The sequence below is a fragment of the Gymnoscopelus microlampas genome (assembly GCF_963454915.1).
Source record: "Gymnoscopelus microlampas genome assembly, chromosome: 5".
NCBI lineage: Eukaryota > Metazoa > Chordata > Actinopteri > Myctophiformes > Myctophidae > Gymnoscopelus > Gymnoscopelus microlampas.
The window spans coordinates 15,962,451-16,106,629 of NC_139942.1; the positions used below are offsets into that span (position 1 = coordinate 15,962,451).

At 41.2% G+C, this 144,179-nt stretch overlaps 5 protein-coding genes across 8 annotated transcripts; 2 read left to right on the forward strand and 3 right to left on the reverse strand.

The window, feature by feature from the left end:
* The first annotated feature begins 2,961 nt into the window (after positions 1-2,961).
* On the forward strand, positions 2,962-5,376 carry sft2d3 (SFT2 domain containing 3). 2 transcript variants are annotated; one of them, XM_084058502.1, is made up of 2 exons: positions 2,962-3,183; positions 4,864-5,376. In XM_084058502.1, exons 1-2 carry the CDS (start codon positions 3,012-3,014, stop codon positions 5,367-5,369), a joined length of 678 nt encoding a protein of 225 aa, XP_083914628.1. In that variant the 5' UTR covers positions 2,962-3,011; the 3' UTR covers positions 5,370-5,376. The 2 variants fall into 2 exon arrangements, with proteins under 2 accessions (XP_083914628.1, XP_083914629.1); XM_084058503.1 differs by having other exon boundaries at positions 4,867-5,376.
* Positions 5,377-8,669: 3,293 nt separating this feature from the next.
* wdr33 (WD repeat domain 33) lies at positions 8,670-44,306 on the reverse strand. Its single transcript, XM_084056764.1, has 21 exons — positions 44,118-44,306; positions 37,695-37,919; positions 37,218-37,286; positions 36,802-36,906; positions 36,081-36,176; positions 35,327-35,478; positions 30,910-31,007; positions 27,520-27,646; positions 25,676-25,830; positions 24,492-24,570; positions 23,725-23,835; positions 23,482-23,576; positions 22,787-22,873; positions 21,038-21,177; positions 20,066-20,224; positions 19,028-19,825; positions 18,537-18,594; positions 17,189-17,636; positions 12,808-13,019; positions 11,772-12,002; positions 8,670-10,877 (listed from the first exon to the last, which is right to left on the reverse strand). The coding sequence occupies exons 2-21, from the start codon at positions 37,896-37,898 to the stop codon at positions 10,726-10,728; spliced, it is 3,576 nt and encodes a 1,191-aa protein (XP_083912890.1). The 5' UTR covers positions 37,899-37,919; positions 44,118-44,306; the 3' UTR covers positions 8,670-10,725.
* Positions 44,307-45,340: 1,034 nt separating this feature from the next.
* On the forward strand, positions 45,341-53,482 carry dusp28 (dual specificity phosphatase 28). 2 transcript variants are annotated; one of them, XR_014600856.1, is made up of 5 exons: positions 45,341-45,885; positions 46,490-46,735; positions 47,574-47,690; positions 50,038-51,392; positions 51,893-53,482. XR_014600856.1 is itself a non-coding variant. In XM_084058508.1 (4 exons), exons 1-4 carry the CDS (start codon positions 45,868-45,870, stop codon positions 50,131-50,133), a joined length of 477 nt encoding a protein of 158 aa, XP_083914634.1. In that variant the 5' UTR covers positions 45,341-45,867; the 3' UTR covers positions 50,134-51,409. The 2 variants fall into 2 exon arrangements, 1 of the variants encoding a protein (XP_083914634.1); XM_084058508.1 differs by lacking the exon at positions 51,893-53,482 and having other exon boundaries at positions 50,038-51,409.
* A 1,582-nt stretch (positions 53,483-55,064) lies between these two features.
* On the reverse strand, positions 55,065-63,189 carry proca (protein C (inactivator of coagulation factors Va and VIIIa), a; the record flags this gene model as incomplete). Its single annotated transcript, XM_084056765.1, has 8 exons — positions 55,065-55,657; positions 58,771-58,888; positions 59,101-59,219; positions 59,768-59,908; positions 60,390-60,500; positions 60,855-60,879; positions 61,972-62,129; positions 63,120-63,189. The coding sequence occupies 8 exons, from the start codon at positions 63,187-63,189 to the stop codon at positions 55,065-55,067; spliced, it is 1,335 nt and encodes a 444-aa protein (XP_083912891.1).
* A 50,641-nt stretch (positions 63,190-113,830) lies between these two features.
* LOC311046274 (high affinity immunoglobulin gamma Fc receptor I-like) lies at positions 113,831-125,310 on the reverse strand. Of its 2 annotated transcripts, none has more exons than XM_084058491.1 (7): positions 125,186-125,310; positions 123,852-123,893; positions 122,093-122,254; positions 121,704-121,805; positions 116,609-116,863; positions 115,878-116,078; positions 113,831-114,429 (listed from the first exon to the last, which is right to left on the reverse strand). In XM_084058491.1, exons 1-7 carry the CDS (start codon positions 125,214-125,216, stop codon positions 114,368-114,370), a joined length of 855 nt encoding a protein of 284 aa, XP_083914617.1. In that variant the 5' UTR covers positions 125,217-125,310; the 3' UTR covers positions 113,831-114,367. The 2 variants fall into 2 exon arrangements, with proteins under 2 accessions (XP_083914617.1, XP_083914616.1); XM_084058490.1 differs by having other exon boundaries at positions 113,837-114,429; positions 116,609-116,869.
* Between the last annotated feature and the right edge of the window lie 18,869 nt (positions 125,311-144,179).

Here is a 144,179-nt window from a genome sequence, read left to right on the forward strand (position 1 = left end):
TGTTTTTCAAACTGCTCAAAATTGCGGACAATCTAAGGGCGGAGCTTACTGGTCAAAGCGATAGATGTGTTCCTCATAAGTCAAGGCACAAGTGTAAGCAAGTTTCACGACTTTCGGCCAAACGAGGCATGACTTTTGCCTGTTTAAAGTTTGCATTTTCAAAAAATTGCTATAGCGCCCCCCTTTGGCCAATTGGAGTGAGATTGGTTTCAGTGATATTTGGAATGACTCTCTACATTACTGCAACGTTTCAAAGAAATGTGAGTCTTGCATGTATGTGTTAGGGGCAGATGAATAATTTTCATAAAACTGCAATAGTTAAAATCTATGGAATCCTGGGATTTTGGAGCAATCTGCACGAAACGTTTAACACTTGAACTTTGGACCTCTGCCGACAACTTCTAGGCGGCGGAATTTCCATAAGTGAAAAAATGCAGAAGTTAGGAGCCAATGGCTGTTTTTCATATAATTCAAAATGGTGGGCGATCTAAAGGTCAGAGGTCAAAAGTCAGACCACAAAAGTTGTCGGGCATGAAGAGACGCATGTGTGTATTGAAGTTTCATGGTTGTAGGTCAAACAGGGCATGAGTTGTACCTGTTCAAAGTTGGCACTTTCAATTGAGTGCTATAGCGCCACCCTTTGACGAATGAGTGTGAGAATTATTTCTTGGTAGTTTTTCATGAGCATCTACCATATGGCCGAGTTTCGTAAAAAGCGTATGCACGGTTAAGCCAGAACTGGCAAAAACAAGTATTTTTCAAACTGCTCAAAATTGCGGAAAATCTAAGGGCGGAGCTTAATGGTCAAATCGATACGTGTGTTCCTCACTCTCTACATTACTGCAAAGTTTCAAAGAAATGTGAGTCTGCATGTATGTTTTAGGCGCAGATGAATAATTTTCATAAAACTGCAATAGTTAAAATCTATGGAATCCTAGGATTTTGGCGCAATCTGCACGAAACGTTTAACACTTGAACTTTGGACCTCTGCCGACAACTTCTAGGCGGCGGAATTTCCATAAGTGAAAAAATGCAGAAGTTAGGAGCCAATGACTGTTTTTCATATAATTCAAAATGGTGGGAGATCTAAAGGTCAGAGGTCAAAAGTCAGAGTGTGAAAGTTGTTCAGCATGAGGAGACGCATATGTGTATCCAAGCTTCATGGCTGTAGGTCAAACAGGACATGAGTTGTACCTGTTCAAAGTTGGCATTTTCAATTGAGTGCTATAGCGACACCTTTGGACGAAAGATTGTGAGAATTATTTTTTGATCGTTTTTCATGACCATCTACCATATGGCCGAGTTTCGTAAAAAGCGACAGCACGGTTCATCCAGAACTGCGAAAAGTGGCAGAAGAAGAAGAAGAAGAAGAAGAAGAAGTGACAGAATACTGCCAATAACAAAACAGGTCCAGAGCTGAGCTCTGGCCCTGTAATTAAACTAGAAAAAGTGCTCCTCGGAGCACAAGTCTCCGCCAGCAGACTTGGGAATGTTGGTAATGTTCTACTTCTTATGTTCTAATTCTTACAAAAAATAGAACATGTTACTGTGTCATAGTAACATGACACAAGTGTCCTATCCGTCTGTATAACTGTCCTATCCGTCCTGTCTGTATAAGTGTCCTATCCCTCCTGTCTGTATAAGTGTCCTATCCGTCCTGTCTGTATAAGTGTCCTATCCGTCCTGTCTGTATAAGTGTCCTATCCGTCCTGTCTATGTAAGTGTCCTATGTAAGTGTCCTATCTGTCCTGTCTGGGTACAAACACACTTGTCCGTTTTTGTCCGTTTGCAACCGTACGGACGGCCGGAAGTCCCATCCACTCCCATGTTAAAAGAAAACGGATAAAACGGACGCGATCCGGTCCGGAAAAAGCACATCCGGTTTCCGCAACACATTTGTATACATAACAAAATTGCCGGATCCGGAAGAAGAGCTTCCGTTTTGTAGCGACCCGTTTTCGACAGCAAACGGACAAGTGTGTTTGTACCCTCTGTGTAAGTGTGATTATTCCTGTCTTACCTCACTTTGAAAGAGGCACAGACTCTTTCAAAGTGACACATGTATTTATAGGCCGCTATACGTCACTAGCCAATCAGATCACACTATTTCACCGTATTGTCACGTGTCACGTGAGGCTTGACCAATGTTAGCTTGGCTGACGGAAAGTGAAAACAATGTCTCCTGGCGGAGACAATAACAATAACTATTTTTTTTCTTTTCTTTTAAAAAAAAATAAATCTTCATCATGCTTAAAAGGAATGACATCACATCTACATCCTGCTTAAAAGGAATGACATCACATCCATATCCAAGCCTGGGTCCCAACGCGCATAGAGTGCTATTTGCCTGCAGCAGAAGATGCAATTTTGAACATCCGTGGTTGAAATATATGCCTATATTACTCCACTAAAATTGCTTTTTATAAAACATTTACATATTAATTCATGATACATTAAGGTATGCATTACTCCAGTTTCATAAATATCCCACTTACCCAACAAACCCAAGGCAAAATAAATACCTTGTACTTCCACAACAACAACCAGTGTTGCCATGTTCGCTTATTATAAGCACTTTGGGCTTGTTTTTCTGTAAAGTTGCTTGTAAAAATTGGTAGTTGCGGTTTTTTGGGATTGTTTCTAAAGCGTACTTGCTTAGGATGGTTCCATAATTATTTTTTAAACCAGTGGTTCTCATATATTTTCATGAAAATGTTTTGTGCCCATGGGAGCATTGGTGTTGTTAGAATGTTGTGTTTCAAACATACTCCAAATATTCCACATTTTATTGCAAGAGTTTTTTAACATTTTCAAATTTCTCATGTGGCCTAGACTAGGCCACAGCTACTAGGCGGCCCTAGATGCTTCTTTTGGGCTTGTTTTCCTAGACCGGGGTTGCTTGTTTCTTTCACAGAATCTGGCAACCCCGACAACAACCGGAAGAGCAGATTTGTCAACAAACGCCAGCTGGCTGGTTTTGGTTCAGGTTGGACTCGATCACCACCACCACCATGGCGGACTTGAACCGAGACCTCCAGGCCTACCTGGCCCAGTCTAAAGGCGGCGGCGGGGGGGCCAAGACCATCTCCCAGTCCGGCTCCTCCAGCAGCATGTCCATAGACATGAAGGACAGCGATCACCCGGTGCCCGGCAGCTGGTTCGGGAGGTGGTCGAGCCGAGGAGGTATAGGCCTGTCACAATTATTACACGATCGCCTATAATCGCAATTATTTAAGATTAATCGCAATATTTGTTTTTCATAATCGTTATAATCGTCATCATTTCCATGTTAAAAATGTTCATGTATTTTCCAAACCAAAATGCAAAATAGTGGAAATAGCACATCTACAAGATATTTCCACTATTAATGTTTATTTTTTAAGTATTAAGTCATTAAATATGTGTTATTTGTCATATCTGCCCTTTTTGTTTGCGAAGCCTTAATAGCCAAACAGAAATGTCATTTTGATTCATAATGTTCCAATAATGTTGGAGCCGCAAACAACTCATAGATACTATTTTGAATATCTGGAATCTAGAGTTGCAATGCCAACCCTTGACAGCCCAGACATTCAAACAGAAAAGTCCGATCGGATATTATTAAACTCACCAACATTGCAGCTGTACGGAAAGCTTGTATGATCCTCTTTCTATCAGCAGTTTTTGTTTCTTAACAATCCATCTTAGACATGTTATGAAGCCGTAGACCTGAAGCCGATTCTGTATCAGTGGTGCTCAAACTTTTCATGCCCCCCAAAATGACATGTATTTGGCTGCCGTCCCCCGTTTCAAAATATGTTGTTCCAGGGAACCCCATGAAGCAAAGATTTGAGTTAAAAATGTTGGCTTTAAAAGATATTTTCACACATTTTCACAATTTTTCTAAAATAGCAGATGTACAAGCTCATAGTGCCGCGCTATGAGCTTGTAGATCTGCTATTTTTGAATAGCCAAAGTGTAAAATAATGATTTTTAGCTCAAATTAAAAAAAAATGACACATGCGTTCCAGGTCTTAATGGGTTAATAGAAAAATAATCACCTGCACAGAATTTGACTGAAAGTAGCTCATAACATGTCTACGGTGGATTTTTATGAAACAAAAACTTTGCAGATAGAGGATAATTCAAGCTTTCCTACAATCAGATACAAATCAGACTTTTCTGTTCGGATGTATTGAAAATTAAAAATAGAATCTAAGAGTTGCTTGCGGCTAATATCCGCCCTGTGCACTTTTTTGTTTGTTTACAAAGCTAAACAGAAATGTAATTTTTATTCATAATGTTCAACCACAGAAACACAATTAAAGGTAGGGTAAGAGTTATTTTTTGGTTCAAACAAAAAGTATTTTGTTAAAAAGTTAAAATACTATATTCTGATAGTAATCATTGCTATAGAGTGTTTTTTCAGTAACAGGAGTCTCCCTGTCTCTCCAGCTCTAATAAACAGAAAATACATTTTTCGGTAGGTGTCAAAATCTCAGCCAATCAGGATAAAGTACCAATTTTTAAGCTTAATTTGTATAGTGTTCCAGTTCCAATTTTGTCTGCTCATTTCTTAGTGTCATCACTTCCAATTTCACTTGTTTAATCTGTATCCTGACTGATTGAGTTCTCTTTTGGATAAAATTGGAAATGAAACTGAAACTGAAACGAAAATGCATTTTATGTTTAATAAAGAGGTGGAGAGACAAGGGGACTCCTAATACTGAAAAAACACTCTATAGCAATGAGTACTATCATAATATAGAGCTATTTAACACTTATTTTAACCAAAGCAAATCACGTACCCTACCTTTGAATCGTTAATCGCAATTGTTTGAGCAACGATTAATCGTAACATAAAATGTCATAACCGTTCCCTAGGAGGAGGAGGTTCGGCGGCGCAGAGCTCATCCAGCTACTCCTGGCCGTGGTCTGCGGAGCCGGACCCGTGTCTGCCGGGCATGAGCCGCCGCCAGCGGCTGGTGGCGTTCGGCGTGTGCATCTGCTTCTCGGCGCTGTGCTTCGGACTGTCGGCGCTCTACGCACCGCTGCTGCTGCTCTACGCGCGCAAGTTCGCCCTGCTGTGGTCGCTGGGCTCGCTGTTCGCCATCGTGGGCGCCGCGGTGCTCCGGGGACCCAGCAGGATGATAGGCTTCCCGACGCCCGGCGCCGCCGTGTACACGTGCTCGCTGGGCGGCACGCTGTACGCGGCGCTCAGCCTCCACAGCACCGTGCTCACCGCCCTGGGGGCCATGGTGCAGGTGGCGGTCATCGCCGGGTACGTGGTGTCCCTGCTGCCCGGCGGGAGCGCCGGCATCAAGTTCATGGGAGGACTGGCAGCGTCCGCCATCAAAAGGACTGTGACTGGGAAAACCATGCCCATCTGAGTGTTGTTGTTGTTGTTGGGTGCCATCTGGTTCCATGTGTACACTCAGCAGCCATATTGTGGAGAAATTCACAGGTGTTGCCAATGATGCTAATGAAAGCTCTGTTCCATTCTGGTCAGTCAGGGTGCTGATATTGTGCATGTTGTTCTCACTGGAAACACTTTGCTACACCAGTGGGTCTAAACTTGTGGTCCAGGGACCCTCATGGTTCCTTGAGGGGGTTCCAAATGGACCCTTGCGGGTGTGTAACTCTGAGAGTGTACAAATGGAACCGTAAGGGTCCATTTGGTTCCATTTGTACACTCTCAGAGTTATGGGGTTTGTGGAAATTAAAACGTCTGAGAACTACTGTGCTACACTAAATCGAACAGAGCCTTCATTAGTATCATTGGTTACACCTGTGAAGGAAGTGATAATATGCCTGCTGTGCATAGAGCCTATTGAATTAAAGATGCGATCCAGAACTTATTTTAATGAATGATACGTTATTTTAACCAATCTGTATGGTAATGTTAATACAAACTAGCACATCTGCAGTGGTTGTAGGTGGTGGTATGCCTCCTTGCCTACTCCTGTGTCAAGTAGGACACCTACTGGTTGACGAGCAGTACTGCCTGAAGCTCACAAGCGCAACATCTCTCCGAAGTTGTCTCCCACGCAGGAGACGGCCAGGGTTTCAATTCTGGGTAGGACATGACACTTACGGATTGCAGCTTTAACAATGATGATTCTGTGTAGATGGGACGGATACCCATCTAGAGATGTGCAGGACAGACTTCAATGTGAAAAAGACATTTCCAAAGTGCTCTGTTGTTCTGATTCTGAAAATGGACCAAACAACCTTCTTGGTTTTTATTTTTACAAACGTTGACAAAAACTTAACTGTAAATTCCAGTCTGTAAAAATGTGAAGCTAATGTTTTTTTTGTTGCTTTTCTCTAATGTAATTTTCATCAATAAAATGTTCTCGCGATGACAGATATTGAGTCACTAAAAGCTGTGGGAGAGATGTTGTTTGATCTGTGTGGGGATGAGTTGAGGTGAAGTGGGTCATATTACAATTTGAGGAATGCACCATCTCAAAATGTCCAACTCTTCCATCATACACCTACAGGAACATTCCAGGGAGTGGGACAAGTGAATATTTGTTTTATTACATCTACTGAAAGGTGCTGTGGTTCTGACACTTGAGCTCTTTATACTGGTGGATGCTTGTGATTTCTGCTTTCTAGGCATTTAAGCTTTTTCTAGTGGTAGACTCAGTGTTAGTCTGTCTGGATAACGGTGACAGCTAAATCCATATAATTTGATGGTTTCATGATTAATGTCTCATTGTCTTCCCAGTCTGTTGTAATCTCATTCACCATAATAGTTCCAAATTAGATACTGCTCAAACAATGTGACATTTGTGGTATTGTGCAGAGACGGAAATGCCATCATATAGAATGCACAGTATGTTACGTACGGCAAGGTTTGAGCTTTCCTCGAGCAGGCAATTTTATTTGTAGGCCTGATATTCCAGTATTCCATTTCTGAGTGAGTTTTTCCCTTTAAATAAAATGGCAGCATCTTACAACATGGATATTGTAACAGCTGTGATGGTGTGGAGAGGCTGATATGTCAGGTTAAGGTTAGTCTTGCGCAGACCGACCAGAGATCTGTTTACTGATTTGAAAAATAATTGGCATCAAGGTACAGTAGGAATAGAAATGGTGGAAACAATTCAGCATCACAGAACCAATGCAAATACTTTAGGGCAGTCCTTTTTCAGTGGCTGTTCCAACGCATCTATCGAATTTAGATGTCACCAGATGTATCAGTAGGCGGCAATCTGATCGTCTGGATATGCGAGACTAGGAGAATGTCAATCACTTAAACCTGATGGCAAGATGAAAATAGGCGATCTACAAGCTCACAATGTGTCTTGATGCAACACGTTGAGCTTGAAATTCTATTTTCACTGCGCGACAGTGACCTAAAATAGCCTGCCTAAAATAGGGACGCCAGGGTTAATATGGTAAACGGTAATGGTCACATCAGTTTTTTCTCTGGATTAAGAGTTCCTTTTGGTGCCACGTGTTTTAATGCAGGCTGCTGTGGAGTTTTCTTGAGGTTAAGTTTGAACATTCCCAACTGTCTCCGACTAGAAACCAATGAACCATTATATGTAAAGCTGACTAAAAGATACTACATACCAAAGTGACCATTAAATAGTGACGATCCACTTTACTGAACTGAGATGGACCTTCAATTGTGGGATAGGATTGAACCGTAGTTCAAGAAAGCCTGCACATCCGCCTTAGTGCTGTTGATGGCTCAACAAGTCAACTAACTGAGCAAGTTCAAATCCACACAACGGCATACTGCTCCACAGTATTTAAAGGGATATTTCACTTTCAAAAAAACTTTTTGTGATTGTATCGTCTACTCAGGCTTTTGTGAGCCCCGCAGACAGTTTTTAAGTTACTTGAATCAATATTTAGAAATTAGATATTCATTTTATCAGACACGCCCCCTTCCTATACAAACCCATTGTAACTACAAACTCCATTTTCAACATGTTAGATTCATCAAAAACACCCATCCTTGGTTCACCCGTCTCCTACCGCCCCCCTAATACGCGAGGGGGCCGTGTTTTTTCAATTACTTTTTTCATTTATTTTTAATATTTTTTTTGGAAAATTCAAAAAATAAAATACAATAAAAAAATAAAATAAAATAAATGAAAAAAAATCTCGGAAAAACACGGCCCCCTCACGCATTAGGATGGCAGGCTGAGTCACCAGAAACAAGAACGGGTGTTTTTGATGAATCTAACATGGTTAAAATGGAGTTTGAAGTTACAATGGGTTTGTATAGGAAGGGGGCGTGTCTGATAAAATGAAAATCAAATATCTAAATACTGAATCGAGTAACTCAAAAACTGTCTGGGGGGCTCACAAAGGCCTGAGTAGATGATAAAATCACCAAAAGTTTTTCTGAAAGTGAAATATCCCTTTAAGGTGCAAAAACTGACCAAACAATATTTTGACTTTCAGACGGGGGTTGACATGTTGCTCCAACGAGCAACATGTTATGTGGATTTTTCCTTCAGTTTCTGGACCACATCAGTACCTTACAGTCAGTAATACTGGGCTAGGATTGGACCATACCAGTTCTAATGTACTGACGGTACCTTCAGTCACCCTCTGTTTTCCATCCATTCTCTCCCAATTAAAGAAACCCAGGGTATGTTAACCCACTATGAACAATAGGAACATCAGGCAGTAAAAACACACAAAAGAACAACTGGAGACAATCCTTTGGTAAACTTTGCACAAATTCTATTATAGTTTCATACAAAAAGAAATTGACAAAAAAACAACAATCTCATGACAAACTGTACATCTAGAAACAAAAGGAAAGGCCTCTCCTGAACCTGAGAGGTACCCGGCTATGAGACAGTGATGCTTCTCTCCATTATTTTGACATTAAAAATTAACTTAAATGGAGCTCTGAGGACTTGAGAGGGTGAGTGTGTGTGTGTGTGAGACACATTCAAAGTCCCATTCTGTTTTTCTTGTTGGCGTCAGGACCCAAAAACATGGCCAGTACTTTTACTGGGACACTAGAGAAGAGAACTCTGGGACATGGGGGAGTGTACATTCTGTGACAACACCAGACCACGGTTTCCCCAGTTACAAATGTGCCGTGATCAGTTGAGGTCTGTGGTTTCACAGAACGTTGTCCAGTTTGGATAAATGCAGGCGCAGCCATTTCATTCCACTGAAGGAGAGGCAACACTCGCATATACTGTATACACATCTCTGATGCTCTTCATTCCGGAAACAGCAGATCTACAAGCTCACAGTATGTCGCGATGCAGGGCTTGTAGATCGGCTATTTTTTGGTGCGCGATACTGTCGTACAGTGAAGTATAAAGGAGGCTTTTACAATTGCGTCAGTGCAAGTAAACAAGGAAAGACGAGACCTGATTTCACTTTGGTTTCTTCCGAAAGAATATTTTAGCATTACTTTTTGTACATTTGAAGCTGCTAACTTTGGGAAATATTCCAATTTATTTATGTATGTATTACCTTATTTTGAACCTTCCCAGCTCTGAGCCCAGACGTTGCAGAGGAATCCTAAATGTAGCAATGTACAGTACATGATCTATTTCTATACGGTGGTGGGACCCACGTCAGGTAAAAATGACCTCAAGCCACCTACCACATAATTGATCATCTGGGACGGGCAGAAACCTATGTATTTCATCTTTTTATATATTTTATTATTATTTTTATTATAATTTTATTTATCTTTGTCGTATGACAGTGTGTCACAAAAGTAATCACAAGTGCCCATCTTCAAGCTTGAAAGTGCTCGAGTCTTGTCACTAAATAATAAGGTTTCTACCCGACAGCTTCAAAATGTTGATTCTTGCCTGGGAGGTTTGTCTCCTACTTTATCAGTCACTTTCACATGTAAGCAATAGTCAGTTGGTGGTTTCACTTGGGCTGCAATCTTATAAAAAATCTCATTGGCTGATAACGTTGTGCAAGTCACAGATGAGTTGTAGGGTGTTTCCAGCCCTGTACACAAAGTAGCATGTTTAGGTCTCCTATTCTAAACGTCCAGGTGTCAAAGTAGAATAGTGAAGTTGCCGGGTGAATTTGGAGATGAACTGTCCTCCTGTCTGGTATGAAGTTAAGTTACATCCATAATAGTGACTAACCCCCACAAACTCAACTCACTTAACAGCCAATAGGTCATTTGTTATCTCCCCTGTCAACCATAAACACCCCCCCAACCAACCATCATGACCAATCAGGGATAGCCAGAGTTCCGTGGGCGGGAATTGTCGTCGTGATTAGACACAAACGTGAATGGAACAGTTTGTCTGGAGGGCTGTATAACAGTGGTTCTCAAAGTGGGCTCCAGGGACTCTCAGGGTTCTTTTTACAGGTCTGTAAACTCTGAGAGTTTACAAATGGAACCGAATGGACCCGAATTGAGGGTCCATTCGGTTCCATTAGTACACTCTCAGAGTTATGGGGGTCCTTGAAATTAAAAAAGGTTTGAGAACCACTGTTGTAGAAGCGCAAACGTGTACAGTATATCTCTCCTCTTCATTCGATCCCCTCTGTCTCTTCGCACACCTCCCTACTATCATGTTCAATCCCAAGGCCACCGCCTGCCAGGGGCCTGGTCTGACACGGCCCAGCAGGGCATGGCATGGAAAGGTTGTGTGGCTGTGTTGGTCCTTGGCGTCGTCACGTAGCGTGTGGTTTTGATGTTCCAGGGATGGGCGTGGAGGAGAGAGGAGGTGGCAGGATGAGGGAGAGAGGAGGAGGTACAGCGCGGAGAGTCTTTCCTCATCATTGCCGCCCCCGCCCCCCCCTCGGGGGCCCGCCTCTAGATCCTCCTCGAGGTCCTCCTCGAGGTCCTCCCCCTCCCGGCCCCCAGCCCCCCCGCCCTCCGCGACCCGAGGGCCCGCCGTAGCCCCCGTCATCTCTCTGTGCTGGACGACCTAGACACATATGAGAGAAAGAGAGAGAGAAACAGCCGGAGACAAGACAGTTGTTTTACATCTCTGATTCCACAGCAATTTGACACTAGTGCTCTGTTTACTAAACAATGAATAATAACAATACATATAATTTATAATGCACTTTACATTTGAAACAAATCTCAACGTGCATACAAAAACATTTGCATAAAACATCACAAAACTAAAAAGATGTCTAATAACATTAAAATCACATGAGGGCATAAAGCCTAGGATACAAAACAGAAAAATACGCTTTGTTAAAAATGTAGGTATTTAGTCCTCAATTAGCACAACATGTAAAATGATGATTTATCATCGTATTAAATGTATGTTACCGCTGTTCTACGTGCAGCCAACCAGTTAAAGAGGTTACTATGTAAAGGCTTTTAGCTTTGCTGAAATATCTGAGACCATTAGGGTTTATGGAAGATGCTTCTGAACCATTTGAAATACTGTTTAATCTTATGATACATTTAATATCTGTTATTACTCTAGCGCTCAACTTTATCAGCCACATGCTTTAGGGTTATGCCTGATTTATACTTGGTTGTGTGTGCCATGTATTGCACTGACAACAGCGATCTGCAAGCTCACAACGCATCACAGCGCGATGCGCTGTCAGCTCGTAGATCTGCTATTTTAGAAAGAAATGTAAACTGTTTGAAAAACGTAGAATCATTTTGCATTTTTTAACACAAATCTTCTCCTCTGGGGGTCCCTGGCACAAAACGTTTTCAGATGGGGGTCCAAGGCCAAATACATATCCATTTGGGGGTCCTTGGCACAAAAACGCCTGAGAACTACTGATTTAGAAGGCATTTGTAGAATGGGCCTCAGGTCTTAATGGGTTGAACCATGTGAAACAGTTTGTACCTCCTCCTCCTCCTCCTCCACCTCCACCTCCTCCTCCTCCTCCTCCGTCAGACCCTGCTCCAGGGGACTCTCTGTCTCGGGGGTCTCCTCCGGTGCCAGGTCCTTCGTGCCAGGGACGTTTGCGGGGGGGCAGGGATGCCATGTCCATGCCCTGCAGGGACGACGGGCGCTCCCGGCTGGCCGGGGACGAACCGTCATGCATCTGTTGGTTGTCTCTGTACCCCTCATGACCTGAGCGGGAGACACACACAAACACACACACACACACACACACACACACACACACACACACACACACACACAGGTCGTCAGGGACTCACTCTTATCCAGAGCGACTTACAATAAGCAAGTTAATACACACTGTACATCAAATGCAAAGAGACAGTGTAGTTCCTCTCAGTAAACTAGGATCACAGGCAAACCAAGAACCTAGCAGTCTAAACGAAATACTAACAAATAACTGCTATCGAAACTTTAACCTTGTTTGTGGTCAAGAAAAGGCGAGTCAAAGTAACAAAAACATTAGAACAAATCACCAAGGTAAGCCTGCATGGTCGTCATAACTCGGTCAAGCGCTACAGGCTGAGGAGGAGTCTGAAGGGGTGAGTTTTCAGATAACTATTACAGCCCATGGTTCTCGGGTAACTATAACTAATCGGGTAACTATTCAACCCAAGATTCAACATCATTTTAACCCATTCAAACCGGGAAAGTATATGTGTAATTTTAGATTTTAAACACTTTAACCATTATTTTAAACTTTGGCTATTCAAAAATAACAGATATACAAAGCTTGCAGATCTGCTTTTTCTTGAAAATGTGTGCACATCTTTGAATATATATATTTATTTTTTAAAACATTTTTAACTCAAATCTTTGCTTCTGAGGATCCCTGAAACAAAATATTTTGAGATGGGGGTCCGCGGCCAAATGCATATCATTTTGGGGGCCCTTGACATAAAAAAAGTTGGGGTCCAAGTTGATATCGGCCTCAGGTCTTTTTGAGTTAATGCAAAGCCGTCTACGTCACCAACACCACCTCTTGTCTCACCTCCTCCGCCGCCTCCTCCTCTGGGAGGACCTCCTCCACGGCCTCGGCCCCGTCCGCTGTTGTCCCATCCTCCTCCTCCTCCTCCTCCTCCTCCTCGGCCCATGTCGTCGGAGCCGTCGAAGTTCTCCTCCTGGCTCCCGTACTCATCATTGTTGTAACCTCTCCCCCCAGAACGCCCAGGACCGCCACCTCGGTACCTGAAGTCAGGATACAGTGAACCGAAGTGAAAACCGAACCAGGACTACCCCATATTTAAAACACGTGTGTTAAAAACATAATATACAACTATATATTTGCGTTATGGGAGCCAATATATTTCAAGGACCAAATAGATGTACATTTGGGCAATTTTGAGTGGATTTTGGCCTTTTGGAGATTGAATTAAGGAGAAACCTCTGAAAGGAGGTGCAGTTAGTAACGTTATGAATGAAATCATGCAAGTTAGTAGCTCGCTAGTGTGAAAGGAGATAAACTCTAGAGGTGACAAGCCTGTAGGACATTAACGTCCCAATTCCATACTTTACACTGTCGAGTCCTGCTTTGCGTGCTGCGGATGGGAACGAGCAGTAAAAATAACAACCGGATGTAGTGTGTCTGAAGCATGGAGTCAACAAATGAGGTAGAAAAAGAGCTCCAAGCAGTTCATTACAATGGAAAAGCAAAACAAAACAAGGAGACAAGTCTGACACGCTGTTCCAGCTATGAATCAACCCTCCCTTCTGCTGTGTGTTGCATCGTGAGACAATATTGTCAATTTTTCCACAACACAATTTAGATCCAGCGATTTAGGTCCGTCAGTGTACACCACAACAGAGACTTGGGTTCGATTCCTAGCAGCGGTGACTCTGACATGGCCAGGCATGGGGTGGGGTTGGCACAGCACACATGGGAAAATGGCAATGACATATTTGGGAGGAAAATGAAAATGGCCAAAGTTGTTTAACTATAAATAGGGCTATTTTTAAGTATACTATATTTTATATCCGTTTTCTACATTCTCAAAACACTGATAGAATTAGTAATATGGAATTGGGACAGTGGCCGACACCAAGGCCCAGCCAGCGACGCTGACTGGCTGATTAGTGTGTGACTGTGACACCCACATGTCATCAGAGTCGTGGCCGTGGCCATGTCTCGGAGGAAGTCTGTCTCTGTGTCTGGGGTCGTGTTCCTCTCCTGGACCTCCATAACTATCATACTCATACCTGTCACACGTACATATACACACACACACACACACACACACACACACGCACGGCACGCACGCACGCACGCACCACCCAGAAGGATGTTAAGTTTTAGAAGTTGAAAAGTCACAGATTGCTTACTTTCTGGACCGAGCTGCAAAGTCTGAAATGATTTCAGATAGTTTTCTTTGGTTTGGTTCTACAGTAAGCTTCTGTTTAGTCTGCGACTTCAATCACAGACGCAACAGATAAAGATGATCTACAATATTTTGGAATTATTTCCTGGTAGCTATAGTAACACAAGGTGCAATGTTCAACGTCAATTTAAGAGTTGTAGCTTTGCAGCTTGGCCAGAAGGAAAAGAGCAGTTATGTTGTTTGACAGAGTTTCATCAAACAGTCGCTAAACCAGACACCTAGCAAAGATGTTAGTAAGCAGGTTAATGTAAGCAGCAGGAAGAATTAATAAGCAAACGTTTCATCCCATAAACAAACTAGAGAGGTGAGCTGCATAAAACAAGGACGTGAGGCTCTTACACAGAACCACACAGGAGCTCTGCAAGGACAGAGATTTGGGTGGAATAATGTGGCGTCGTTGAGATGAGTTAAAATTGCAACAACAAAAAAAAACAATTAAAAAGCAAAAACAGCAGCTCTACAAGCTCACAGCCGCGTGACATCGCAGTGTGAGCTTATTGATCGGCTATATGTGAGCGGGTCCAGTGCTTTAGGCATCAAGTAGGCATTTTTCATTTTTCATTTTATTATAGATTGTTGAAGTACAGAATATAAGCTTTCATATGATGTATCATTCATTGAAATTGGAACACATTTGAAGAAGATGTGACCATTTTAATCTTGTTATCTATAATAGTCCAAACTGAGATAATCCCTCCTAAAGAATTTCCACTTCTAGCACCTCTCAGCTCCAGGTAATGGGCGTGAACAATGGGTAATTTATTCAACCTAGCCACTCCTCTAATCACTCCCCCATTGACACCTTTCAGTCAGCTGTCCACCATATAGAAATTTGATGCAACACAATTACATTTTTTTAAAGGTATTTTTACTTTACTGGAGTATTTCCAATACTTTAACTTCTACTCCACTACAGATCAGAGGAAAATATTGTACTTTTACTCCACTACAATCATTTTAAACTTGAGTTACTAGTTACTTTGCAGATATAAATTATTACATTATAAAACATACATTAACCACTTTAGCCCTATTTTATACATAGTCTATTTGAAAATAGCTGATCTACAAGCTCACAATGCGCATTGCGACGCGTTGTGAGCTTGTAGATCAGCTATTTTCAAACATTTTAGTACTTATACTTTAGGTACTTTAAGTACATTTTGATACCAAGACTTTAATACTTTTACTTTGATTGAACTCAAGTAACATTTTGAGCACTTTTACTTGTAACAGAGTATTTTTATATTGTGGTATTGCTACCACCGTGTGCTTCTTCCACCACTAAATTTGACCCACTGGTATTGACTACAGTCGAGGGTTACCTATTAATAATGAAGACACGACCGGCTAGGTCCTGGATTAACTCCAACCTGGTGTTTGCACTCTCCATTTACAACCCGTACATCTACATAAACGTTCAGATTTCAAATATAAAGTGCTTATCTCATGGCCACGGATGTTACCATTAACTTCGGGTGGGTTTAAGTACCCGTATCTTCCATATTGTTCAATAAAAAGCATTTTAATCCGATCGGCGGCCATTTTCTCATAGAGTTATAACGTATCAGGAGTGCAATACACCCCCCAACCAATATGGCCGCGTAGTTGAAAAACAACGGACAATGGCCATCAATCGGATCAAAATGCTTTTTATTGAACAATACGGAAGATACGGGTACTTATGAGGGCCCTTACATAATTATAACACCCGTGGCCATGAGATAAGCACTTTATATTTTAAATCTGAACGTTTATGTTGATGTACGAGTTGTAAATGGAGAAATGCAAACACCAACTGTACGTTCAGCCATGACGCTTGACCGCGAGCTAACAATGCTAAGCTCCTAGCCTAGCTCGTTATTCCACCGTTGTTTTGTCCACATCTTCAGTGAAATACTTCAATACGAACGTCGAGCGGCCTGTTGTTTAGCTGGGGCTGCCCTCAGAGCTGCTGTGTTCGCCACAATGTTATTATTGATAATAGAACTACATTCTGTCCCGAAAAAGACTAACGCAATACTGGCCGTTTCGGCGCTTCCCACCGTGGTGAAGTTAGTTTCAGCCTCAGGTTGAATATTCACCCAGTGGCTATTACTCCAGTAAAGTAAAAAATACCTCAAAATTGTACTTAAGTACAATACTTGAGTAAATGTACTTAAGTTACGTTACACCACCACAGAGAGGAGTGATACTGATGGGCGGGGATTAGGCTTGTGACCGGAGAACAATGGGCCAACAACCAACCAAAACCACTCACATGCTAATGTTGTCCCTGCAAGTTAAAACCACTCTCCGCCCCCAAAAGACCGACAGAAACACACAGAAACACTCCTGTTTTTGTAATGTAATTTAAACCACTTAATGATTCTAAAACGCCTATCTTTTGGACTATAAACCTTCTTCAACATTCGAACTGTGTTAATATGAAAAAAAACGAAAATCACAAAAAAAAAAAAAAAGTTTAAAAGCTATTTTCTAGTCTTTGTCAATGGGCGACATGATGCCCTAAACACCAGACCTGCTCACATATTCACTGTGTGACACCATCGTACAGCAAAGTATAAAAGACATAGCCCGTCTTCAGAAGATGAGGAAGATGTTCTTTTCATACAATGTGAAAACCTGAAACAAGTTCCTATGCTACACACGAGAGCTGGGCAAAATATATCTATACCATACTGTCATCGTGATATGAGACTAGATATCGTATGGGATTCAGGATATTGTAATATCGTGATATGGCAAAAACAGTGAAAACGGCAGATATACAAGCTTGTTTGATAACGTGTTGCAACAAGTCAGAGCTTGTAGATGAGCTGTTTTGCTATTTTTTCACAGTGTCGAAAAGGAAACGCATATTTTCATCAACACGATATTATCTGCACAATATCCGAAGACGAATGCTGTATTTGCCCAGCCCTGCTACACACATATTCATGTAAGACCTCGGTGCTCGTGACGGGTCAAAAACCAGCTCACCTATCATCCCTGTGCCCTCGGAAATCTCCTCCGTCACGTGGGAACCTCTCCTCAGAGCCCCAGTTCCCTCCTCCTCCTCCACCTCCTCCACCACCTCCTCCACCACCACCACCGCCTCGGTGTCCTCCTCCTCCTCCTCCTCCCTGGTATCCCTGACCAGGCCCCTGCCTCCAGTTCTCCTCTCCGCCTCCTCCACCTCCTCCCCCTCCTCCTCCTCCTCCTCCTCCCCTGCCGTGGAAGTCCTGTCCCCCGTCAAAGTCCTGGGGCCCGCGACGGCCCTGCTGCTGGTTGTCTCCCCAGTAGTTCCCCGAGTTCCCCTGGTCTCCCCCGGGACCACCGCCGCCGCCACCACCGCCGGGTCCTCCCGGGCCCCCCCCGCTGGGTGGTCCCTGGCGGTCGGGAGGCGGAGGCCCCATGTGATGATTGGGCGGAGGCCCTCGAGAATCTCCTTGAGATGGTTAAAAAACAGACAGACGGAGGCACGAGGTTAAAGACAGCGGAAACCGGTTTCATATCCTCTATCGGGGGGTTCTCAAAGTGGGGTCTGGGGATCCCCCAAGGGGGGCCTTGACGGGGCAATGACGGGGTTCCCGGGGGTCCCCAGCAAAATGAGGAACAGTTTAAACCAGGGGTCTTCCACAGGGGGTCCGTGACCTCAGAGTTACTACAGGGGGGCCACCAAATCTTTGTGTGATAGGATTTTTATGTTTTACATTAACCACTTGAACCCTAGCATCCCTATTCTGAGGAGAACTTTAGCCAAAAATAGCAGATCTACAAGCTCACAACGCCTCGCGCTGCGTGGCGTTGTGAGCTTGTAGATCGGCTATGTTTGGCAAAGAGATATAGGTGTAGAGGGAAAACAAGAGCAGACTAAGTTAAAAAAAAAAAAAGTTTGTCTGAAACACAACTTTATAAAATACAGAGGGGGTCCCTGCTTCATCTCTCTCAGCTAGGGGGGTCCTTAGCCTGAAAACGTTGAAGACCCCTGGTTTAAACACTTCATTTAACACGTCATTTATAAGCTCACAATGTGTCGCATCACAGCGCTATTTTTGAATTATTTTACAACAAATGTTCTCTTATGTGGGTCCCTGGCACAACATCTTTTCAGATGGGTGTCCGCAGCCAAATACATCAATCTGGGGGTGACAAATGTTTGATAACGTTTGATAACCAGTGCTCTACATTGTAGTGTGTGGTGGTGAGGCACTTATTTAAACAACACCGACCATATTCAAGCCTTCTCGATACCACAATGCAATCAAACAGGTGTTATCGTGGAACAATGCGCGTCGCCATATGGTTGTGTGAACAGGAAGCTGACCTAGAACCCTCGTTTCCTTACCTTTTCCATTGGGTCCCTGCTGTCCCATACCGTGCATCATGGGTCCAGAGTTTTGGCCCTGCAACAAACAATAGTCTGTGAGCTACGGGGTACACCTGCCCTGTCCCAGTCTGTCCTATTACTGCTATATGTAATACAAAAGTATGAATACATTGTGTGATTAGGTGCTTTATGATCTTATGCTGGGGGCGGGGGCTGTTAAGATTTGTTGTGTAAGAAATATGGGGCATTAAAGTTAAGAAACGTAGAAAACATTTCAGATAGCATTTTTTTTTAATTGGGTATTTCAGCACAAAGAACATGGCGTTCTGTGCAAATGCACATGCATGTGTGTGATATTGATGCATCCCGTTTTACACAGAAATGTGTTTTACAGCACTTCAAAATACATATGGGGAATGAACGATCTGAAGTGACTAATTAAGTATACTTTGAACATAAAATGACGTCAATGTCAATACTTGTTTATTTTTGTAACGCACGTAACACACCTGATTGTGCATGTATGAAGGACCCCCCTGCATATTACCAGGAGGGCCCTGCATGTTTCCTGGGGGTCCCTGCATATTTCCTGGGGGTCCCTGCATGTTTCCTGGGGGTCCCTGCATGTTTCCTGGTGGCCCCTGCATGTTTCCTGGTGGCCCCTGCATGTTTCCTGGCGGCCCCTGCATATTACCCGGGGGCCCTTGCATGTTGCCTGGGGGCCCATGCATCCCTCCCGGCGGTGGCCCCTGCATGTTTCCCATCCCGTAATTGTTCGGCATGTTGCCATGTGTCCTGGGAGGGGGTCCCATCATGCCTCCTTGCATCGGCCCCTGAGGGCCCATCATGTTCCCTTGAGGGGGCATCATGCCGCCCTGGGGAGGCGGCCCCTGAGGATCTCGGGGGCCCATCCCTCGCGGTGGGGGCCCCATCATCCCACCGGGCCCCTGCATTCCCCTGGGCCCCGGGGCCATGCCATGAGGGCCCATGTTCCGAGGACCCGGGTGTCTCTGCATTCCCTGGGGAGGTCCGTGCATGTCTGGCGGGCCCATCATACCCTGCGGGGGCCCTTGGTGAGGCGGCGGGGGACCTGACGGAGGGCCCATCTGTCCCGGGGGCATGAAGGGGGGCTGCATGCCGCCAGGGCCCATAGGAGGGCCGCCCATGTTGGGGGGCATGTTTGGAGGGAAGCCCTGGGGAGGGGGCCCCATACCTCCGGGCCCCGGGAATGGAGGCATGGGCCCCTGACCCGGTGGAGCGCCCATATTGTTGTCTGGGTTCTGGTTCATACGCTCCATCTTCATTTGCTGCAGAATCAACACAAGATATATTATTTATCAATAGGTCAAAATATAGAACCACTACAATATATGTTTTGGTGAATATTCTACTACTTTCCAGTTAATGATGTGGTCAATTAATTATTGAGGTTAACCACATTAAACATGGCGTCCCTAAGTTGGGCATGTCATTTTACATGTTGTCTTTTAATTGCGTGGTGAATGTAAACATTAAATGACTATGAGTGAGCAGGCAGAGGTGCTGACCTCCAGCAGCATGGGGTTGGTGTACTGCAGAGATGCCATCTCCTGCTCCATCTCCGCCTGCGTCCTCTTCTTTCCATCCACCTTCTGCTCCACCTTAATCCGCTCTTTGGGCAGCTCACCACCAGGGGGCATAGCAGGAACCTTATTATCAGCCCAGGCCTGGAATGAAGGAGAGAGTGAGTTATTAAAGGGGTATTCTTTAAATTTTCCTTGTTTGTTTAGATTGCTGCCGAACTCATCGTACGTACTTGGTAGCAACTGTTTGCTGCTACAATTTTGATGAATAAAACCAAAATAATTGCACTCTTACTGTATGCACTCATATACATGGTGTTATAATAACAATCATGAATTTTGTGTTCTGGTGGGGCAAGTAAATACACAACCAAAACGATCACTAAATCACCCAAAATGTGTTAATTTCCGGGGATACTGGTGTCTGTAATGAAAATATTTCAATTCATCCGTGTCTTGTGTTCGTGCTGGTCTTAGGTCTTGAGGCGAACTTAGCAGCTACTTGCATCAGACTTCACTTCTGTGTTTTGCATCAGCAAAGAACGAGCGGTAGAAAGGGAGAATTACTAACACGCTCGCTCTAAACATACAGAACAATTTAAAAAGGTTTTTTTCACATGCCATGTTATGTTATACACACACAACGAAACAGATTCTGATGTCTGACATCTTCTTTAACCACAGGAACCTTTGCATCCCTATTCTGGGCATGTCATAATAGATTAACATTGGCTAAAAATATGGGGACAAAACTTTCGCTGAAAATAGCCGATCTATATGCTCAGAACACGTTGCGAGCATGTAGATGGGCTATTTTCAGCAAAGAGACGTGCTGTAGAGGGAAAAAAGGAAGGGGCCAAGAACAGACCCCAGTCAATTAAGTATGGGGTTTAAGTGGTACATTTGATGAATGGAAACCTTGAACGTGTGCGTTTGGTCTGTATCTTGTGGTCCTACCTGTTGGAACTGAGCAGGGATTGGTTTGGCGTAGGGGACCTTCTTCTGGGGGACCTTCTTCATGTCTTTGGACATGACCTCCTCCATGCCCCAGTCCAGACCCGGGATGGACATCTCTACCTCAGGAGCCACGTCTTTACCTGGACACACCATCATCATTTATGCACTCGTTCAGACTTCAATATAACTCCATGGAACATACCGAATATTGGTATAACTGTGTGACACATTTAACACCAAAGATGCATCACTTTGAAAAATGCAATGTGTCATACGTCACTTAAATGCAGAGTACAGAAACAACTGCAGTATCATTAGAGATGCACCAATTTTCAATTTCTATCCGATCCGATATATTAATTTGGATATTACCCGATACTTACAGTAGGCTACATAGCAAAAATTTTATAAATACCAAAAAAATGCATTACCTTTCAATTAAAGCCATTTATTAATTGTTGGATAGGCTTCAATTCAAATAACAGAGTGCAGTCAGTGCAACTCTTTTAAATACTTCAAATAACAAAAGTTAAAACTATCAATCAAGTGCCTACAGTGCAAATACATACAACTGACAAATACAAAAAAGTGGCAACAAGGAAACCACACCAGTGGCTTGTTTTAACAAATGAACAAGTGCCTGGCAGTGCAAACTGCAAATACTTAACTGGCAAATACAAAAAAAGTGGCAACTCCTTATTTGTTTTTACTGCAACAACAGTATGAAACAAACAAATACACTATCATCAAAATAATATAGTCTACCAACAAATAATAAAACCCCTGTGCATAGCTGCTTATTAAAATTGTATTCATCAGAAAATAAATAAAATACTATAGGCCTGTTTGAATGCAGCAGCAACCACTGCAAACAAGGAGACCACATCTCTCATTGTGTAGTTTCACTACTGACATCTGGTCCTCTGACGTTAGCCCAATGTCGCTAATCAGTCTCACTGTACATTGGATGAGTGCGGAGAATTATGCTTTTAACAGCGCGGTGCTGCAGGTGAAAGAGTGCAGCAGGGGCTCACACACCAGCGATTTGATTAAAACCACAATGAAGGAAGATCCCGCTGGCTAAAGTACATGCTGCCCGGTTGATAGTTTGGGCTGCTTGGCAGTTTGGCACACACACTGCAGCTAGTTGTTCGCGAGGGGATTCTCTCCCAGCGCAGTGTACATGATACCCTCGCTAATGCAAGGAGAATAGTGACTCATTTCAAACATTCTCAAGTTGCACAGTCCCGCTTTGAAGACATTCAAACAGAGCTAAAGCAGGACACAAAATGTCTTCAGCAAGACGTTCAGACAAGGTGGAACAGCTCGCTGATACAAAGCCTACTGGAACACGATGAAACACTTTGTCCACCCCTCGGAACACGAAAAAAAGTTTGCTGGATAAGACTGTGGTATCGTTTTATTTAATAATAATTTGCTAAAACGTTTGATTATGGGCTTACTACAATTGCGTGATTATATTATATATTTATAAACCAGAGACTTTTTTTTTGTAATTTTTTTTTTTATCGGAACGTGGATCGGTTACGTCATGTCCTATGTCCGATACATGAATTAAGTCATATCGGAAACCCGATACCGATACGGTATCGGCACATCTCTAATTAGAATGTGTTTGGTAACAGAGGACCGAATCACGTCATGTAACCAGTGCTGGTGTGTGTGTGTGTGTGTGTGTGTGTGTGTGTGTGTGTGTGTGTGTGTGTGTGTGTGTGTACAATCACTCACCACTCTGTTCTTGTTCCATGGCCACCTTGAGCTGTTCAGGTATTCCCATACCAGGGATGGAGGCCATGCTGTTAGGCTCCATGTCATCTAAAAACACACACACACACACACACACACACACATCAAAATATAAAACATAGACAAGACAAAATGTCATCTTTAAATGCCATCTAAATCACTCAGCAAAGAAATACATTTATAATAACAATGAGTAAAGTAATGGAGCATCATCAATATCCATGATGATGCTAAGAGACAAAGAGATGACCTTTGATGTGAATGCCTGTCATCTTTGTATATAACATTAGAAATGAAGGTTATGCTGTTACATTGGCTCATTTATGTATACATTTACACACATATACTAGTGATAATTAAAACAAATGTATACAATATAACTTGGAATTATATCGGGATTATACGTTGAATTTCAGAGTAATACTGAATCGATGCACTTTGATTTGTGAGTTATTCTCCTAAAATATATTGGTTTATTATAAAAGTAAGTATAAACATGGGCTTGTCTGTATGCCACACAAGTGAAGTGAACTCTCCATACCAATACTAGTGATAGCATAATACTATAATATTTGCAGTAATAATACAACTGATTATCCTCATATAATACCGGTATTAAATGATGCTAGTATTATATTCTCATCTCTCTATATCTACACCAACTGAAGAGAACTCACCATATTCCACACCATCCTCTGACATTCCCGGCAGAAGGTTCAGGTTGTATCTGTCCCTCATTTTGTCTCCTGGGCGGTTCCTGGTCCAGAATTTACTACAAACACACAAGTTTTGTTGCGTATCGTCAGAGAGTTTATAACTAGTAAGACCAAGACTGCCATGTCTTGGAGGATTTGATTGGACTAGACTAGATGTGAAACAGGTACATCTATAGTTCTGTGATGTGTTGGATGCTGCCCTACCTGGTGTGGTCGTTGGATCCGGAACACAGGATGTGACCCAAAGGATGCCAGGCTAAACTCCAGATCATTCCCTCATGAGCCATCTCCATACCACCAACTTCCTTCTCCACCCTGCAGATAAAGTCAGTACACAACTAAATATATCACCTCCTCCTTCTCCACCCTGAAGATAGTCAGTGCACACCTAAAAATATCACCTCCTTCTCGATCTACAAGCTCACATGTAGTTACTCAATTCTGATACATTCTTCACACCTACAAAATGCTAATTTAATACTTTTCAATATTTTCAACGTCTGTACATTTGTCTTTTTCTCTGGTATTATAGTGTATATGCCTACTCCACGCTTACTTCAGAGCACAGTGCACTCCGTTTGTCGCTCTATGAAGTAATTTTGCTGAGGTTTTCTCAACTTTGACGCCGCCTTTGCAGTCTCGCCGTCCCAACACTGTGGGAAAAGCGTCGTACGCTCGTCTCCATAGACTTTGCATTGAAACTCGACATATGCTCAACGTGCCAGCGTTGCGATGTGAATTCGGTCTAAGGGAGTTCATGTCTTAGCTGACATGGTTATGACTCGGTGTAATCAAGTTTGTACATTTTTTTTTGTCATATTTTGTTCAGCCAGTTCAGGTCCCAGTGTAACAATGAATAGAGACAAGATTCCAGCCTGAATTGGCCATCTAGCAACATGTTTGTGAGACGTCATTCACAGTACACAACTATACATTTCATGACACTTTTGTTATAATGTTGCTATAGTTACCCTGTATGCCAGAATAGTAGAGATCCATCAGAGCCTCCACTAGCAAACAGACCTTCATGGATGGGATGCCACGCTACAGCTAGAGGAAAGACCACACAACATGATCATGCAACTATTACCAATATTACTATAAATGCTGCATATAAAAATATATATATTTTGTTATAATGCATAGTGTCATGCTGGAAACAGGAGGAGAAAGTACTGGCATACTCCCACTAATGGAATTGCAAAGTCCTCTACAGCACTTTTGGGTCCTGGCTTAAACATTTTCATATCAAGGACCCCAGGTTGATGCAATAAGCCCCATACAGTACCACCATTTGAAATGATTTTGTGCCAGGTACCCCCGTAAGAGATCATCATCCGTTTTTACGCCCGGAGACCCCTGTCCAGGACAGTCTTGAGGAGCCATGGCTAAGATCTGAACCCACTTGATGATTTTTGTTATTACATTAGATTTAGTATAGAATGCTACGCCTGCCTATACTAACAGTCGAGAGAGTGAAGCCTGAAGATCTGAATAGTCTTTCTCAAGGGCAATACACGCTCCTTCCGACTTCCAAACCTTTCTTTCGGAAAGGGAGGTTATATGACTACAAATTGATGTCATTCAGAACTTCTGATGGGCGGTCTCAGAACTGGTCTCAGAACTCATGCAGCCCCAGATGTCCTGACTCTACGAACTAGTTCGGAAAGCCTGTCCGAACCAGAAGTTTTTCAGACGTCAGAAGGAGCACGTATTTATATCGCCTTTATATCGTTGTTGTCGCGCAGAAACCTCTTATCTCCATATTGAATTTGTTTTTTGGAAATTAATACCGTACTTGATCATACTACAGCGTCACACAAAAGCATCACAAGTAGCAGATCCACAAGCTCAAAATGTGGTGCAAAGCGACGTGTTTTGAGCTTGTAGATCTGCTACTTTTGAATTTGAATCCTGAAAAGTACGTTTCGGACACATGAGGTTTCCACCCCGACAGAGACGATATGTTCTCTCATCTTCTAGCCGGCAAAATGTTACCGTTCCTCATTTTGTTGGGGACCCCCTGGAACTCCCTCAAGGACCCCTGCCGGTCGCCGATCCCCACTTTGAGAACAACTCTCATTCAAAATAACAAATAAGTATGGAAAATAAATATCAAAAAGAATTAAGACCACACAGCATCATGATGGCTGACCTGTGGCCTCCTTCTTGTGCCCTCTGAACACCTGCAGCTCCTCCTTCAGGTTGCGGATGTCGAACAGTTTACACAGGTGGTCACGTGACGCCGTCAGCAGCCAGTTACCGTTCAGGTTCCATTTCACCTCCATCACTGTGTTTTTGTGAGCGTGGCTAAAGGGAGAGAGAGGGGGGCAATGGAGGGTGGAGGGGCAAAGAAAGAGGGAGAGTGAGTTCTCATGGAATATTAATCGGCTCTATTCACAGCAGCCATATTGTGAAGACATTCACAGGTGTTACCAATGATACTAATGAAGGCTCTGTTCCATTCTGGTCAAACAGAGTCAGGGTGCTGATAGTGTGCATGTTGGCTCACTGGAAACACTGCTACACCAGTGGTTCTAAAGTTGGAGTCCAGGGACCCTCATGGGCTTCCAAATGGCCTGAGAGTGTACAAATGGAACCAAATGGACCCGTAAGGGTCCATTTGGTTCCATTTGTACACTCTCAGAGTTATGGGGGTCGTGGAAACCACTGTGCTACACTAAATGGAACATAGCCTTCATTAGTATCATTGGTAACACCTGGTAAGGAAGTGATAATATGGCTGCTGTGCATAGAGCCTATTGATATGGATTTTGCCACGGATCACTATTTGAAAAACGTTCGTGCAAGGGACCTCCATACGAAGTTTTGTCAAGACTTTTCAAAAATAGTCGATGTACAAGCTCACATCGCTTCTGTTCCTCATTTTGCTGGGGACCCCTTGGAAACCCCTTCAAGGACCTCAGGGGGTCCCGGACCCCACTTTGAGAACCACTGCTCTAGTGCCCATGGGTTGTTTTAGAACCTTAGTGAGCAAACGAGTCACCACTATATGTTATTAGTTTTAGATTTGTGTTTTACAGCTGTAATTTCTAAATATGTGGAATTCATGTTTTTTTTTCCATTGTTCTTAGTTTAGTTTTTAGCTGTTTTATCAACACCATGATGATGTTGAATGTATTGCATTTGCATTTTCTGGACAAAACAGTAAATGAGTTGAATTACTCAAGTGTAATTGTGAGAATAAATAAAAGCTTGAATGAATGAATCAGTCTGGGGGTGTTGTTCCCATAGCAACAGGGAACTTGTCTGGGTCTGAAACTTTCCACGTCTCCGGAACCATCACAGCTGATCTGTATGACCCGTTTAACTGAGGACTCAGTGTGCTGTATGATTTGTTCAGACAGTTTAAGGAACATTTCACCTTTTTTCAACATCATCTTCATATATGTTTTTTTTTTTTACAGATTTTATTGACGCAAGACCAATGTCTTCTATTTCAGCATGCCAATTGTCCTGGGAGAGAAAAGCTGTAGTTTCCATTAGCTTGGACTCCACACCGATGATGTCATTGGTGCACAGGGTTTGTGAACCGCCCACAACCCACCTCTGAGACACAGCGAGTGAGTAGACAGAAATTGTGGCATCTCATAATAATGAGCATTAGTGAGAAGATAAAGATTGACAATGTGCAAAGTGCTCCTTTAAGAGACGTGTCCAAGAAAGTAGCACCATTACAGACATCAACAATTCTGAGGAGACAGACAACATACTGAACGTAAAAGAATAAACTCGATCTGTCTCTGTCGGGCAGAAACCTCATGTCTCCAGATTTCAACTTTTCATGTTTTTTTTCGTCACTTAATGCCCTACTTCCTCGCACAAGAGTGCCAAGCACCATTTCTGACTATTTTTCGTACAATTTCCTGGAAAGTAACGGTTTTGAACATACAAGGTTTCCACCCGACAGCAACATAAATTGCAAGACACTCTGGATCAAAGTTAACCGTTTGCAGTCGCATGTTGACAGGAACTCACAGTGTAGCCAGGCTCTGTCCGGTCTTTGGGTCCCAGAACTTGATGGGCTGTTGGCTGTCTTTGCTCCCAGAGACCACCAGAGCCTTGGTGGGGTGCCAGTCCACGCACTTCACATCAGCTCCATGACCTGCAGAGGAAAAGTGTGTTTTAGGCACGCCAACGCTGGGGTGTGTGTGTGTGTGTGTGTGTCAGACAGAATGACCCCAAGAAATAATAATTTGTCAGGTAAAAAAAAAGAAAAGGTGCACACATGTTTCTAATCGTTATGAATTCCATATGCAAGTCTGTATTCAGTTGTAAGGAAGATGCATACGTCTGGCTGCATTGGCCCAGAACAGTGATTATAGGAGGTCAATCAATACATCCTACCACCAGGATTAGAGGATATATTTTACTTTTAAACAAACATTGAACATATGTGCAACATATACAGTAGACGTACAGTCCTAGACAAGGCATATTTCTGCAGCCATTCCAAAGGGAAAAAAAAAACACTCAACTATACTGTGACATTGTATAAAATTAACAACTCTGAATCTAGACCTACTGTATTCTTGACCTAGCAAAGCAACAGACAGTTAGGTACATGGAGCCTTAAGGGTCTGTAACTCTGAGTGTGTACAAATGAAACCAAATGGACCCCTGATTTGGTTCAATTTACACACGGTTACTGTAGATTAACACTGGGGATTTCACAGTGTAGATTGAGGTCTCAGGGATAAATAATTGTATCACATGGGGGTCCATAGCCTAATGCATAATAACTGGGGGGGTTCTTGAAATTATTATTTTTGGAGATACGGCCTAGATAAATAAAGCCTCTTTGTTTAAGAACATGAATAAAATCAGCTTAAGGTCTCTCACTGTAGAAGATAAACATGTTTATTTGTTAAATCAACAGCTGTAAAAGTACAGGTCTAACTTCTGAACAATCACTTGAGTTAAGGGTGGCAAAAAAAATGTAATACATTTTACACTTTGTTCAATAACAGGATACATAATATCAGCTTTTCTGTTACTTCTGAAAACACTTTTTTAGCAGCATGAATTCCTAGAATTCTTTACACATTTTATTCTCTTTTTTATTCATTGAACCAGTCTTTATTTCATGTTCTATTTATTCAAACAAATTCATTTGTATTTAATATTGTTTTAATGCCTATAAATTATATTGACAAAGTAAAGAGTGCTATATGTGATGCACGCACTATAGAAATATTACTATAATTGGTTGAACAGCGCTCTGTACTTATTGCAGGAAATGGTGTTCAAATTAGGTTAATTTAAATGTATGGATTGATGTAAACAGAAAAACAAGTTACCTGGGAACGCATACTGGTTTCTAAGCAAACAGACAACCATTTGTTCTTTCATTTTAACATTTTAAATAAATATATAAATGCTGGATCCTGATGATATACCAATCAAGGAAAGTGTCACGGTGGCATCAACTCACATAGCGCCACTGTTAGGCAGAAACCTTGCATCTTCAGTCCATATTTCATCTTTTTCATGTTTTTTTCTTAGATTTATTAACAAATGAAAACTGTTAACATGCGCTGGTGACTGAATAACTATATTGGATCCATTTTGGTGTCTGTCACAGGTTCTTTTTTCCATTTCCTGAAAAGTAACAGTTATGGCCATACAAGGTTTCTGCACGACTGTTTTTTTTAAATCAGATATAAGCTAGTAATATTGTAGTGCAGTTTTACTAGTCCAAATGCATATATACTGCACCTATACACTCTATAAATGGTGCTCAGTTTAATATGTGGCTGGTAAATGTATTTAAAGCAGCAAACTTATTTTAATGAATACAACGTTATTTTAACCAATTTGTATGGTAGAGATAATTAATGCAATATTATATAACCAGTGCAGCTGCAGTGGGCGGAGGTGGTCTTCCTACTCTTCCATTTGAGACATTTGGACCCTTGTGTTAGGGGGGGAAATCCTACTGGGTGACAAGTAGTACTGCCTGACACTCATAAGCACACCATCTCCCCAGGCCTAATGAAACTTGCCAGTGACTTTGCCTTAAGTAAAAATGAGTAATTTCCTGATTGGTTCATAACTGGGTTATTACAACCAATCCCCTGAGTCCCTGTGTGTCTGGATAGCTAGATTACAGTTACAGATTACAGTAGTTCAGTGCTCCTGTTACAGTCGGTATGAGAGTACTAAACATCTATCTATTAGTATCACTGGACAGTGGCGAATTCCTACATTATAAAGATGCAGCGCTGCTTTCAGATGTTGAGTACATCAGTCAATTAGTGTCATCAATTAGTGTCTATCAACAGAAAATGGCTGCTTTGAAAGAGCACCTAGTTTGCTTTAGGGCAACTTCACCAATTTCTAACATAAATCCTATCATTCCATTGAGAGGACAATGTGGAAATCTGAAATAATATACGTCATCTATGACCAGAGAACAGCTTATTTTGTCAATTCCATTGATCTTGAGATCCGTTTTAAGTGAGTTCCCGGCTTTAGATTAACTGGTGCAGCCGCACATCAGTTTAATATTGCTGACACAAAGTACTCTATTCTGGCCGAGTTCCTGACCTCCATTGAGTACAAGAACCCTAGTGCAAAGTGTAATAATAAGGTACACAGTTCTGCTGGCAAGGCATCGGTCCGGCCAAAAGCTGTAAGGTCAATAGCATTTTGGTCCAATCCCAACAATTTCCTGAGAATAAGGATAAGCGTGCTTGGGGTTTTCCACACCACCTTGTTGATAGGTTATACCTAATTGTCAAAAAACTCATTAAAACATTTCTACTTATAATTTTTGTATCTTTAATACATTTTTACTGTCACTTATTATCGACTACCATCGTTTTCTATTATTCGTAACATTTGTAGTCATCTATCAAGCAACATTGCATTTGTATTTGAAGCACTTTGTATTCATGTTTGAATAAGTGCTATAAAAATACATCCGAGTGAATGAATGAAAAAAAAACTAGACTACCGTAATTTTCGCACTATAAGCCGCACCTGAATATAAGCCGCAGCAGCTAAATTGAATGATTTGTACATATATAAGCCGCACTGGACTATAAGCCGCGGGTGTAAAATCCCTAGATTTAGGAGGTCCCCTAGTGGCCGTTAGCTATAAAAATCCATAGATAAGCCGCACCGTTATATAAGCCGCAGGGTCGAAAAATGGGAAAAAAGTCGCGGCTTATAGTCCGGAATTTACGGTAGGTTTCTACATCCCTGAACACCCTCGTGTGTGTGTGTGTGTGTGTGTGTGTGTGTGTGTGTGTGTGTGTGTGTGTGTGTGTGTGATAGAGGAGTCTGAAGGTGAAGTGAAGTGAAATGCGGTGCAGTTGGTACATCAGCCACTGTCCCATCGATGGACAGACAGAGACAACATACCTCGGAGGATTCTCTCCTCGTGACATCGCATGAAGTCCCAGATGCGCACGGTGCCGTCGTCTGAGCAAGTGGCAAATTTATTATCCGTTGGTGAGAAACTGAAGACACAGGCAGGGGGGAAAGGCAGACAGTCAAACATTGCAGGAACACACAGGTAGACAGACTCCCAGGGACCACAGCTGGAGCTAATACAGACCACCATCAAGGACACAGGACACCACACAGCCAGCCGTCTCTCCTATTTGCTCAACAACGCAGTGATTTCCAGCTCGTGTCACAACGGGAATGACAGCTGTTCTCGGCACATGTCCACGACCCGGTCTGAACTTATCACAGCCTAGCTACAGAGCTCTATCCACTCTCTGATAAAAATGAGTAAAAGGTGTCTATAAACAGTATTTATCGAACAAAAAGATACCATCCAAAAACACAACTTCCCAAACACTAACCAAAAATGATTCTACCAATACTTCGAATGAGAGCAAGGAGGCAGGGAACTCGAATCGCTATTCCTGACTCGGTTCTTGGTACAAAAGACGAGCGTCAAAAAACAAATCAGACGAAGACCGACTAAGATTGATCAATATCCACCAAACCATCACTCCAATGTGTGTTTCCCGTCATGCAGTCCTAGACAAGGCATATTTCTGCAGCCATTCCGAAAAAGAACACTCAACTATACTGTGAGCTTGTATAAAATTAACAACTCTGAATCTAGACCTATTCTTGACCTAGCGAAAGCAACAGACAACCTCCCTGGCAAGTTCATTAACACGCTGGTATAATATCATTTAGATTTCATATCATCAATGTTGGGCAGAAACCTTCAATCTCCATGTTTCATCTATTTGTTTTCCTAAATTAATGCCCTATGCGTGTGGCATGGAAGTAAATAACTGATCCACAAAGTCACAAGGCATCGCAATGTGACGCATGGGCATGTAGGCTTGTCTATTTTAGCTATTGTTGAAAAAAGTTGGAAAATCTTCACCTTTAATGACATGACCAAGTTGAAAGTGCTTAAGTCTGTCTGTGGGTTTTTATTAATATTTAACTAATTAAAAGTATTAACAAGAGCTTGTGTGACTAAATAATAATGATATTGGATGCACTGGAACACAGGTTATTATTTCCATTGCCTGAAAAGTAATGTTTTTTGGCCATACAAGGTTTCCGCACAACAGCAGTGATATTAATCATCCAATTTGCAAACTTGTCAACATTACAAGCTACTGACAGTAACAAACACTTGAGCCAATACCCCCCCCCCCCCCCCCCAAAAAAAGCACAAGTCTAGACAGACCAAACAACTATTGCACCTATTTAAGAACTTCCAGAAAAGCTTCATAATGATCTCATTTTAAGGTGGCTTGCTGAGAGGGATGCCGTACAGATGGACCTGGTGGTTAAATGACATGGGACAATAGGCTCTATGCACAGCAGCCATATTGTGGAGACATTGACAGGTGTTACCAATGATACTAATGAAGGCTCTGTTCCATTCTGGTCAAACAGAGTCAGGGTGCTGTTATTGTGCATGTTGACTCACTGGAAAACACTGCTACACCAGTGGGTCTAAAGTTGAGGTTCCAAATGGCCCCTTACGGGTGTATAACTCTGAGAGTGTACAAATGGAACCAAATGGACCCGTAATCCAAATTCCATTTGGTTCCACTCTCAGAGTTATGGGGGTCGTGGACATTGAAAAATCAAACCACTGTGCTACACTAAATGGAACAGAGCCTTCATTAGTATCATTGGTAACACCTGTGAAGGAAGTGATACTATGGCTGCTGTGCATAGAGCCAATTCAACTTTGCGGGGGCTCTTTTTCTATGTTAATGGCACGGTGACGAATGGCAGAGGTCATGCAACAGCAACACAGGTCCCCCCCGAGCCACGACTTGAGCTGGTGAAGTTGTGATGACTTGACTGGCACTCTTAACCATTCCCCCATGCATCTCTTTAACCCATTAAGACCAGGAAAGCATCTGTGTCATTTTAGATTTCTTTTGATAGCACGGCACCGAATGCCGCGCTATGAGCTTGTAGATCTGCTATTTTTGAAAAATCGTTAAGATGTGCAAATCTTTGAAAAATATATATAGATTTTTAACTCAAATCTTTGCTTCTGGGGGTCCCTGGAACAACATATTTTGAGATGGGGGGGTCCGCGACCAAATTCATATAAGTTTGGGGGTCCTTGACATGAAAAACGTTTTAGAACCACTGATATTACAGCAAAATCTTAAGTTTTTTCAAAAAGAGATTTGTAGAATCTCCAGAAGCAAAGATTTGATTTAAAAATGTTCGCTTAAAAAAATACATATTCAAAGATTTGCAAAAAAAAAAAGAAAAAAATCGAAAAACAGCAGATTTACAAGCTCATATGAGCTTGTAGATCTGCTTTTTTTGAAAAGCCAAAGAAATCTAAAAATGACAGATCTGTCGGTCTGAATGGGTTAAATCACTTTCAACCTGGCATCCCCATCTTGGGCATACCACCATTTATAGGCAAAAAATGTCAAATAATGCAAAAGATGTTTTTCAATATTTCAGAAAATCGGCGAATAGTAGACCTGCAAGCTCGCTGCACGTCGCACCGTGACACAGGAGCTTGTAGATCGGCTAATTTTGCTATTCCTTGTCGATGTAACATTTTGCCATAGTCTGGAGAGCTCTGGAAAGCACGGTTCTCTATTAGGCACATAGACTTGTTCAGTATCCATCTAAGTAGTGTACATTACACAGTTGGATGAAAATCGTGAGAGAAGTCAGATTTTTTTGCTCAAGAAATAATGCTGGCAGTTTGTTACTGGACACATCCTATTCAGTTTGGACTGTGGTTCCACAAGGAGCCACTGTGGCATGTAAACAGGTCACAGTGAACCTACTGTGATTGAAGGACTATAACATTATGACATGACATTGGGCAGTATAGCCTAATTTTATTAACTTTTTTAACTACCACAATCACATAAATCAACTTTTATCTGAGGTTGTAGCAGTAACAACAGGGCAGATGGCTCCATCTGCAGGCCTTTCAGCGTAATGACAGGTGATCATGAAGCCAGGCAGAAATCCAATGCAGAGTAAAAAAATAAATAATCAACTACATGTGAACCGATAACAGGAGTCAAAACAAAGCATATTCTAAACTCTCAACAGCATCAGTTAAGCAAATGTTCATGTATTATCAGCTATGTATCACTACTGTTCTCCAAACATCAACCCCACACAGAATAACTCCTATGATCTACACTTATGAACGGGGGGAAAAACAAATTGAATAAAAAAAAGGCATCTTAAGAAGGTTTAATGAATAAGTAAAGCTTCTCATGTCACAGTCAATCAAAGTGAGTGGTGTCATTGAGAGCTAGTGTGCGATGACATTAGGATGTCTTACTGGGGGGTGGTTTTATCTCGTTACTAAACTTAAATCAAACTTTATTCAACATTCCCCTAAATTCCCTCAAAGATGACCACCTCAAAAAGGGCAGAAATCAAAACCAACTTTTATTATTGGATAAAGGCCACGTCCCCAAAAACAATAAATGTTAACATGGGGGAATAGGTTAGCGAAACGTTGTGTGCGTGGTGTGAACAGGACTGGCCAAAGCATTTAGTTTGTGTGCGACACTTCGGATCGTCAACGTCAGCTAGCCAACTGCTCTCACATCGAGAGACATGTTCAGCATTTTTTGTAAAGAAAAAAAAAAAAAGGATAACTTTATTTAAAAAACGGTGTCTAGGAGCAGTAGAATAGCAGAATGTAATGTTGAGGCCAAAGGAATACTTTGTTTTGAGACAGAGTGACTCCTGCATGTTCCAAACGGTTTCTATTGGATGTGTGAAGGAAAATACCCCCTGAGGAGTCGTTTCCATACCTCAGTAATATTCACTTTATTTTTCTTTATTATGGCAACCATCCTCTCCATTTTTATTGGTTGGTGCTAAAAATCCCTCTACTCAACTTTATTGGGTGTTAAGAAAAACTCTGGGCTTTACTTTATTGATCAATATCACATCCCTTCCACTCAATTTTATTGGTGAGACTGCACGACTCTGGGCCTACAACTGGAAACCAGTGGTTCTTTTTAACGTATGTGAAATGGAAGAATACATCACTTTATTCAACAAGAATAGCGTGAAAATCAACCTTTTCTGTACACAGCAATTATGTAGAGAGAAAAAACTTCATCAAGAGACAACGGTTCAGCAGCCACAAGAATAACAGCAATAAAAGAACACACAGCCACAGGAACCGCAAGAACAACGAACCCCTGTGGCTAGGCCTTGGCACTGCCGTAATAATAATATTAATAATAATAATATTAATAATAATAATAATGAGGGTGATAATAACAACCACATAAGACTTGGTTTAACTACAGAGAATGGTAGATGGGGTATAAACCTGGCTTCTCTAATGGCTTCCTTGTGTGCCTGGAACATCTTGACGTTGTTCATGTTGGACTGCCAGTATTTGACGTATCCTCCGTGGTCGGCCGTCAGCATCCACGTGTCGTTGTGAGACCAGGTCATCGCCCGCACGGGACTGTCATGGGCCTAGAGAACAGAGGACAGGAGAAGAGCAGCCTTGTGAGTTCTCTGTGTACCAGCTGAAACCAACGTGAAGTACCAGGGAATTACTTGAGCTGATCCAAATGGTGTGCATTACTAATTTTCAGAAAGAGGAGCAATGCATAACTAGGAAAGCTCTAATATACAACTATGTAACAGTGTAAGAGCTTGTTAAAGGGCCACATTGGAGATGTATAACCTGAATCATATCGTTCCATTGTGAGGACACATTGGAAATTGAACATCCCAGTGCATTCCGTGTCCTGAGATTGTCCTAAAAAAAACGATTGGACGCGTCTGCCAGCCTACATAAAACATGTCTGCTCTCTGCCAGAGAATGTGATTTGCATACTCTATGATGGCATGGAGGCCGAGCTCTCGAGACACAGACATCACTGGGAAGTTCGGTAACATTTTATATGTCCTCCTGTTATATGCTGATAGTGGCAAAATGGACACCAATTGAGCCAATTAGACTCACCGTTTGAAATGATAGCTGAATCTACTAAAATCACACATTCCTCACAAATATGGTGCACTGACTTTCTATGTAGGAGGCTAGGAGCCCAACATTTCTTCACGTTTACCTGTAAAATGGTCTCAAAGTTGAACGTGAGTCCGTTCCATAGGGTGAACTCCCCACTGGACGCCCCAGTGACAAGACGGCGACCTTCGGGTGTCCACTAGGAGAGGAGGAAGAGGAGGGTACCAGAGAAAGAGAAGAGAGATCCAATTCATCATTATCCAGTCGGTACGAGTCAATTAAAACAATGGATTTAGAAATGAGCTTCTGCATTGTGAGCTTGTAGGGGGGGGGGGGGGGGGGGGGGTGGTTGGAAGGGTCAGTTCTGAAAGTCCTGTCAAGTTAAAATCTACAGTACTGAGTGATCGCTATGCAATGTGTGCCTTAACGGTCACATGACCGGATCACTGCGCAGGTTCTTTGCAGTTTGAGTAACAAAGGTGTTGTCCATGATAATTACTATAATTTAATCTGATCAATTTGCCCTTTATTGTTTGTAATGATGGTGATGTCTAGAATCAAGCTAACGGCACCATTACAGTCATACCAATCCACTCTGGTATAAGGGAATCAGCTAAATAACTTTACATACATGTTAACATATGAACCCTTATGACAAAGACAGGATGATGTATATAAAGACCTACCCTTATGACAAAGACTACAATATATAAAAATACCTACCCTTGTGAAACAGACAGCATAATATACAGTATGTAAAGTCATCTCTTTATGACACAGACAGCATAATAAATATATATATATACATAGAGAGAAAGACCTACCCGTATGACAAAAACAGGACATTTGACTTTGTTGGTGGAGGTTCTGACAAACTTTGTGGTGACAGCGTTCATAGGGTTGTTGAGCATCCCGGCTGGGGGGACCAACTGTAGGGACAGACACAGACTTCAGACTGCTTTATCAAACACTACAGGACTGCAATTCCCAGAACACATTGAGATTAGGCTCATATGTTTTCCATTTAAATTCAAACTATCCAGTTTGAACTAGTACGAATGTGTCATACTGGAGAAAGGGAAAGCTTTTTGAGGTCTACCGCCAACAGTGGCTGAATACCAGCACTTGGCTGGTGGCTAGTGTTAATTTCCTAATGATGCAAATATAGAATGCCTTTCAAAGATTGTCCACTTAAGACAAGACAGAGTTCATTTTCGTTTCATGTAAATACTGTACTCACATCATTATAACATGCTGCATCAGGCTGGATGGCACGGAAATCTCGATGGTCTCGCTGCCACAACCGGTTCTGTGGTGAACAAATAATGAACAAATACCTTAAGACCAGGGATCAGAATGCCTGGCCATTGATTTGAACCTGTGCTGCAAAAATCTTAAGTACAGGTTTAGTGTAAAAAAAACATTTTAAAAGCATATTCATTGTAAAGCATTCTCAAAAATGAAGTCCAAGCGTATTATGTATCAAATGCACTACATGGCATGCGACAAAACATATATAAAATGAAAAATAATATAAAATAAGTCACAAATGACAACTCAAGCGTCTTTGAGTACTTAGAAAAGCTCTATATAAATCCCAGATATTATTATTATTGTTGTTATAAATAATAGGTGATACTGCGTCTGACCATTCTCATCACCATTCCAAAGCACACTTCACATTTAGACTACAACAGGAAAGACATAGGATCAGTACCTGCAGGTATCTGATGACAGAAGGGTTATAGTCGATGGTCTTGCGGTTGACAGCCTTCCTCATGCGTTTCCCATCAAAAGTGAGCTGCTGCATGGCCTGCTGCTGGGCAAAGTCAGGCCGCTTGTAGAAGAGCTGCCGGGGAGCCTGGTGCTGGAAACGCGGCATGTGGAAGAACCGCGGCGGGGATGTGATATCTGTCGCCATGGTGACCGCTGGCTGAATCCCCTATGGCAACCAGAAGGACCGTTTAGATTAGAAAAGAGCATGATAAATTATTATAATAGGACGGAATATAAACATGTAATATTGTGTCCATACAACGAAAGCACAATCAGACAGCAGGGGACATAAGTAAAGTACATCACAGACTAGTCGAACGTTCCAGTTGTTTGTTTTTCCATAATCAAGTACAACTCATGGTGAAGAATCAGCAATGGTTCAAGTTAAGAGGTCAACAGAGGATTATGCTTAATTTATGATCCAACATATATGATGTCACAGGCCGAAAATAGACACTATACAAGCTCACAAGGCACTGGTCATACGATGCGTTGTGAGCGTGTAGATTGGCTATTTTCGGCACGCGTCAACATTGTACGAAGACGTATGAAGCAGGCTTAAACAAAGTCAGGTTGTCAGTTAAGTTGACTTTACAGTGACAAAATCAATTTCCATACAGTAGGCCTACAACCAAGTGCTTTGCGATTGATAAAAATGTATGCTATTCATATTATCAAACAATTAATACAATTAGAGAATGTAAGACAACAAATGCAAAATATAACAATATCACAATAAAATCCCAAACGTACAGAGGGGATTGATCTGACAATGCTCAGTTATAAAATCCCATTAGGCTACATTTTATACCAATGTCTGAAGCACGTTATTTTTGTTGTGCATGTTTCCCAAACTAGAATAAGATCCTCTGCCTTCTAGAACAAAATTCACACATTGCAGTAAGTCATTGCAGTAAGTCTTTCGATAAGATAATGACTTCAGATCTGTTACAAGACATCAAAAGTATCAAATGTCCCACTGTATATGAGGCAAATAATGTCATCTCACTGTTTGCTTCCACAACTTCACTATTACCAGATCATTTCTTTATATAAAAAAGTAAACTAAGTATAAAGTTTTAGGCTCAAGTTCAGCCATCCATATTCACATGCTTGTTTGTACTGTGTGATACTGCCACTGATATCAACTGAGCCACACCTAGTGTTGTTCAAAGGTTGTTTACAGAACTGATATGGCCAAAAATAATGCTCAGGAGAAGCCTAGCATGCCAGACTCACTGCGTTACAAAACAAAGGTTTGAGCACAGAAGATCAGGGTTTCACACAGTATTAAATGGGGGCTGCTTGAACTATGACATTACCCACAATGAACTCTATCAGTGCCTGCTTTCACTTGATAACAATTGAATCAAATATACAGGGTAAACCGACAATATAAAACAACCTTGTAAGAGTGAACCAGATGTTGACTCTTACAAGGTTGTTTAGATTGTCGGTTTACTGCTTTCACAATTTTCTATTACAAATAAGACTCGTATACAATGCAAATCCATAAGTCAAAAGCTAGAACCACAAATGAAAAGGAACATGCCAGCCTAGAGGAATGCCTTACTTTAGTATTAAAAACACATCACATTTAAATTCAGACCTACCAGGAAAGATTCTACATGGAACATTTCTGGATGGAGTTTAGTAATTGTTAGTTCATAATGGAATATTCTTATCTGGAGATTTTAGACTCTATTCATATCTTTTTTTCCCTCCCCAGACAAAACCTTATCACTGGGATCACTCTATGAGGTTTGGAATTAAGTACTTTTTAGTAGGCTCCTGTGAGCATTCATTAACACTACTACAACCCAACAGGGATTAAAACCATTTCTCTCAAAGTGGCATGGAAGAATCTCACTTAATTAAAAAAAAGATTTCATTTGCAGACCACCTTTCGTACAGAAACTGCATTTCAAGGTGCTTTACTGACCATCTGTACCACTTTCAGCAAGAATGATATTTAGTGAGGCCTTTCAGCTACTTTGAGAGCATTTAACCCTGGCACCTCTATTTTGGGCATTGTAGGTGAATATCGTTAAAGGTTTCAAAACATTTTGATAATAATGGTTTAATAGGGCTTATGTTGTTAGTTCCAGAGACCCTTATCTATATTATAAATATAAAAATTGTCGCGGTGAGGTGGAAAACTTGCATGTCCATTGCATGGGGGGGGGGGGCTGTGTGCCAATGATCCAATGTAGTCATTTAGTTTTTGTTAATACTTCATACTTTTCAACTGTTAAAAATGTATAAAACCCAAAGGTAGAGTTAACCATTTAAAGATAAAATAGCCGATCTACAAGATCACAACGTGATTCTTTGTGTGCTTGTAGATATTTTCTCTAATTTTGCGTGATACTGTCATACGAAGAAGTAGGGGTTGAATTAATTTACAAAGAAACATGAATAAAGAGTTGACATTTGGAAATAAGAGGTTTCTGCCCAACAGCACAGATATACTGCATATATGTTCAGTCAGTGAGACAGATAAAACATTTTAACCATGTGAAGAAGCAATGTTTGATGTTTCAAATTTAAAGACCCATACACTTAGTAGAGGAGGTTACGGCAAATTAACAAACAGTCCTAAAGTTGAATGACTCCATTTTGTTACATTTGTAAACATGAATATACACTGTGGGTTATTAATCATATAGCCATTTGCCAACACATGACCTTATTTCCCAAACACATTGATTCCATCATGGCGTGTTGTGTGTTAAAAGCTATACTTCATTGTACGAAGAATAGTGGAAAACAGCCGATCTGCATGTTACGCACTGTGAGCGTGTAGATCTGCTATTTTTGCTATTTTACACCAGGTTGTAAGTGGTTAAAGTACATGATTCAGTTACAATGCTAAAGAAAACCACCACCGTAGTAATAAAACTTTTTTATCTTGATCACTTAGTTAATCCCTATACTTTGTGACTGGTGAATAGGGGACATAGTTGATCTACAGGCTGAGCTCATCTGCTACTTTCACATTTTGAGGGAAATCTTTCATAAAATTTCACCTGTGGCATGACCAAAATAGGGATGGCAGGTTTAATATGCTTAAAAAGGTCCTCAAAGACTGAATTAATGTACTAAAGCACACATTCTCACATCAATCCGTATTGCGTTAGGAGAAATAAAATGGAATACATTTCATTGGAAACATTTTTGTTGTTACTCCTAATACAATATGGAGAGAATGTGTCACACATCAAAATTAGTAGCCTGGTTGTGAATTTAATCAAATACAACAACTTGGCATAAAGGTGCCAGGTAGGTTTGCAGTGTGCAGTAAGAAATTACACTGCATCACAAAGGTAAACCCAGAGCCTTATAAGAGAGTTACGTCACTAGCATAGACTCCCATTGTAAGAAAGGAATGTGGAAATGGGTCTATCTGAATCCAATGTTTGGAACTACAGCCCATAGCAGCCCGCTTTGCGGCGAGATCAAAGCGTGACGTGACTCTCTCTTATACGGCTCTGGGTAAACCGAAGACTGGAAATCAAATAGAATCCATTCAAACACTATTGTGATTTTGGAAGATGGTGCATCAAAAGTACCACTTTCAACTTGGCATCCTTAATTTGGGCATGTCATAGGTGAGCAATGAGCATAAAAAAAAGAAAGAAAATGAAAGCAGCCTATCTACAGTACAAGCTCACAATGTGGCGCATCCCAACACGGTGTGAGCTTGTACATCAGTTATATTCGCTGGCCTAAGTGGTCAAAGTGACAGCCAATATAAAAGTTTAATCACAACATGTGAGTAAACATTTGGGGCCTGCTGAGAAGGACCTCTCAAGTAATACAAAATAATATTTAGCCTATATTTTAAATACGCAACCTAAAAGTTCAGAGACTTTCTGGGGACCAGTAATTGGCACCAGGGTGGGAAATAAGCCACCGGCAGCCACCTGCATTCAGACAGTGGCTGATGAGCTCCTCGTGCAAAAATGTTGGAAGTTAGCCAGACATACATCAGAGGCTATTTTACTTAATTAAAATGACACAGATGCGTTCCCTGTCTAAAATGATTAATATTTCTTTGGCTATTTTTTTTTATCGTGGATTTTTTTTTGCAAATCTTTTAATGTATACATACATATTTGTATATGTTTTAAAGCGAACATATTTTACTTTGATCTGGCCTTCTGGCGGTCCCTGCAACAACATATTTTGAGATGGGGGTCCGTGGCTAAATGCATAATATGTTGGGGGTCCTTGACATGGAATAGTTGGATCACTGATATAGCAACAATACAGTTGGGATTTAGAAAACATTTTTAAATGCATTTGGCTTCAGTTTGTGGTCTTTGATGCCAAGTATTGAGCTGCCCCATATCATCCCTGAGAGAAAACTGATTAGACAGCACCAAATCCTTCACAACAAAGCATGACAACATACTGTACAATCAATCACCAATGCAATAATCAAGACATAGAAAATGCATTGTTACATCAAACAGTGACACGTTTAAGGTACAGTAAACAGTATCACTTTGAGAAACAATTAGTTCCAGAAACAATGCACAAAGACTATCATTTGAACATGATCAGGAAGTTAAATCATTCTTTCCATCCCGATTAGGAAGGGAAACAATTTAACATACAATTTCAATGTTACTTATACACAGTGAAATTCAATGGACCTAGAGCCCACTTGTGTTTATTACGTTGCTGTGTAATGTAACCCAACTAGTAATTCGTAAACTACATTGTATGATCGGTGTTCTGCTCAGTGTGACTAGTGTGTTAACTAGTGAAAATTTGACTGCCCACACCAAGCACTGAGAATATAAATACTTTGGCATCCACTTGAGTTAGAACGACTTTTAAAAGGATATATTCATAGTTATTGTGCTCGGTGTCAGACAGTCAATTAGGGTATTTATTTACCTAAAGCCAATACTAGTGCAAGTTACAGTATGTTCCCACAACGCACTGCAACATTAGGATGTTCAGTCTGGCTGTTTTGGCTCCAGCACAACAGTGGTTATCTAAACAGCCTCTCCTTGGCCTACATGTGCATTTAAAGCTGCAAACCGTAACTTATGTTAATGAATAAATCGTTATTGTAGCCAATCTACATGGCAGAAATTAAGATAATACAATAGAACTAGAACATCTGCAGTGGTTGGAGGTGGTCTCCATATATCCTTCCATTGAGAAATGTAGACCCTGGTCTCAGATAGGACACCTACTGTTTGACAAGTGCAGTACTGTAGTACTGCCTGAAGCTCATAATGCTTCTTGCATGAGCTGTGCAAGTTTGGTTTTCCACGTGGAGTTCGAATCCCCCCCCCCCCCCCCCCCGGGGGTAGGCTGTAAAAAGTTACAGGTTGCAGCTTAATAAATAAATGAACAGCCCCCCAAATTAAGTGTTAATCTAATGATGTGTCCCATAGGGCTATGGTTTACAATGTCTTGTTTTAACTAAAACAGGTCTGTAACTCTGTCTGTAAGGCTGTGCAAATGGACCCTTATGGCATTGGTTCTCAAAGTGGGGTCCGGGGGTCCCCAGGGGTCATGGGGGGGGGATACCAGGGGGTCCCCAGCGAAAGTAGTTAATGTATCATCACAATCATTTAAACCACTTTATGCATGTATACTTTGTCCATTAAAAAATAGCAGATCTACAAGCTCACAGCGCGCTGCAAGATTGTACATCTGCAATTTTTGGGAATATTTCTGAAACATGAGCAGATTTGAAATAATCTCTTTTGAGGTCCCTGACACGAAACATTTCCATTTAAACAAGCTTATGGCATTGGTGCAGTGCTTATACACAAGCTTAGTGCTTTATGAGACTTGCAGTTTAGTAGACCTTGTATTGTGAATGTATACTTCCACTGTTGTTCTCATGTCTTACTAAATAAAGTACATCAATCAATCAATCAGATGGGGGGCTCCACGGCCAAAAACATCAATTTGGGGGTCCTTGACACAACAAAAAGTTTGAGAACCACTGCCTTACGGGTCCTTTTGTTTCCATTTATACAGCCTCAAGAGTTTAGACTTTAACGTTTCTCTTCCTTCACCACCATGTTGTAGCTGATGCTAACATGTTTTAGCCCCGTGTGTGTGTATGTGTGTGTGTAGCTAGCATTAGCATGTAGCTAAACCAGGATTGGGGGGAAAGGAAAAGCCCATTTAACCGAACCCAACGACACCGTGGACCGGAGAGGAGACCCCGTGTAAAGCCACTTAACCCCTACATTAACCCCGGGGTCGGTATAGAACCCTGGGTCGGTTCCGTGTTTTGTTTTTGTTCAGTTTTATAAATGGCGGCCCCGGTTGGAAGAAGTGTCATTTATACAACAACAACGCGCTTGCTAAGATTACAACAACTCACCAACAATATTCCAATGCAGAGTTTTAGCTAATAATTAGCAAGATACGTTCTTCTTTCTTTTAAACAGATATTCGTATGATTATTTTTTTTGAAGAACAACCATATAAAAGTCAGTGTTATAATTTATTTGTCACTTTCTAGCCACCCGCCGCTATGGACTCCATGTCGACGCTTCCTCCTCGATGCTTCTTGTCCTCACTAAGCGCAATGCATCATGGGACTTTATGTTCTTTGCTATTTTTTTTTCTTTTTTTTTGACCGTACGTCTGGCAACAGCGTGAGAGCGTCATGACGTCCTGACGTCTACTACAGGAAATGTAGTTTTCTTCTTCAAAGTGAACAATGGCATAATATGTCAAATATACATAAGGTGTGTCATGGTAAAAATATAAATAAATTTGGCAGAAATGCATCTTGTGCAAGTAGAGAACCATTTGCAGCAGATAAAGACTCATAGTGCCACGTGCAGAAACCAGACATCACGGGTGAACATTATTTTCTTTATTATCGCAATGAAGAAACATATAAAACATATAAACTAACAAAGATAACACTCATAATCATCAACACATATATAGACTGTATGAGACTAAGAAAAATGGCACAACTCTTACAAAAAATAGGTAAATACATATATATATATATATATATATATATTAAACAAGCAATATTAATATATATTATATTTACATTATTATTATATATTATTTAAGAAAATAGCCTACATCAATTCATAAAGGTACAGGGAAATTCTTCAAATAGGCTATCACTCCGTTATTAAGGCATAATAACAAACAGATAATAACAAGGGGGTGGGTTTAGTTATGTTCTATGTTCTTCCACGAGTTACGTCAAGTTGCTATTGTTGCACAACAGGAATTTTCCATAAACAATACTAACTGGTTGTAAATGTTTGGTGCAATTTTAACGTCTACTCTGGCTTTTGTTAAAATGGAGTTTGAAGTTACAATGGGTTGGTATGGGAAGGGGGCATGCCTGGTAATGAATATCAAATATCTAAATACTGAATCAAGCAACTTAAAAACTCTCCGGGGTGCTCACAAAAGCCAGAGTAGACGTTAAAATGACCCCACACATGTTTGAAAGTGATATATCCTTTAAACAAGGCTAGCACTAAGACCCAGGGAATGCCTACCCTATCCTGTTCCTATGGTAAATATAGCCAGCTTACTGTGTGGCACAGAGGTTAGAGGCAGGCTGGAGCAGATTAACTAAACAACTCCTTCATTTCACAGGCTGGAGGAGATATGTACAATATCTTTATATATGATACATAAAGCATGTGTGTGACAGGTCATAGCCTATACAGGAATACTGTATATGCTTGGCAGGTGTGATGTGACTGTCTGGTAGAGTGAACACAGTGCATGTGAAGTTAGTGCTATAAGTATAGAACATAGACTGTAAAAAAGAATGGACAAAGTGCGCATGGAAATACTCTTAAACCTTGTGGGATAGACATTGAATTGAGTCCCTAGTGAGAGTAGCCATATATGAGGGGGAAACAATGTAGGCTATTTTAAATAGACATTTCTTTTTTCTTTTTGGCTTTTTCTGCCTTTATTTTGATAGTATAGTAGTACAATACGACAGCTGAGAGGGAGACACTGTAAGATCAAGAGAGTAGCATTGGATTCTAGACCAAAAGACACTCGTACATAGGGGTCCAGAGTTGGCTGTCTCAGTCACATCAGCGGACAGCTCACATTATAGTCGCTTCGGGACCACCATGCTGCAGCTGTGCAAGGTCAGTGGTGTAAAGTAACTTAGTACATTTACTCAAGTAGCCTACTGTACTTAGGTACAATTTTCTTTTTTTTTTTTACTTTACTGGAGTAGGCTAGGCTCATTTTCAGTAGCCTACTTTTACTTCTACTCCATGCATCTCAGAGGCAAATATTGTACTTTTACGCCACCACAATTATTTGAAAACTTTAAAGTTACTTTGTAGATTTTGATTATTATTACAAAACATACATTAACCACTTCAGCCTTATATACATTTCGGCCATTTGAAAATGGCCCGATCTACAAGCTCACAGGCATTGTGAGCTTGTACAGAAGATCTGATACTTTCAAAAGATTGGTATACATTGTACTGTAGGCTATACATTTGAAAACATGTGAAACGGGACATTCTGCACAATGAGTACTTTCTACCTTAAGTACATTTTGATACCAACACTTTTGTACTTTTACTCAAGTAAATTTAGAATTCCAGACTTTGACTTTGTGTATTGTGTATTGCTACATTGTATTGATGTAGAAAACGACAGTATCGATACTTTTACTTAAGTAAAAACATGACGCGAGTACTTTCCCCCACCACCACCACCGCTGTGCACAAAAAGGTGACCAAGCACCTGTTCATCAGCAACGCTCGCTCGGCCTGCAGTGACGAGCTCCTCCAGCAGGAGGCGGTGACGCTCTGCATCAACGTCTCCAAGCAGCAGCCGTTCCCCGCATCAGCATCATCAACATCATCATCTTCATCTTCATCATCCGTGGTCAGGACGCTTCGGATCCCCGTCTACGACGACCCCAACGAGGACCTGTACCGCCACTTCGACCGCTCCGCCGACGCCATCCAGAAGGAGGTGTATATCTGTCTGTATTCTTTTTAATGTCACCATGATTTGAGTATAGCCTGGGGATCGATCATTTGAAACAAGCCGTTCGCTTTTATGGGCTTTTATGACCTTGTATTGTAAACCAGTGGGTTTCAACCTTTTTTTTTCAAGCCAAGGACCCCTAAATTGATATACATTTTTGGCCGCAGACCCCCATCTGAAAATATTTTGTTCCAGGGACCCCCCCAGAAGCAAAGATAATGTGTTAAAAATGGTTCGCTTCAAAAAAATATATATATTCAAAGATGTGCACACATTTTCAAGATTTTTCAAAAATAGCAGATCTACAAGCTCATAGTGCGGCACTCGGTGCCACACTATGAGCTTGTAATGAGCTTGTAATGATTGTGATGTTAAAGGAGGAGTTCACCCAAAAAATGACTTATTTTCTATCAATTGCACACCCCGCCATGAAGCCTTGCATTCATGGATTTATTTTTGTTTTTGTGGCATTCCTAAACCAATAATTTGATGACCGGGTGTGTATCCGGTAGGAGACACAAATAATCTACTTTGTGTCTCCTCCTACCTAGGAGATGGGAATCAAATTATTGTCTTAGGAATGCCACAAAAATAAATCCATGGATTCAAGGCTTCATGGGGTGTGCAATTGATAGAAAGTCATTTTTGGGGTGAAATCCTCCTTTAACTAATTTAGCTGGCGACCCCCCCCCCCCCCCTCCCCCCCTCCCCCCAAGGACCACTTGTTGAGAACCACCGTTGTTAAACTAGTAGCCTACTTCCATGTGCAACTTTTTCTCCCATGTCTTTCTAACTAAAGTATTTTTCAATCAATCACTCTCAGGCGGTGCGCGGCGGCCACAGCGTGGTGTACTGCAAGAACGGCCGCAGCCGCTCCGCCACCGTGTGCGTGGCCTATCTCATGAAGCACCGCCAGATGTCGCTCAAGGACGCTTTGCAGGTAGGGTGGGTGGGAGAGACTCATGAGAGCTCTGGTGGTGGTGGTCCAGGCCCAAGGGACCCCCATCATGCAAATAGCTGCTGTCTTATGATCAGTGGTGGAAGACGAAGTAGTCTACTCAGATGTTCTACTTTAAGTATATAAAGTAGAAATAAATATCTGGTAGGACAGATACATGTAATGGCATCAAAATATACAGGAGTAGGCTACCAAATGAAGACATAGCCTACTCACCAACGTCACCGTGAGGACTGGCCTATTTGCAGTGGTGGAAAAAGTACCCTCATGTTTTACTTAAGTAAAAGTATCAATACTGCAATGTAGCAATACTCTGTACAAGTAAAAGTCAGGAATTGAAAACATGCTTTAAGAGTACAAAAGTATTGGTATCAAAATGTACTGCGATGCGACGCATTGTGAGCTTGTAAATCGGCTATTTTCAAATGGCTGAAATGTATATAGGGGCTGAAGTGGTTAATGTATGTTTTGTAATAATAAACTAAATCTACAAAAGTAACAAGTAACTAGTTTTCAAATAATTGTAGTGGAGTAAAAGTAAAGTATTTGTCTCTGAGATGTAGTGGAGTAGAAGTAAAAGTATTGAAAATTGGAAATACTCCAGTAAAGTAAAACCATACCTCACAATTGTACATAAGTACAGTACTTGAGTACATGCACTTAGTTACTTTACACCACTGCTTGTAGGCCTATAGTGCTCTCAGCTCTGGTGGTCCAGGCAGGGACCCCCATGCAAATAGCTGCTGTCTGATGATCAGGGCAGTGGAGGAAGAAGAAGTAGTCTACTCAGATTTTATACTTTAAGTGAATGAAGGCTATTTAATGTAGAAATACCATATTTCAAGTAAAAGTACTGTATTCAAAATGTTACTTGAGTAAAGGGACAGATGCATGTATTGGCATCAAAATGTACAGTACCAAAAGAAAACATAGGCTACTCAACATGCAGACTGGCCAATTTGACATAGTAATACATCAACTAAACCTGTCAAAAAGCTGTTGTGTAGTCAAAAGTACAATGTTGCCTTTGAAATGTGGTAGAGTAGAAGTATCGAGAAATTGAAATATCCAATAAAAAGCACATCAGAACTGATCTTAAGTAAATACTATTCTGAGCAAATTGAGCCAAGTAAAAAAAAGCTTTCAAATACGCTGCCCCCTTTGCATGGAACACCTTTCAGAAAGACTTGCTATTTTATTTGTTTGCCTTACATTGCCTCTTTTATTCAGGAGGCTATGTATTGTAGAGTATATTGGTTTTACTGTGCCAAGAGGGCACCTGGCCAGGTCCCTCTCGTAAAAGAAAGCATTGCATATCTCAGTGAGGTATACCTGGTAAATAAAGATTGAATAAATATATGAAATGGGCCATTCTGCATAATGAGTACTTTTACTTTTGGTACTTTAAGTATATTTTGATCCCAATAGTTTTGTACTTTTACTCAAGTACATTTTTTGTACCGGACCTTTATTTTTAACAGAGTGTTCCAAGATTGTGGTATTGATACTTTTACTGGAGTAAAAAAATGTGAGTACTTCGTCCACCACTGCTGAAAACTCACTGGCTTAGAAAGCCTGTGCTGTAATGCTGCAAAGTCATAGTTTGGATCTCAATGACAGTCATATATCCTGACACAAGGTGTCCTCAATAATGAACATACCCGCTGGCTGCTGACTCATCATGTATCTGGAGGCGGGCCTCTGCTGACGTACAGATGTAGGCTACAGTAAGACCACGATAAGGGCATCTGCAGCTAACATCAAAGCTTGAAGTAGTTTAAGAAAATCAACACTATTTGATAGACGTGTACTTTACCCAGTAAAACCGGTGTTAATTTAACTCCAAGACAGACAGACAGACAGACAGACAGACAGACAGAGGATGAAACAAAGATATAGTCAGTTATAAGGGAACAGGTAGGCTATAGCACAAGTGGAACACTAGTTAAAATAAGATAACAAGTTAGATATGAATAAATATAGAGATACCGGTATAATGCACAATCAATCACCAGTAGTGATGTGCATGTGCATGAGTATGTGCAAGACGGGTCCATTTGGTTCCGTTTGTACACTCTCGAACACATCATGTACTATTGTGAAGACCAGGGCCGTGCTTAGGGATCAGGAGGCCCTCAATTTTTAAGGGTCGCAAGTAACAAAAAAACAATAGACACACAATAGTCTGCACTGCAGACTATTGTGTCTACTGTTGTTTTTTTCACCCCATAAGTGAAGAGTGGGCAGGTGCCCTCTCTGTTTCTATGGGCATGACACCATTGGTAGTGGTAGTAGTAATAACTCAATGTACTGTCCCTTCCTGTTTCAGAAAGTGAAGACGGCTCGTCATGTGATCGACCCCAACCCTGGCTTCATGGCTCAGCTGGAGAGATACGAACAAGAGCTGAAAAAGAGACGCAGATAGGATTCAGCACCCAACCAGTAGATCCACAGAGATTACTGCTTGGATGTTCCTCCCCTGTAGAGACAATCTTACTAAACCTTCTTTTCCAACATGTGAGCTCACCCAAAGCCTTCAAACCCTACTACACGATGTCCGTGTTAAAGGACCTGAAAAACAAGATGGGGGCTCGCAACTCACTTTTAAATGCTCCAATTGTATTCACAGCACAGCAGCAATGATACGACGTTTCGACCTTGCAGGCTTTTTCCATGTAAAAAATACCTCCCATGTTGTTCTCCTCAATCTGTGCTCTTCACCTCCATAAAGGAATCAGCTTTTCATCTAGGTGCTTAAAGAGAAGGTTGACGGTGTTTGCAAGCACATATCTGGGTTCCTCTTACCTGCGCGAGTGTACAAAGAAATGGCATTTTCTTTGGTTTGACCTTGTCACGCCAAGATGCAGCACAGTACCAGTACCGTTACATAAAAATAGGCGCCTTTTTACCTTAAAGCCTATGAAAAATGACTAAAAGGTGACCGCATACTGCAACAGGGGCCACCTCTAAAAGGTGCTGGTCATTGTGCTTTTCTTTTTTGGCAGAGCTGAGCGCATTCAAAAGTTGAGAGAATAGTTTAACTTTTTAAGAAAGGCACATACTGTACATGACGTGGGCTGCTTTTTAACAGCTGACCAATCATTCAAATTGTCCCTTTAATAGCCCGGAGTAAAGCTTTTAAACCAGCTTAGTCCAGATGGACCTCCTGGACGGTTGTGATATGCAGATATATGTAGGTGGAGGACGTCTTTCACTTTCAGAAAAAGCACTCCGGGCAGAACTTTGTCTTCCTAACAAGGGGACAGTGGGAACACACCGTGACACAGCATAAATGAAGGGAGAGAAACGTAATACAGTACATACTGTAGGGTAGAAGATCTTGACCTTTGCCTTGACAAAATGATTCATCATTCTCTGATGACCAAGAGGGTTTCTTTTTCCTCATACCACAGAATTGACTTCACCGCAGCTGTTTGTCATTGTCTTTTTATCCCTCTCCTTGCCTTTCAGAGTAATTGCTGTGCTGTAACGGTAGCGGTGTCAGCTTTTACCTCTGCGTAGAAGCACCTTTACAGAATGACGACGCGTTTAGGCAGAACACTGTGGAGCCATTAGCATTATTCGTTTTGACGTTCAGCCCGGGTTCTGTTTGCAGCGTCTAGGACGACGCAACGCTATGATGGGGGGATCAACCACACGTTTTTTTCATTTTAAAACATTATAGTTTAGATATCGTCACCTTATTAAACTAATGGCCTAAGTCATTTTTTCAAGGTTTTCAGGAAAAATAAAAAACTGATCCAGAACAAAACGATATGATATTTCTTAATCATTTCACCCAAAATGTTTATAACAAATTATGACTATTTAAATAGAAATAACACTGTCTGTCAGTTATGTAACATAAGAGATTGAAATAGGTTTAAATAGGATTAAATCTGACTTAGGCCAAAATAAAAAGCAAAACAAATTACAAAATGGCCTAAATCAGTAAATAATTTGGCTTAAGTCACAAAAACATGTGACTTAGGCCAAACAAAAGGCCAATTTTTCCTAAGTCACACTAGGGAGTTAGGCCATTACACTAAAAGGGGCGTGAACAGCATGATCCTTTTCAATTAGGAGTTGGGCCATTTTACCAGAGGTGGCCAGTGTCATGAGGACCTGACTTAGGCAAAAATATCATTTCCTCAAAAAATTACTTAGGCCATTAGTTTAATAAGGTGACGATATGAAGAGTTTAATTCAATTACAAGTCACACACCCCAACTGCTTCTCTGACAAAAGCAATCACTGGTCTCAATGTAGTTGATGAAAGAGATGTCTGCATAGAACCTAAAGAAGTCGTCAAACTCTCAAACAACAAACTGCATTTTTTGTGCTCTATTTTTTTTTCCAAAACAGAGAAAAGCATTGCTTTGGAATGAGGTCCTTAAAATGCTAGATTGATGCCATTAAAGCAGCTATGGGTGAACTTGATCTACTATCCATGTATTGGTATACGCAATAGCGTATAGCGCATACATACACATACTGTATGTACAAAGAGCCATCAAATATCTAAAACCCCTGTTAGATAAATGCATAGAATAGCTACTACAGCAATAAGTTGTACTCAGGTAAATACTAGTACACAAGCCATCAGATACAGCTTAATGATATAATAGTGGTAGATCCATATACAAGTTTGGTTTCGACTAGACTTATTCAGATTATGTGTATCTATAGCTCAAGGTACACACAGATTTATAAAGTCCAATGACGTAATCTGCTTGGCGTACATATTTCTGTCATTTCATTTTTAGCACACATGGAGCAGAGCACTGACCACAGTGGCCGACCAGGAAATATGGTTTAGAAAAAAATCACGATAGTCTTTGCCTTTGAATTAGTTTGTCTCTTACTGTGGGCAGATACATTTAGGCCGCATACTGTGAAATATGAGCTTACTTTTAGAGTTTACAAAGCCAGCTGATAACCTATTCTAGTTACAATAGATCAATAAGCTTCCACTGATTTGCGTCATATGTCTTCAGCATAATGTGTAAACACAGGCCTTACCTTCTGCTGCTGTTGTGCAGTGATTTGAATGTTTATAGTAATGTACCTAGGGCTGGGCAATATATAGATATTATATTGATATTGTGATATGAGACTAGATATCATCTGGGATTTTGGACATCGTAATATTGTGATATGGCATAAGTGTTGTATTTTCCTGGTTATAATCACTTGAGTTTTATTTTATAATGAAATAAAAAGGTTTCATGTTATCGTCGTCACAATAGTGATAAGATATTTGGTCAAAATCAAGGTGATATTTGATTTAGTTCATATCGCCCAGCCCTATAACATTAAACCACTGAATAACCATCAGAAAAGAACCTCACATTTTTACATGAAAGAGTTTAAGAACCAAGCTTGCTAAGCTTGAAGAGGCAAGCATAAGCTAACAGTATGAATATAGACTAAACATAGATACACATGAATAACCATGGGTTACTGTCTGACCAGGTCTCTTGAGAATGAGACATCTGGTGTCAATGAGATTACCTCTATGAATAAAGGTAAAATAAATCAATTTTAAAAAAAAATGTCATAATTTAACCAGCCTGTCCACCTGTTGAATCATTACAGACAATGTTTTAAGAATGAATACGTTTGTGGGGCTAACAGGCATAAAGGCCTGATAGCATCACAGTATATTTAGTGTGTATCTATGGATTAACTGTATTCATTACTGGCCTTTCCTTCTTGAAAATAGGTGGTGCTAAAGGTGATTTGCATTTCAGGGCTTTATAAGAACAATATCATTATTATGTTGTGGACAAAAACAGATGTTATTTTCTCAATTGTATGTCTTGAAATACAATCAAATAAAGGTTGTGTGTCCATTAGTATGTTTATTTCTTTCTTATTGTTTGTGTGCGTGTGTGTGTGTGTGTGTGTGTGTGTGTGTGTGTGTGTGTGTGTGTGTGTGTGTGTGTGTGTGTGTGTGTGTGTGTGTGTGTGGGTGTGGTGGGGGGGGGGGGACTTGACTGGCTAAGGCTTATTCTGCATTCACACTGCTAGCAAACATTACTTCATTTGCAGTATATATTGGCCATTTAACTCATGCTTTTATTTAGAGTGACTGAAAATTATACAGGTGCAGTCCTAGAGTCTGTGTTGCTCCTCACACCCACCCGGAACAGCTTTATGCCATTTTGGGGCAAGAAAGATAATATTAGTGCAAGAATAGTCTGGCAGCTCTGTACACTATTCTGAATCATTAACCTACAGTATATGATTAAAACACTACTAAGTGCATTAAAACAGATGCACAGTTGTATCGTGGCATAGGGTGGCACTGGAGGAAATGTCAAAGGCTCACAAGAATTCAGGCTCACAGAAGAATTGAATTTGAGGATTTGGCCTAAGGGTGGCACACTAGAGGCCATGCAGTCATTAAAATCAGTATCCTCAGTAGACCTTGAACATGCTCAGCTAATTCCATGAAAATCTCGAAAGTAGTTTCCAAGATATGTGAATCTCTTTGTGATGATGATGGAATAAAGACAGCATTAACAGGAAAGAAAAACAGACATACCTTTTAGAGAGTAATTGTTTTAATTAGAAAACTGTTTTACATCTCTATCGTGTAGGAGGCCTTTTCCTAAGTTGCTCCTGGGACTGGTGAGATCAAACAGGGAGAAGGTGTAGAAAATGGCTAGGATGTGTGTGAGGGCTTCTTAGTGCAGCGGTTCGCAACCTTTTTAAATGGAAGGCCCCCCAGTTTGATATGCATTAGCCCACGGACCCCCATTTGATATAATTTCTTATCTCTGGGACTGCGATCTAGTTACTGTAAAATCCTTGTTAATTTAACTCTGAGAGTGTACAAATGCAACCAAACCATTTAGCTGGACGACCCCGGACTTTGAAGACCAGGCCCTTAGTGCATTGTTTCTCAAATGGGGGTACATGTACCCCAAGGGGCACCTAGAGTTACTACAGGGGATATGTCATGAGAGAAGGTGGTACGAATGTATTTTACTGCTCTGTTTAAAGATACAATGGTGACATACTTTAAGTGAACCAGCTGAGCTTTAAAGTGTTAACCCAGTTAGACCCGAGGCCGATTCTAAAAAGGCCTTCCAAATGCCTTCGAAAATATTCAAGCTTCCCGAATTGAAGCAAAACGTATTTGCGCATTATTTGAACATATTGACATCAAAACTGGACTTACTGAAATGTTATGGCCACAATTTAAAATAAATCTGCTCAAGAATTGCAACACTCCATTTCTTTGTGATGCTATATTCTTCAAAACGTGGGTTATAATCAATCATTCATTCATCTATTGCAGTTTTCTAAGCAAAACGTTCGGGTGAAGCCAAAACATTTGAGACCCAGTTAGAAAACCGGTTGGGGTCTGGATGTCTTGTCCCAGTCTTCGCGTATTTGATCGATCCAGTCGTTGTAGTTGGACACCTTGGTGTAGATGCCCAGCTTGTCTTTCTTGCCGCAGCCCTCGCCCCACGACACCAGGCCGACCAGGAACCACGTGTCTCCGTACAAAGTGACCATGGGGCCCCCGCTGTCCCCTTTGCAGGCGTCCACAGCCTGGCCGAGGATGCCGGCGCACAGCACGTTGTCGGTGATGTTGTAGGTCATCGCGGTGGCGCACGTGCCGTGGTCGACCAGCGGGACCTTGATGACGTTGAGCGCCGAGCTGAACTTCCCGGTATCCTCGCCTTCCTCGCCCCAGCCGGTCACCACAGTGACCGTGCCGTTGAGGTGGAGCACGCGCTCGGCCATGCTGCGGCTCGGGAGGCACGCGGGGACGATGAAGTTGGAGAGCGGGGCGGGGGTGGCGAGGCGGAGCAAGGCGATGTCGTTGTCCACCTTGGTGCTGCTCATAGTGTAGTTGGGATGCTTGAAGATGCCGTTCTGATCGACCGCCAAGGTTTCCTCCGTTCCCTCAATCTTAAAGCGCTCGTAGTCACCTGCAGTAGTGATGGGTTTAAAAACACGAGGAGACATTATTATAGTCTCGCGTAGACAAAAGATCAGAGATTTCTGCTTATCGATATGCTGGGGAGCTCTAAGTTCAATGTATGGGCTATAGAACGGCAGAGAAAATCTCCACTGACCCTGACTAAACTAAACCAGAAAACCCGCTTTAAAGGCTAATCAAAACTAAAATTACATTTTTAACAACAAAAAAATATATTAAACTTGAATAACCCTGCTCCACAGGGAGTCCAGCATTCAGCGAAGCGCTGAGCCAGACGCCATCACCAGCTTGTCCAGCCTCGGCAGCATCCCTGTCAGTCACGCTGCCTCCCCAGCAGACTGCAGCATAAAATAAGACACTTGCGACAACCGATTGATTGGTAAAACACCTGCACCATCTGACAGCACACATCAAAGGACCTGAGCCGCCCTCAGCAGGAAAAGGAGCGTTGACAGCATCACCGCCAATCAGCCTGATTACAGACAACGATGGGCCGGTCTACACAGCAGCAGTGGTTTTCAACCTTTTTGGCTGGTGACCCCCAAAATAGACTTAGATCGAACCATATACACGCACTGAACAAGTGTGCGCACACAATACAAATTTTATGGCTGTCAATGTACATTTTCTTAAAGGGGTAGCTATTACACACGAACCATGCGTCAGAGATGACAATGCACACCTCTTATCCCACAGCTCCAGTATAGCCAGTGGCCCACATTCCTCCTCTATAAAAAACTCCACTAGTTTATCAAACCCGAGTCTACACCACTGTTTCTCATCGTCAGAGCCGAGGACCACCATTTGGACCACCAGAGGTCCAAATGGACATTATGGACCTGTAACTTCCATGGAACCAAACCATTCCAAATGATTCTATTTGGGTCGATTTGTGCTCTCTCAGAGTTAAATTAACACTTGTACAGTGTAGTTTGGGGTCCCAGAGATAAAATACATGGTCATTAGGGATAACTGGGGATCCTTGAGAATGAAAAAAGGTTGAACGGTTCCTCTCTGGTCTACAGAGAGGAAGTGAAACCCCTGACCATCGTGGTGCCAGGTTCCTCAGGGTTCGCATCAGCAAGAACCTAGGCTGGTCACACCACACGCCCACCAGACAACAGCTCTCCTTCCGCCGCAGACTGAAGCGGTTCGACTCAACTTCTATGTGTACCAAGGCTGTGTACCAAGTACTGTGTATTGAATACTGTATATACAGGTGTGTACACCTTACATGCAGGTACTGCATGTACACCTCAAACCACAAGAATATGGAAGTTGCCTGAAAAGAGGCACTGACTTGCAAGGAAGGCAGCAGAAAACAGGAAACCACAGGTAGGATGTGAGCCAAAGACAAAATGTAAGATTAATATCACTCCTCTATGACAGACGGAGTTTGGGAATTAATTTGAAGCTACATCAATCAATATGAAGCCTCTTTACTTTCTTATTTGTGTTTAGTAAATGCTTCTATTTGACTATCATGATATAGTCCGTCAGCAAGTCGGAGCGAGTATCTCACGCCATATGCTTGAAGGAGTAGTTCACCCAAACAATTACCTATTTTCTATCAACACCCCATGAAGCCTTGAATTCATGGACACCCACACATCACACTTACACCCACCCACACACACACACACACACACACACACAAACACACACACACACACACACACACACACACACACACACACACACACACACACACACACACACACACACACACACACACACACACACACACACACACACACACACACACACACACACACACACACACACACACACACACACATCTACATAGTTTCCAAGCCAAGAGGAAATCTACACACCATTGTTGGCTGGCGGGTGTTATTTGTATGATATCCCAGTTGCTAAATTATGTTTTTCTTTACCTTTTTAACCATGCAATGTCTTTTTTTATCAACTTAGAGAGATAGAACAGATAGAATACTTTAATTACAAATATAGCCCATATAACATGCAAAAGCATCAACAATGTCACAAAAAAGCTGAAGCTTGTTTCCATTGCGGCACATTTGCACACCTAAATCTAATATCTCTGCTGTCCGGCAGAAACCAGCTAACTCCAAAATGTTCCTTTTTCAGGAAATGAAAAAAAAAGTGTTTCAATGCATCACAATCATTTTGACCTTTTTATCCATTCATGTTGGCTATTGAAAAATAGCAGATCTACAAGCTCACAGCGCGACACTTTGTGCCGTGCTGCGAGCTTGTACATCTGCTATTTTTTTTAATATTAGAAAAATGTCGAAAATGTTTAGGACATTTTTTATATTTTTTATACAGCTCCACGGTCACTGCTATCATTTGCTGATCCTTCTTTTTCTAGCAGCCATTGATCACGACTGGCCACTAGCATCATCCTCACTGTATTCATATGATAGTTGCTCCACTCTCCTTCCTATAGGGCTTTATAATAATAGGCTGCACTTGAGCTCTACCAAATATAAATAGACATAAATGTACTCGTAAATAATGATGCACAACATATTATTTTTGATACAAACAATGCAGGTTACTTTCTAATAACATGAACGCATTGATTTATATCCCAAAAAGTTGCTGCAGATGAAGCCTTTTCAAGAGCAAACTGTAGCAGCAATAGTATAAATTGTGTGATGCATGACTTCCAATTTAGTGGACAGATGGTCATCATGATTTCCTCCCAACACAAAATCAATACTTGCAAGGGTCTCCTACTTTAGAAGGAATCCATATTCCTGAGCTGTTGGGCTTGTTTACATTTCAGCCATCTTGGATATTGACAAGATTATTTTGCAGTTACAACGGCTGGCCAGTGTGTAGCAGTGTATAGGGTGATGCTTTAGAGTCCACTGTGGTGGCTCATACAGTATATGCAACTCTGACAAACCTATTCTTATAAAAGAAAATGACTAATAGCTGTCCACTGTAGTGACCAGTATGCGTGAAAGGGTTCAAAGTAAAACATACATCTTCTCTTCTAGGGGTCCCTGGCACAAAACCTTTTCAGGTTAAATACATATCAATTTGGGGGTCCTTGGCATGAAACAGTTTGAGAAACCCTGGAGTAAAGAAACGTATACTGTAGCTCACCCAGTCGCACTTTGAAACGGAGGCTCTTCTCCAGACAGTGAGCTGCAGTCAGAACCCAGTTCTCATCTATCAGAACGCCTCCACAGTGGAACCTGCCTCTGGCATTCAGTAACAGAGCCTATTAAAACACACACACACACACACACACACACACACACACACACACACACACACACACACACACACACACACACACACACACACACACACACACACACACACACACACACACACACACACACACACACTCTATAATATGCTCACATGATGACGAGTACCGAGGCAACAGTTTTTTTTAATAAAGTGACATACTGTGAAGTTAGGTTTTACCTGCCAAGGGCTCTCCCCCTTCTTGCCCACCTCCCCTCCCACCATCCAGGGTAGCAGGCCTTCCACCGGCCCGTCGTATGACGTCCTGCTGATCAGAAGCTGACCACATGAGGAGCTTCCTGTACAGGAGATACAGACAGAAAGAGGGTGGCCACTTCAACTTGCCAACTCTCCGGAAAGAATATAGCTGAAGCTTTGAAAGTGCATCTCTCTACTGGCCATGGGGATGACTACACTGGTTGCTAAAAACAAAAAGTCCTATTTAGTCTAAGGAAATTATCCCCCAAACACAATTGGCCCGTGTTTGGGGGAGGGAAGCCGGGCGGGGAAGGTGTTATTTGTCACCACACGTAAAGTACTCCTGGGACGGCACCTGTCAGCGGGGAGTGTCGAGCGGGAGGAGGACGACGAAGGCTCTACGTCCTCCCGGTGCTGGCTCCTCACTGGCAGGTCAGCCAGTAGGTTAAAACAGCAGTGGCAAGCACTCTAAATGTAATCAGTTGAACCCTGCATTCGTATTCTGGTGAGCTTATACGGCAATTTTTGGTGAAGAGATTTGGCGTAAATGGAAAAAAGTTCATGTACTGTAACTCAGATCCGTTTGACTAAGGATAGAGGGTTTAAGTGGTTAAAAAAGAAAGAAAGACATTTAAGGCAATTGTCTCACCAATAGGGGCACAGGTTTTGCCATTGTCGTCGAGTCGGTAACCTTTGATGCAGTTGCAGGTGCGTCGGTGGCTGCCCTCGATCTCTGTACAGTCATGGTTGCAGTCACCGTTGTTAACAGAGCAGTTAGAGGTCATGCTGGCTGCAGAACACAAACAATACATTTTGGAAACCTTGTAGCCATACAGTATGTCCAAAACTGTTACTTCCCAGAAAAACTGGTAAGACGAGGTACGGCATTGATTTACGGAAAAGAAAAAAAACAAAACAGACACTCATATATGTTACACACGCACGCACGCGCGCACACACACACACACACACACACACACACACACACACACACACACACACACACACACACACACACACACACACACACACACACACACACACACACACACACACACTGTGATCATGGGACCTGTGTGACACCGGCACCGGCAACTAAGTGTAAATCAGGCATAACTCCAACCCCAACCTCTAAAAACCTCATCCTAAACTAACCCCCAACCTGGATCTTTTCCTAATTGTAGGCGTAACTCAAAAAGGATTTTGAATTTTCTTTTACACTTGTGGGGACATTTGGCCCTCACAAGTGTAGTAAATGCAGTGCTACTCACGCTGGTCACAGTATTTCCCCTCATAACCCGGGTCACAGCTGCAGGCATAATTCTGGTATTGATCAACACAGGTCCCATGAGCACAGCTGTTTGTAAGACATTGGTTCCCGTCTGAAACACAACGAGATCAATATGGTATTTTAAGTCAGTGGACTGGGTCCAACTGGTGGTCCGTGAGGGTATTGCAAGTGGGCGCCCAAATAATTTGCAAAACATTGTGATTTGAATGATAATAAAACATGAATATCCATTTTTTAAATGTTTCTTTCTTTAAAACCTTGAAGAAAAGAAGTTTTTTTTCATACCAATAAATAGGATCTATACTATCTATAAATATACTATGTTAGTTTCATTGATCCAACCCGCAGCCCACCCATCTGACCACTTAAAACCGCAGCCAAAAGGCTGCCGTGTTAAGTGTTCTGCATTTCAGTGTGTTTTTTCATACAAACAACTTTTTCTTACCTATGTAGCGGGTCCAGAACTCCAGCTGTGAATTCAAAATGTACAGTCAGTGAATCATTTCCTCCCTTTGAAGGATACCATTCCCTTACCAATCTTCTTTGCACCTTATGGTAAATACAAACTCATTTAACTACCCACGTAGGACCCCAAAAGGATAATGAAACCAGAAAAACTGGTTCCTCATATTATGGCCCCCTTTCCACCAAAAGAACTTTGGTTCTAGAACTGGTTCCATTGGATCAGTTGGATCCTTGGAACCGTGGTGGATTTGAACCCAGAAACTCTGTGGTAGTGGGTGGTGACTTTACCACTGCGCCACCCGAGCGCCATTAATCAAAAATAACTTTCTTATGACTTCAATTAAAGTGAGACAGTGAAAGCCTGGTAGGTCTTACTTAGCCTGGTAAACCCTCCCTCCGGAAATCTCATTTCCATTTGATTTCAGGAAGGAGTCTGGCATGAACGCCCATTCTGCAATATTGGGGAGTTTCCAGCGAAATCAGGACCTAACCGCGCCTATCAGCGTCGTCGCTCATCGTTCTGTGATTGACAGCTTACGTTGGCCAATCAGGTGGCGAGTTCGAGTGAGCCCGAATGAAGCCGAGTGCAGCCTGAGAGCCGCCGACAAAAGACGAACGGCAGCCATTGTTTTTTGTCCGAGTGCCGTCACTTCTTAGTTTCGTTCTTAAAACGGTCTCAAACTTCTTTTTTGAGGCACGGAATTTACTATTAACATATCGTTTGGATAGAATTTAGTTGTTTAACTTCATATATGTGGTCAATTAATCATGACAGAGCCTATTTAAAAATATAAATTTAGAGAACCGGCAGGGGCGGGGAGTGACACGCATGTATCCCAATAAGGCAACCTGTTTTCGGCATGGCCGTCCCAAAAGTCCCGTTGCGTCACATAGTCTGGAGCTCGTCAAAATGAACTGCTGATTGGCTGAAGGGGGAAAACGATCATTGGTTGAAGGGGTTGTCAGTCAACGGTATTACTCCCGCCCAACTCCAGCCCACAGACAATATTGCAGAATGAGCAATCATGCCAGACTCCTTCCTGAAATCAAATGGAAATGAGATTTCCGGAGGGAGGGTTTACCAGGCTAGGTCTTACTGTGGCCTCCCTGGTCTGGAAGATCTCCCTGGCTTCCTCGAAGTCACAGATCTCCTCATTACACTCCCGCTCCTGGTTCCCCGGTTTGAGCTCCTCCAGGAAGGAGTTGGCCCGCTTGGCCCTCAGCAGCGTGTGGGCCTCCGGTCGACTGGAGAACACTGGACACAGCCAGGAAGAAACAGTAACAAAGTACATTTACTTGAGTACTGTACATTTTCTACTGTAGGCCTATCTGTGCTTTACTTGAGTGTTTGTATTTGTGGATACCTAACCCTCGCTACATTTCAAAATACTGTACTTTTGACTCCACTACACTTCTAGGAACGGAAAAAGGACATTATGAATGAATTACTACTTAAAAGCCCTAGCTATTTCAAATATAGTGAAAATAGCATATTGACCAGCTGAAATCACGAAATCCCCATCTTATTTCGCTGCTTGTACCTGTATAAGTCAGTGACAAATAAACACTTATTTAATCTTGAAACACGTCTTAATTTAGAAAAAAATGTAAATTATTTTGATGTTGTCTTGTTGGGATTATTTGGTTCCCATTCTTTTTTCCCTTGATACCCCCTTTCTTACATCTGACACAAGCCGAGTCCCCCATACACCACGCACACATTGTGTCAATATGCGACACGTTGTGAACTTGTGGATCTGCTATTTTCACTATTTTGAAACTTTTTCTGTTGAAAAATAAATACAATTTGTTGATTAGTTTTGACAATAATAATGACGTAAAAATGCCCCCAAGAGGAGAGCCAGGACCCCAGTTTGGCTGAAACGCTGTGTCAAGGCATCAGGAGCTAAAGCAAAGAGAGGCCTTATATGAAACCCATGCAACAATGTGTTTCTGCATGGGTTTCTGCTTCCAGTTATGATTATTAACCACTCATGTATTTACCTCAGTGATTCTCAAACGTTTTAATTTCAAGGACCCCCAGTTTGATATGCATTAGGTCACAGACCCCTGTTTTAATCTCTTGGACCCCAATCCTCGGTGTTGATTTAACGCTGTGAGCGTACAAATGGAACCAAGTGGACCCTTACGGGTCCATATGTACGCTCCCAGAGTTCTCAATCCGTAAGGTTCCACTTGGACCCCTGGTGGTCCCCGGACCCGACGTCTAGAAACGGTGACTCACCTGACACGCTGCTAACAGACGTCCAGCACAGAAGCAGCACCACTGATGCACAGAGGACGAAGCCAGCCATGACATCAATCAAACCTGGCAGCCAGTGGGATATGTCCGAGAAGAAGGCATTAGGCAATCACATTTCTCTTCTACGTGTTTATATTTACAGAGAGTTTACAGTAAAGATGATTCATGGCTACATCTACAGTGAATCTGTTCCAGAAGGAGCGAGAGCATTTTCCGGCAGCATTTCTGTCAGCATAGTTTTACTGAGGTTAGGGTTAGGGTTAGGTTTAGGCATGGTTGTTACTGAGGTTAGGGTTAGGGTTAGGCATGGTTTTACTGAGGTTAGGGTTAGGGTTAGGTTTAGGCATGGTTTTACTGAGGTTAGGGTTAGGGTTAGGTTTAGGTTTAGGCATGTTTATTACCGAGGTTAGGGTTAGGGTTAGGTTTAGGTTTAGGCATGGTTTTACTGAGCTTGGGTTAGGTTTAGGCATGGTTTTACTGAGGTTAGGGTTAGGTTTAGGTATGGTTTGACTGAGGTTGGGTTAGGTTTAGGCATAGTTTTACTTAGGTTAGGGTTAGGTTTAGGCATGGTTTTACTGAGGTTATAGGGTTAGGTTTAGGCATGGACCATGGTTTTAATGAGGTTGGGTTAAGTTTAGGCATGGTTTTACTGAGGTTAGGGTTAGGGTTAGGTTTAGGCATGGACCATGGTTTTACTGAGTATAAAGTTAGGGTTAGGTTTACGCATAGTTTTACTGATCCTCTGATGATCTATAAAGGAGATCTCAATAATGGCTTAACTGTTGCTCAATTTAGCAGAATTGTTCCGTCTCAAATTTAGCTCAGAGTGATATAAAAGAGAGCTCTCAACATAATCTCATTTAAATCTCATTTACGTCTTTTAGATACATCTCAGCTTTGTCTCAGAACGACCTATGTTGATCTGTAAAAGAGATCTCAACATAATCTAATTTAAATCTCATTTTAGCCTTTTAGATACATTTCGGCGTTGTCTCAGAACGACCTCTGTTGGCCTGTAAAAGAGATCTCAACATAATCTAATTTAAATCTCATTTTAGCCTTTTAGATACATTTCAGCGTTGTCTCAGAACGACCTCTGTTGGCCTGTAAAAGAGATCTCAACATAATCTCATTTAAGATTGGCCACTTAATCTAGTTAATTAGATGCACTGTCCTAAACTCTTTGTATTGGTTATGCAGTTATTCCTTTTTTTTCCCCACCCAGATTTAGCAACTACATTGAATTTAGTACATCTGTTCCATGTTTACATCTACCGTAAGGCTGTTCCATGATTACTTTAACAGAAAAGTTGTTCCATGACATTTACAGAAATGAGTAGTGCTGGAAATCACACATATAAATGTAAATAAAATCATTTAAATGGAATGGAATGCAATGGAATTCAAATAAGCTCACCAGCAGCAACAGCAGCACAGGAGACAATTTTCACGCTTTCCTCAATCCTCCTTTTGTTTGACACTCGAGATGAAAACAAAAACGCTACATCAGAATCTGTGTCGTATGTGGAAAAGGCCTGAATCAACATACTGATGAAACATTTCTTGATTGTACATTGATAACCTCTGGCCAACGCAGTCCAAATCACAGACAGACTCACAAACACACACACACACACACACACACACACACACACACACACACACACACGCACGCGCACGCACACGCACGCGCACGCGCGCGCACACACACACACACACACACACACACACACACACACACACACACACACACACTATCCCCAATCCTCATTTGAAATCATGTAACCTTTTGACACGAGTTAATATAAATCAAGGTGCCATCTTCATGAAATTGGAACAGAAAAAACATTCACGTTACACCAGAACAATCAAGCATGTGATTTAAATATAGCTGCTGGGTACTTACATGTGGAGAGTCACGGCAGGGACTCAATCTGTTGCATGGGCTGTTTAATCTGAGTTAATGACTGACAGATGTTTACTGACAGTCCACAATCTGAACCCCTGCACTGTCTGTCAGCACTGTCTTCCCCCACACACACCTCCCCTTTAAGCTGTCCTAATTTAACATACCGGTACACCCGGGAACTTATCGCATGAACATGCATGTGTATCAACCACTTTACTGTAACTTCTGCTACACCTGATGTCAATACAGTGAGACATTAAGTGAATAAGCTGAAAGTTAATGATTGCTGATACTATTAAGAGATATTTGTTTGTCAATCAGCGTGTTCAACTTTTGGTACCCAGCATGGGCCAGGTTATTATGTGGGTGAAATAGGATATCCTTCTTCTGTCTCTCCCTATCCAACCCCCTCTCTCTCTCTCTCTCTCTCTCTCTCTCTCTCTCTCTCTCTCTCTCTCTCTCTCTCTCTCTCTCTCTCTCTCTCTCTCTCTCTCCCCTCCACACGCACACACGCACGCACGCACGCACGCACGCACGCACGCACGCACGCACTCATGCACACACACACACACACACACACACACACACACACACACACACACACACAGTGCTCTAGGAGTAAAGGACTAATTAACTATACTAAGTTTCATACAAACTCACTGTTAACAAGAGCACTTTTATTAAGAGCCTACATGTAAACCCTCTTTCAGGTACAACATACGTACATACAACAATTATACATTGTCAGAAAAGAACAGAAAATATAAAAGAAATCCTGTAATAATTATGGGATATTCGTGGCTTTATCAAATACAGAAAGACCAGCATCTAGAGTCTAATGTCCATATTGTTTATTCAAACATATATGAAAAGAATATATTTGATAGGATCTTGCTGTACAATGGACATACAGTATGGTTAAAATATGCAAAACTCAATCAAAGTGCATAAACATCATAATAGTTAAAAATCTAATTTTGGCTGCCCCTAATGAGCATGTTAGAATTACAATAAAAGTGTGGCAGTAAATCAGCATAAAGCACACATATGGACTAATAGAGAATAGGACAATATGACACCTCATGGCCGGCACATCCTGCATGACACCACAATGACAGCAGCGCCTAGTGTCCCGTCCCACACGGGAGACAAGGGTTTGAATCCCGGCCGTTACACTCGCCCTTGCGGGGGGGGGGGGGGGGGTCTGAGGACCTGTCTATAAACGTATGGCTGGAGGCATCTTGGAAGCAGGAGTGGGAGACAGCAAGGGAGACCTACAGTATACCACGCCGGCAATGGGACCGGCTGAACCCACGTAATGGGGTCGACTGCTTCAAATCATCTATGAAGAAGTGGAGCTTTCAGGCTTCATGCTTTCATGGCATTAAGCTCGGTACTATCAGGGGGCTTAGAGTTATCCTGAACCTTAGGCTGAACCGGGTTGGCTTCTGGTGCCGAACACTGGCTGCAGCAACCGGCAAAGAAGTGCTTAAACTGAGTGCTGTTAGCCGGCACAGACTTAGCTGAGTCGTTTCCTGCTGCTGAACTCTGGTTAGGGTTCTGGTCAGAATTGCTGCCACCTGGCTGAGCCAAGTCGTCTCCTGCTGCTGGTTCTGGGATCTGGTTAGAAGTGACGGCATCTGGAGTCAAGTTGTTTCCTATTGAAGAATTTATTTCAGTTATTTCAAAAAAATCTAAATGTGTCGCATCGTGACGTATTGCAAGCTTGCAGATAATGCTATTTTCAAAACAGAAAAAAATATACATTTTAACAACGCAAATCTTGTACGGGGGTCTCTGACACATCTCTGTTTTCAGATGGGGGTCCACAGCCAAATACATATGAATTTGGGGGTCCTTGACATAAAGAAGTTTGAAATAAACTACAAGAACATACCTGACTTCCGCAATACAAAATCATAGACATCCTCCAGGTTGATGTTTTTCTTCTTCATGTCCTATACAAGCAAAATGAAACAAATATCAGTTCAGCTCAACACAGCTCAACACAGTTCTCAGTCAAACCTTTTTTTTAAAGAGCCAGTGTATGAAAGTCTACATATTAATATAGATAGACCTTTATTGATACCGTGGGGGAAATTCAGTTGCCGGAGGCAGCACAACAGTTAAGGTACACATACAGCACTGTCATGTACAACAAGGGTAACGATACAAAACGACAACAACAAGGATTCAGGGGAAGGATAACATCACAAAAAAATCAACCATCATCATCATCCAGATATCATCAATCTGGAGGCACAATAACAAAGTTATTATTGAAGAAGAGATCCGAGCACTCAAAGAAAGTGGAGGAGAGGATGTTGAGTTAAATAAAACTTTAAAGTAGTGATCTTTTTTGGTTGAAACAAAAAGGTGTTTTGTTAAAAGGTTAAAGCACTATGTGGTAATAGTAATCATTGCTACAGTATAGTGTTTGTTCAGTTACAGGGGTCTCCCTGACTCTCCAGCTGGTTAATTTTATTAAGAAAATAAAATTCTAATACAAATATCATAGTAACAAAAGGAAATCGACATCTAGTACGAGCTTTGCTCTATGCTGCTCGGTTGTCAATTCTCAATAAATGGATCGATGACAGCCCTCCAAGTGTCTTATATGGTTTGAAAAAGTGCTACGGTTAATGCCCTTGGAGAGACTATCATATGTTCTACGGGGTACCTTGTCCGAATTTGTAGAAGCATGGCTGCCCTTGGCACCATATATAGGGGATGAGTGGCGCAATGTCTTGTGTATTGGAGTGATGGAGGATGTCAGTTAGTTGCCATATTAATTGGGAGGCAGCTGATGGACACAAAAGGTAGAGCTCTACATGGCAGAGAGGGTGTTGGCAGCAATAATGTGATGATTATTATATAATGTATTTGGTGTGCAGTCTTTTAGGATTCGCTTTTCTCTTGTGTTTTTGTTTTTATTGTATTGTTATGTTGGGCTATGTTGCGCCCTCTGTCATGTCATACTCGTGCATGGTGGACTGTCTACTTTTCTTTTTGTCTAATAAAAATATTGAAACAAGAAAATAAAATATCAGGTAGGGGACAAAATTCAGCCAATCAGGAGAGAGTACCCATTTATAAGCAACATTTTTATATTGTTCCAGTCTGCTCAGTTATGTGTGTCATCACTTCCAATCGCACTTGTTTAATCTGTATCCTGACTGAGTTCTCTATCCTGATTGGATAAAATTGGTATTCCGACCTGAAAATGTATTTTCTGTTTAATTAAGAGCTGGAGAGACATGGAGACTCCTGTTACTGAATAAACACTCTACAGCAATGAGTACAATCAGAATATAGAGCAATTTAGCACTTATTTTGACCAAAGAAAATCACTTACCCTACCTTTAATGTATAAAAAAAAGGCATTTTTAAAATACATTAAAGTTCTGTTTAACTCTAACATCCTTTACACCCCTTTTTTGAGTGCTCGGATAATCTTCATTCCCGTTGATCCTAGATGTACCTCAGGGCCGCATTAAGACCCCTCAGGGCCGTGGAACACCACAAAACCAAAGGCCCCCCCAGTGGCGTAATTTCACGCACATGCACGCGTGCGTGCATGCGCCCAACCTGCGCGCGCGCAATTTTTCGGGTCTAATTCGGGTCTAATTCGGTCTAATTCGGGTCTAATTCGGTTCTATTTCACCAATATTTAGATACACAACAATTAAATACACAATTCTCACAGGGCCCTGCAGGCTGCGGGCCGTGGAACACAAGTTCCACTAGGTTCCACGGTTAATGCGGCCCTGATGTACCTTCAGTACACTTTTTAGGCTTTTTCGTCTTCTTTGAGCACCTGGTTGGCTTCTTTGTTTTTCTCAACAAAATGATAATCATTAGAATTACATTTGCAATTTCTTTACATATAACCATAAAGGTAAACTGACAGAAGGAGACTCCCTCACTGCATGGAGGTTAAGGAAAACTCCTTAGACAAGACTTAAAGAAAATATTTTTTTCTTTATTTTGAGATGCCCATAATGTGCTCGTGCTCAGTGGATTAAAAAGCAAAGTTTCAGTCCTCCCAGGACCTTCGTCAGTGCTATAATTATAGCACTATAATTATAATTATAGCACATTATGGGCATCTCAAAATAAAGAAAAAAATATTTTCTTTAAGTCTTGTCTAAGGAGTTTTCCTTAACCTCCATGCAGTGAGCGAGTCTCCTTTTGTCAGTTTACCCTTATGTTTTTCGAGACCACCGCACCTGCAGTTAATCTTCACCAAAAGGACAAAGAAAGGCGCAACAGTTCTCCTGTTCTTTACATATAACTAAACATTTAACAAAGAGAAGTCCAACGCGCTTCAGCCAGTTGAAGGTAGAAGGGCTCAGTGCTCAACAGGGACAACTTGGATCAGAAAGAATAATGCGCTTCAGAAGAGACCACCAAAAATAAAATACTGGGGCACTCGACTGGTCTACACATATTTATTATTTTGCAGGGGTGACTGACGTTTTGACTTGCGTCTTGACCTTTTATCTGGGTAGTTTCTTCTGCCCGGGTATTTTTCTTTCTGTTACAGTAACAATTACCTCACTGTTCATGATTAGTAAGAACCGTTCCAGACCACGACTGGAGCGGCGTTCAATACAGATAGGAGGTCCCTGGGCTCAGGGACAAACAAGCAACACACAGAAGCGTAAAAACTGTATATTTACTTGTGGCGACGGCAGAACAACCCGTTCTCCGCCATGGTGATTTCAGAGCAAATTCGACTGTGTTAGCAGGCCCGTGGCCTTCATGGAATTTACGGCTAATTTTTAGTCTAAGTCTGGTCACCATCTGTAAGCCCTTTAATAACTTAATCCCCTACCATAATATCCAGTCCCCGACTTAAGACAAACTATGGATCTGAGGATATCACAGTTATAAGAAAGGCAGGAGGCAGAGGGGCCCCCTAAACTTACTGGCCCGCTTCAACAGAAATATCAACTTCACCTTCACTCAGTCAAGAGACTCCACCGAAACAACCTATCCTACTCCTCTGACTAGAGAAATGCCCTGAAGCTCATGTGTTATATAAACCCACTACATCCCCGATACCTACCACCCAGAGAATTATTGTTACTCTTAAGTCTAGTCACATAGGGATAATGAGCCAACATATGCAAACCATATCACTCTTTACACCACCATGCCAACCCACAGCACATCATCATAGCACACTGTCATTGCAAAACAACTCAATGCTCACAATTCATTGCATACCAAAATTTGCACTCCAAAAACATTACTCAATACATTACTCCGCACAGCATTGCATCAAACGTTGGCATCAAACTTTGCATCAGTTACAAATCTCTACCTGTATGGGGTGTGAATTGAATGTGTATGTATGTTGCCGTAGTGTGGAATTCTCATACTCACCAAGGGCGTGATGGTGTCCTTCAAAAGAAACCCCTAGTCTATTTATCTTTATAACACTAACTCAGAAAATGAGGCTTTTTGGAAGATTAAAAGCTTCCCTTTATTTGCCCAGTTCATAGTGGGATTACAGATGTGTATTTAACAATACAAAATCCAAATACAAAATACCAATAGAAATGAAATCTAGTAATGTGTCATGTCTGTCTGGTCAGATTACAAATGCCTTAATTTAGGCTTGTCCTAAAATAATTTAGAATTTAGATTAAAAAGAGGAGGTTCCATTTAGATCTCATTCAGCCTGAAATACAGGCTCTAAATTTGGTAATTCCAAATATTTCCTTAAAGTAGCACTAAATAGGTTTAATCTCAAAAAAGAGAAATGTACCCTTTTTAAATGTAAATATTGTTTTACCTTCTTAATTTCAGTATTGTTTTACCTTCCTAATTTAAGTAAAAAATGTTTTACCTTCCTCCATGTGGAGCCATGACTGATTAACATCTGAGCAAGGTGCAAGAGAAGAAGCCCCAAAAACCTAAGAGCCCAAGGGCCCAAAGGGCCCCCAACAGCCGTCTGTGTCCAAAACCTCCCAAGTCTCCCTCAGCCTCTGTCTCCCCAGCCTCTGCTGGGATGCTCTTGTGAGCGCCCCTTTATACGGTAGTACGATGTAAAGGAAGCTCTCCAGACATCAGTGTGTAAGTGTGTGCATGTAGGTGACTTTTCGAAAGTTAAGAAAGTCAGTGTGTGTATTTGCGTGCACGTAGGCGTGCATGCCTATTCTTAGAAGTCAGACACTATAGGTGATTCTCAGAAGTCAGTGTGTCTGTATGTGGGTGTGTGACTTGTCCCACACACACAAAAAAAAAAACGCACAACATTATCAGCATGGCCATATATGGGACAAGGCGGGAACGAGGTGTTTCACTAGTCCCCTCGGGACTTGGACCTTTGGGTCTGGCCCGTCAGAGGCTAGTATGGACTCTTCTCCCGCAACCAGGATGTTGCGGCATCCGGGAGGATGCACGCGGTCCTTGGGTGTGGGGGCCTGTGGCGGCCAGGAAGGCAGGGTACGTTCCCTGAGGGCACGTTTCCTCCTGCTGCTGGCCGGCCGTGGTGAAACCCTGACAGAGGTTTTGACCTTATCTTGCTTCCCTTCCATTTGACCTGAAGGGTCATGCGTCTGGGGGTCATGCGTCTGGGGGTTAAAGGGGTGGTGCCATAGTTTTGCACTTTTTCTGTTTTTCATGTGTCTATGAGGTTGATAGAACTTCATTAAGCCCCTGGTGGTGTTTTTATGGTGTTTTATGTCTTCTCTGACTATTTTGAGTTTCTACCTGGAGGCTGAAACCTTGAGGGTCAAATGTGCCAATAGAAAAACAGCGCTTTAGTGACATAGTAAAAACATACCCTCCCCCTCATTATCATAACACAACAGGTGTGGGCATGAGGAGGCGGAGGGACTAGGACAGGTGGGTGGTGCTAAGGTGGTGGAGGAGGTGCTAAGGTGAGAACCAGGTATACTTAATGAACTGGAGGCGTGTCCACATAAAAACATAATTTTAACAATTTCTGTAAAAAAAAAATGAAAAAAATCTTCCTCCTAGTATAACCATAATACCTGATGATTATGTTTTAGGGGGGGGGGGGGGGGGAATCACTGAAAATCACAGCACCCGTCTTTAAAAGTCGCCCAAAGTGTGTCTTATACCTGAGCATAATAACAACAGAAAATCAAAATCAAATGATTCACACTTGCATGTGTGCATGTAACATTTGGTTAAAAATATCAAATCTTGGGTACTCTTTGACCTCATTGATCAGCCATAGACGCAGGCTGTATGTCACGTACCCAGTGAGTGCAGCTCACATACAGGAAATGCACATAAAGGAAATGCAGGCCTCTGCCTACTGCAAGCCTTCGAGTGCACCTCAGCAGTCATTTCAACCAGTCAATATCATATTCTTTCTTTAGGCAAATCAAGTGATAACATAATTTAAAGCCTATATCCTAAAGTGAGCTGTTCAACATAAATTACGTTCCAATACATTTCCAGATGTTCAACATTAGAGATTGTTTTAAAATATCAATATATGGGCCCAGTTCTCAAGGGAATAGGCTCGCTTCTCCCAAAGATAAGTATGAAAATAATTGTCCTGGTACCCACCGTCCTGCGCAGTTCCACAGTCTGTTGCTCTTCGTCTGCCTCGCTGCATAACCATGGTCTGACTAAGTGGAGTACGAGTAGCAGACCCATGAATAACAGAAAAACGAAGCCTATCCTCTGGGGGACAAAACAGACAGTTAAGGTACAGTCTAGTAAATAAATTACAAGGAAAAACAATGAAAAGTCAAAACAGAATTAAGAACATTACAAGTTAGGCAAACAGCATCAACATTGCAATGAAGGTTTTCAATAGTGTGTGTTATAATGGGATAGACATCCTCTAAAATGTACAGTATAGCAGAATATTGAACTTAACTGAGATGTAACAAAGAACCTTTGTGACTGGAGCATACAGCCTTGAAGCGGTTCGAGATTCTCGTTGTCGGGACAGATAAAAGATGAATTATTTGGCCTACACCATCTCAGCGAATTGGCACCGTCAATCTTCACATATCTACCTTTCCATCCTGTCATGAAACAAGTAAAGTACCGGCCGTCAAGGAACATTAACATCAGCCAAACGAAGCCGGGGCTGGTAACGGAGATTGCACTCCATACGTCAAGTTCAAAGTTTCTGACGAGCAGCATCATGGCGAAGGTCATCATGGTGGGAATGAAGAAGAGGGCAGCTGTATGCATTCTGTTTTCCCTTAGTCCGTCACAAGGACACGCAAACTGCAGCGCCAAGAGCTGCTCTAATCCAAGGAGGATGATGCAAAAAGAAGCGCTGGTCGCCAGCGGGCTCTTTCTGAACTTTTCAAATAGTGCTTCCATGCTGGACTGAAATGAAACAAGTGTCACACTTCTGCTGTCATTGGTACTGTATTTAACAGAGGAGGGTGTGTCCTCTGTTGTGACATCTTCTCAGCTGACTGGTTTCAGGTGGGCGTACATTTTAAACAGACCCCTCCCTTTAAAATTCACTCCCACCTCAAATCCAAACCGCCCCCACCCTTGCCCGGTTCAAAGCCTCCCTCAAAACCCACTATTTTAGACTTGCTTTCCCCGCCTAATTCAATTCTCCCTTTCTGCCTTTTAGTTTTAGCTTCACGTTTTTCTTTCTTTGCTTTATTTTATTGCATTTAAACTATAGTTGTCTCTTGATGAAGTTGTTTATTTTGTTTTGTTGTAAAGCGCTATATAAATTCAATGTATGTATTATGTAGACTAGAAGCTCGGCCGCCCTTCGGTCGGCCGAGGGTCTAGCCCTTCGGGTGGCCGAGGGTCTAGTCGGGGACCGGCCTACACAGGAATGATGTAAATAGGGAATGAATGCTCCACCCTTTAAATCAAACCCCATTATACCTGTTGTCATAGGACCCGTTTTGGCCATCTGTTTGCCTGTGTCCATTTATGCCCATCTGTGTGTGCATTTATGCCCATATATGGAGCTATCTGTGTCTGTGATATATGGAAATCTCTGTATGTGTCTGGGTGTGTCCCTTTTATGCCCGTATATGGAGATCTCTGTGTCTGTCTGTGTCCATTTATGCCCATTATCCTAAAGGAGTTCGCTATAAACAATGTTGTCAGTAATGCCCTTGTCATTATCCACAATGAAAACTTTTACAGCGCTGGCTCTCTTTCCTCTAGAGAAGGCTGTGTAGAGTTGGCCATGAGCGAACACAGGTTTAGGCAAGTAGATGCCAACTTGTTCATTCTCTTGGCCCTGACCCTTATTGATTGTAACAGAGAATGCTAAGCGGATAGGGAACTGTCGTCTAATGAAGGTGAAGGGAAGCTCACCTCTGTCATAGTGAGGTATTCTTGGTAGGAAGATTGTTTCACCCCTGTTTGTGCCTACTGCAATCTCACACTCAATGGGCCTCATGCAGCAATAAGTTCCTAAAATTTCCTCTTACATTTCTTCCTAAGTGAATTCCTAAGAGAAGTCAAGTCTCATTCATGACGTGTTCTTAAACTGCCAAATTGTTCGCACCTGCTGTTCTTATGTTGATGAATGTAAAATGGTAAGCGCGTGCTCGTCTATCACAATCAGTAGAGGAAACGCCCTTAAATCCCCATATAAGGCAGAATGCGGAAGAGCCGAGCCGAGCCAACCCACACCCACACACACACACACACACACACACACACACACACACACACGAATACCAGTCATTTCGCCCATTCCGCAGTTCGCCCAAAAAGTCGGACATTTCGCCCAAAAAATCGGACATTTTGCCCAGACATTTCGCCCATTTTCGCGGACATTTCGCCCATAGATAGTGAAGCTAGCTGGCCGTTTGTGTGCAAGAATGAGAGAGGGTTAGGGTTAGATAAAAGCTCTCTCTCTCTCTCTCTCTCTCTCTGTGTGTGTGTGTGTGTGTGTGTGTGTGTGTGTGTGTGTGTGTGTGTGTGTGTGTGTGTGTGTGTATATATATATATATATATATATATATATATATATATATATATATATATATATATATATATATATATATACACACACACATATATACACACACATATATACATACACATATATATACATATATATATATATATATATATATATATATATATATATATATATATATATATATATATATATATATATATATATATATATATATATGTATATGTATATATATACAATACAAATGAATTTCATATTATCCAACTGTAGAATTGAAGAAACTTTGAGAATTAATTATTTTTGCACAAATATGTCACACTTAAGAACTCAAAGGCCAGTCTAAGAGTGCTCATCAGTGTGTGTAGATTCTGTTCTTACTTGAGAACAGATCACAGCTAAGAAAACATTGGAGTATACCAAAATCTTCTTGAAAACCTCTTAAATGGGTCTAAGAAAAAAAATCCTCTTAAGAAAGTGTGCGTAGATTCTGTTCTTACCTAAGAACAGATCACAGCTAAGAAAACATTGGAGTATACCAAAATCTTCTTAAAAACTTCTTAAGTGGGTTTAAGAAGAAATTTCCTCTTAAGTACCGTTGCTGAATGAGGCCCATTGACTCTGTCCATCATTTGCATTACCACCATTCTGGTGCCATTCTTGAGAGTGCGGTCAGGACCTGATTGCAGGTTTCTAAGCAGCATGACTGGTGCGCCTACTTTCAATTTGAGGTTATGATCAGGGATTCCAGAGGGTGTCAGTGAATTGAGTAATTCCACAGTCACGTAATCCTTGTGGTCGTCCTCCTGAATTGAGTCGGCTGAAAGGTAGACTCTCTCTTCTGTAGGTAAGTCAGCCAAGCATATGTTGTTGATTTCTCGGATGTCATTGTTCAGAGGAGTGTATACAGTGCCTTTGAGAAGGTTGTCTTTGTTGATACATCCATTTTGCAGGTCAGGAAAGGTGTAAGAAATCAGAGTATTCAGATCCTTAACCAAGTGTTGTGGTGGAATTCGGATTTGAACTTCTGTGTCCTCGTGAGGGAGTTTTCCGTCCCCTAAAGCAAGAAGATAGTTGGAGAAGTCCCTTTCAGCTGTTTCTGTCCTCATGTTGATGTTAAGCTTGTGGTGCTTCATGAGAGGATACAGTGGTGACATCTGGATGCATGCTGTAACTATCTGGGCTCTGCTTGCTCTTTTAATAACAGGGAGTGTCTGCCTAGGGTCTCCACCCAGAAGGACAGTTTTGCCACCCCAAGGTTGTTGTGAGTGCATGAGGTCCCTCAGTGTTCTTTCCACACACTCAACATTAAATCGGTTAACACTGAATATCTCGTCCCAGATTATCAAGTTGCTGTCTTTGATGAGCCTAGCCAGGGAGGACTCGGCGTTGATGGCACAGACAGAGTCTTCAAAAATGTTGACTGTTCCATCTGCTCCCCAGGAACACTGTCTCCTCCTCCCTCCGTCTGCTCCTCCTGTCTGGCCAGCAGATGTTGACTGTCCCATCTGATCCCCAGCAACAGCCTTATTAGCTTTCCATTTCGCATCCCAATCGAGTTTTGTAATTCTTTGGTTCATTTTTCTTTTTTCCTGCTCCAGTTTTTGTATATAAAGAAGGACTTGAGTCGATGTCTTGAAGGCCTGCTCCTGCAATTCCTTCCGGCTTTCCATGAACTTGCACTGATAATTTAGAAGTACCAAGTTGTTACGAATTATTTCTCCTTCACCGGGGTTTAGCTTTGGTAGCTTTTCTGGAGTACTCATTTTTTTGAGAGCTGCTTATAGACTATATGCAGAGGTCTGTCAAGAGTGCTGGACTTAGCTTAGAAGCCGGCTTATATACTTTCATCTGTCACCTCGGAGTGAGAGGAAGAAAGACTATAGTTTATGCCACACTCAGAGATTTTTTGTTGACTCATCTAGTGTATGTGATGCCTTTTATGAAGTGATGTCACAATGAGTCAGCGCTTGCTCCGGAACAGCCCGATGTCAGTCATCTCCGCATACGGAGATTCCAAACCTTTCGTGCCGGATCCGAAAAACTGTGTATCGGGTCGGGTCGAGGCCTAGCTAAGATCGTAGGCAAAGGTCTGAGCTATCTGTGTGCGGAATTTGGAGTCTGTAGCACCAACCATGTGCTTTCAGGGCTCATCCATGCAATTCGGGCCAATTTGGATTCGGCGTCCATTTGGCTTCATAGTAGTCAGGACTCCGCATATGGAGATTCCGAACCTTTCGCGTTGGTTCCGGAAAACCGCATATCGGGTCGGGTCGAGGCCTAGCTAAGATCGTAGGCAAAGGTCTGAGCTATCTGTGTGCGAAATTTGGAGTCTGTAGCACCAACCATGTGCTGTCAGGGCTCATCCATGCGATTTGGCCCAATTCGGCCTCGGCTTCAATTAGTAGTCACGATATAGTAGTACATGTGGAATGGGAGTGGTATTGAGAGGGGTGGTGGATAGGATGGACGCCTCTAAATTAGATTGTGTTTTTAAGTGTCCATATGGTCACCCGGTTAAAAAAAAAGAAAATTGACGGGATGGAAATTGATTATTTTTCAATTAAAAGTAACCATATCCACCTTGGAGAACCACTTGGAGAGCAATGCTGTTAGCACACAGCTGTGGTCCACACCGATCCCGCAGACACATGGGGTGGTAGGCGCTTGGGGTCTGAAACACTAGAAAAAAAAAGAAAAAAAAACACAATACACAAGGAAATACAAATAGGGGAAAAAGCATCCATGTGGGGGGGGGGGGATGTGATGGTGGAAAACAGAAGAAACAAATAAATAAAACAAATACAATTTGCCGTGAATTATTTATACCTGAGCTGAGCTTTACTAATCCACAAAATATTTTTTATTTGAATTGCTTGGTTGTTCCCATAGACAGGAGGGATTTCAGAAAAAAAGGCCTTCTATAAGGAGGTTAGAGGCATTTGGGGGTAAAAGTTGGGAACAAGGCCATTTTACATAATTCAAGGGTGCTGAATCAGAAAAACACGGTTCCCAAGCAAAATTCTTAGTGCTTAACCTCCTAATTTGCATATTAAAATGGCTGCCGATTTTGAAGTATTTCTTAAATAACTCTATAACAAAACAATCAAATCTGACAAATAAAGTGTATATATTTATATTCTGAGGGTCAGACAATGTGTGGAAGGTATTTATAATGTAATATATGTAAATAAATGTAAATAATGTAAATAAATATGCAAATTAGAGGCCACTATTACAGAAAACGGTTTCGTACTTAAAGTGATCCATCCGCATCCCCCTTATTTTATTTTATTTCTACTTATCTGTATGTTTACCATCCTTAAGACATCTAAAATACATATTTAGATCATGTAAAAATCCTGGTACATTTGGCCCCTGATGACCAAAAAATAAATTGCCCCCATGTATAACTCACCCCCAGAATGAGTTAGAGCCACAGAACTGGTACTGATAACTGAACACAAACTACTTTCAACACAACTATATAGAGTGGGATGGGGATGGCTATAGGTACACTTAGACGGCCAACAGGGACTAGCTGAAATGTATTAAGCCCCGCCCCTCTGTGTTCCTATTGGTTGGGCTTTAAACAGCCATAACTCCAATTCCCAGCATCGAAAACCTATGAAACTTCCTAGATGCGCTTAGACGGCCAACAGAAGAGGCTGACATTGTTTAAGCTATGTAGCCTAACTTTTCAGTTGATTGCCATACAGGCTTGTGTCCCCCCCCACCCCCGATGGGCCCTGCCTAGTACAGCCTAGTCCAGCCTATTACTGCCTAGTCCTAGGACTAGGCTAGACCTGGGTGTACTAGGCTTTACTGTACTAGACTCTGCTGGGCTCTAATAGTCTGTTTTCAGCTCTAGCAGGCTTTGCTAGGCTGTACTTGGCTTTATTAGGCTATAGAAGGCAGTACTTTACTTTGGCCTACAAATGTTCATGCAAAACTATTGGTGGTGCACACACAAACTATTGCCCGTGTACACAGTGGTTAATCCCAATGGTCTGAGTATCTACAGGGCTGACAAGGGACTAGCACAGCCTAGTACAACCTAATAGAGCCTAGTACAACCTAGTCTTAACTAGTCCAGTCTGTTCCATGCTAGTATAGCCTATATCGCCGTCCCCTAGTCTGTTCCATCAAAAGGCTGGACTAGGCTAGACCTGGGTGTACTAGGCTTTGATGTTGTAGTCTCTACTGGTCTCTAATAGACTGTTTTAAATTCCAGTAGGCTGTGCTGGTCTGTACAATGCTATATTAGGCTGTACAAGGCAGATCTGTACTATGGTCTACAAAGGTTCATGCAAAACTATTGCTCGTGCACACACAAGCTATTGCCCGTGTTCACAGTGGTTAGTCCCAATAGTCTGAGTATCTACAGGGCTGACAAGAGCCTAGCACAGCCTAATAGAGCCTAGTATAGTCTAGTACAGCCTAGTACAGCCTAATCTATCCTAGTCCAGCCTTATCAGCATACGCATAGCCTTGTACCCCCTCCCCTATTCTGTTCTCCCAAAAGGCTGGACTAGTCATGGGTGTACTAGGTTGTACTATACTAGACTCTACTGGTCTATAATAGGCTGTTTTAAGCTCTAGTAGGCTGTGCTAGGCTGTACTAGGCTCTATTAGGCTGTGCAAGGCAGATCTGTACTATGGTCTACAAAGGTTCATGCAAAACTATTGCTCGTGCACACACAAGCTATTGCCCGTGTACACAGTGGTTAGTCCCTATGGGTTGAGGATCTACAGGGCTGACAAGAGCATAGTACAGCCTAATAGAGCCTATTAGAGTCTAGTACAGCCTAGTACAGCCTCATCTATCCTAGTCCAGCCTTATCAGTCCTAGCATAGCCTGGTACCCCCTCCCCTATTATGTTCTCCCACCAGGCTGGACTAGGCTAGACCTGGGTGTACTAGGTTTTACTGTACTAGTCTCTGCTGGGCTCTAATGGTCTGCTTTCAGCTCTAGCAGCCTTTGCTAGGCTTTACTGGGCTCTATTAGGCTATAGAAGGCAGTACTTTACTTTGGCCTACAAATGTTCATGCAAAACTATTTCTCGTGCACACACAAGCTATTACCCGTGTACACAGTGGTTAGTCCCTATGGGTTGAGGATCTACAGGGCGGACAAGAGCACAGCCTATTACAACTTAGTCTAGCCTAGTCCGGCCTGTTCCATGCTAGTATAGCCTATACCACCCTCCCCTAGTCTGTTCTCCCAAAAGGCTGGACTAGTCTTGGATGTACTAGGCTGTGCAGTACTCTACTGGTCTCTAATAGGCTTTTTAGCGGCTCTAGCCGCTCTATACCTGACTTTGTCTGTGTGCGTCAACGTTCTGATTGGTCAGGTGCGTCAACAAAGTGATTGGTCAAGCTTCACGCGACACATGGCTATAAACACATTATAAACACATATCGATGACAAAATGTATCAAAGGCACCGCTACCTTCACACAGGGTGTGATTTTTTAATCTCTAGTAGGCTTTGCTAGGCTGTACTAGGCTATATTAGGCTGTACAAGGCAGATCTGTATTATGGTCTACAAAGGTTCATGCAAAGCTATTGCTCGTGCACACACAAGCTATGGCCTGTGTACACAGTGGTTAGTCCCTATGGTCTGAGTATCTACAGGGCTGACAAGGGACTAGTAAAGCCTAATAGAGAGTATTAGAGTCTAGTACAACCTAGTACAACCTACTCTAGCCTAGTCCAACCTGTTCCATGCTAGTATAGCCTATAGAAATGATTTCATGTGCATGCCATAAGCAATGCACAACACTTCGTTGCAAATGCCGGAAATCTGCGTTACAATGCACAGCCACGTGTGCATGTCAGCAACGGAGTGATGATCAACCTCCTTGTATGAATGTGGTCTAGTGTCTAGACTTTCGTTCAACAATGGCCAATACAGTATCTTTAGAGTACTAAACCGTTATCTGTTATGGGGGCCGCTATTTTGCATATTTCGGAGTAGGCTGATTATTATATTATATTATATTATCATATTATATTACTTACAAATTCTTTACTCACATTGTAGAAACTGTAGACACTTCATTTGTCAATTTTGCTTGCCTGGCCACAGAGTTATTGAAGATAAAAAGGTGCGAATTTGCCAATTTGGCATCCATTCAGATATGCAGATTAGAAGGTCAAAAACTAAACATTTAGCATGGGGAAAAAGTATGTATTTTAGATGTCCTAAGGATGGCAAAAATACAGATAATTAGGAACAAAATAAGGGGGATGCACCTTTTGCACCGTTTGAGTACTACGGTACATCATTTTATGTAATGGTGGCCTCTAATTTGCATATTTATTTACATTTATTTACATTTATTACATTACAAATATCTTCCACACATTGTATGACCCTCAGAACATAAATATATACACTTTATTTGTCAGATTTGCTTGCTTTGTTATAGAGTTGTTTAAGAAATACTTCAAAATCGGCAGCCATTTTGATATGCAAATTAGGAGGTTAAGCACTAAGAATTTTGCTTGGGAACCGTGTTTTTCTGATTCAGCACCCTTGAATTATGTAAAATGGCCTTGTTCCCGACTTTTACCCCCAAATGCCTCTAACAATCACATATTTCAGAAATCCCACCGGTCTATCATGAATCCCAACCTTGACTGTTATTTTTCAAAGAGTGGAAATTCCGTTGTGGTTATTTACCCGAATCAAGTGTCGGTAGACAAACTGACCAGCCAAAGTTTACCAGCATTTGTCTGCTGGCTGGTGGCAACGTCCCACCCTGTTGTCAAGCTACCTGTAGCTGAGATCAAGGGAACTGCAGGGACCAGTAGTGAGTCCCAGAGGCGTTCCCAGGAATTACATTTAGGGCAGGCGAGATCCCCCTCCCCCCACTCACCCCCCGACGGCCACTACTCTGTTTGGATTTTTTTCACTGCCGTTTTTCAGTCAGTCTTTCACTTTATTTTCCCAGGGGAGGCGAGATTTTAAGTGATATGTTTTGAAGGCGTACGACCCCTGGGGGAGAGGCGGAGGCGGGGCTCCTATTAAGGACCACAGAGGAAACCTCATCAGTGTGTTTGTCATAATGTTCTCTTTTTTTTGCCATCTCCTAAAGTGCACTATATTGACGCCACATTTTATACTTCACTTTCATGTGACGGTGCTGTCACCTAAAGACGTCACCAGAACGATTCTCTGAAGGTAGTAAAAAAAAGTCTCCAATGCCGTTTTTCAGTCAGTCTTTTACTTTATTTTCTGGGGGAGGCCCAGAATAACATTTATAACAAGTGTTAATAAGTATTATAATGCATTATAAATGCGCTTGTGAGACAACGGATGGAAATGAGCTTCTACCTAAATCCGGCATGTTTACATGAGATCATGTTCAATTGATTGAATGCTTGTACTTGAATGTTCATTAATGTGCACCTCCCACGTAAATAAACAAATAAAGTAAGTAAAGCTTAAAATGCATTATAGACACGACCATACAGTCTTACATTTCGTTTTTCCCAGGCGAAGAGGCCGTCCAAAGGTGGACATGAGTTGGCACGGATGAGTGCTGCCCAGGGGGCAACCAGAAGAGTAGATCGAGGAGGTACGGACACTTAAAACGAGACCTTGGCCCACAGGCGCCTGACAGTTTACTATATGTCAGAGCTTCCTGTGGATGCTAGAAAAGCTTCCTATGCTGTTCTTTTTCTATTGTTTGTTTTTATTGAGGAAAAGGCACACGGCACAAAACGAAGGACAGGGGGGGGGGGGAGGTCAGACGAGACGAGTAAACTAAACTGACCGATGGACCGATGGGGGGGGGGGGTTTCTCTGGCAATAGCTCAGGACAAATTTGCTAGCTTAGGACCAAGTCAAGTACTGTGTGTGGTCACTGAATGGGATATACGTGACATCGAGCTGTGTTGGTAGGGGGCGTACAGCGGGGACGTTAAAGGCACAATCGTGACAGAGGGGGTGTGTCCGTTTGTAGCTTGTTGCTCTCTCTGCTTCCCGTGTTCTGACCGGGTCTCTCGTTCCAAATCTATAGCAGCGGGTCCGGGAAAAATAACCCAACACCGGGTTTTTCCTTTTGCAGCAGAGTACATTCTGGGGTCAGGTCAGAGAAGGTCGACCTTACAATTATTTGAAAACTTTAGCTACTAGTTACTTTTCAGATATAAATTATGATATTATGAAACATAACATTAACCACTTTAGCCCTATTTTATACCGAGGATATTGGAAAATAGCCGATCTACAAGCTCACAACGCATCGCGACACGTTGTGAGCTTGTAGATCTGCTATTGTCAAATATTGTTGTACTTTTACTTTTGGTACTTTAAGTATATTCTGATGCCAAAACTTTTGTACTTTTACTCATGTACATTTTTAATTCTGGACTTTTACTTGTAACAGAGTACTTATACATTGCAGTATTGGTGGTACTTTTACTTAAGTAAAGAATTTGAGTACTTTTTCCACCACTGCAGACAAGATACTAAAGACACTTTATTGACACCCTCTGCAGGAAACCAGGAGGTGCCCCCTTGTGGTCTGGAGGTGAAACAGTTACTTCAAATGTAATGAAAATACCTGTTTTAAACTCCATGAAAAGGAATAATGGATGATAATAATAATAATAATAATAATAATAATAATAATAATAAGAATAATAATAATAATATTAATAATAATAAGGGTAATAATAATAATAATAATAATAATTGTAATAATAATAATAATGATAATAATAATAATAATAACTAGAAAAAGTGCTCCTCGGAGCACAATTCTCGGCCAGCAGACTTGTGTTGGGAATGTTGGGAATGTTCTAATTCTTATGTTCTAATTAGAACATGTTACTGTGTCATAGTAACATGACACAAGTGTCCTATCTGTGTCCTATCCGTCTGTTTTATCCAAACCTTAGTTGGATAAAACTGGTATCCCCACCTGGAGTTACTGTATAACTGTCCTATCCGTCCTGTCTGTATAAGTGTCCTATCCGTCCTGTCTGTATAAGTGTCCTATCCGTCCTGTCTATGTAAGTGTCCTATCCGTCCTGTCTGTGTAAGTGTCCTATCTGTCCTGTCTGTATGTCCTATCCAATTGTTACAGTATCCGCCATTTCTCAGCCATTTCGTGATTATTCCTGTCTTACCTCACTTTGAAAGAGGCATAGACTCTTTCAAAGTGACACATGTATTTATAGCCCGTTATATGTCACTAGCCAATCAGATCACACTATTTCACCGTATTGTCAAGTGTCACGTGAGGCTTGACCAATGTTAGCTTGACATGTGGAAAGTGAAAACAATGTCTCCTGGCGGAGACAATAAGATAGTGTATTGTTTCTTGTTTTCGAACACAGACTAGAGTCTAGACAATCAAATCTGTATCCACAAATAGCACAAGTCTGCTACCTTGTATTGTATCTGGTTCATCTACTGTGAATGAGAAAGCTGTGATGCTCAGTTTTTTTTAACTGACACTTTGTGTCTGCTGGTTTTCTCTTTGATCAAGCATCAAACTCTAATGCAACACAGGTCTCACTTGAATTTGAGCCTCCATCCCACAATTTAAATGTACAGGCCTTCTATCATTAGTGAAGTGTATAGGCTCTAGGAATTGATTCCTTTAGGAAAAAATAATTTAAAAAAAAAAACACCAGGGCCTGATAAAATGTATCCATAACATTTAAAATGTATACTGATTTTATTGCAAAAACTCTCATCCATATTTATTATTCAACCTTGACCTGTAATTAAAAAAAAGACCCATGTTCTTCCCCCATTAAAAGTTGGTGAACCCTCAAACCTCAATAATGTCTAACTTGTCAGTACTTGCTGAGTTACTGTAAATTCTGTAACCAACAAAAAGAGTTTTTCTATGACAATGCAAATGTTCCTTGTGATCAATCTGGTTTTAGGAAATGTCACAGTGTAAAGAAGCTACTGAAATAGTAAATGGGGTTTTAATATGAAATAGCATTGTGCTGCCCTTTTATTGATTTCTTCAAAGGTTGATACTGTGGACTATAATAAAGCATACAGGTTAATTTATATGGGCAAGGCTGACTATAGGTGTTCAAGTGCTGTAGAGTAACTTAAGTACATTTACTCAAGTACAGTACTTACACTTACAGGAATTTGTACTTTATGGGAGTGTTTTCAATTTTCAATACTTTTACTTCTACTACATCTCAGAGGCAAATATTGTACTTTTTACTCCACCACAATTATTTGAAAACTTTAGTTACTAGTTACTTTGTAGATTTGAATTATTGTAACAAAACATGCATTAACCACTTCAGCCCTATGCATACAAGCTCACAACATATCGCTTTGCGACGCGTTGCAAGCTTGTAGATCTACTATTTTCAAAGCATTTTTATACATTTGGAAACTTGTGAAAAGGGACATTTTGCACAATTAGTGCTTTCACTTTCAGTACATAAGAGTTTTAATGCCAATACTTTTTTGTTTACTTTTACTCAAGTACATTTTGCATATTGATATTGGTACTTTTACTTGTATTTCTACATTGTGGTATCGCTACTTTTACTTGAGTACTTTTACCACCACTGAGCATAGGTTAATTATGGGAATATCTGACAATAGGTCTTTTTTTTAATATATATCTTGCTGACAGGACTTAGGCTGTGTTCAGGCTGATGTTTTGTTTACTGATGTTTTAACTGTCCACAAGAGGGTGCCACAAGATACTGTTCTAGGACCATTGCTATTGACGCCGAAGAATACACCAGTGATTTATAGGCAAAACTGTCTCTCATGGAAACTTAAATTTTTATACAGATTGTATACAGAAGTCCAAAACATAAATGTATAGTCGCATAGTCTTGCCTCTAAATACACATCACAGGGTGTCCCAAGATCTCAACACCATTCAAACACAGTCGAACAATGTCAAGGCTTTTTAATCAATGACAACTTGTCTTTTAAACTTTTTGTCTTTTAAACTTTTGAATGTTGAAGGCTTTTTCAGTAAGATATCATGTTTTCTCTGAATGCAAAAAAATAAATTAGTGGCTGCCACGTTTTTATTTCATTTGTATTTTTTTTTTTTTTTTTTTACCATTTTTAGTGATGTTTGATATCTGAATGCCTGTTCCACCTCTACACATGCTGTGGGCACTGTTTACCATGGTGTACTAATATACATTTCTGGCTATAAAGCACTCGCCCATCATTGCACTCTGTATGCTAAAGTCAACTGGCTGTCCCAGTCTTCCTATTAGGTGGATTAGCCCAGTGGTTCTCAACCTGTGGGTCGGGACCCCCAATCCCCACATCATTTGGGGGGGTCCCCAGATAACTGTTTAATACCTAAAAAAAAAAAAAGAGAGAAAAAAAGAAAGAAAGAAAAGGAAAAGCCCATTAGGCCTATACTGCATCAAAAGTAATCAACAAACTATACTATAAAAAACTGGTCAAACATTCGCCAAATTGAAAATAGACGATCTACAAGCACACAACGCCTTGTGGGCTTGTAGATCTGAATGCCTCAACTCCTACATTACAAGACAGTGCTTATCAGGGTGGGGGGTCCCCAGTTCAAAAATGATTACTTTGGGGGGGTCGCGGCCTGAAAAGGTTGAGAACTACTGGATTAGCCTACTGAACGGGTCCATTTTCACCTGGGTTCACACGTCACTATTACATTGAACTCATCTTACATTCTACGTTAACAGGACTACTGCCTCAGCAGTACAGAACTCACACTGAGTTTGGGAAAAGGGCCTTCCTGTTCTCTGCTCCCTCTGCCTGGAAGGAACTTTAAAAGAGAACAAAAAAAGTTAAAGGCAGGCTCAAGGATGAGATGGGAGAATGTCAATGTTTTACGGCATAATAGTCAGTGTTTTATGTTTATTCAATTAACGTGACCCTATCTCCTGAGTAACCGCTGTATCCTCTAATGATGTCTAATCTATACCCCCCACCCCAATTATTTCATTTCTTTGGTTGTCTTTCTGTGTCTTGCATGTGTCTTTTTAAATAGCTGCCATTTTGGCCAAGTCTTACCCGAAAAAGCAAGCAAAAAGTGACTATTAAGATAAAAAATGTTTTATACATTTGGTGTTGAGGGGGGAGGGGAAAGGAGTAGACAGCAGTGCGGGACTCTGGTCAACTAGGGTTTAAGTGGTTAAACGACTTTTTTCCATGTAGGTGTAGCTTACCGTGCTCCATTTCTCTAGGGGCTAGCTTCAGTGTAGTGTAGATTAATTTAATATACAGTAACTGGTAGTTTATGGCTCACTCCACTTTTCAAGAAGCTTGTCTAACATTGCTCGTGGCACAGCAATCATTATGAACACAAACTGGAATATACACTAATGTTATTTTCTAATGAGGAAAAAAACAGCATGTTTGCTTTGTTCTTCTTTGACTTTGTTTTCTCGTCTGTCATGTCATACTGTCCCAGCAGCGCATGTCAAATGTCAAAACGAATTACTTATCTGCAATTATAGTCGTCTGGTTCAACAACATGCTCAGGTGCGACGGTGGTGACCTTATGACCCCACTGGTTTGGGTTGGACAACTATGTGTGAAGTATGCGTGAGTAAGTGTGTGTGTGTGTGTGTGTGTGTGTGTGTGTGTGTGTGTGTGTGTGTGTGTGTGTGTGTGTGTGTGTGTGTGTGTGTGTGTGTGTGTGTGTGTGTGTGTGTGTGTGTGTGTGTGTGTGAAGTAGGCTATATCATAGAAGTAAGTCAACAACAAGTCACATCAGCCCAACAACAGTGAAATGCATATTGTGTGATATTATACCAGAAACGGGAGCTCAGTGACTACCCAAGGCCCAAATATGGAGTTCCACACGGCTCCAGGCTGGCATCTAAGTGCTGGACATTCATAATGTACCATATAGCCTGAAGGGACAGTGGTTTTCCCGCTGATAAAAGTGGTTTTACAAGATTAGCCGTACACACACACACACACACACACACACACACACACACACACACACACACACACACACACACACACACACACACACACACACACACACACACACACACACACACTGGTATTTACAGATATCGCAGGGGTGGAAACATAATCTCCCCTATATAGATATTAATCAAACATTAACACCACAGTAATATAATCCGAAGAAATACACTTTGTATTCAAAGAACCAAGAATGTTAACATAACGTATACTAGCACTCACTCACAATTTAACCAAGCGCATCCAGTGACCAGTGTTTAGAAGTAGCATCTCTACAAGGAGCAGCATTTCCAGTTGAACTCCATTTCTCAGTAGCCTGGATAACTCCAACACAATAAACTCTGGACTCACTGAAACTCACTTACATTACAGAGGCATGTGGAATGTTCATTTCTGTTGAACTCTCAAGCACAGGGCTGTATCGATAAGACACTGGTCACTGGATGCGCTTGGTTAAATAAAAACTCATCTTTCTGGAGGCCTAAAGAGGAGCTAGTACCAGTTTCCCTGTAGACAGACGACCCCCCCCCCTCCCCTTTTTTTGTACATATTTTTTTTATTTTCTAATGCTTTTTTGTATATATTTTTTTATTTTCTCATGCCTTTTTTGTACATAGTGGTATATATTTTTTCCCTCTGTATTCTTATGTTCATTTTTGAACTGTTTGGTTGCTACTATATATTTCTATGAAATTAATTCAAGGACCCCAACGGAAACAAGCCCGCAAGGACTTTTTTTAGACAAAAGCATTATAAATGTAACTGTGTTGTTTTACATTCTTTTGCCTAATACAAATTTCAATCAATCAATCAATCAAAACCTGAGGCCAATTCTACAAACGCCTTCTAAACTACATTTTTCAAACACTTTCAAGATTTTACTAAAATTACTGTTCAGAAACCCATTAAACAGCAAAATAGCAGATAGGCTATACAAGCTTGCAGTGCGGCACAAGCTTGTATATCTGCTATCTTTGAATAGACAAAAGAAAAAAGAAAAAAGAAAAAATTACACAGACGCTTTCCCGGTTTTAGTGGGTTCAACAGGGCTTATGGGAACTGAAGACCCAGGGCGGCTGAGCCTGGGTGACAGAGGAATAAATGCTACAGCCTGTTCAGTAGGCCTAGTGTATACTTGCAGCCTGGTTGTTATTCATCTGTAGAATATAAATAAGGAGAGTTAGGAGACAATGAGATCAATGATACTACCCCCCTTACGCGTGTTTAACTCTGAGAGTGTGCAAATGGAACCAAATGGACCGGTAAGGATCCATTTGGTTCCATTTGTACACTCTCAGAGTTATGGGGGTCCTTCAAATTAAAAAGGTTTGAGAACCACTGTGCCACATTAAATGGAACAGAGCCTTCATTAGTATCATTGGTGACACCTGAAGGAAGGAAGGAAGGCAGAGGCCCAATTTCTTTCCAATATGGCTGTTGTGCATAGAGGGATTTCTTTCACCGGTGCCTTACCCATTATCCCTAAACTTCGTTGCCATTTTTTTTTTTTACTATTTTTAAACACATTTTCAAATAGATAATGGGTAAGGCACTGGCGAAAATATGGCTCAATGCCTATTGGCTCTTTCCCCTCTTCCACCTCTACCTGTTATTCCACAAAAGTCTCCCCAGGCTCTAGCGCACCCTGTTATTTACTATTTACAAGAAACATGGAAAAAGGTTTTCAATATAAACCCATACCTCAACTCAGAATCAAGCATTTGGCGGAATCCTAAATTACATATTAACAAAACATTTTTTTTATGGAAGGAATGTGTTAATAAAGGAATTCTTACATTGGACGACATATACAAAGAAGATTATCTTAAATAATGTGATGATTACAGTACACACGGCTCCTGCAATAAAAACAGTACAAAGGTAACATTATCAAAATACACAGAAATAAGTGCATGCGAGAAAGGAAACCCATATAGGGCTTATACAAGGTTCTCACTTTAGTAGAAAGTTAAACATAATAATCAAAGATAAGACATGACAAACAACAAGCACCTTGTGTGCAGTGTAGTTGCATGTGTGGGTGCGTGTGTCTGTGTGTGAATGTCTGCACAATTGTGTGTCTGTGTATGTGTTTGCAGAAGCTTTACAATGTACATTACATTCACCCGTTCACACACCGGAGGAAACCATGCAAGGGACCAACCTGCTCCCCGGGAGCAGTTAGGAGTTCAGTGTCTTGCTCAAGGACACTTTGACTAACACAGGGCGAGCCGGGGATCAAACTGCGAACCTTCCGTTTCCCAAGCAGCCTCCGCTCTACCTCATGAGCCACTGCCCCTTGATTGGCTGGAATACCCCTTGATTGGCTGGAATAGTGTCAATTTATTTGTCCTCCTCTTAAAAAGCCAACACCTGAACCCTTTGATTATAGGTGTGGCCCTCGGGATTGTTAGCTTCTTAATCTGGATGCATGCACCCAAGCATGTTGTGTAACCAGCTTAAGGTTGACCTTTAAGTATAGGTGGTAGGCTGTTTAGTGACTCCAATGTCTCCACTGTGAGTGATGTGTCTCAGTGTGCAATGCATGTCTATGTGAGTGATGTTTTCATGTAGAATTAGCTATTTCAAATTTCAGAAGGCATTGATATTAAAAAAAGAAAGTACTTCATAATGTTGTACTCTTGAACACTCAAGTAGTTAACATACTCCAGTGCTTTAACTCAAGTACAAATTTAGACAGAGCAACTTTCACTTGTAGTTGAGTAATATTTGACCAGGACTATCGGGGTTGAGTGCTTTGTCCACCATTGGCCATATGTGCAACCGTACATGGCCAGGCTGAAGTGAGCTCCTATGGATGGTCCTGCAGTTCCCTCCTATACTCTCAGACAAGATGTCCTCGACTTACCTGCTTCATATACAGCACCATATCTTACATACATAGCAATACCTTCGTCCTCCCGCCCAACACTCCCTGCGGACAGGTGCACCCCCTAGCCCGCAGGAGTACGTGCAATGACAGTTATCACCCTCCCCCGAACCGAACACGGGCCAATTGTGTACGCATAGACGCCTGACAAAGCCGGATGCACCACGGTGGATTCGAACCCACAACCTCTGTGGTGGTGTGCAGGTCACTTCCACTCTTGACCGTGGCTCTGGGTCCCCAACTGTCAGACAAATGTTCCTTATTGTGTTTTATTTATTAGCAATATACAGTACTGCAAATTGACCAATTATTTGTTTACCAGCATTGAGACTGCATGGATGCACAGGTGATTGTTTCATGCAATCAATTCTCAACCTGTTCTGGGGTGCTCTGGCTTCAGTGCACCCCAACCCCCTCTTGTGTGTTGGCTAGTGAGGTGTGTCCTAGCGAGACCTGACAGAATGGGTTTCATTTGGAGCCAGTATGACGTTTGGAGCCAGTGTGACGTCATCTGTTAAGGGGTCTATACTACTGTGTATCAATTGCTACTATAGGCTATACTGTCACTTTACCAGCGTGGACACTTTTGTTTGTTTTACATTTGAATGTAACACTCATAGCAACTTTTTCACGCTTGTCTGCCTTGGAAGGGGGTCCCTCTTTAAGAAAGAAAGAAAGAAAGAAAAGAAAGAAAGAAGGAAAGAAAGAAAGAAAGAAAGAAAGAAAAAGAAAGAAAGAAAGAAAGAAAGAAAGAAAGAAAGAAAGAAAGAAAGAAAGAAAGAAAGAAAGAAAGATTGAAAGAAAGAGGAATGAGGAATATTTGTCTGACTCAGAACAGTTATGGACCCCCAGCCACGGTCAAGAGTGGAAGTGACCTGCATGTCTGTCAGTGGGGTTTGTAAACTCCACAGGGCATTTATTGTAAGGTAAGTTGAGGACACATACATTTTGTCTGAGAGTAGGAGGGAACTACTGTATGTAGACAACTATGTTGTTTTTGTGAATTTTTTACCTCAGATCCACCATCACTCCAGGCTATGGGATGAACGTCCTCTACTTGAAGGCCAGTCTGGAGCCGAGTCACAGAGTGGAACTCCATATTTGGGCGAGACTGAGATAAAAGTAGTCAAACATAGTTGTATTCAATTAAATGAATGGAGGCGCATCCCTCATGTCTTTTACAACAAGGACTTCAAACAACATTTGACAGAATATGATCACTGAACAAACCAGTTTTGCTAATTGCATGTCGTGCAGAACATTAGCTCTTCATGCCAATTACCAAATCAGGGTTTTTCAGGTCATTTTCAGGTTACTTTGTTTGAAGTTGCACCATGAACGCCGCCGGTCTATCCTTTACTTCTCACTTTATTGATGTTAAAAGAGGAGGATGGCATTTTTAAACTGTACAAAACTAAATAAGTATTGTAATATTCATATTTTCTTTCCTTGCTATTCCTGCTATGGTGTCACTAACAAAGCGATACGAAATTACAGTCAACATTGCATTATCGTAATATACTGTAATACCGTATTCTCGATATGACATTGACATGGGGTGATTATATAAAATAGTAACCCTAAACCTGTTATGAGAAGACAATACCACAAAGATATCCGGAGGCTAGATGCATGCCATGTGGAACGCCCTCTCACACTACCGGAGAAATAAACACTAAAGATTGACAGTGACATAATGCACAAGAAACCACACAAGCACACTTTATGCACGCACGCACGCATGCACACAGACACGCACGGACGTGACAACACACACACCCAAGGAGATTTTTTTATTTTTATGATAAAGACAAACATGTCAAGGCGAGGCAAACATCAAAGATATCTTTTAACCCATTAAGACCTGGAACGAGAAAAAGTTTGAGCACCACTTATATAGAAACATACGTTTTTCAGAAAACTGTTGGGAAGACATTTGTAGAATCGGCTTCAGGTTTCTCATGGGTTAACACAGAGCATAAACCAGCAGATACATGAGGTTAGACACTATAGGTGCGAGGTGGTGACACTTTGTTTGGTCCACATTAGCAGCAGGGATGTATGAGATTTTGATAATCTCATATTGTACTTAAGAGTATCCACGTGTTTCAGTTCTGGGAGTCAATATGGAATGGAGTGACGAGCTAGAATTGTGTACTGACTGTAGCTCTCTGTCGAGGTAAAATAAAACAATACATAAAATAATTCAAGATTAGAGTAAATTGCCGTCCTTTATTTTTACTGGATATGGGATAATAAATACTGGGCTTTAGCCTATTCTTCATTCAGTCATTGATAATGTGAATTTTAGTGTATTAAATAGATGAAATCATGTATGATGACACGTCAAGTGTTGTCCTCTATAATGCATGACCATTTTGCCATTTTGAAGACTAAACCTAACTCTAAACTTTAGAGTTGAAGACTAAACCTAACTCTAAACTTTAGAGTTAGGTTTTGTCTTCAAAATGGCAAGAAAAAGGGTAGAAATGAAAACATTGTTAGGGTTGGGGCTTGGGTTGGCATTTGGTTTAGAGTCTAAACCAAATGCCAACCCAAAGCCCAACCCTAACAACGTTAACCTTTAACCACAAACCATAAATCTAACCAAAAACCTTAACCTAACCTCAACCCTTAACCCTAAATCTAACCTCTAGATGCTTGATCCTAACCCTGACCCCAACCTGAACTTTTTCCAAATTGTTTCCTCTCTAATATCAACCAGGAAATCAAATTTGACATATTGGACCTAACTAGAAGGCTGTTTCTCTTTTTTCTTTAGTTTTTGTGTGAGCCATTTTTAGACCTTAAATGTGTAGTAATAAAGCATATGGTAATATTAATGTAATAATTAATGTAATAATTACTGGTAATATAAAAAATGCTCTCAACAAGATGGTTACGGCTGTTCTACATTAACATCAATTAACCTATACCGTCACAAGTTTCAATTACAGCAATTATGTTTCCTTAAATACATTTCGCTGATTGTACTGTACGTAGTAAGGACACATAATTCCAGCTTCAGAAATCCCTGTTTATTCTTGACATAGTTATACTTAATTAAATTAATGAGTCATGGAGGGACGTCCCTCGTGCCTTTTGAAACAAAGGGTTCAAACAAAGGTGTCATTAGGCTATGCCTGAACAAACCAGTTTTACTAATTGCATGTTATGCAGCACAACACATTTAGCACAGCAGAAAAAATGCTGCTTTCTTTAGGCAGATGATACTATATATAAGTGCTGTGCCACATGCTGCACAGTAGTTGAGCACTTGCATTTTGGAAGGGACAGTTGTTCATCATGAACACCATGGCTCACCATGGCTCACCAGTCACCATGGCTTCCATGCTGGTGTTGGTGTCACAGCTGCTGGTCCTGCTGGCAGCGCTGGCCAGCGCTCGCAGCCCGATAACGCCCAGCCCTGCCAGCGGCAACTTCTACGGCGGCAACAATGCCTTCACTTCCAGGAAGAACCCAGACGGGACGTTCACGGTGAGGGAACCATTTAATTTAGACCATGAGGCCGATTCTACTAAATCAGTAGTTCTCAAACTTTTTTCGTAGTTCAAAACTATTCGACGTTTTTCAAACACTTTCGAGATTTTTCAAAAATGTTAAAAAATAGCAGATGTGCAAGCTCGCAGCACGGCACTTACTAGGGCAGGTTTGAGAAACAATTGTATGTTGAGATTTATAGTAATAACCCGGATGGTGAACCATATTCTGATGACGCAATCAGCATCAGTATGGCTTCAGGAAAAATCTTTGAGATCTTTAGCAGTTATTGGGAAAGTGGTATAACAGGTGTCACACAGCACTGGTTAAGAAGTCATTTAAAGTTAGGGTAAGTGATTTTCTTTGGTTAAAATACGTGTTAAATAGCTTTATATTCTGATAGTAATCATTGCTATAGAGTGTTTGTTCAGTAACAGGAGTCTCCATTTCTTTCCAGCTCTTTAATAAACAGAAAATGCATTTTCAGGTCGGGATACCAATTTTATCCAATCAGGATAGAGAACTCAGCCAGGATACAGATTAAACGAGTGAAATTGGAAGTAAGACACAAATAAATGAGCAGACACAATTGGAACTGGAACACTATAAAAATGAAGCTGATAAATGGGTACTCTCTCCTGATTGGCTGAAATGTTGTCACCTACCTGACAATGCATTTTCTATTTATTAAAGAGCTGGAGAGACGGGGAGACTCCTGTTACTGAACCAACACTCTATAGCAATGATTGCTATCAGTATATAGTGCTTTAACCTTTTAACAAAAAACTTTTTGTTTTAACCAAAACATATCACTTACCCTACCTTTAAATAACAGGTTTCAATATATATATATATATATATATATATATATATATATATATATATATATATATATATATATATATATATGTTATTGAATCACGTGTTAGAAGTGTATCTGTGGTTTTAGATAGTTTAGAAGTCCAGAGTGATGATGATTAACTATGTTGGAAGCCACATATAGAATAAATAGAAATGATCTAAATCTATACAAATCAAGGGATCTGTTGAGTAAGACAAGTCGATACATATGAGTATAAGTATTGTTCACTAATAATACCATATATCATATTGTGTTGAGGTCTGGGTAAATGTTTATAAAACACATATAGCCTCTAGTTAAACTTCTATTAAATAACTATTTAGAATAATAAACAACGCTGGTCCTATACACCTTAAATGTCATAGATATTGTATATTTAAACATAATACTTTTTCAGTTAGGAGTAATAGCCTTCCAGTTTGTATTCAACAATGTTTTAAACACTTAAAGGTAGGGTAAGTGATATTATTTGGTTAATACAAAACATGTTTTTTGTGAAAAAGTCAAACTTCTACATTCCGATAGTAATCATTGGAATATTGAGTGTTTGTTCAGTAACCTGAGTACCCCCGTCTCTCCAGCTCTTTCATTAACAGAAAATACATTTTTGGTTGCCAATTTTAGGCAATCAGGAGAGAATTCATCAGCTTCAATTTGATAGTGTTCCAGTTTACATTTTGTCTGCTCACTTCTTTGAGTCATCACTTCCAATGTCACTGGTTTAACCTGTATCCTGTATGAATTCTCTCTCCTGATTGGACAAAATTGTTATCCCGACCTGAAAATGAATTTTCTGTTTACTAAAGAGCTGGAGAGATAGGAAGACCCATGTTACTTGAACAAACACTCTATAGCAATGATTACTATCAGAATATAGAGCTCTTTAACTCGTTAACACTTAACCAAAGCATATTCTACCTTTAAGCTAGCTAGGCCTCCTCCTTTTTTGGTCTCTCTACACCATGTCTTTGCTGAAAATAGAAGATTTACACCCACACAACGCAACACATTGTGAGGCATTGAGGTTATACTGTAGATCTGCTATTTTCACCAACAATAGGGACACTATGTGCTTTAAATGGCTAGCCAGATAAATAAATGATAATGAAAGAGGGTTTTGTATAATTGAAACTTGTAAAGTGAGAACAATGTAAAATGAATGTGTTTCTTAGTGATTCGCTAAAATGGTATACTGTAGCTCTCCGTCAAGGCACACACACACACACACGCACGCACGCACGCACGCACGCACGCACGCACGCACGCACGCACGCACACACGCACGCATGCACGCACACACACAAACATTCATTTGGACAGGACATAATGTAAAGTACAACACAACACATGAACATCGGAATATGTTACTTTATTGGGCCCAAGGACCCTGACATTTTCACAACTGAACTTTGCCAAGTCAAGACAAACGTCCACAGTTTTTGTAAAACAGCTGTTCTTCTTTTACTACATGCTATGAGTTTCTTCCGCACAGGTGGTGGTTCGCCAAAGGGTCGCGTATGATGGAGCGGCGCGACCCCGGTTGCGTTGTTTCCGAGGTGAATGTGGTCGGGCGACCATTATTGAGCGAGGCACACTGGACAGGGGTACCAACGCACCAAGCCGGAGAGAGAGGTGGATGGAAAGTCAAACCTTCCTATCGGCAACTGTCCAAAGTAACAAACCTTTTCAATTAAGGTAGGTTATTGATTTTTTTTACATTTCTGTCATTGGCAAACCAACAGGCAAAAAAAGGCCGCACACCAATATTGCTGAGGTGCTGACCACGGTGCAGAAGACTTTAAAGGAAGGAAGAGGCCGCACTGCACGTAGCCACGATATTTTAATGGCACAGAACCGACGTTTCGACCATTCTTCAGGGCATGACACCGCTCTGAAGAAGTCCTGTATCTGGTCGAAACGTCAGTTCTGTACCATAAATATAAAAATATTCTTTTGCATCGTGGCTGCGAGCAAAGCGGCCTCTTCCTTTCTTTAAATTCCTGATATTAACCTTAATTTTGTCCAATGTAAGTGCATGGCCCTGATTCACACATAAGCCATCACAGTAACATCTTGAGTGTTAATTTAAACCTGAGAGTGTACAAATGTAACCAAAATGGGCCTGTGCGGGTCCATTTGTACACTCTTGGAGTAACATTAACACTCAGGATTTTACTGTCTAAGTACAGTATATAATTTAATGACAATTCTTTCTATATATCAGGGATGACGGCTGCTGTTATGTTAAACAACGTGTGAATTGGTCACTATTGACTGAAGTGGATTTGGGAACAAGGTCTGATACTGGAAAACCAAACAATTCTCCAGACATTACCATTCTACCATTCATGCGGTAAATATATGCTACATGCCCTCTAAAATATACTACAGCATTCAGCCACTAGATGTCCCACCAGTCCCCACATCACAACACCTCTGTTGCACCAGTTTCCTTTTCCCCCTTAGTCACGTCTATAAGGCAGCACTCATGCAGTTTATACCATTGTAATGCAAAGCCTGCGTCCATCTCTTTAGGGAGAAAAAAGTACCTTCCCTCCCAAAAATGGAAGCAACATAGATAAGATAATAAGAATGGCTGTCATCAGCTTAAAAAAGTAAAAAAGTAAACAAAACAATAATTTTGGAAATGATTAATTTATTACTTTAGAAAGTATAATTTACTTTTGAAATTATTACAATTACGATTTCCCCGCCCGTCCGCCCGCCCATCCACCCTCCCTCTAGGCAATTTTAATATAGGATTCTCTAGTAACAGTTAACTGATGGTTACAAGATGCTGTGATGACAAGCTTAGGCTATGATTAGGCTACTTGTATGTGATGTCTGCCAGTTTGAATTAGATTTAGCAATTTGTTAAAATAATTGTTTTCCCCACTGTATACTTATTATTATTATTATTATATTGCAGCAGACCCATGGAAGCAGGTGATTAACTTACTCTCTGTCCGTGTTAATGTCTGTGTTAGAGTTCCTATTAACTGCCCAAGGACATACAAGCTGATGGCCATTGATCCTGATGGTGACAGAGTTTCATGCAGACATGGCAGTGTCAAGGGTGAAGAGTGCAGCCGTTGCAGACCACGCCCAAACTTTCCGATGGATGAGGTTGGTTGAGAAATGTACAATACTGTGTGTAATAATGTGTAATACAGAATTAAATAGAAAAACTACACATACATATAGGCCTACATACATACATACATACATACATACATACATACATACATACATACATACATACATACATACATACATACATACATACATACATACATACATACATACATACATACATACATACAACATACATACATACATACATACATACATACATACATACATACATACATACATACATACATATATACATACATACATACATACATACATACATACATAAAGAAAAGTACAAAAAGTAGAATTTTACTAATGTAAAAGCATAAATATGCAATAAGAATTTAATACAAAACGTCAACACATTTTAGGGATCCTGCACAATGCATTATGCCAACGCACCACGCACTGGCCTCCGTGCATTTGAGATGGTGATTGAGGATTTCCCGACCAGGCCCATTAATTTGTCCTATACGGATGGAACCCAGTCCATCAGGCATCCACGGAGTCCAGGGAGACAAAGGCGTTTTGTTCCTCAACGACCACCCCCCTGGTGGACACCAGGTCCAATGATGCCCACCCCTCCTCAACGACCACCCCCCTGGTGGACACCAGGTCCAATGATGCCCACCCCTCCTCAACGACCACCCCCCTGGTGGACACCAGGTCCAATGATGTCCACCCCTCCTCAACGACCACCCCCCTGGTGGACACCAGGTCCAATGATGTCCACCCCTCCTCAACGACCACGCCCCTGGTGGACACCAGGTCCAATGATGTCCACCCCTCCTCAACGACCACGCCCCTGGTGGACACCAGGTCCAATGATGTCCACCCCTCCTCAACGACCACGCCCCTGGTGGACACCAGGTCCAATGATGTCCACCCCTCCTCAACGACCACCCCCCTGGTGGACACCCCCCCCCTCTAGAACTCAAAGCGTTCCTTCACCTCCAATGATGTCCACCCCTCCTCGACGACCAACTACCCCTGAATTCATTCTGGATCCTCCATGGATGACCACCCTTCCTCGACGACCAACCCCCTGGTGGACACCCCCCCCCTCTAGAACTCAAAGTGTTCCTTCACCTCCAATGATGACCACCCCTCCTCGACGACCAACCCCCTGGTGGACACCCCCCCCCTCTAGAACTCAAAGTGTTCCTTCACCTCCAATGATGACCACCCCTCCTCGACGACCAACCCCCTGGTGGACACCCCCCCCCTCTAGAACTCAAAGCATTCCTTCACCTCCAATGATGACCACCCCGCTTGTGCCCAGTGGAAGTCCAGCTACAGTGACGCACACAGCTCCTCAACGACCAACCCCCTGGTGGACACCCCACCCCTCTAGAACTCAAAGTGTTCCTTCACCTCCAATGATGACCACCCCTCCTCGAAGACCAACAACCCCCCCCTCTGGAACTCAAAGCATTCCTTCAGGTCCAATGATGACCACCCCGCCTGTGCCCAGTGGAAGTCCAGCTACAGCGACGCACACCCCTCCTCCACCCTGGTGGTCGTTAACCACAAGGCCCGGGCCCAAAACGACCACCACACAAGTGACTATCCCCACCACAGGTACAACTTACCCCCCGCCAACCGCCAGGTCTCCACTCAGCAGAATTCCTTTGCATTTTACTTTACTAGGTAAGTCAATACATTTTACACAGTACATAATACTAATGAATGATGGAAAATATATAACATTGTGAATAACAGCAACTGAATGCCATGGTTGCACTTGACATTACAACGTGACTTGTGATCGAATGCATCAGATAATAACTTAGCTATGGCCCTCATATGTGTCCACATTTGACACAGATTTTTTTTTAAATTTGTTTCATGTGTGGTGAAAGTTGAATGCTTTGGGGACTGCTTCTTTTCCTATCTGTTTAATTTACACCTCTTGTGTTTGGCCAGTTGAACAAATCTGACAAGCTTAAGGCTGTGTTTAGACTGTCTAGTCACAAAGTCACCTGCTGCCAGGGGCTCTGGGTATGGGATTGCTCACAGACATGACATGTTCTGAGTCTGAGATGATTGTATAACAAAAGTCACATCATATGTTTTACAACTTCAGTGTGTGTAATGTTGCCAAGTAAGGTTCCATCGGCGATGCCAGATCAATTTGGCCGTCATCACATTACTGTTGAAGGGCAAATAGATCTTAATTTGAATTCCAGTGGATCCACCTGCTCCATCTTGCCAAGAGGGAGAATACTTACCTCGGTTCCTGCACCCAACACCCAGAGATGGCGAGCATCTCCACGGTGAAGTCAACAAAGAGTCAGAGATCACAATCAAAGCACAAGCCACACGCTCCAGGTAAGGCAAAACACAAAATAAATGATGTTATCGACACATTTTCGTTTTTCCCATTTAAGAATGCTAGATGAAATCTGTGAATTTTGTTTTCATACAGAATTTATGATATGATCTTCAGTGGGCCCCTGAATGTCACTAAGCGCAGGACCACACGTGATGAGTTTGTCCTCAGATGGACTCCTGTTCCAGAGGACCTTGGAAAACAGTTCCCGCTTTGCTTTATCATTGAAGCAGATGCCAGACCCAATGGCAAGAGAGGGTAAACCTCACATTCATTCCGTTAAACATGGTCTTCAACATAGGGTCCGGGACCTCTAGGTAGAGTTACTATATTCGGGCCGCCAAATTTTGTGATAGGAACCTTTTTCTTCTTTTTTTTACATTAACCCCATGAACACATTAACATGAATCTAACATATCAGAAAATATATTGTGTAAACAAACAAACAAAAAAAACTGAAGCTATCTATGAAAAAGTTTAATCTGTAACAACATTGTATACACTATGTAGTGGGAGTCCCTGCTTCATCTCTCTCTCTCAAGTGGTCCTTGGCCTCAAAAATGTTGAAGACCCCTGCTTTACAACGTTGACGTTTTTCTTTTTTACGAAGCTATACAGATTATTTTGGAGGGGGACGGAGGGCGCTTATTATGTTGAGGTACATTCGATGCATTCTGGAACACAGATGCCCATGTATGTAACTGTAGAAAATAATAATTTTACAGAAACATGAATGTTTCTATCTGAGGGCTTGAGTGACTAAACATACTGTAGTCCATTCACATACATCAGGTCTAGAGGGAACAGACCATGACACCTTTTGACTTTCTCAACCCAAGACTTAATGATCATTCCCACCAAGCTGAATGAAAATCTGTTAATCCAATCTTGACCTATATTTGTAATTCGTACTGAGAAAAGAATGCAGGACCAATTTCATGACCCTGCCATGCATTGCTGCAGGCAGGGTAAATACATATTTTTAGGTCATATAAAGATATAGCTAAGTACTGTAAATCAATAATTGCATGAAACTAAGACAACACAGTACACTTATTGTAATAATTAAAGGATAATACTCATACTACAATGTGATCTTTGCCAATCATTTCAGGCCTTTGATGATCTATCAGTCTGAGCTCAGATGTGTGGTGGTAGAGGTGGGACGGAGAGGAGGTGAGTCTTATTGTTAAGACAGTTACACAATTAAACACATATGTTGGGAGTCATTTTGAAGAAGCCACACAGTTAGAAAGGGACTACAGCACAAACGTTTTTTTTGAAGAATATTAAAGTTTTTTTTGGCAGAAATGTGCCAAAAAACCCTTTAATATTGTTCTGTTGGTTTTCACTCTCGTTTTGAGTTGATGCTCCAAGCATCAACATGTCACGTTTGTCCCTTCAGGATAAGGCCTGTGTGTATAGGTCAACTGGGGGATTTTGGAGGGGGGGGGGGGGGGCTCCGCCTCGGTGCATTATCACCCAGTCGGGCTTTAAATTTCAATAATGACTACCTCCCCATACATTATCCCTTGCATAACACGGCCAGCTTATAATTACAAAGTATATTATTTCTATAATAAGTAGTCAATAACTTGTTGTTAGTTGATAGCTACTAACATACAAATATCTTATTTCAGTGAAAGCCAATGTGATTTGCACTGAAACCTCCATGACAGTAGAGGTGGACAAAGCCTCATTCGAGGGACTTTCAGGTCATCTACGACTCAATGAACAGAGCGACGTATCCTGTAGCCTTGAGAAGCAACAGAACGCCACTCATATCATTGCAGTAATCCCCCTCAATGGCTGTGGTACTCAGATTGAGGTAAAGATCTCAAGTTCCAGTTGGTAATATTTGACTGGCAGTTGTCTGTATTGTATTGTTCTAGAGAAGTGTGATGTGTCTTACATGTGGCCAGTTTATGTATCTATCGATCGATCGATTGGTCGATCGGTCGGTCGGTCGGTCGGTCGGTCGGTCGGTCGAGAAAAAAGGGGGGTAACAAAATATTAGCTACTCTAAATTTGAATAAATACATTTATAATGTATTTCAATCGAAAAATGCAACTGCAATGTTCAATGATTTTATGCCATGCAACCTTGGCACCATGTTGGACACACTCTTCTCTTCTCTTCTCTTCTCTTCTCTTCTCTTCTCTTCTCTTCTCTTCTCTTCTCTTCTCTTCTCTTCTCTTCTCTTCTCTTCTCTTCTACAGGAGGATGACGAGAACCTCGTCTTCAAAAACGCAATCATCACCGTCGACGACGTCACCAACATCATCACCCGGAAGCACCGCCTGCAGGCCGAGGTCTCCTGCCAGTACCCCAAGCGCAGCAACGTGACCGTGAGCTTCACCGCGCACAGAAGCAACGTCACGGTGAAGGAGAAAGGCTTCGGTACCTTCACCTACCTGTTTGAGTTCTTCCACAGCAAGAGCTTCGCCCAGATGATCGATCCCCGCTCCTACCCACTGGAGTACGACGTAGGGGACAAGATCTACCTGGAGATAGTGGCCTCATCTTCAGTCAACAACACCGAGCTGTTTGTGGAGTCCTGCAGAGCTGCACCGTACGATAACCCCAGCTACCGACCAATGTACCCCATCATAGAAAATGGGTGAGTGCAGTTACCTCTAATATGTTCTTCTGCTATTATTAGCAGTATTTATTCATTTTTCCTCACCACACACATTTCTTTGTATTGTAAATTCAATTCAATCCAAAGGAGCTTTACTGACATGAGAAAACATGTGTTTACATTGCCAAAGCAATAGTGTCAAAATATAATAAAACTGCTGTTGTATCAGGCTCACCTGCCAGTGAGGAGCCCCCACCGGGAGGATATGGAGCCCTTGTCCTACTCCTCCTCCTACACTCCCTGCTGACAGGTGCCGGCCCAGCCCGTAGGATTACGTGTAGTGACAAATACCACCCTCCCCGCCCGGCTTCCCTTCCCCGAATTGTGTTCATATAGACCTTGACAAAGCCGGATGCACCGCAGTGTATTCGAACCCCCAGACTCCACGGTGGCGGACAGCTACTTTGCCACTGTGCCACCTAAGCGCCCCCATTTTAGCAGTGTTGTTGACATTACTTGTAAATAATTCTAAGATTGATTAAAAAAAAATACCTTGGCACATTGTAATAAACCACACCAAGTTTTTTTTTTTTTTTTTTGTGTATATAAACCTTGTACTGCAGGTCTTTTCTTCTTTGTTTCAACCAGGTGTAACGTGGATCCAACTGTTGAAATACTTTCACCACGCCATGGGAAAGAGTTCAAATTGTCAATGGAGGCCTTCAAATTCATAGGAATGCACGATCAGGTAAACAGGGAAATATTTAGCTATAGCAATGGTGCAAATTACATTATAGGGCAGGCAGGAAATACAGTACCTGTGCTGTATTAATTATAATAATAATAATACATTTAATTTATTACACACTTTACATTTTTGCACTTCACAAAGTGCTACAGGGTTTAAAAACAATGGCTGGCGGCTCCTTTGAGTCTCCTACCGGATACATTAGCGTCTTTCAGCCGGTAATCAAATTATTGGCTTAGGAATGCGACAAAAACTAAACAATCTCCATGAATTCAATGCTTCATGGGGTGTGTAATTAATAGGAAATAATTAATTTTCGTTTACAACAGTGGTTCGCAAAGTGGGGTCCGGGGAACCCCAGGGGTCCTTGAGGGAGTTCCAGGGGGTTCTCAGCAAAATTTGAATCAAAATCAGTTTAACCACTTTAAACCTAGTCTATACGTTGACCATTTGAAAGTAGCTTATCTACAGTACAAGCTCACGTGTCACAATGCAATGTGTTGAGAGCTTGTAGATTGTCAATGTTTTAAATGTTTTTGAAACATTTTAACAACAACATTTTGTATGGTGGTCCCTGGCACAAAATATTTTCAGATGGGGGTCCAAATACATATTTGGGGTTCCTTGAGATCAAATCGTTTGAGAACCACTGGTTCACATGCAACTTCTACTTTTGCTTTCAGGTGTATATCAGCTGTTCCGTTATCGTGTGTGAATCGGGGAACTCCAACACCAGGTGCTCCCAGGGTTGCATCGGCGGCTCCAAATCGTCTCAGGCTGGTGTTCAAAGACGCAAGAGAGACACAAACTCTCTCATTCAAACTCCAACGCACTACATTTCCCAGGGTCCCCTGCGCCTGAGAAGGGCATCTGAAAGCACAGGTAACTCTTCGCAAACTTTTCTCAACTCTGTTGTGAATAGGCTCTATGCACAGCAGCCATATTATCACTTCCTTCACAGGTGTTACCAATGATACTAATGAAGGCTCTGTTCCATTTAGTGTAGCACAGTGGTTTCCACGACCCCCATAACTTTGAGTGTGGGTCCATTTGGTTCCATTTGTACACCTGTAAGGGGCCATTTGGAAGCCCATGAGGGTCCCTGGACCCCAACTTTAGACCCACTGGTGTAGGGGTGCAGTACGTTAGTCCGACAGCGCATTCCTCCGACAGCGCAGTGCTCCGACATTAAACAGTAAACCCGAACCAAACCCGCACCCTAACCCTAACCGCACGCGGATGCCACATAGTCGGAGAAAAGGTCTGTCGGATTAACGCATGCCAGAGTGTTTCCAGTGAGCCAACATGCACAATATCAGCACCCTGACTCTGTTTGACCAGAATGGAACAGAGCCTTCATTAGTATCATTGGCAACACCTGTGAATGTCTTCACACTACTGCTGCTGTGCATAGAGCCTATTGGATGACTACATAATTGCAATAATTTCCCATTTCAACCTTTCTGTCTCTCTTCACTATCTAAATTAAGCCTAAAATTCTAAATGCAACCTATAAGTGTGCATAGTTGAGCTACATGGCTCATCGCCTTACTTTTGGGGTGTCGGGTAAAGTACTGTGTTTCAGCCCAAGTTTGTTTTAGCATTTTAATGACCTCTGGAGGAAAATTTTGCATATAACGTACGTAGGTACATACATACATACATACATACATACATACATACATACATACATACATACATACATACATACATACATACAAACATATACAGCCTCATTAAGAGTTCCATAGCACAGCTCAACTAATGGTCTAAAACAAAATAAGTCTGTGATCTTTTAAGTATAAAGGTTGCTTGTACTAGGCATGCTCTCAGACTTTTCAGATGGCCATTCCAGGCTGAATCAATGTTTTAATTCTCTCTCTCTCTCTCTCTCTCTCTTTTCTTCAGCTACCAACCTGAACCTCAACCTGAATCTGGTCTTCATCGCTGGATGTCTTCTAGCAGCTGTTGGCATGATCTGTGCGGTGGCCATTTACAAAGACCGCATGTCACGGGTGAAATATGACCGTGTGCCATCCACTGAGAACTAAATCTGTGTCCTTGATATGAAAATGTTTGGAACCACAGATTTAAACAACATTAGGAAGCAAACAAACTACACTTTAGAAACAAACCCGCAACTACCAATATTTACAAGGGACTTAAGCCCAAAGTCGCTTATATTACGCGAACTTGACAACACTGATTTACCGTAGACAATGGAAGGATAACGTTGTTTTTTTTACAACAAGGGTTCTTGTATTAGATTGTAATGATAATAATTAAAAGATGAGTGTAAAATGTATTAATGTATTGCTTTCTCTTGTTTCTGCGATTTCTAACTGGGGGGCGGGGGCATTCGGGTTATAGACCCCTTAACAGACGACGTCACACTGATAAGAACCAGTGTGTGCGCGCAGGCCGGCACCAAATGAAACCCATTCTGTCATGTCTCGCTAGGAAGCGCCTCACTAGCCAACACACAAGAGGAGGTTGAATGTACTGGAACCAGCGCACCCCGAAACAATATGTTGGGAATTGATTGCATGAAACAATCACCTGTGCATCCAGTCTCAATGTTGGAACAAATAATTGGTCTATTGTTAAAAATGTAATAAGCCGGCTATTTTTGTCTCGAGGCCGAACGCATGGAGGCCAGGGCAGAAACTCTGCCCCAAAATGTTCACGTCGGTCTGTTATAGCGCCACCAGGAGGCAGATTTTTGCTAAACATTTTTTTAAAATACTACTCCTACAGATTTTGTCCAAACATCACGCAAATTGGTACTTATACAATGCCACAATTGTGCAAACCACACAGCTAGCACTTGTCCTGTAGCTGTTCACAACTGGCAGATCGTATAGAAATATAACAATTATATTTTTTTGGTCCAGGAAAAGTCAAACTCTAAACTACCTAAAATACTTGTTGTATGTGTCATTTTTAGAACAGATACTAGCATAATATAGCAAGTTCAGCAGCACAGATACTGTATATGTGATAAATATACTTAGATTTTTGTTTCATGGGGTTTCTAATGCAGCAGTGTGTGTGTGATATGACCGACTTGCACATTGCTCTTAGGGTAAACATTTAAGATTCTTTACATTCATTCGCTGGAGAGTTTATTTGAAATCATGCATTTGTTATAGCTGTGGAGTCGATCCTATTATTAAAATAGGATTGTTCAATAGGATTGTTCATTGTTCAAGTGACAAGTTGCTTCTAATCTTTAGACTATAATTCTGATGCTTGTTATCAGCAATGTTTTCATATTCCCGAAGGGGAATTAACAATTAGGGTGTTAAAATGGGTTGTTAAGACGTCCTCATTTTGTTACTGTACATTGTTACTTGGATTCTCTGTGTGAACAAGTTTCTGTTGGTTCTTTTAACTGTGTGTATTGTTTCATTTGTGACGTTTGACATTTTAACATCCCTGATGTGAAAGCATTAAAGAGCAGCTTCTGGTATTATTATGTGACCGAATACAATGCTTTGTTCTTCCACATGGGGGCCCCAGAGGTGTCATTTCAGAAAAAAATAAATAGGGGGTACTAAAAAGAGTTACCACTTAAGCCCCATTTAAAATTCAAGAAGAAAAAAAGGAAGGAAAAGAAAATGTTCTCCTACAGTATATGACATGCCGAAAATAGGAATGCCAGGTTGAAAGTGGTTCATGGATGGTTGCAGACAAGAAAACATATTATAACATATGTGTCGCATGTACATGGGCCGGTGTGGAGTGAGATCTAGAGATCTAAAATCAGATGGGGAAAATATGCATTGAAGAACTGAATTTGAGGTTAAATGTGAACACTAGGGGGTGGCTGATTTCCATTCCCCTGGACTCCAAATGATGGCCCTGGCCTTTTTCTCCCCTTTTTTCTTTTTTTTAACAGATTACGAGAGTACAGAAATATACAAAAGCTTTCAAATTATTTAATTAGTATTATTATTATTATTATTATTATTATTACACTGAAATCTGAAAATATTTGAAGATATGCTTAGTAAAACTATACACTTTATCATAAACATGTTCCATTGTTCACATTAATGCTTCATTATTGGTGAGGCTAGAGCTATTGAGAAAGTTGTGTCAATGAGGGTCAGAAACACTACACGTGGTTCCTATATCACACCTGCTTCAAACACCCATAATGGGTGACCCGCAGGTTTTGGAGCTTTACCGTAGTGTTAGGAACTTTTGTTTGCCAAATGCCAAGCACTACTTCCTTAAGTTTCCTATTCTTTTTGTTATAGTTATATCTCTGTCTTGTACTCAGAGAATACAGTACATGGCAAAAGGGAGTCCACACATGAGTCAAACGTTTTAACTTATATTTAACTCGAATTAAAGAGAAAATCAGGCTAGAACTATACAACAAGAGCCCCGGCTCACAATCATGCAGAATGTGAGCCGGGGCGGGCCGAGTCGTTGATTTATATATTGTTTTGAGGGACGGGTTGGGCGGGTTGGGTTCCGTGACGGGGCGGGTTATGAAAAAACCCAACCCGTGCATCACTAGTACGCGCTGTTGTACCTGCGAGCTGTCAGCTGTGACCTGTGGACACCTGTTTTTTGTTTTGTTTGTCCACCAAGGAAAAATATATATGATTGCTTGGTCTTTAGTTTTTTCTGCAGCTGGTATCTGTTCCCCATAATTCCTTCATTCACGTTGCAGTCAAGTGTAGGCCTATGCAAATATGTCAAGCACAGTTAACCTATTAATTAAAATACAAATACAAAAGTGGAAAATGTGTCAGCAACAAAAACGAGAGAGCTTTGGGAAAACGCAGTGCAAGCCTCAAATTGCATGCGCTCATCTAAATGAAGAATATTCATATAATATTAAATATTTATTGTTGAAAACGTACTGTTTAGTTGAAATTAGTTTCATTGTGCTCAGCAGAGATATACTGTTATAATGACAATGTATCTGCATGATTATTTGAACAATTACATTGCCGAGTTTATCAACAGTGCAGTGAGCAAAATATTGAAGAACCTTCTTCTACATGGACCCTGGTCCTGGGCGTTGAGGGACAGTTGTGTACTACACAGGGCAGACTCTGATAGGATAAGGTATGGATTGGCTGAGTGCTCTGTGAGTTTGTGCAGACTTTGGGTAAAACGCGACACATATCATAGAACATAAATGGACAACATGTGATTTTTTTTCCCAAGAGGTTAAACTCGACTGTAACTGTAACACATTTTTTTGTTTTGTTAATAGCTATACAGTTTAGGCATTTAACAGAACTGTATATAGCTAATTAATAGCTATATCATCAATAATTCAATATCAAAGGGCCCAGGGGCCCATCAGTGAGCCAGACCTACTGAGAGCGAGGGCCCTCTCAGTTGATCTAAACGACCGCCATGCACCGCATGGAAGTTTTAAAACCACCACAAACAAGACACCCACTGTCTGCACTTCTCCTATCCACCTGTGAGCACCTGTTTTGGGCATGACAGACACTATAATAGGCTGCCTGGAAGTCAGCCAGGACAACTTCAGTATCATATTATCTGAACAAAAGTGGTCAAACAGAACAATGTTGCCCTGAGGCAATAAACAAACAAACAAAATAGTACCCAAAAAACACAGCTTGTATAGAAATACAAACTAAATAAGTATTTAAACAATCCTGCTTTTAAATACCCATGCACAATCACATGCATCATTTTTTTAAATGCACGTACTGTAACCCTAAACATGTTAAAAAGAGATCTTTATCTTAAAAATTGGCAGTTCTCTCTCCCATGTGGTTCACCGGCCGCCCCTAGAAAGAGGGATGGAGAGCGAGAGAGGCGGGGGCTTCAGGATAAACAGGTGTGTCATGTAATCGCAGACATATCTGGTCTTCACTCCTGAACTTGTATTATGAGCTTTCAATTGTTCCAAAATATATATCAAAAACATATGCCGAATACATGTGTCACTGTAGCCTACATACGAAGTTTCCAGCCCTCCCCTGAGTAGTCCAACTGGCAAGATATATCTTGCTCCATTAATTAGGAATATCAAATGATATGAAGCATAGCGTTAGTTCATGCAGGGCACGGGAGTCTCATATGCTCAGCTGTAATCAGTCTGCTGATTGCTTTCAATACACACAGCTCATTCCCTCAACAAGGCAGTCCGTTTAAATACGGCTTCCTGGATCTCTACTTTTCATTTGCTGCCACACGCTCCTGCTCCTGCTGGCAAAGCTTGGCTCCACCAACCCAGCCTCCACCTTATAGAGTACAGAAGTCCTGACGTCACTCGTTCATCCCCATGTCCATTCTCTATGGAGAATAACATTGGGTCATCTTAGAATCGTCTCATATAAGAATTGTGGTCCAAAAATAAACAAACTGTCTCGGCGATATTGTCAGGGAGGAGGTTCTGTATCGTTTATGATAGTCAGTCACTTATATATGATACAGTCTGTTTCTGGCGTAAATGTAACTAATTCGGCGGAAGTAACATTAGCGTTTTCTCACCGTCAGTTGATGTTTCATATCCATAAGAGTCAAACCGCCGAGATCATTTGTTTATTTTTGGAACACAGTTCTTATTTGACGCGATATTAAACACGTCTATGGGTCTAACGGGGGTGGAAAACCGCGAACCAGGTAGGATGTGTAAATTACGTCAGACTTCGGTGCTCTAAGTTCAGAGTCTTGCATTACTCAAGTGTTTGAACTGAATGTTGAACTGAAATTCATGTGTGCATGGCTCTTAAGTAAACTGGAATTTAATGTTTGCATGGCTCTGAACTGAATTCAATGTTCTATGGCTTTAATGTTAAAATGCATTCAAGTTTTCACGACTCACGTTATTCTGTTTTTTTTTGCTTTAATGAAATTGTCACATTGTGGATCCAGTCCGGTCTTTGTTATAATAATAACTCCCATAATTCATAAAAACAAATACATGCAAGGTCTCCCCCTCAAGTATTACTTGAAAAGGACTGTAAGGTCGAAACATCGTATAGCTGCTGTGGAACAAAATGGATGATTGAAAAGTCAAGTGGGTTGCGAGCCCCCCACTTGTTTACATTCAAATCATAACATCAAAACAGATTATACAATAAAAAAAAGCAGATCCTACTCTTCTCCCTCCTGGCTTCCAAACTGAATAATAAACTCTCCATTGCCGTCAGAACTGCAGACTCACTCCCAATTCCCCACTGTAATCTGAAGACTCACCTCTTCAGACACCACCACACCCCCTAGCACTTCACTCGCAATTGGTGCAGTGATTGACCAAGATATGTGTAGGCCTACTATTCAAACATATCTACCTGGTATCCTTAATCCTATTGTTTCAAATGTAGAGAATCCTATTTACCTATTATTCTAGTTGCTTTGAGACCATTGTTCTCTCTGCACTCATGCATTTATGTGATTATTTACCTTGTTTATTGACTACAGTTCATTCATAAACTCTGCTTATTCTGAACTCACACGTGTAAGTCCCTCTGGATAAGAGTATCTACTAAATGTCTGAGTTGTAAATTGTACTTGTTGTAGAGTACAGCATATTTGAGTGAGAGACATACTGTAGACAAGCATTAGAGACTGAAGTTCACCAAGCAGTCAGACCTAATTATCAGTTTTTCACCAAATCCTTCACCAACTGTTTCTCGAGGCATGAGTTCTTTTGACATTAGTCTTTTTTACTAGCATGTTCACCAGGAATAAAAGACAACCTACACGTTGAATGAAATGACTTTTATTTGAGGATGACAAACAGGCCTCACCCGACCAAATGATGAAGAAACATTGTGGTGTAATGCATATTATTAAACACAATGATGATTCTCTAGTCTGCCTCATGGATCTGTGGGAGAAGCACACTAACACATTGATACAGAGTGCATGCCAACGTCTCGTCACCAGGGGGGGGGGGGCGGGGGGGGGGATAGTAGCTGCAAACACTCTTGTGGGGGGCAATGTTAAGCCAACCTGTTTATACCCCACAAAGATGTCCGCCGCTACCAAATGACACTTGTTGACGCCCCCTTCAGGATTTTTTGCACGCACTATACTGACTCACACCTTTTATGTCAATGATTCAGTTGCTATTGCTATCATTCAAGAGTGCATGCTGACACAGTATCTGTTGCTCAGTGGTGTAAAGTAACTAAGTACATTTACTCAAGCACTGTACTTAATCACAATTTTGAGGTACTTTAACTTTACTGGAGTATTTCCAATTTTCAGTACTTTTACTTCTACTCCACTACATCGCAGAGGCAAATATTGTACTTTTGCTCCGCTACAATTATTTGAAAACTTTCTACGATCATTACGTAGCAAGCTGTAACTAGTTTCAGCTTGCTAAATGTTACATTTTAGACACAGCCTATTCTGTGTCAGGCAGTTACAAATATTCTCAAAGAGACGTTTAAACTTTCTTTGGGTAACTATTATTATTATAATGCCTAATTGAAAAAAAAAAGCCTCAAGCTATCAAGCTCAATGCTGCCCCTGTTCACTCTCATTTCTGAGAGTTGCCCTGACATACTGCTGATGTCACCTCATCTTCACTTGACCCTATTTAGAGCTCACTCGCTGGTATACCTACATGGTGCGTTGTGTCCATGTCTCACATGCAGGGTTGCCAGATCTGCTTATTATAATTTCCTCGCAAGATTTTATTTGAAAATAGCCGATATACAAGCTCACAACGCGTCGCATTGCGATGCGTTGTGAGCTTGTAGATCTGCTATTTTCAAATAGCGGATGTATATGTTAAAGTGCTCATGTGGTCCATAGTCGCTTCTTTTGGGCTGGTTTTCCTAGACTTGGTGTCTTGTTTCTCTCACAGAATCTAGCAACACTGGACGCCAGTCTCACATGATATCGGCCTCTTCGACCCTGCTCCTTGCATCCCTCGGCCGGGCTCCATATAGGCCTACTGTAAGTTCCAAAGCTAACGGGTTAGGTAGCTTTATCAGACAGTACAAACACTCAACATAGGTCGCGTCAGCCTGACCTTTGGTGTAACCATGGCGATCTAATCATTCTTGAAAAGTGCTATAAAGTTATTATTATTTGTATTACTATTATTATCGTAACGTGTAATCCTCTCTAACACAAACTTTTGACATTGATCTTTATCTCACAATATTTTGATGTCTGTAAGGCATTCCACCTTTTGGTGGCATAGCAGTAGAACACATTTGTCCCCATGTTTGTGCCGAATCTGGGTTGAGTGAGATGTGATGTGCCTGTGTGTGTCTTTCACGTTATTGAAGTCTGACAGGTACATGGGTATTCCTGTTCTCTTGAGGATCTTGAAGACCATGGGCCAATTCCAAGTTGCTGTACTCTGTCCTCTAATCTGAGCCATCCCACCCTAGCATAGTGGCTTGTTTGTAGATTTAAAGGTTGTGAGTTTAAGATTTATGTCAAAAGTTGTGTTTTAGATTGCCATTATCCATAGAAAGTTTAAACTTGGAGAGTACTGCAATGTCTTCAGTTAAGCTCTCAACACAGGTCAGATAATATACATTGTTCAAGGCTATTTGCAACCCTTTCCCCTATAAACACGGATATGCGTTGAAACACAAATAAACCATAAACCATTCGGGGATGACATGAGCATTAGAATAAATACATACAATACAGCCTTACGCAAGCATGACCATTTATCTAGTTGTGTGTGTGTGAGTGTGAGTGTGAGTGTGAGTGTGAGTGTGAGTGTGAGTGTGTGTGTGTGTGTGTGTGTGTGTGTGTGTGTGTGTGTGTGTGTGTGTGTGTGTGTGTGTGTGTGTGTGTGTGTGCGTGTGCGCGTGTGCGCGTGTGTGTGCTGTTGTGGTTTTGTTCATCAAAGCATCCTGTCAGGACTTCCTGACTGTTCTCTACACAGAGACTGCTGTTGTGCTTTTGTTCATAGAAGACGCTTCTAAGAAGCCTCTTGTCCCCACTTCCTTTTTTTTTCTGCACTTCTACAGTTATAGACAGTTCCCCTTCAAACTAAAACTTCCACTAAAAACAAATATGAGCAGATTAATAGATAACATGTTTTTAATGATCCTATTACACGCAATGAAGGTCTTTCATAGACATAAGCAGGAAATCTGCATACATACATAAATCTGCATTCATATATAAATCAAAATTTACATCATGCATGGACATGCATGCACGTGCGCACACACATTTGTACACACAAAGCATGAGTGAATGTTCTGTAATGGATTCCTGCTTGTGTGTGTGTGTGTGTGTGTGTGTGTGGGTGTGTGTGTGTGTGTGTGCGTGTGCGTGTGCGTGTGCGTGTGCGTGTGCGTGTGCGTGTGCGTGTGCGCGTGCGCGTGCGTGTGCGCGTGAGACAGACACAGAGAGAGTATGGCGTCTACCCGTCAGACAGTGTGAGTATGACAGGCAGTAATGTTCTTCTGATTGGCTACACGGCTACCTCCATGATGACATAATCATCGTCTCTTCTATTCCTCGCATTGGCTGCAGCTGAGACAGACAGACAGACAGACAGACAGACAGACAGACAGACAGACAGACAGACAGAGAGGGGGGTCATATGAGTGACAGTGACTATAGACTAGAAGTCGTGACATTACAAACAAAAATAGGGCATTAGATATCTCTGACAGAAATAATGACAATGTTGGTTCTGTTCAGTCTGTGTTGAAGTGTCTATGAGCAAGGCACTTCCTCCCAACTCCTAACCACGTTTTAACCAGGACTAATATCCTGAAACTGCTTTAGACTCACAGGTAGGACATTCCGGAGGGCTGTGCCTTTGATGAATTGAAATGTTTAATTCTACAATTTCCTTTACTGATTGCCTGCCACAATTTTCAAATGTTTCCGGTCATACAGTCTGGGACTCGGAAGCTCTGATCATGATTAAAATATAAAGCGGATGTGAAGCCTCCCTCCACTTCCGTTTCGTCTTTACAGTCGAGCAAATGTATCCTAATATAAGTGTATACAGCTTGCTGCTTAGCAGAAATGGAAATTCAAAAATAAAATGCAAAGATATTTGTAAATATATTTTCGTGAACGGAAGTGCCAGCTTCCTCTATCGGATTTCGGGAGGTGTAGTTCCAGACTCTATATAGCATTCGGAGATTGTGGAATAGTTGTCTGGCTACACAAGACTACATTTCACAGGAGATCTGTTCCTGTCTACACGCACTTGGAGAGCTTGGCTGTGCACTTTGAAGTGCTAACTAACCCTTTGAATTGAGAACTGCTACTGCTAGATTGCTACTCTGTTCTGAATCTAATTCAAGATGACGGTCAGTCGGTGCAAATGTTATTGTTTTAAACTTACACTAAAATATGTATCTCCTTGTTCTCCCGAAATCCGAGAGAGGAAGCTGGCACTTCCGTTCACGAAAATATATTTACAAATATCTTTGCATTTTATTTTTGAATTTCCATTTCTGCTAAGCAGCAAGCTGTATACACTTATATTAGGATACATTTGCTCGACTGTAAAGACGAGCAAATAACAAATTCCACCCACTTCCTTACACTGGTGTGACAATAAAGTTGATTCTGAATCCGATTCTGAAAACACTTGAGGAGAGAAATACAGTAGACAATGTGGTAATATAAACAGTGTTGCTATGCTCATTTGGGATGTGCTTGCACTGTGTTTTAATGGCGTGACGCGCACGTCGCTTAACCCCTACACTACAGGTCACACAATGCACAATTGATATGCATCTAGGCTCATTCCTGTGTTAATGTACCTGGTGTGAGTCGGGAGCCTTTGTAAACTTTGTTGAGGTGTGAATTTAAAGTTGTTTTAAATCTATGCGTGTGCCTGCGCGTGCTCCTGGTCAAATAGGTTCCTGCACGCCGTGCAAGGCCATCCCATGAGCATTGAACAAGCCATTGTCAGCTGGACTTTAAGGTTTGTGTTTATATGAAAGGTTTTGTCTCACCTGCAGCTCTAGCTCTCACTATAGCGATGTAGATGAAGGTTGAAACCACGTAAGGAGTGAGCGCCACCAGCTTCATGATCAGACCGGTCAGAGACATGAGGGGGGGTGCAGCGGAGGTCGGAGAGGAGGTGGGAGATGATGGAGAGGAGGTGGAGGTGGAGGTGGAGGTGGAAGTGGATGGACGAGGGATGGAGGATGAAACTGTGAAGAGAACAGTGGCTTTCAGCAGTGGTGGAAAAATAACTCAAATGTTTTACTTAAGTAAAAGTATCAATACTGCAATGTAGAAGTACTCAGTTGCAAGTAAAAGTCCGGAATTCAAAATGTAGGCTACTTTACTTTAAGTAAAAGTACTAACATGTTTGAAAATAGCAGATCTACAAGCTCACAACGCGTCGCGATGCGACGCGTTGTGTCCTTGTAGATTGGCTATTTTCAAATAGCCTAGGTATAAAATAGGGCTTTTTAATGTATTATAATGTAATAATTTATATCTGCAAAGTAAAAGTTTTCAAATAATTGTAGTGGAGTAAAAGTACAATATTTGCCTCCGAGATGTAGTGGAGTAGAAGTAAAAGTACAGACATTTGGAAATACTCCAGTAAAGTAAAAGTACCTCAAAATTGTACTTAAGTACAGTACTTGAGTAAATGTGCTTTACACCACTGGCTTTCAGTATCGAAACAGTGATTTATCTTATGTTAATAATAGCCAAATTTCTCAAGTCTCACCATTCACTTCCATCCAGCTCTCTGGTGACTGTCCATGGTCAGAGATGTTACACTTGTAGAATCCTTCATCAGACTTGTAAACACTGTGGATGGTCATCTGTCCTGTAGACTCAGTTCTGAAGAGGGATCCGTTTTGGTAGAAATCAGCCGGGAGGTCAAAGGATGGATTACCAGTTGTTTTGTCTTTGGACAGGCAGCGGAGTGTGACATCACTTCCCCCCGTCACAGGAAGTACAGGACTCTCCAGGATCACATCTGCATCTAGTACAGGGGTGGGGGTTTATAGAGCGTCATACTCAGTGGTGGACAGTAACAGGAGTACATTTATTACAAATATTTTAATTTTACTCAAGTGCATTTTTAGGAAGGCTGTGAAGTACTACAGTAGTTACTTTTAGGTTGGCTGTTCTTTTTCTTGTCTTTTCTACTTCCCTAGAATGCAATTGGCCTCACGTTGTGTTCTTCAAAGAAGGAAACCTATCACAGTACACACTCTCCACTGGGATCTACATCATGGGTATTCAACCCCAATCCGTGACCCCGAGGCGGTCCTCGGAGTCACTGCAGGGGGGGACACCCATTTTTCTCTGATGCTTTTTTGTTTTGTTTTAATGTCTGAAAATATGCATGAAACCAACTTACTATTAACAAATATCAATCGTAAGAAAGACTACCCAACTAGTACCCCCAACCCCCACTGTGTGGAGTACCAATTTAGGCAACAGATAAGTTAAACAATATAGACCCAGTCTAGTAAAAGTGTACATACTTCATATAATTACAAATATGAATGATAAATAGATAATCCCTAATAAAAAGCCTGTCAGCAGAACCTACTGTAGCATGTTCACACTTTTGAGTGTTACTTGTATATGTCCTATAATGTAAACCACACTTCACACCCACATATGTCTGAGAAACGGTTGCATTTCCTTCTTCCGCTGCATGTTTTTAAAAGTGTTGCATAGCGAGTGCTGACGACTTTATTTGATTTTTTCGTATACACTATATCAGTGTTTGCCAACCTTTTTGGTGCCAAGGTACACCTGGCTTAGCCAAAATATCCCAGGGTACACCTAGATATATGGTGCGTGTATATATATATATATATATATATATATATATATAAAATATTTACTCTCATGTACACAAGATGTAATAAAGAAACCTTGAACATTACAAAATGTCTTTGGCCTACAAATATAAAAACTTGGGGTAGTGCAATGAATGGAGAAGATGGAAAAAAAGGAAAGAGACAGTGCCTCAGTTTCACCGATTTATTTTTGGAAACATACTTGGAAACAACTTGTTTTGCTTTGATGTCATAATAAAGAAACCTTGAACTAAAAAACAGCACACACATGTTCAATTTGGCCTACAAATATATAAACTTGTCATTGCAATGAACAGAGGAGTTGGATTCACCTTGCCAAGAAAAATACTTTAAAAACTCAAAAAGATTTTTAAAAAAATATATAGGAAAAATTGGCCACAATAGTCTTAGTGTGAAACTGTTTTAGAAAGAAGAAAAAAAACACTTTTAAGCCAGTACAAATGTCTTTGTTTGAAACTTGAGTCCTTTTTAGAAAAAATACTTTAAAACTCAATAAAAAAGATTTGTAAAAAGAAAAGAAAAAATTAGGTCACAATACAACTGTCTTAGTGTGAAACTTCAGCTTGTTTTGCTGAACACAGAGTTTGTATCCTGGCTGGGACTGATGACAAGCACACACGAAGCTCCTCGTCAACTGCTCTCAGTCTCTCTCTGTGTTTACTTTTTACGTAAGTCAGGGTTGAAAAGCTGAGCTCACACAGGTAGGTTGTTGAAAATGGGAGCAACACTGCCATTGCACTGTCTGAGATGGCAACATCTGGTCCCGACATTACGTTAGCCATGATTTTGGCTCCTGCCAACATATATGTTGCTGCTGTATGTGGCAATTTTAACTTTGCCACAAGCTCTGCAATTTGGTAGCTAGCTTCCAGAGCTCTGTCACTAACCTTGGTGCTGGTGGTACTGCGTAACAATGCAGTTGTCTGTTTTGCGTTCTGTCTCGCCTTAGTAGCTTTCAAACTCACAAAATAGTCCTTGTCCTTTGTGGCGATTTCTCCATGGTGGGCCTCAAGGTGACGTTTCAGCTTACTGGGAACCATAGCACTGTTTACGAGCTTGTCCCCGCACACGATGCACAGTGGAATAGGATTAGATGGGTCCCCCATAAAAGTGAAGCCAAACTTGATGTAGTCATCATGGTACAGTCTGGCTGTAGTCGTCTTGCTTGTCGCCGTTGTTGTTCCCGGCGGCAGCTCGTCGGCAGGTCGCGGTGGCCCGGACACACCGGCAGCGCTGCTCGCAGGAGGATCTGGCAGCGGCAATGTCTTGCTGATGACGGCGAAATTTAGCGTCTTCTGGCCCTGGGTGCATCTCTTCTTTGCTGGTGGAGCTCTCATCATCTTGTAGTAATAATACTGAGTGCCAAAGCATGTACCCTGTGCCCCTTTTATACAGTAATATTAACAACATATTTGCATTCCTATGGGTGATGATCACAGTGATCACCCATAGGAATGCAAATATTCAGTGTAGCGGCTACACTGAATGGACTCGGGCGTGGTTGATTGTGAAACGGTCCGGATGACGGCCGTATCGATTGACGGACGCGCCATTGTTCTCGAGGGGCTGGTTTCACACGTTCTTCAAAGCTCACGGTACACCTCGCAAGTATCCGCGGTACACTTACTGTACCATCTACCGCGGTTGACAATCACTGCACTATATTATACTCTGGTTTTAACAAGAAACATGGAGACTGCCATGCTCAACTAAAACGTTTTCTCAGGATGAGAAAACAAATCGACCTAACCTACATTGTATTGAATGAGAGCGGGTTGGAGAGCAACTGTGGTTCAGCAAGACCAATATTTAAATAAGAGAAGGGCAATTTCTCCTATGAAAGCAAACAGGCAGGTGATCGAGCACTGGTCGGCTCCTATGTGCGCACCTGATGGAGGCACTGCATGCTACACAGGTCACAGGTTAAACTGCATGCTACGCATCTCTGTGTCATTTTTCCTTCAATGCCAATTCCTTTGGCTATTCAAAAATAGCAGATCTACAAGCTCATAGCGTGGCACCGAGTGCCACGCTATGAGCTTGTAGATCTGCTACTTTTGAAAAATCATGACAATTTGTGCAAATCTATGAATATTAATATCTTTTAAAGGGAATACTTGTAACTCAAATCTTTGCTTCTGGGGGATTCTACAAATGTCTTTCAAATCCTTATTTTTTTTTTAAAAAACTGACGTTGCTATAATGAGTTCTCAAACCTTTTCAGGTCAAGGACCCCCAAAAGGATATGTATTTGGCCGCGGATCCCTATCTCAAAATATTATGTTCCAGGGACCCCCAGAAGCAAAGATTTGAGTTACAAATGTTTGCTTTAAAATAATACATATTCAAAGATTTGCACACATTTTCACGATTTAAAAAAAATAGCATATCTACAAGCTCATAGCTGCATGCTACACAGGGATTAGGGAGTCACTCGTAACGTTGCCAAAGACATTAGTGCAAAATTGTCAGATGTCATGAAAGCTGTGAAGAAGCTGTGAAGAATCTACTGCTCTACTTCACCATTCTGAGGTTTGATGGATTTCACACGGAACAGTGTTCTCACGCATGTTGAAGTTATGTGTCTAGTCAGGAGTTTTTACTTCTCCAGAACTGGCTGACAATTTCAATGACGATGTCTGGGTTGTGGGCTGAACAGAATTTTAAAGTTCTATGCAAGGCCACAATGCACGCGCCTTTCACGTTTCTTTATGAGAGAATGGAAGGCATAGGGGTGTGCCGATACACTAAATTCACGATATGATACACGATATTGGGCTCACGATACGATACACAGGATCACTTAGGAAATTGGCACTGGGTTAAAGAAAAATGGGTTACAAAAATCGCGGGATAAAAATATTAAAAGAAAAGAAAATATATGGGGGGGGGGGGGGGGGGGCGGGGGGGGAGCAAATGCAAACAAATAGTTATATATTTTTTCCCAAAACGATACATATCATCACGAAAACGTATCGCACCCCTAGAAGGCATTCTAAAAAATAAGAATATACAGTATGGGATCCTTGCGTCATCTCTCAGCTAAGGGTTCCTTGGCCCGAAAAACGTTGAAGACCCCATATCTACATAAAAGCGGAAATACGTCATCCAGGCGCGCTAACCTATCCATATAGCCACCACTTTTTTGAGTTCTTGTTTCAACTCAAAACAAAACACGGTAACGGCGGCAGCAGGAGAGGAACGAGTCTGATCAGCAGCTGAATCAGCCTGACAAACCTATGAAGAACACCCCATGGCCTCTGAAGTCCATGTTATGAAGAACGCACACACAGACATAAAAACCTTACTTGAAATTGCACTTAATTATTTTTTAAAGCATGTAATTTTGAATTATATTTAAAAGCAATTACTTTTGCACTTTTACTTGAGTAACATTTTGACTGAGCTACTTTTACTTGTAGTGGAGTAAATTTGACCATTAGTATTTGTACTTTTACTCAAGTACTGGGGTTGAGTACTTCGTCCACCACTGGTCATACTGAGTGAAGAGCCACGCATTGGACAACCGAATTGAAAATTGAAACACACAGTACTGAATTATGTTAAAACTGCATGAATTTGGTAAACATGACAAACTACTTTAGGGTCCTTGCTTCAACACCAAAATGTTCTGTCACATAATGTTGACTTTTTTAAAACTTTTTTTAAGGTAACTGTACTCTGAGGTTACAATAAAAATGACTTTCATGAATTAATCCACTTCAATGTCATATCAACTTTTAAATGAGCCTATGTCTGATTTAGTTGTCTGATATGTACCACTTATTATACTGTAGTCACTGATGAAACACATTGCATTGTGTTATAGATATTTACTCAAGGCTGACTGTTGCACTCTTATAAACATTTAACATGTGAGTACATACGAATGGAAACATATGGCACTGAAACAATATCTGTGTTAACAATGACACTATATCTATCTATATCCACTACTAGTGATGTAATGATTGGTTGTACCAGAGATCATAATGTTGATGGTGCGGCTGAGTTCTCCTGACTTGGACTCACACCAGTAAAGTCCACTGTCCAGACGATACAGGGTTATGGTGCAGGATGCTCCTACACAGAAAGAAAGGGATATCAGTTCAAAGTTATCTATCTATCCGTCCGTCCGTCAATACAGTACGTGCATACGTAAGTATGTACATACATACACACACACACACACACACACACACACACACACACACACACACACACACACACACACACACACACACACACACACACGTGTGCGTGCGTGCGTGCGTGCTACGTACATACATACATACTATACATACTATACATACATACTATACGCACGCACGCACACACATGCACACACACACACATATACACATACATACCTTCAGTGACGCCCCATTCATAGTTGCAGGTTCCATTGCCCTTCCCACTGGTGTGTCTTTTCACAAACCACTCCAGCACAGAGTTCCGTTCTTCCTCACAGCTCAGTGAGATGGTCTCGTGTTTAAAGAACTGACATCTGTCTGGACTGACTGTCAGGGACACTGGAAGAAACAGAGAAAGAAAGAACAAATTAACACAGGGATGAGAGTTAGACAATGTGTGGCGATCAGATGTGAGCTGCTATGTCAGGATCTGTGTCTCTGAATCTTATTATGTAGTATCGTTCCTATTGTGTATTGTTCTCCTTGTACTTTTATGTAGTGATGTTCTAGTGTTTCCTGTTCAGCCTAGTTAGTGTCAGAGCCTTCTATTAGAGAGTTGCGCCAATGAGGGGTCAGAAATAGCGTCGGTCACGTGGTTCATGTAGCTGGAAATAGTGACAACGAGCCGTCGACTTCAATGCATTCCATGAACTTCCGGTTTAGGGATTTGTCACTATTCGCCAATGTATGTGTATGTAGAAGACCTGGCCCGAAGAAGTGAACGGAGTTGGCGTAACTCTCCAATAGATGGCACTGGTTAGTGTTACCTGTCTTGTGTCTCCTCCCTCTGATTAGTTATGTTCTCCACCTGTGTCCTGTTGTGCCCCAGCCAATCCCTGTGTTGATTGTCTTTGAGTTTCACCTGTGTCTAGTTTAGTCTGTCTATTTAAGTCCTGTGTTTATGAGTGTTCCCTTGTCAGGTTATAGCCATTGTTACAATGTTCCTGCCTGTGTCTGTCCTGCTGTAATCCTGTTAAGTGTTAATAAATACATTGCATTAGACCTTCCTGCCTGCATTGGTCTGCTTCTGGGTCCTCACCTGTCTTGCAACGTGACATGCTATCTGTCATTGTAAATAACAGCGTTAATGTCAGATGAAAAACCATCTATAAAACGTGACCGTAACATCTTCATCTGTAGAAGACTGTTGAGAATGTATACACACCATTCCTTGGATAATGGAGCAACTCTCTCCTTATAAACTACGTACATTTCACCACTTTTTCAAACACAAAACACTTTTTTTGCAGATATTGTCCAAAACTCTCACTAAACATTATCTCTGGGATCATGTGATAAACAGCAATTTAAGCTGTCTATAATGTGCCTTTTTTTATAGAAATGCCCCCCAAAAAAGATCTGGTTGATCCCAAATTTGAGTCACACATTGAGGGGCTTCTAAACAACACAGACCCAAAAGCAATTTCACTTCTGCCCTTAGGAATTTTTGAAAAAGTTGAACCGTATCAGGCAATTTCCCCCCGCAGCTTCATCGGGTCCTGATGACAGCTCTCAGCGGGGAGTGTTGGGAGGAGTAGGACGAAGGCTCTACGTCCTCCCGGTGGGGGCTCCTCACTGGCAGGTGAGTCAGTAGGATACAACAGCAGTGACAACACACAGAAATGTCATATGTGTGGGGAGAATTAATTGGCATAATGACTCGATTGGGGAGAAGAAATGGGTAAAAAGCATAAAAAAGATTGCTTCTACTATACGTACAATACTATACAGACTATTCAAATATTCAATCTTGTCTATTCACTATGAATCCATATCAATTATTCATTTATGTGTTGATGTGGTTTGTGGTGCGGTTTGAAAAGTCCTGAACGAACACTTGCTGTTTATTATCAGGATGGTTGGAACATGTCTCTAAACAATCAGATGTCTTGTCTACACTACCCAGAATGCAATGCATGGAAGTTGTCTGTCTCACCATCTGGTTGAGCAGGTCCACAGCAGACAAGGAGATACAGCACTGGACGGACAGACAGACAGACAGACAGACAGACAGACAGACAGACACACACACAGACACACAGACACACAGACAAACAGACACAGACAGACGGACGGACGGACGGACGGACGGACGGACGGACGGACGGACGGACGGACGGACAGACAAGAGAGAGAGAGACAGGCTTTACCATTTCAGTGTTATTCAAGTTAATTTCAATAAGTTTCCACTTTGCAAAGTACATTGATCATCAATATCCAACTATTGTAACGACTAGCAGACGTGGGTTTGGGACAATTCAAAGGAGCTTTATTGGCATGAGAAAAACATAATATGTTTACATTGCCAAAGCAAGGGTCAAAATATAATAAAAACAGGAGCTTAGGAAGTCAAGTTAATTGGTTCAATATTTTTTTAATCAACACACAGACGTAAAGGGTGTTCAATTGCACTGATTTATGGGAAAAAATGCAAAAGCGGAAAAATTGAGTTTCTGCGGGACAGCAACGGTATGTAATCACAATAAGTGAAGGCGTAGACTAGGGTAGGCTTGGGTGTGGTGAGGAAGTATGGGCTTGCATGGATGATCGGCAGAGACGAGGCGAGCTGGCAGGCAGGCCAGGGCAAGTGTGTGTGTGTGTGTGTGTGTGTGTGTGTGTGTGTGTGTGTGTGTGTGTGTGTGTGTGTGTGTGTGTGTGTGTGTGTGTGTGTGTGTGTGTGTGTGTGTGTGTGTGTGTGTGTGTGTGTGTGTGTGTGTGTGTGTGTGTGTGTGTGTGTGTGTGTGTGTGTGTGTGGTGTGTGTGCTAAACACGGCTGCCATAGCCGAGTAGTTAGAGAGCTCGTCTGGGGAGCCAGAGGCCATGGTTGTCCCAGGTTCGATTCTAGGCCAGCCCAGTAATGTGTCGAAGTGTCCCTGAGCAAGACACTTAACCCATAACTGCTCCCCGAGGTGCTGGCCCTGTAGCGCCCACGGCTCCTGCTACCTCAGTGCACTGCATGTGTATGCAAATGTACAGTGACAAATACCACAAAGGAGTGTGGACTAATAGTATTATTATTTATCGTCACAACCAGTCATTTGTTGTTTGTTAATTTTCAGCCTGGGCTTCCATTTGCTCCAGATAAAACACTAAACCACCCACCCAGCACTTTAATAATGTTTGGTAACAAAACAAGGATTTCTGACTGTCTCTTTAAATACATTTAAATGAAAATGAGTGCAAAGCAGAGAGTGAAAAGAGCAAGTGTTCAATAAATAAAGTTTAGATTAATTTGATGAAACTAAAATAAGATTGAAATAAAGTACTCACATGATATTATGTAGCTTGACGCAAATTTCATCTCGACAAGCTGACTGACTTAAAGTGGCTGAGTGAGATGTTGTGGTTTGACATACGTTCGTATAACCCTCTGCTGCTTGTTGGATGAAGGGTCTATTTCCTTTTGGTAACATGCTCAACCACACACACACACACACACACGCGCACACACACACACACACACACACACACACACACACACACACACACACACACACACACACACACACACACACACACACACACACACAACCACACACACACACACACACACACACACACACACACACACACACACACACACACACACACACACACACACACACACACACACACACACACACACACACACACACACACACACACACACACACACACACACACACACACACACACACACACAGCCTCCCCAGCCAAAGAAGGAACAGAAAGTGTATAAGACTACCAGACATACCAGCAGCACTGTGTGGCGGGTCAATATTCTTTTGGCAATATATAAAAAGGAAATCAGCCAAATAGAATGCTGACTCATATAGTGCAACTTTCCTAAATGGCAACGATCCATCTATGCCACCTTGAACTTGGGTCACGTCAGGTGACAATAGTGCACCCTGTCCATCATCATTTAAAGAATTATTTGTACTTGTGTGCATTCTGTGCCAGTGGTACCAGGCACTTGGACCATTAAACATTTTTTTCTGTGTTTTTATTTTATTTTATATTTAATTATATGATATACTATAATAAATACACTTTGTTTTGCCGTTTTCAAAAAAGTTTTTTCACAGATTCAAACGTTTTATGGTCATGATTCACCAGGACCCTGGATGGCTTGATTCTAGGCATAAAATAATTGATATAAATATTTTTGGAAAAGTCAATGGGAAAAATGCATTGAGTATTTTGAAGTGGAACCAGGAAATGGCCGCCACTGCTATGCCCTGGAGGGCGGGCTTTAGACCGGATCACACTGGTTTATTCCATTGAGTTCATTCTGAACGCGTGTCGTGTATAAAGCCTGGTTAACAGCAACATCTACTGGAACACATTGTAATAGTTCTGGTGAATCAACGGATGAAACGAAAGTAAATCCACCTTTTGTTGACAATCAATCTGATCAAATCTGTGATGGCGGATCACTGGGTCTCATATCTGTCCTTCCAAGTCAGTGTTTATTTCAACATTCTCCTGGTAGTATGGACCAGCTGTTACAACACATCTGTGACAATTTAGCCCTGAAACATTTTCGATTTTTTCACATTGCCAACTCTCACATGTAGATAAACGTTCACCTTCTTTTCTAATTTCCTTGGCCCCCGCTCTATGTGTCCATGAGCAAAGCACTATAAGTTATAACCCCTATAAACTGCTCTCCATTGAGTGCTCAACATGACCGTCTGATCAATCTATCTATCCATGTATCTATCTATCCAGTCACTAATGCAACTGTCATTCACTAAGAATGTCTGAGCTACAGTACATGGACTAATAATAACGTCTTCCAGTCTTTCTAATCTAATACTTCTCCCCCATGGAGTCTGATTGACCGTCATATAGTTCCAGTAATAGAGCAACACTGCCTCCCTAAGAGGAAGATCGGTAATGACACGTTGTATTAAACATAATAGATAATAATAATTCATTTAGTAGGCGTCTTGTTAGTGTAAACTTGCATTTCATCAGGAATTCAAACTTTTTGGCATTAACTCCCATTTAGGCCAATTGGGGCCTGTGTTTATAATTAATTAATTGAGTCAAATTGTTTTAATGTTGTTAACTGTCTGTTAACCTTTTTTTTTAATGCTTTTTATATGTTGTACAGCACTTTGGGCAACATTGGTTGTTTTTAAATGTTCTTTATGAATACAAATGGACTTGACTTGACACCTGATTAATGTGTAATAATATAATAAGGGTAATAATAATAATAATAATAAAACTTTATTTATATAGCACCTCTCAAAACTGGGTTACAAAGTGCTTCACAAAGAAAACAAAAAAAGGAAACATTACACAAAACAGAACAAAGAACGATATATCTTTTTTTAAATGCAGAAAACAATGCAGGAATGCGCATGTACAAACCACTTTCATACCGGTGCAAGACCAGCGGAGATAGACTAGAATAATCGACTAGGAGTGTGGATTATAAAAGCCAATCCATAAAAGTGGGTTTTAAGGAGGGAATGAAACTGGGGGACAGACTCACTGAGCCTGATCTCCAGGGGCAGGGCATTCCAAAGTGTAGGGGCCCTGAAGGCGAAGGCCATGCAACCTTTTGAATTTAACTGACCTTCTGGAATGTCCAGGAGTGCATGGTTTGAGGATCTCAGACTACGTGCCGGCACATAGGGGGGGAGTAGGTCCGAGATATAGGCTGGGGCAAGACCTAGCCTGGCCTTACATGTAGTGAGTAGGATTTTATAACTGATTCTAAATTCAACTGGCAGCCAATGGAGGGATGCTAAAATGGGTGTGATATGGTCAAATTTTCTTGTACCGGTTAAAAGACGGGCCACAGCAGTGTAGTATATTCTACAAGCGTGAAAGGTTTGCAGCTTGGCAGGAACGAAAGACAGAACTGAACTCAGAGTGGATATTTATACTCAAGTGTGTGTGTATATGCACGTTATTGCACGCTGTGTTCTAAGCTTGTGCACAAGGTGTGTGTTCTGACATCCAGATGTCTAACAGTGTGTGTCCTATGTGTGTGTGGGGGCATGCAAGGATGTACGTCAGTGTGCAAGTATGTGTGTAAATGTGTATGTGTTTAATTAGTTTGGTGTGTGTGTGTGTGTGTGTGTGTGTGTGTGTGTGTGTGTGTGTGTGTGTGTGTGTGTGTGTGTGTGTGTGTGTGTGTGTGTGTCAGATGACCTCTGGCAATCATTAGGGAACTGGACATCTCTAGGTTCTCTGGAATGTGCGCTGTAGACCACTCAGTATCCAAACTTATGTGTCTCTGTGTGTGTGTGTGTGTGTGTGTGTGTGTGTTCAAATAAATCGGGCTCTATAAGTCCATAAATGTGTATCAAGATACCACAAATGCTATTCTGTAGTCTGCAGCACATCAGTCAGTGCCACTCACCATGTGATATGCAATGTACCCACATCAGCAATTAAAGTTGTATAATTGCAATACTTTGGGGGTTTATGTATTAGTCCAACTGTTATTTTAACAGGAAAGTTCCAATAATTATCATTCGTATCCCAAATGACATATTTTATCCTGAAAATAAAATGATGACCAGGTTACAGGTCTGCATAATCTACCAAAGTGTTGAGTCCAGGGACCCCCACGGTTCCTTGGGGGGGGGGGGGGGTCTCAACTCGACCCTTAAGGTCTGTAACTCTGAGAGTGTACAAATGTAACCAAACTAGAGGTGCGGGCCGCTGCGCGGCCCTTCCGTCTAGCCGCTGTGCGTGGCTCCCGTGTAGCCTGGGCCGCACATCGGACACAGAGACAGCAGAGCGTGCTGACGTTCAAATCGAAAGCAAACTGCAACATGCAAACCGAAAGCGAAGAGAGACCTAACTTGTTGGAGACCCACACACACAAACAGCTTGGAGACGCAGACAGCCACGCATGCGCAGACCTAACTTGTTGGAGACGCAGACACACAAACAGGCTGCCGAGGCAGACAGCCACGCATGTGCGCCACTCTCTATTGTTTATTAGGATGGACCCCTAAGGGTCAGTTATAACACATCATGGTGGATGTTCTCTCCCTTTTTGAATCTTGACTGTTTAAGATATAATATTCAAGGAGAAAAGCAGAAGTTCTTAAAGGGTTAGCAACCATTTCTTTCTTATTGTGAATTTGAATTCCCTCAAGGTTAAATTGATGTTTTCTTAATCATCCATTTTAAGGATTGTTATTTTTGGTTTATGGATCAAGTTTCTATTTCTGGTTTCTTAATAGTTTTGTTTCTTTTTATACCCCTGGGCACTGTGTTTTATGTGGGTGGGTGTTTGGGAGGGGGGAGGGTGGTGGTTATGTAGGATGAATGTGGTGTTGTGTATTGTCAAACAAATGTGAAAAACTGAATCAATTAAAAATATTTAGGGCTGTCACGGTTACAGTATGTAATTTTACTGGACTATTAATTGGTGCTCAACGATTTCATTGTGCATCTGTCGTTGAACATTGGAACATTATGAATAGAAATTAAATGTCTGTTTGGCTTTTAGGCAAATAAGCAAAAGGTGCACAGGGCAGATATGACAATTAACTTACATCATTTTAGAACTTTATACTTATATATGAATATGTCACGGTCCGCTCCGCGGGCCGTGGACTCATTGCCCTTATATGGTCGTGGACACTTTAGGCCTGTTCTTTAGGCCTGTCACGGTCCGCTCCTCGGGCTGTGGACTCTGACTTTATTATTTAGACCTTCCTGCCCTTATAAGGTCTTGGACTTATTAGGCCTTTGTTCTGTTCTGTACCTAGTCTGGTTATTCTGTTACTCTGTTGTTGTTGCCCTGCGTTTGTTCTGTACCTTATTTTGTAGTCTTGTTTCCTGTTCTGCTTAGTTATTGTTCCCTGTCTTGTCTCACCTCCCTGTTGATTAGTCATGTTCTCCTCCTGTGTCCTCTTAGTCCCTCAGCCTATCCCAGTGTTGATTGTCTGTTGAGTTCACCTGTGTCTAGTTAGTCCTTGTGTATTTATACCTCCCTGTTCCCAGCTTGGTTGCTACAGTAGTTCATTGTCCTTGTGTATTTATACCTCCCTGTTCCCAGTGCTTGGTTGCTACAGTAGTTCATTGTTAACTGTTATGTGTGATCCTGTCTTGAGTTCAGCACTTACCTTGTATCCCTGTCTTTTGAGTTATTAAACCCTTTAATCTGATCTATTCTGCCTTTGTCTCTCCTGCACTTGGGTCCTACAATCTGCCCTGCCTCAAACCCTGACAGAATAGTGGAAATAGCCGATCTACAAGCTCAAAACGCATCCCACTGTGATACATTTTTCAACATGCCAATGATTATGACGATTACGGAAAAAAAAATGTGTGCGATTATCTCAAAGAATTGTGATTATAGGCAATTATGTAATAATTGTGACAGGCCTACAGTATGTGGATCAATTATGATTTCGCTGATACGTTGGGTCTAATTTGACGGCCAGGTTTAGCTCTCTCACACTGTGAGCCTTTGTGGGTGGACTCTATTTCTGGATGGTGCAACAGATGTGGGTATGGATGGATGGGGTATAGAGCCAGGATGTGTGCAAGTAGGGGTGTCATTTGGGGTCTCAGGGATGCCAATTTTCACCCCCCTAGTTTACATTTTATGCATACTTTCCCCAACTCTGATTTTTTTTTGCAGATTAATCTGATTTCAGGTCAACACTGAGTGCATATCAATCCATGCCCGTCCATATGTGGCATATATAGATATGCGTTTTCTTCATGTCTGCAACGCGACGCATTGTGAGCTTCCACTGTTTTTTTTTTTTTGTGCTATTTTGGAAATGGGGCTTAACCCATTAACACCTGAGGCCGATTCTACAAATGCCTTCTAAATCAGTTAGTTCTCAAAATGTTTCGTGTCAAGGACCCCCAAAATGATATGTATTTGTGCCTGCTATCCTGCTATCCAGGGCGCGGACCCCCTGAGTTTCTCTTTTTTTTTTTTTGGCTCAGGAGTTTGGCCGGGTGCAATACGTTAGTCCGACAGCGCATTCCTCCGACAGCGCAGTGCTCCGACATTAAACCGTAAACCCGAACCAAACCCGCACCCTAACCCTAACCGCACGCGGATGCCACATAGTCGGAGAAAACGTCTGTCGGATTAACGCATGCCTCCCGTTTGGCCAGCTATACGTGGCACGCAGGGGCTTCACTAACCGGGCCATGGCCCCACTGGCCCTCATGACGCTACGCCAGTGATCTGCGCTGCGTGGGCGCTAGAAGCTCGGCCCGCTACTCTAGTTGTATACATTTGAAAAGTAGTGAAATAGGAAATTCTGCATGATGAGTACTTTCTACTTTTGGTACTTTAAGTACATTTTGATACCAATACTTTTGTACTTTTACTCAAGTACATTTTGAATACGGGACTTCTACTCATTACAGAGTAACAGGCTAAAAATATACACTCACTAGTAGCATTTTGTAACATAGCTCCAGGCATTCGAGAGGAACATTAGATAAATGTGTCTATTTCTGTGTAAATCCACCAAGCACATAATGTGTCATAACATAATCATCTCTATCGGGGTGGAAACCTCATGTGTTCAAAACTGTTCGATTCAAATTCAAAAGTAGCAGATCTACTTGTAGATCTACTTGCGGATCTGCTACTTTTGATGCTTTTGTGTGACGCTGTTAGTATGATCAAGTTGTTTATTAATTAAAAAAAAAAAGAAGTTAGAATATGGAGATAAGTCTGCCCAACAGCGACACTATCGATGTACAATCCTGGCTTATGGTATTTATGATGATGTAAATATGAATCATCTCTGCATGTTATACAACAACAACAATAGCATCCTGTTGAGTCTTGCTTTGAACCACCTGCGGTTATTGATGAAATTAATTGACGCGCGCACAGCCGCACGCACACACACACACACACACACACACACACACACACACACACACACACACACACACACACACACACACACACACACACACACACACACACACACACACACAAATGATTGGCCTACTTCATTGTACAAGAGCATTGAGCAAAAGTAGCAATCGACAAGCTCACAATGCGTCGCATCGAGACACATTGAGCTTCTAAAATCTTTCTAAAATTCTAAATACTTTAGAAAAACATGTGAAAGTGGTAAAGTGTGTCTGAGGGTTTTTATGAATATTTAACCAATTAAAAGTATCAACAAGAGCTTGTGACTAAAAAATAACTAATTGTTTTCCCCATTTGTGAATCTGTATCTTACTCAAGTACTGGGGTTGAGTACCTCGTCCACCTCTGTTGAGTAATATTTGACCAGGAGGATCTATAGACTCAAGTACTGGGGTTGACACTGATAAAATGTCTGATAGAATGCTCTGCTTAACAGAGTCAAATTTGGGATGGATGATTTGTTTAACTCAAACTTTGTAATATCCTTTTAAAGATCCCCAAAACTCTGTTAAAGAGTTATAGACATGTGTGGTAGCCTACATTCTAGAACTAAGGAACCCATTTTGAGAAACAATGGTTTAAACGGAATCAAATTAATTACAATATAATTCTTGCAAATTGAATATGTTAATGAGCACATGGTTTGAAGACATCAGACTCAATGCACTGTTTTGTTTTGCTTTACTTTTTCCAAGGTAAAAAAGGCAGTTCACAACGGTGAAACAGATACTGCTAAGAAGGCATCAAACAAATGTTTTCCCCCCATTTGTGAATCTGTATCTTACTCAAGTACTGGGGTTGAGTCCACCTCTGTCTTCGTCCTCTCAAGAATATTTGACCAGGAGGGTCTGGTTTGACTCAAGTACTGGGGTTGACACTGATGGAATGTCTGATAGAATGCTCTGCTTAACAGAGCCCTCCTGCTTGGACTTAAACCACACCCACCCAGTTAAATGTGGGACCCCAACACTCACCAAACTATTGCATCCAGACATTCCCAAGAAAGTGCGGCATACATCCATACAATACGTCCACTATGCCAGTAGAAAGCCAACGGACCTTAGGTCTTCTTATGGGATGGTCCATCTTCAGCTTTCTATGCTGCTTTCCGCCACTTGGATTCGCAGCTATTATCTGCTCCAGCAAGGTAGGTTATTATTCTTTAACTCTTTATTTATAACATAATTATAGAACTGGATTCTATGCAACACTGGCTTTACTTCTTATTAATATGTGGGCCGTGCATAGGAATAAACCTTCTTAATTAAATATGACGGTATCTTTACTGAAGATAATATGATTAACTTCCCACATTTATCTAACACACAAACAAAAGTCTTGGTGATGAAATTAACTTTCAATTAAAATTTTCATGTAAAAAAGAAAAGCTCTGAAAGGTCTGAAAAGTCTCCAGTTCATTGCTAAAACGCCTGCAATCACACCTTAGAGTATTCATTATTTAGTGTCGATCCTTTTAAAAGATCTATTCATGTTTGCATGACTGATTATATGAATGATGTGAATGTTGATTTGGGATGGATGTTTAACTCAAACTTTGTAATATCCTTTTAAAGATCCCGAAAACTCTGTTATAGAGTTAAAGCCATGTGTGGTACATTCTAGAACTAAGAAACCCACTTTGAGAAACAATGGTTTAAATGGAATCAAATGAATTACAATATAATTCTTGCAAATTGAATGTATGTTAATGAGCACAGGGTTTGAAGACATCAGACTCAATGCACTGTTTTGTTTTGCTTGTCTTTTTTTCCAAGGCACAAACAGTAACTGACACATATGCCAGCTAGGACAGCCAGGATACTCAACACCATCGCTCTTGTTTGTGGAATTATTATTGCCATCATCCTCATCGCCATTGAAACCACCGTGGGATTATAACTGCTTCTGTTCAACTCAAGAGATGCAGTTGTATACAACGTAAGTTCAGGAGTGGAGACCTCCCTCTGCTTAACACGGCAACTCCCCGCTCGCCATCAGCTTATCACCGACACCTGCCTTCCCTTATCAGCCAGCCAATCCCACGTCACAATCACCACAGTAGATGGGCATACTGTAAATTCAGCTGCGAGCCGTCACTCGTGTGTTCCTACTACTTACGTGGTCTCGAACGCTCCCCCCGTCCACCCCAACTACCTCCACCCCTCAATACTAACCTTCATCCTTTCCTCTCTTCCAGGAACCGGGGGGGCAAGTATCCTGAGCTAAGGCGTCGCTACCTGATCGAGCCCCGGTGGCCGTCCGCTCCCGAGACAAAGGGTCCTATTCAGGACCACGTGCCCGCCCCTACTACCGTTAAATAGGCAGAATTGGAGCTGCGCACCCCCTATATGTTATTCTAGCACCTGCTAGCGCAGGTCACAATGGTCACAGGATATATATATATCTATTGCATAAACCTAAACTGAGAACATTTGTTATGATAAAAAGCTGTTCTGCTAGTGAAAAGTATGTTTGTGCTCCATTATCCAAAAGACAAAGATCTCTATTTGATCAACTCCGTTCTGGGATCTTGCCCCTGCACCTTGAGACTGGTTGGTATAGAGGAGTAATAGAAGAAGAGCGGATTTGTACTTATTGTGACATAAATGATATTCAGAATGAGTTCCATTTTATTTTCTACTGCCCCTTATGTCATGAGCTACGTAAAAAACATGTTTAACAGGTGTAAAAACCTAGATTTGATATGGTTAAGTGACGCAGAGAGACTTGTATGGATTTTTGAACATAAGATATTTGCAATATTAGAAAAAGCATGGTACAAACGGACAAAGAAAACATATATGTGATGTATACTTATTTTTTGTTTTTGGGTATTAACCAATTACCCTTCTTGGTAACACTTTATAATAACTACACACTATAAAGCATTAGTTAAGCATTAGCAAATGCTTAATTCATCATGAACTCATCATTAGTAAAGCATTATTCTTACATTACTAAGCATTAGTAAACACAGTTATAAATGGTTCAACTATACACTATTAAGCATTAGTTAACTATTAGTGAAATACTTAATTCATCATTAATTCATCATTTGTATAGCATTATTCATTACGTTACTAAGCATTAGTAAACACAGTTATAAACCTTTCAACTATACACAATTTACAATTAGTTACGCATTAGTAAGTACTTAAGTTATCATGAATTCATCACTTATATAGCATTAATAAGCGTTTGTAAACACATTTGTAATCGTTATATTTCCCATTGATAACCTAATCGGTAATGTGCTTAATAACTGTATTCTCATACTTTATAAGTGATAGATTCACCATTTATAAATAGGTATTATATCAATTTGTGCCTAATCTATCATTTAGCTGGGGACCCCCTGGAACTCCCTCAAGGACCCCGGACCCCACTTTGAGAACCAATGGTTTAGATGGATGTAAAATATTTATTTTCTGAGTTTTGACACATTTGCATTTGGCACTGTGATCCACTTTATTCAGCCACAAGATTGCAGATTGTTTATTTTCGTACAGTACAAGACCTTATTTATGTAGCCCTGATGGAAAAACCCTAGGTCTAAAGTCCTGTTTATTTGCTTAAAGTAAGCAGTCAAATGGAAATCATTTAATAGTTCAATATCTGCTAAAGTAAAACATTAAACGTGTCTAATTCATTTATATTAAAAAACGTTTATCATTTAGTTGTCCATAATCTAAGCCTAAAGCAAAACTTTAAAAGGTTGGTTTAATTCATATTAAAAGGCTAAGTAAATATTCCTTCAGAGGGTGTTATTTTACACTTGTTTGTCATGTTAAAATGTTCACTCTGGTTTGAATGATTGTCATTGGTTATGGGGCGGGACATCCAAGTTGATGGACATGGAGAGCTGTGTGGAGAGAGGGGAGGAGTCAGAAAAAAGGGGGAGAAGAAGGAGGAAGTGAGTGAGAGTGGAATGGAAGAGAAAAACGTTTATTCAGTGCAATTTATGTTTTAAAAATAATCGTTTTTGGAAAAATGCATCTGTGCTAGTCAAGAGTATTGACAGGAGTCATATTCAGGTGTTCAGTGATTAATAGCAAGACAGAGTGGAAAGCTATTATTCAGCACTACATTTGGCTTTGTTTGCTAAATAGCTAACTGTAGTCAAGGACTAGCATTCATCATTAGCCTGTTTACTGGCTAGCAGCTACTGGACTCAAAGACTGTCATCCTTGCTGGGGTGTGTTGGAATGCTGGACTGTGAGCTCTGGGTTGTCTGATGAAGAAGTGGTTCTGCTAGTTGTGGATCCATCATCATTGTCATCTCTTCAGCTTCTCTCCTGTAAGTGACTGTGTTGCTCTCCCACTGAAGAGGTAGTCTTGGATGCCCCACCATACCCTAGCCTCATCCTGACATCTTTGCCAACCCTTCAGCTGCTGTAAGTGACTGTATTGCTCTCCTAGTGAAGAGGTAGTCTTTACTGCTGCTCAAGTATCACCAAACAGGCCTGCAACGTTTGTTATTTTGTGTGTGTGTGTGTGTGTGTGTGTGTGTGTGTGTGTGTGTGTGTGTGTGTGTGTGTGTGTGTGTGTGTGTGTGTGTGTGTGTGTGTGTGTGTGTGGGCCCACAAATGTAATGGTATCTGATTTAATGGTATTTGTGTTCTTTTGTGTTGAGGTGTGTACAGAGTTAGTAGGAGGTTAGCAGGTTAGAGTAGTATTAATTAGAAATAGGGAAGGTTTTAGTTCTAAAACTATTTAATTTGAGGGTTTTGGGTTTTACAAACCATACTATACCATAGGTTTATTTTTGTTTCAAAGTCATTACATTTTTAGTAATACAGGCTTAAAAGGTTCATTATTTTAAGTGTATTACAAGTCCAATTAATTAGTATTAAGAATTGTTGATGCCTATTTGTGTTCGTTCATTGTTTTTTTTTCATTGTTATTTAATCCTTTATTGTCAGTGTTGGGTACACAAATTAAATTCTAACAATTCAAGTAAAGGATGTTAAAATATACATGCAGTGTCCGGAAATAATTATTTACAGGTTGTAGTGATTGAATTTCATTACACACTATGGAGTTTGAGTAAAGGTAAAACTTTAACTTAGGACGTTAAGAACTCAGAACGTCCCATCTTTGGTACTCTGGTTAATACAGGCAGGGGTGGGGCGCTACATTTATTTTTTCAGCTATGTTTACTTGTGAATAGTATTGCAGTTTTTTTTTTTTTTCATACAGTACAAACATGTTTATTTTATTATGACTCTGCAAGGGCCATGTTCTGTCTGTCTCGGTGTCGTTTGTTGCAATAAATATTTACATTTGCTATATCACTGCTTCTATCTCATTTATAAATGCTTTATAAGGCATAGATAGTCCTCACTTTACATAGGCTCACGCTATATAATTTGTAAATGCTTTATAAGGCATAGATAGTCCTCACTTTACATGGGCTCACGCAAAATACTTAACTAACAAGTAGTAACTACCTTAATAAATCATTTATTGAGTATGAATAAGTGTTTATAAAACATGTATTAATACACTCACTAACCATGTACAAATGTTCACATAAATATGCATAAAAGTGGCTTGTATATGGTGCTTACTTAGACTTTATAAATGATCCTATGAACCATTAACAACTCATAAATAACTGGTTTGTAAATTGATATAATACCTATTTATAAATGGTGAATCTATCATTTATAAAGTATGAGAATACAGTTATTAAGCACATTACCGATTAGGTTATCAATGGGCAATACAACGATTACAAATGTGTTTACAAACGCTTATTAATGCTATATAAGTGATGAATTCATGATAACTTAAGTACTTACTAATGCGTAACTAATTGTAAATTGTGTATAGTTGAAAGGTTTATAACTGTGTTTACTAATGCTTAGTAACGTAATGAATAATGCTATACAAATGATGAATTAATGATGAATTAAGTATTTCACTAATAGTTAACTAATGCTTAATACTGTATAGTTGAACCATTTATAACTGTGTTTACTAATGCTTAGTAATGTAAGAATAATGCTTTACTAATGATGAGTTCATGATGAATTAAGCATTTACTAATGCTTAACTAATGCTTTATAGTGTGTAGTTATTATAAAGTGTTACCATTTTCTTTTTTACTTGTGCAGTTTCTGTTTCCAGGAAGTTAATGTGATATTGTTTTTTTTTTTTTTTTTGGTGTCTTATAATCCTGTAAGGGATAGGTCTTATGACAAGACACGAAAAAAAACCAATAATAAAATCATTCCAGTCAGCCAGACAGCTCTTATAGAGGCAAAAGAATAATGAAGATAATTCTGTGTATATTGACCTGGGCATCTGTGTATGGTGTCTGTGTTTTAATCGCTGCACAAACAAATAAAAGTTCAGAGAGGAACATAAAATAAAGTAATTTGAAATTGAAGAGTGTTCCTGTTATTTGACATGTTCTGTGTTCTGTTCCTTTTTCCTCTATTCCCTTTTTTAACTTTTCCTGTAACTGCAATGTTCAGAGCTGCACACATATACAGTACAATTCAGTGGTTCTCAAAGTGGGGTCCGGGGACCCCCAGGGGCCCTTGGGGGGGGGGGTTCCAGGGGGTCCCCAGCAAAGTTAGTTAATATAGCGTCACAATCATTTTCACCACTTTAACCATATTTTATACTTTAACTATTAAAAAATTGCAGATCTAAAAGCTCACACACAGAAAATGTGTGCAAATCTTTGAATATATAAATGTTTTTAAGTGAAAATGTTTAACTCAAATCTTTGCTTCTGGAGGTCCCTGGCACAACACATTTTATTTTAGAGATGGGGATCCGCAGCCAAATACATATCATCAATACATTGTACATTTTTCATTGTATATTTTTTATTATAAATAATAAAATTGTTTGTTTTTATTATAAACAAAAATATACTGCTCATCGGTTAATATTTGGGACCTCGCCGCGCGGCCGGAGGGGAAAAAAAAACGGCGAGCAGCATTTGGCCGCGCACCTTACGGCCACTCTATCTGGGATTCCCGGGCTGAATTAGGGGCCCAGCACCTCCCTGAGCAGGTTGGCTCTGGAGAGCCATCTGATCTACTTCACACTCGACTCAACACTGTTCTGTCCTGAGTCCTCAATAAAACACCCAGCAAGTGCTAAATCAATTAAATGAAGGATAAATAAGATAAAAAATAAAGAAATAAAATAAACACTAACACCCAAACGATAGAAACATTAATAAAACAGACGTACCTGTTGGTAACAGCATAAGCCCAAGGATGAGTGTGATCAGATGCATTGTGTTGAACAGAGAGGTTCAAATGAAACATTGAACACAGTTACAGCTTCTAATAAGCGGCCGAGCAGAAGGCCTGGTCGCCCATGGTACAAAGCTTGGTCATACAGGGAAGCAATAATAAGATACAGCTCAGTATGGATGTTACTAGAAGCTCCTCCCACTCTGCCATCCTTCGCCATCAGTGCCAGTGAGTCAAGTAACACACAACTTCCTGTTCGCAAATACATGTAGTTGCAAGGAGTTGCATGTTGAGAATCATTGGGGTGGAGTGTGGAGTGTGGACTGGCCTTTAGTTACAACAACGTTGATCAAACAGTGATGTTCTGTGTTTTTATGTGTATGATATTTTATATTTTGAAGGTAAATGTAGCCTAGTTTGAAAACAATAAAACACTTGAGTTCAAAACCCATGATTGGGTGTTTTAATACAGTCACAATCACAAACTGATGCAACACTGAACATGATGTGACACCAAACAATGACCCGACAAGGACTGACTGGGGAACAATAATATACACATGAGGGCAGATTACACATGAGAAATATGAACATATAACCATGGAAGCTAGAACATGAACACAAAATAGAAATACAACACCTAGACAGGAATGACTACAGGCGAAGTCTGTCACTGTGACACCTTAACCCTAACCTCACAGGTAAGTTTTTCTAAATTTAACCTCGAAACCACGCCCACCTGGGCGAAACAGCGGGAAAAGAGAGAGTCCCACGGTGGTAAGTTCTTGGTTTACCTGTGATCCTAGATTACTGAGGCACTACACTGTCTCTATGCATTTGATGTGTGTGTTTACCTTGCTTACTGTAAGTCGCTCTGGATAAAGTGTGTGCGTGTCTGCTAAATGCTTAAATTGTAAATTGTAAATCACATTCCTTAACCTTGTTCAGACTGCATAAAACCAATACCACTCCAATCTGAAATCTCGGAAATGAGATTTGGGCTGCCAAACTCTGAGAGTGTAGAAATGGAACGAAATGGACCATTCCATTTGTACACTCTCAGAGTTATGGGGTCATTGAAATTAAAAAGTTTGAGAACTGCGCTACACCAAAAGGAACAGAGCCTTAATTAGTATAATTGCCAATTATACTAATTAAGGCTCTATTCCATTTGGTAAGAAGTAAGGAATTTCTTTCCAATATACTTGCTACGCATAGAGCATATCTGCATCTAGCCTGAAGGTACAGAGAGTTCTGTCACTAGTAAATAAATACAGATATAATAGTTCATATGGCAGAGCATTAATGTGCTCCTTATGTTCACTGATTGGTCCGTCGACAAACCTAGAAGGTACAAACTAGACCTACAGTAAGCACAAGCTTCCTGTATTCTATCTTTACATCAACCACAGACACCATGTGCAACAGTCACTGACAGCCTTACACCAGCGCATCCATTTCACCTTTAAAGGAACACTTCACCAGTTTTCAACCTTATCTTCATATAATTGTTCTTCACTATTAGTTAGTATTAAAATGCTCATTATTCAATGGCACCATTTCTGTCTACTCACTCTGTGTCTCAGAGGGCTGTGGACAGTTCAGAAACCTACTTTTCAACCTGCGGTCATTTCCGGTGATAAGCTTAGACTTTTTACAGGGACCAGTGCAGCCACCTGTAGGTGCCCTTTTAGAGCGGTTTTGAAGGAGGGTAAAGAGTCACACTTTTGTAAGCCTGTTAGCAGGGCATTACACATTTTGGAGGCAGAGCAGTAGAACAAATGTGTTATTATTATCATACCAGATCTTATTACTGTATATATTAAGGAAACCTCTGTCTGTCCGTCAGTCACACTCTCTGTTCTGCATGGTTCTCCTCAGTGGGTTGAGCAATTGCTCTGTTCTGTCAGGACAACTCATGAATGGATAAAGATAACTTATGAAGGATACGATATTTTTATTGAATATAAAATTAGCAATATATTTATCATGGTTTGGCGATGAATTGGATCTGCCTCTTAGGTACTCTGATAAAACACATCTCCCAACCATATAGGGACTCCGAATCCCCCGTACATAAACAGGAGATCCAAAACGACAGGTGGTAGCTTGGGTGGAGGGTGAGCAGCAATTTTAGCAAGACAGCAATGACAGTAGCAGCAGCAACAACATGAGCAGCAGCAAAAGCAAGTAGGGGCCTATTTCACAAAAGCAGAATTAGGGGCTAAGCCTGGATTTAACACCTATCCTGGCTTAATTTAGCCAGGATTTGTGATGAATCGGTTTCATGGAAGCTGAATTATCTTGCCAGATTATCTTAGCCAGTTCACCCTGGATAAGTTTATCCATGACTAGATTTCACGAAAGAAAATTGACGCAACCCTACCTTAGTTACCATGGCAATTTAGCTGTGAAGTTAGCCTGGTCCGGACGAGGCTAACGATCAGCCAAGCTTAATTAATCCAGTGCCTTGTTCTTCAAGTTTTGTGATATAGCTGTTAGTCCAATGACTCCAATCTTAAACCAATGACTTTTTCCACAGTTAATTCAACACGTATGTTTGTAAATGGACTCATTTTAATGACCCTGCATTCAAATAAAATGAAATAAATACAATAAGATATAATCAATTTAATTATATTACCAAAATAGTGTGTGACCATGAATCATAATTGTTTCACCATGACTCATGTGATGTCATTGTCACTCTGTTAACACTATAGTTCATATTGTAGATGTTTGATAATATATTATAATATATATATATATAATATATAATATATAATATAATATAATATATAATATAATATATATATATATATATTTCGGCCACCAAAGGGTATAGCCTACGTTTTTTTCGGGCTTGTAGATCTTCGATTTTACGCATAAGAATTTAATAAGTGTGGGACAACTCATTCTTTTTCAGATTGACTGCTTAAAGGGCAATCTGGTCAAAAATAATTTCTCCATTGACTGATTGATTGATTGATTGATGTACTTTACTTAGTAAGACATGGCATGACATATACATATACATATATATAAGTATATGTACATATAACGCAACGGGGACCCCCCCCGTTACTGCCGTGGGTAACGGCGACCCCGTTACCGCAACGGGGACCCCCCGTTATCATCGCGGGTAACGGCGACCCTAGTCACCGCAACGGGGACCCCCCCCCCCTTATCGCCGCGGGTAACGGCGACCCCAAAATAATTGGCATTTTTAATGATAATATAAAATCTACATCAAAACAAATAATGTTTTTATAAAATGACAGGTATTGTGTATGGTGCAGACACCACTGGAGAGGCAGGTGCTCAAATGTCACAAAGGTCACATGGAACAATATTTTAGAACGGCTTACACAAGTATAATTTACAACATAACCTGGTGAATTGTCTGTCTGTCTGTCTGTCTCTGTCAGAAGGAAGCGAACAAAAATACGTTTTACTCTTATGTACCTGCACACAAGATAAACAATAAAGCACAACCTTGAACATTGTCTGTCTGTCTGTCTGTCCGTCCGTCCGTCCGTCCGTCCGTCCGTCTAGACTAGAGTCTGAATTTTAAATCTATATACAGTGTGAGAACATTACAGGCGACAGTAAAGAAGACTACAAACGTTTAGGTCCATGCGGGACTGTACTTTCCTCAATGCAAACTGCAGTCAAATGAGCAAAACCAATTTAGATAAAGCGTGATTTAGAAAACACAGGACATGATGTTAAAGATTCAACTTATGGTTTTCTCTTAAATGAATGCCCTACTTGATCATACTGCATAGTGTCACACAAAAGTAGCAAAAGTAGCAGATCTACAAGCTTAAAATGTGTCCCATCGCAATGTGTTTTGAACTTGTAGATCTACTATTTTTTCATTTGAATCCTGAAAATTAAAAGTTTTGGATATGTGAGTTTTCCACCCGACAGCAGGCCAACAGACCAATAGGGATCAATCAAACTAAGCAAATAAAGCCAATCTAATAATGTAATAATAATGAATAATGAATAATGTAACAAGTTAAGTAACAAGTAGTAATTTAGATGGACATGACTGGTCACATTTGAGTGCAGTGTAACAGAGGGAACAGCTACTGAGCAAGTGGACAGATTTCATACTTTGATGGTGATTAAGTTTAACCGACACTCGTCAAATTGGAGTTGATTGTAATGACAGTAGAGTGAGTTTCAGAGATCATACAGAGATGAGGAGCAAACTGAAGCAGTGAGACTCCTTTCAGTTGAACACAACAACAGAGACCACTGGTGCTACCAGGAATAAGAGGCTAACAGCACTGCTTGTAGCCCTGCTTGTAGGAATGCTTGCGGCGCTTGTATCAATGACAGCAGTAATTGTAGCATCTGCAGCAGTAGCAGCAGTGGTTGTAGCATCTGTAGCAGTAGCAGCAGTGGTTGCAGCATCTGTAGCAGTAGCAGCAGTGGTTGCAGCACTTGTGGCAATAACAACGCTGCTTGCGTCGCCGTTGCACAAGTCACCTTCACAGCAGCTTAAATCAACAACAGTGTTCACGAATTCAGGTATGATGACACTTGACACGCACATGCCCTTTGAGGCACAGCCCTTTACGTTGATATCTTTGCCTCCCATTACCCCTGTGAACACACACACAAATAAAACACATTAAGCTCCTCACACACCGGAGGCGTTTTTTTCATGCGAATAATACGTTTTTTTTAAAAACCTTATAAAGTCAATGCAAGCTTCCATGGAGCGAAAAAGCGAAGTGAAAAAGCGTCTTTTAATTATTCGGGACGAGTCCGAATTTTGCGTATATTCGCATAATCGCCGGTGTGTAATGACCTTTACTCTCTCAATTTAATAAAGTCTAGAAAAATCATTGATCATTGTTCTGAGCAGCAGAATGTGAAATATGTGGGTAAACAGGAGAGACAGTCGTAGAAACTCTTAAAGGACAACTTTGTTTTTTTACAACAAGGGTTATTTTATCAGTTTGTAATGATAATCATTAAAAGATGAGTGTTAAAAAAAATCGTGTATTGCTTTCTATCGTTTTTTTAATGATTTAGTGATTTTTAACTGGGGGGTAGGGGCATTTGATCCATTGATAAACAGTCATGAACGCAGCCTCTGATTTCCGTGAAACTTTGTACGCACATCCCCGCTAGGCCAAGAAAGAAA

What these genes read in the sequence shown, in the direction of transcription:
- dusp28 (XM_084058508.1), top strand. An exon ending in CCGACGCCATCCAGAAGGAG is followed by an intron (nt 46,736 to 47,573) that starts GTGTATATCTGT and finishes AATCACTCTCAG; the next exon opens with GCGGTGCGCGGCGGCCACAG. An exon ending in CGCTCAAGGACGCTTTGCAG is followed by an intron (nt 47,691 to 50,037) that starts GTAGGGTGGGTG and finishes TTCCTGTTTCAG; the next exon opens with AAAGTGAAGACGGCTCGTCA.
- wdr33 (XM_084056764.1), bottom strand. Translation starts at nt 37,898, where the DNA reads ATGGCGACAGATATCACATCCCCGCCGCGGTTCTTCCACATGCCGCGT. An exon ending in AGAGGATGGTGTGGAATATG is followed by an intron (nt 22,874 to 23,481) that starts GTGAGTTCTCTT and finishes GTGTGTTTTTAG; the next exon opens with ATGACATGGAGCCTAACAGC. An exon ending in CATGGAACAAGAACAGAGTG is followed by an intron (nt 21,178 to 22,786) that starts GTGAGTGATTGT and finishes TGGTGTGTCCAG; the next exon opens with GTAAAGACGTGGCTCCTGAG.
- LOC311046274 (XM_084058490.1), bottom strand. Translation starts at nt 125,216, where the DNA reads ATGAAATTTGCGTCAAGCTACATAATATCAT. An exon ending in TGAATGGGGCGTCACTGAAG is followed by an intron (nt 121,806 to 122,092) that starts GTATGTATGTGT and finishes CTTTCTGTGTAG; the next exon opens with GAGCATCCTGCACCATAACC. An exon ending in GAGCTGGATGGAAGTGAATG is followed by an intron (nt 116,079 to 116,608) that starts GTGAGACTTGAG and finishes TTCTCTTCACAG; the next exon opens with TTTCATCCTCCATCCCTCGT.
- sft2d3 (XM_084058502.1), top strand. Translation starts at nt 3,012, where the DNA reads ATGGCGGACTTGAACCGAGACCTCCAGGCCTACCTGGCCCAGTCTAAA. An exon ending in GAGGTGGTCGAGCCGAGGAG is followed by an intron (nt 3,184 to 4,863) that starts GTATAGGCCTGT and finishes ACCGTTCCCTAG; the next exon opens with GAGGAGGAGGTTCGGCGGCG.